The 128,281-nt window shown below is 40.8% G+C and overlaps 4 protein-coding genes and 3 non-coding genes across 14 annotated transcripts; 5 read left to right on the top strand and 2 right to left on the bottom strand.

The window, feature by feature from the left end:
- The first annotated feature begins 28,820 nt into the window (after window positions 1–28,820).
- Window positions 28,821–35,078, top strand: uba3 (ubiquitin-like modifier activating enzyme 3). 5 transcript variants are annotated; one of them, XM_044122749.1, is made up of 18 exons: window positions 28,829–28,891; window positions 29,003–29,041; window positions 30,181–30,301; window positions 30,394–30,474; window positions 30,558–30,640; window positions 30,743–30,823; window positions 31,047–31,090; window positions 32,174–32,238; window positions 32,386–32,520; window positions 32,599–32,701; window positions 32,786–32,899; window positions 33,164–33,217; window positions 33,823–33,859; window positions 33,943–34,024; window positions 34,110–34,210; window positions 34,324–34,387; window positions 34,488–34,542; window positions 34,643–35,078. In XM_044122749.1, the coding sequence occupies exons 1-18, from the start codon at window positions 28,872–28,874 to the stop codon at window positions 34,729–34,731; spliced, it is 1,368 nt and encodes a 455-aa protein (XP_043978684.1). In that variant the 5' UTR covers window positions 28,829–28,871; the 3' UTR covers window positions 34,732–35,078. The 5 variants fall into 5 exon arrangements, with proteins under 5 accessions (XP_043978685.1, XP_043978684.1, XP_043978683.1 ...); XM_044122748.1 differs by having other exon boundaries at window positions 28,830–28,891; window positions 32,365–32,520; XM_044122750.1 differs by lacking the exon at window positions 29,003–29,041 and having other exon boundaries at window positions 28,821–28,891; window positions 32,365–32,520.
- A 767-nt stretch (window positions 35,079–35,845) lies between these two features.
- tmf1 (TATA element modulatory factor 1) lies at window positions 35,846–47,056 on the top strand. The gene is made up of 17 exons (XM_044122741.1): window positions 35,846–36,499; window positions 36,583–37,937; window positions 39,194–39,297; window positions 39,425–39,551; window positions 39,650–39,755; window positions 39,979–40,121; window positions 41,112–41,278; window positions 41,950–42,106; window positions 43,260–43,352; window positions 43,465–43,621; window positions 43,724–43,916; window positions 45,177–45,246; window positions 45,324–45,416; window positions 45,502–45,624; window positions 45,733–45,885; window positions 46,131–46,256; window positions 46,372–47,056. The coding sequence occupies exons 1-17, from the start codon at window positions 36,364–36,366 to the stop codon at window positions 46,510–46,512; spliced, it is 3,444 nt and encodes a 1,147-aa protein (XP_043978676.1). The 5' UTR covers window positions 35,846–36,363; the 3' UTR covers window positions 46,513–47,056.
- Window positions 44,897–44,969, top strand: trnar-acg. The gene has a single exon. It is a non-coding gene; the product is annotated as a tRNA-Arg (tRNA).
- Window positions 47,057–47,297: 241 nt separating the features above from the next.
- eogt (EGF domain-specific O-linked N-acetylglucosamine (GlcNAc) transferase) lies at window positions 47,298–67,185 on the top strand. Of its 4 annotated transcripts, none has more exons than XM_044122743.1 (16): window positions 47,298–47,384; window positions 48,870–49,091; window positions 49,994–50,094; window positions 50,251–50,359; window positions 50,598–50,692; window positions 50,767–50,871; window positions 56,160–56,266; window positions 56,518–56,621; window positions 57,190–57,282; window positions 58,111–58,182; window positions 59,230–59,316; window positions 62,044–62,112; window positions 62,353–62,414; window positions 63,478–63,597; window positions 63,985–64,087; window positions 64,664–66,441. In XM_044122743.1, the coding sequence occupies exons 2-16, from the start codon at window positions 48,921–48,923 to the stop codon at window positions 64,808–64,810; spliced, it is 1,545 nt and encodes a 514-aa protein (XP_043978678.1). In that variant the 5' UTR covers window positions 47,298–47,384; window positions 48,870–48,920; the 3' UTR covers window positions 64,811–66,441. The 4 variants fall into 4 exon arrangements, with proteins under 4 accessions (XP_043978678.1, XP_043978680.1, XP_043978677.1 ...); XM_044122745.1 differs by lacking the exons at window positions 47,298–47,384; window positions 64,664–66,441 and adding exons at window positions 47,583–47,641; window positions 66,928–67,185; XM_044122742.1 differs by lacking the exon at window positions 47,298–47,384 and adding an exon at window positions 47,583–47,641.
- On the bottom strand, window positions 54,910–54,981 carry trnae-cuc. The gene has a single exon. It is a non-coding gene; the product is annotated as a tRNA-Glu (tRNA).
- trnar-acg lies at window positions 55,464–55,536 on the bottom strand. The gene has a single exon. It is a non-coding gene; the product is annotated as a tRNA-Arg (tRNA).
- Window positions 67,186–70,834: 3,649 nt separating the features above from the next.
- tafa4b (TAFA chemokine like family member 4b) lies at window positions 70,835–125,817 on the top strand. The gene is made up of 6 exons (XM_044122740.1): window positions 70,835–71,387; window positions 86,332–86,454; window positions 87,493–87,608; window positions 99,349–99,504; window positions 114,523–114,647; window positions 121,502–125,817. The coding sequence occupies exons 3-6, from the start codon at window positions 87,494–87,496 to the stop codon at window positions 121,511–121,513; spliced, it is 408 nt and encodes a 135-aa protein (XP_043978675.1). The 5' UTR covers window positions 70,835–71,387; window positions 86,332–86,454; window position 87,493; the 3' UTR covers window positions 121,514–125,817.
- The last annotated feature ends 2,464 nt before the right edge of the window (window positions 125,818–128,281 follow it).

Raw genomic sequence — 128,281 nt, 5'->3', positions numbered from 1 at the left:
TGTCTTGGTTTGGTGTTGTAACCACCGACTGACAGACGCTGCTTATTGTTTGAGAGTTTGACAAAACCTCTTGGTTTGGAAAAATCTTGAGCCCTCAAGGATGAAGCGACCTCACTCAATAAAAGCCACAGTTGTATAGTCCTATTGGGGTGCTTAATTTGACAGCCTTCAGCATTGCTTAAACGCCCACTTGTCGGGCAGAGACCGTCTCACCTCCTTTCTCCTTCTCCTCTGCACACTTGAAGGTCAAACAATGCAGGAGAGACGTAGTGGAGATGAGAGGCAGATAGTGATAGAGCACGGAAACATATTAAAGAGAATCCGAATCGCCACGGGGCTCCGGTCCTGACTGCTGCAGCGGCACATAGAGCCATTTATTACACGCAGCAAAATTCCCATTCCAGATGGTTTGGTGCAGGAAGGACTTGGCTTTCAGGCACCTATAAAGTGCAGACAGACTCCAAGAGGTGATTAGAGAGAGCTCATGTCCTCTCATTAAAGACTAAATGTTTTGGTGCTTGTAATTATAGTCCTTGTCAATTATTTAAAGAGGGCATTAAATGTGAAGTTGCTTCTGTTAAAGATGTGACTGCGACATTTAAATGGTTTCTATAGGGCGCTGACTAACGCGTGTGTCGTCAATGCACAAAAGCAGCTTTATTGCTACTTGGGTGATTGTTCTTTCTACTTCTTAAATGTAAAGACTTTAACAGCTATAAAGTGTTGAGACTGCAATATTTTTGTATGGCAGTAGCAGCACATTTATAGCTGCCATAAAAGTAACCCTTTGTTTTTGCATTGAATGACTAAAGATAGCTCAGTTTCGGTCGTTTGGCAGTTCCAAATCTACCGCTCTCAGGAGTATATCACCCACAATTGATACACATGGCCTTTTTTTTTTTCTTGCTTTCATTTAAACAAAATATGTTTTGCTTGTGCTGGGTGTGCAAACAGAACCTGTCAAGAGTATTGTGCGACGTAGCCGGAGAACAGAATAGCTGTAGGAGTAAATATCCCTCCAGATGTGGTACAGGGGATCAAAACATGTTTTTTTGGACAGAGGACAAGAGTTTCCTGGACAGCCTGTAGCTGTGAGCTGTGCTCTGTCACCCCACCTGGAACGCAGCTTGACTGGAAGGGAAAGGGGGCCTGGAGATATTAGGAAAAACATGCGCTAGTAGCAGGGAACAAACCAGCGTTATCTCCCCTCCCCTCTGCTCCGCACATGCACACACACACACACACACACACACACACACACACACACACGCACACACACACACACACACACACACACAACACCAAACAGGAAAGGGATTGGGAAAGCGGTCAGCAACTTGTTCAGAGCTGGTAAAATCCACAACACCTGTTTTAGCTGTGGAAGTCGAAGTGGATCTGCTGGGTGGATTTAATATGGTTTGAGATAAATTTTTGTGTGTGGTGAACTTAGGATTAATCTGATTACTAGGAAGCTCATGTTGACATGGGCAAGAACAGCTAAAACTTCTAGCTGTTCTTCTGAGGAATATGTGACAATGCGTGCGCCTCTGGTGGTGATTTTGGGGGAGTGTTGGGATTGTTGCCTTCCAGGTGTTCCTGGACTGGTGGGTGAGCTGGCAGCCAGTGGTGGTGGGGCCTTGCTGGATGTGGGAGGGATGGTGTACAGTCAGTCAGCGCATTAGGATGGACGAATGGGGATGGGCTGCTAGTTCCTGTGGCTCTTGCTGGTCGTGAGGTCCCTGTGTCCTGGGCGACTATCTGGATGCTGACTGTGCATAGATTGTATCCATTCTCCTGGATTGCATCAACCTTGCTGTGACTTTTGCGGAGGGCTTTCCAGCATTGTTGGGGAACTCTGGGGGGTCCCTGGCTGTGGTCTCTGCTGTACTTGTGTGAGTGGGGTTGGGATGGGCTAGGGAACAATTGGGGAGCTCATTCCTAGGAGGGACTTCAAGCTGCTGCCTCAGCACCCATACTTTTCCCCTGTATGTCTGTAGACTGTATGTCTTGCGCATGTTAAGGGCCTGGGCTATAACACCTTGGTTGCATGGGACGAGTACATGGCGAGGCTACCTGGCCCCTGGTATTCTTGGATGCTGAGTGTGTTGTTTAAGCCCTTCTTAACACTCCAACTTCCTCTCAGTTTCAGATGATAAATTAGCATACACATCCACAGCACACACACTTGCATAATCGAGAAGGCCAAAGGTCATACTGGCACTGATTCACATTTCATCATGCAATCTGTCAACCATGATGGAAGAGGCACCCATGATTTAATTAAGTCAAACACACACTAGGGCAGCATTTCTCAATTCCGGTTCTCAGGCCTGCGACAGACTGGCGACCTGTCCAGGGTGAACCCCGCCTCTCGCCCGGAACGTTAGCTGGGGATAGGCACCAGCAACCCTCCCGACCCCATTAGGGACAAAGGGTGTATAGAAAATGGATGGATGGATGGATGAACGGTCCTCAGGCCCCCCTGCCCTGCATGTTTTAGGTGTTTCCCTTCTGTCACACACCTGGATTGAATCTATGGGTGATTAACAGGTTTCTGCAGCACTTGATGGTCATGCAATCATTTGAATCAGCTGTTTTGGAATAGAGGTACATCTAAAATATGCAGAGCAGAGGGGGCCTGAGGTCTGGAATTGAGAAGCACTGCACTAGGGTAACATTAGGTGTCCTTTGTGTGCAAAACAACGCCCTGGCGCACATGTAGGTATCTAGCTTCTTCGTATGGTATGTCTTGAAGGTTCAGGAAGGACATCTGGAAATAAACACATAAAATTAACTTGTTTTGGTGATCTTACTTGGTTGGTTGGATGTTCTCTTTGAGCAGCCGTTACCCTGTCTACCTGTACCTAGACACAAGGTGCAAGAGTGTAGCAACATGTGGCATTTGTTTTCTAGTTTCTGAGATCATTGGAAAGCCAGGTAAGGAGAAACGTAGGAGGATCGTAGTTGACAAGGATTTATGATTGTCAGAGTAGAAGTCTTCCTTGGCCAAAAATCTCAACTTAGGCATAAAAATGAGGCACTTCAAACATGGAAGAATACTAGTGACAAATGAGCAACGTTACCAGATGTAATTCGAAAGCAGATCATCTTCTTGCTCCTCCCGTGGTGATGCACAGCTTGTAAGATTAGCTTGACGTGTCCTGAAACTCCTAGATATATCTCTTGTCCAACACACTTGAATCAAATGACTAAATTGCCACCTCAGCATAAAGCCCTGTCCTACACTGACCTCAAGGACTAAAGTTTAACACCCCTGATAGCAATCAGAGTCTATTCACGCACAACAATGACCCAATTAAACATAAGACCTAAATCCAATAAAATATCGGTTGTTTCCGATGCTATCCCTACGATCTGACTGAGCTGGAAGGCTGTTCTATAAAATATCCGTTGGGTTGAATAGAAATGCAGGCAGCATTTTTATTTTTTAAATGCATTTTGATGCAAAAATTAAAACCAAACCTCCCGTTGCTTTCGCTTTACAATTTCTCTCTACTGTGCGCCACATCGCAGTTGTAATGTGACGAAATGAGAACAAATTCAGTGAATATTTTTGTCAAACACAATCCACCATTTGATCACATCTATCTATGTCTGCACATTATTGTTAGACACAAATTACACACAATTTCATAATGTTCGGTTTTTGAAGCTTGACAATGCAACACAAACAAAAACACTGAGAAACACCAGGGTCTTCTACCTTTCATGGTGACCTTAAACCCCTTTGCGATTGGACGGCAAAGCATTTGACCGTTGCAATAGATCGAAGCATCATTGACATGTGGCATTGATCCCCAGCTGCAGGGGCACCCATGTTACTCCTCAAGAAATGTATGTCTTCACTCCAAGCTCTAGAATCTCATTAAGAACCTTTGCAGGCGACAAGGTAGTGTGACAGCGAGTCTGTATTAAAATGTCAGAGAAGTGAAAGGTGTGGAGATCGTTTTAGGACTAATAGTTTGATTGTTTCCAACATAAAATCCCGCTGTCAGCAGTGTATACCAGATCCCCCCATCTAGCACTTCTGCATGTTCCAGAGCTTCACGGTGAAAATGTCAAACACAGAAATCAGCACTTTAAAAACATTTACCCCCTACCAACCCTGAGGGGTTTGTGCAAATCAAACTATCATATGTCATTGTTGTCACATGAATAATAAATGTGTAATACATCAAATAATAATAATAAAAAAAATTGTACAGTATTGTTGCAGTGTCGCTCTCACCACGGTGTGAGTTTTATACGTGTGAACACGCTTTAAACGTTTCGAATAAAGACGAAAATGTGTGTGAGTCATACGTGTGGAACATCTCTCCTACTATAGATTGTTTTCAATAGAGTGTTATTGCTCTGTGGTAAAATTTACTGGCTTTGGCACAAAAGCTGTCAAGAATATGGTTAATTAGCCCCAGACTCTGAAAGTAGGCCAGACACTGTTAGCAGATGAATATGTTGTTCTTTTTGTTCTAATAAAGCAGAGACAACTAACCAATGCATAAGGTACAAATAGTAACCTGCTAAAAAAAAAATAACACAAGTAGTTATGTCAAGAAGAATCATAATTTGCCCTTGTGATCCTTTTAATTGCAGGAGAATAATGAGTTTTTGCAGCATTTTTACTTCATTTCTTTTTCTTTTTTTTTTAATTCCTAAAAAGTACACAGGCTAGCTTTTTTTGAAATATTTTTTAATAAACCTAAACACCCGTTCTGGGAATTCCCAGCCCGGAAACTCTCGTTTTGTGCATATGCAGATGCGAGCTGAACATATATCTGCGAATGAGTGGACCCAGAAAGTGTGTGTGCGTGTGTGTGTTTGAACATGTTTGGAAAGAAAACAATGGAGTCTTGGAAGAAAAAAAAAAATCCCTCAAGCTAAAATTTACTCTTCCTGTGAGTGTTTTCACATTTCCTAGCTGAAGGAGCCTGGAAGGTTGCAGATACTCTTGTAAGTGGAACGCATGTCGTCAGGGATCTTGTGCAAGTCTAATTAAAAATGTGCACATAATTTGATGCATGCAAGCAAGAGTCGTTTGGGAAAATATGGGCAATTTAAACCAAAAGAACTTAGATTTGTCTGAATGTGTGTCTTTTGTTGCGCAACATAGACAGCAAGGGCACTAAGGGGGAGAAATAGCCACCCTTATCAATATGTTGGATCCCCAATGACCGCCTGCGGCCAGAAAGAGAACATTATATGACATTCAATAGGACATCCTTTCATCTGCTGCACGATTTATTTATGTCACTCTCAACTTCCCCCCACCCGTTTTTTTTTTATATGACAAAATCATCCCATCTTAAACTCCTAAAATGTTTGGTTTTATTGTGCAACCACAAGTAGACCCCATCTGGAAATCTTTTTTTTTTTTTTAAAGAAAACTTTCTGGAAGCACCATGAACACATATGAAATGGCTATGTTGTTCTTCTCCAAATGTCAGGTTTGTAAAATAAAACATTGTCCCCTGAGGACTATCGCACAAACTGTTTAATGGGAACGCGATGCTCGACCCAATAATAACAACCGAACATAACTCAAACTTCTGATAATTTTTATAGCAAGCAGTGACAGGTACATGAATGGTATGTTTTATAAGAACAATGATGCTTGGCACACCTATTACAAATGAGATAACGTATCGGGGGGGGGTTTCCAATTTCTTCTACAATGCATTCTTCATGATATTACCAACATTTGCAGATATGCGTGACTGACGCGATATCGACCTGCATGCATGCGAGCATTTGCTCCGTGCCCTAGATAGCAGGGACGGCAAGCGTGGAAAACACAGATGGCCACTCCTCTTTGCTTCTTCCGCCAGACCTGTGTGACCTTTTTACACAGAGATAACAGGGCGGTCTCTTATCCCCGGCACCCCCTACCCACTCACGCCTCCCTCTTCCTAAGAACAGCCAGGCCTGGCAGCTCAGACGGAGGACTTCCTCTGTTCGAGCTGTCTGATGGAACAATATCAACAGCGAGTGCCACAGCCTTCCTCCTGTGTCTCCAGTGGGCTTTTGTTTTGGAATTATTAGCTTCTTTCTAATCATGACGGATCCCTGACAGACAGGAAATGAGAGATCTATATTAACACAAGGTCTCTGAGAGGGAGTAAGACGAATTTAAAAACCTATTTTCATCCAGCTATTTTCCACTTCGATGTTATCGCTGATTCTTTTTTTATTTTAACATATTAAAAATGAATAACAATTGCAAAAATTTGTCAGATGTTGATTAAAGTGATGGTTTAGGATTTCTGAAATGAGTTTCTATTAAAAAGTTATGAGTGCCCTTTGTGTTTGTTTGTTTTCTTCTGTTGTTTTTGTTTTGTGTCCCATATTCATGTAAGGTAACTGCTTGCACAGTGTACAATTTTTATTTTTATTTTTTTTCTGTTTGTGAAAACACAAAACTAATAAAAATGTTTGAAAAAAAAAAAAAAAAAGCAGGAGACACGCACAGACGTCAGCAGATGGATGTTTGCTGTGTCAAAATGATGCCTGGCACTGATCAAAGATATCTACTGTCTCCTTAAGAGGGCAGAAAAGTCTCATCTGGCACATTGCTGTTGAGAGATTTAAAGCAGGGTTTGGTTAGGAAACATGTCAACATTTCTTACCATCTTCTGCAGCGTGCTACGCCAAGAACTTCGGGCCCAAAGGGTTCGGCTACGGCCAAGGAGCCGGCGCTCTGGTCCACGCTCAGTGATGCCACTCCCCTCCATCTCCAACTTGAATATTTTCTGACTGCTTAGTTTCTTGATGTCCTGTTGTGCTCAACAAATGTTCTAAATAAACACATACACCAAAAAAAGAAAAAAAAAAAATTAAAATTTTTTTTTTTTAAAAAGTTATGAGCAGTTCATAGCTCATCGTCAGTAGATAACTCCCATTGTGTCTTGATTTAGTATAAATCCACATTAGTTTGTTCTATTGGCTCAAGCTAGAGCGAACTAGCTTGAGCCAATAGAACAAATAGACCGTTTACAGTCCAACAGAAAACGTGAATAAATGGCCTCCCACGTAGACCGCGTCCTTCGAAGGATGCAGCCCCTGATGTTCGAAGGCAGTGCGCCACCATAAGTCTTCCTGAGTGAAATAAATTCTGACAACAACAAAAAAATTCCAGTCATGTCAGCTGCATAATGTAGGACTAAAGTTGTGTAAAACAAAAACCTGTGAAATAATGTTCACTGAAACTTCAATCAATTTGCATTTTAAATAAAGTAGAAGATGGTGCACCAGCAGTGATCTTCCTTCCTGAAACGAGCTAAGAATATCTAATATAAAGTTCTTCCAGGCAGGTTAAACATACGATATCAAAGAAAGCCGTTGAAAAAACAAAATTATTTTGCGTCTAAGCAAACTATTATATCTTTTTTTTTTTACTTTAGCTCACTTTGCTCTCTTACTGGGAAGGCTTTAAATGTTCTTTTGTCAGGATGTTTCAAGCAGGAAGATCACTGGTGTTGGATGGCCTCCAGGCTCCATTGTCTCTCAATACAAACTTCAATACAAATGGTGTACAGTTCATATAATAGCGCTTCCATAATCCACTATGAAATTCTGAGACCGAATATGTTTTAAATATGCCATCAACTGTTTCTTGAAGTTGATGGTACTCTTCAGATGATCTGTTTTTGTTTTTTTTGTGGTTTTTTTTGGTTTTTTTTGTGAATTCAGTGTTTGTCATTGTGTCATCTCTTCCTCTGCGTTATCGTCTCCTGAAGTCATCGACTGCTCGTGTGATTTTTTTTCTGCAGCAGGACAATCATTTCCCCGGAGAGCATTGACGAACCGTTCTGTCAACCATCCTGTGTTTTTCTTTTTATCTCTTTCTCATGAGGCACACCCAGGGGACACAGGTGGCCAAGCTGGCCTGTCCCTCTGCTCACAGATTCTGCTGAGCTGTTTGCAGTCGAGGGCTCCAGTGGATTCTTGTGCGCTGTGTGCCTCGGGGCGGGGGAGTGAGACTGGGGGGTGGTAATGTGCTACACATACAAACTGGTGGGATTTTTTTACTACATCAGCGGGGGCAAAGTCCGGTCAATTATCATTTGTGGAGACTGTGGAAGCAGTACACTGTGGAAATATGCTTCAGCATGTAAACCTGATCATGTGGAAAATGAAAGACAAAATCTTCCCATACGTAGATTAATGGCTCTAATGTTAGAGGCTTTGACCCAGATATCCTAAAGACAAATTGGTTTTATGTTTCTTTGAATCAAGAGCTTGAAAATCTTCAATATTACCCATTAAATTATAGTTATTCATGATTCAATCTTAACAACAAATTATTTGGTGGGGAAAATTCTGTTGTACCTATATAATGAAGTAAAATCAAACTCTAGATTTTGGTTTACTACTAATTATATTTTCAGTCCTTGTGTGTTGGCCAACAGAAAATAATGAGACTAACATTGTTTTATGGATACATACAGACGTTTAAAAAAATAACGAGAACCCATTGAATATTCAATTCTTTAAAAATGAGGTAAAAGAGAAGATGATCTTGGTGTTCTTTGTGGATTTACTAAAGGAACTTCCTTTCTTTAGTTTTTCAGACCCTTTTGCTCTGGAATCAGCTTCTACCTTTGGTATGGATCAATTGGACACACTTCAAGATTTTAAAACATAACTTAAAACGTAATCTATGTGTTCTGCCCTGACATTTGTTGTAAAATAGGTTTTTAGTCTCAGTCTACTGAGTCTTTTATTTTGAAGGTCAATTTAGGCATGTGACAGGAAGTCAGTCATTTTCTTTAGTTTTCACTGGACCACAGGTAAGGAAGTTCATCTTTTGTAATCTGCTTTCCATTTATGTCATCCACCCCACTGTCTGTAAGTCTTAATATTCAGGGGTAGATTTTATTTAAGGACTTATTGCTGAAGCATGTTTAAAGTAAATATAAAATTTCATTTCTACCTGATGCCTACGGGTTCATGTTAATTTATTTCAAACATGTCATTCTAATTTTCTGTGTTTTAACTTTTTCTAATGATGCTAAAATAAAGTACCTATTTTATTTCCGTCCTAGAGTTTTACCCCATGTTAAAATGTGGTTCACCAAAATAAAGTAGAGCTAAGGAAGATGCGTCCTGACTCACGTATTTGTTCAACTAGGCTTACTGCTAAATTGTGTTTGAAACACACAACTAAAGCAGAATACTTTGACAGAGCTTTTATTATTTGTATTGCAAATTTTATATAACTGTTTGCATAGTACATTATTTTGTTTTGCGGATGTTATCCTTTGATATATAAAATTTTTTATATGATATTTTTATGTATTTGTTTTGCAAATCTTATATCTTATGAACTTTTTATCCTTTCTGAACATGCTTAATTGTCTTAATTCAAAAGCTGTGTTTTATATTGCGTGTTTGTTCGATCAGCACTTTGAGTGTCGCTTGTGTCTGAACGGCTCTTTCTGAAAAACGCTGAATTGACCTGGATTGAATTACATAGTGGCTTAAGACACAATAGGCGCGCATTTGTAATAATAAAAAGCCTTTAAATCCATCCAGAAATCATGTTTGTGACCTTGAATATGATTACTGAAGCCTTTTGTGGCTCATGAGAAAAAAGAAAAGCGATGGTTGAAATATAACCAGTGAGACATTATCTATAAAGAACATCAGCCCCAGGTGACGGATGTAATTCTTTACATTGCATCAGCTGATGTCAGTCAACGACTATCACTCAGGGACTTGATGTGTATCCATGGCAACATGGCAGTCAAAAGGGTCATCCTTGATAAAGCCCCACCTCAATCAATCGCATAGACGGCGTGGTGTTGGTGGAGGGATATTGTTCTGTCATTATTCGGAGCGGTGAGAATCCCTCTCTCTCCCTCTCCTGGGACGCTCTCCGCCGCTCACCCCTCATTGACCCAGTGACCAGGGTGTGTTATGCCCACAGTCGTTTTCCTTTCTCTTCTGTGTTGCAAGGCTTTTGAGTTCAGCTCTCCAGCAGCAGTGCAATAACCACGTTTTAACAGTCAGGTGATGGAGCCCATTTAGGTCTAAGTAGGCAATAAAGATATATTACTTTGCCAAAGCTGGCCTTTTGAGCATCAGGTGTACAGAGGTTGAAACATTTGGACGTATATTGGGTGTCTGTGTGTGTATTTGTTCAGACGAGGTTAAATAGCTCCTGGTGCTGATGAAGTCACAGCCACAAAAACAGGTCAAATATTATGGAGTATTTATGATTTTCCCTTTGAGACCCAGCCACACAATCGAAATACTATTAAGCTGCAAAACATGTCATATTGTAACCAAGAAAAATCTAATCATCTGGTTTATGACATTTTGGGGGGTTCCACTGAGAATTTTACATGCACCTTTCATGGGTGTGAATTTCACATGAATTTTGACATTTCCAAGTTACATCAATCAATTAGCCAACTTTATTTGTATAGCATGTTTCTGCAGCAAGGCGGTTGAAGTTGCTTTACATAATGAAAGCACAAAATTGCAAAGTTATAAAGAAAACAACATACAGAACATTACGTTTTGACGAGTGCCATCACCAAAATCATAAACATCAAATATGTTGGTCAGTGTTTCATTTATTGTGGTTCAAAACATTAAAAACACAAGGTTTCAAAAAAAGGTTTACATTCATGACTTTTTACAATCCTCACAAAGTCATAGCAACACATACAAATCCTAAAAATACACATACAACCATGAGAAATGCCCCTTAGAGAGTTTTGGCAAATGCTGGTATAACATCCTGAACCACTGGAGGTTTTACCATCCCAATTGAGATAATCTGTAAATTAACTTAAATTGGTTGACTACCTAACATGACTCCAGATTTTAAGCATAGCTCAGAAACTTCCAATACAGTTGAGGTTAGGCCTTTGGGAAGATTATTCCAGAGGCTTGAGTTGTCCATCCCAAAACAATTTTTGATGCACGATTGGAATCATCTTACAAAATCCCAACTGTATCCAACTGTTTCAATGTTCAACGTTACACTCACACAAACTGAATTTGGTAAGGGTGTTTAGAAACAAATCTGGAACCAACAAGGCCCAAATCTGCCAAGAACTGGTAGAACATTACTGTGAATGTCTACACCCGTGATCCTTTAAATAAGCACCTGATACTAAAAAAATTTATATCTTTAAGCTACACTGAAATTTGCAAGTGCCCACGTGAAGAAGCAAAACACCCTAGTGGCAAGAAGATGTTGGAAGAAGTCAACGTGATGCATTGAGTACGTAAAACGCGAGTATGTAAAACTGGGAACAACTGAAAACCTTTCCACTCACTTTCGGTTAAGACCATCAAAAACCAGGCGGTGGCCACACGAAGCAGCATTTTCATTCAAAAGGAGACAGAGTTTGACTCAAGTTCTCTTTGCCTGTGTCTCGACCTGCGGAGGACAAAGACTGCCTCAATCTCATCTCCGATGTGCAACTATTATTTTCCGCGAAGGAGCAACAAGAGTCGCTGCAAGGGCAGAGCCGAGCGCTAACATCATTATGGTAATGATTGCCAGCAGCAGCACCGTGCGCGTGGCTCTGAAAAGGTGATTCCCGACAATTAATCAAAATACACATGTAGGCTTTGTGCCATCGACTTTCACTCCTGGCAGGCAAATGGCTGGTGGATATAGTTGACACCTTTCAAACTATTTAATCACCGTGATTCATGGGTTGGTGTGTCATTGAAATCGGCGCGCCGCATCTCGCAAACATGCGGTTTACATTGTGTCAGCAGATGTAGTTAGTCACAATCACCATTTCTCATGTCTCTTACGCCTTAAATGGCTCACCACATTCGATTTATTAACGACTCGGAGGCAACCAAACTGTGATGACAAACTGTTGTGATTAAAAGTAAAAGTATTAGACATGAAAGACTGTATTTGCAGATTTTGATACTGACGACACATCGGTAGGAACGGAAACTTCCTGAGGAGGGTGGCTCCTTTTAGAACCTGAAGAAGTTAATTGAAATTGACACAAGTGTGTCACAATAAAAAAATTGCTTAAATTGAACTTTGAATTAAGGAAGCCATTATTTGCCGTTCCACTCATTTTGTTTGTAATATTTCATGAACAAGCGCTGTGTTTGAACTGTACGTCGTACATTGGCCTACATGGGATTTTATGATACTTCTTCTCACTTTGGCGGGTGTGATGGCCAAATCCATGGCCACCCTCTTTTGGTAACTCTTTTTATGCACAGTTTATTTTTTTTTTTCATACAAACACAACACTTTAGTTTCAATAAAAACATTTATTAGTTGATTTGGATACATTTGTTCTATTTGTTAGCGCGCACATTTAGTTAACATATGTATTTATGTCAACTTAAAATTAATTTGTTTACTTAAGATTAACTCTGTTTGTTTTCCCATTGGTACTTACCTGCCTTGGAGTGCCAGACAAAGGATGGGGGCCAGGGCTCAGCAGGCTGAAATATTGATTGGACTGAACCACTAGTTCCTGCTGGCAGAGGGAATTTGTAGTTTCTTTCGTTTAGATAAGTTTATATTTAAAGTTTATTAATTTTGAATTTCATCTAGGTTTTTAGTTTAGTCAAACTTAGCTGTACTGTTATTTGTTTTTTGTTGTTTGTAATTGTATTTTGTTTAGTTACCCCTATTGTGTCTTAATTGGTCTGATCAGCCAGTATTTAAACCCCTGTGTGTCATTTCTTTGTTAGGTCAGTTATGTTTGTTTGTGCAGCTGGTTTGTTTACATTTTTGCCTGAGTTCAGTTTAGTTTTTTTTTTTACCTCTTTTATGAGCTCAGTTTATCTTGGTGTTTGTAATTTTTTGGGTTAAAATAAAAGAAAACCCTATTTTCTAATATGTCCTGTGACTCCTCCTATTTTTAACTCGGTCCATCACAGCGGGTTTGTGAGCTCAGATGGGAAAATGTGGGCTAAGTTTTCACTAAAAACAAAGGCAAAGCAATAAATATGTTCTTGGGTGAAAGTTACGAAATAAAGAATGCAGTGAATGAAGTTAGAACGCAGAAAAGGAGTCCATGTTGATTTCTGACCCTGTTTCTGCCTGTGTTTTTTAATACACGTTTTAAAAATCTTAAATCTGCTCATCAGCATTTTGGACCCAGGAGACGACGAGCTGTCAACACCTTAAAGTCAGCAGGAAACTTCAACACCCGCAAATAAACTTAACAAAATTACTGCAAATGCCATCAGTACAGATATCAGTAAGTTGGATATTTCTCACATCTAGAAAATGTTCTAAAACGTTTTTGTTTTTTATTGTTACTGATTATTTATATTATCTTAAGTTTTTTAGATAGCTAAAATGGATATTAAATATGGATGCTTTCAAATATATTGACATATATATTTCCTAATTTCTGTACACAACCTCATACATTCATAATCACACAAGTGTTGAGAAACAAACGGCTTGTTTCGTCAAAATGCGTTTCATTTATAAATAAAACTGCGAGCCGGAAGCCTTCCGTATACGACTAGCTACATCTTAAGAGTTGGGGAATAAAATTTAAAGTTCAGCGTCTGAGCAGGCAGGGCTGCCTTCCCCTGGAAGAATATCTCTTGTTTGTCTCGATGTAAGCATGAAAACTTTTCAGAGATATCTGTGTCAATAGAGCTGATTTCTTCTGAATGAGTCTTAAACCCACAGTACCCTCGCACCCACCCTCAAGTTATGATTTTATTGCTTTCCCTGATAACACATGGTGGGATTTTTTATTTTTGTCAGTAACAGTGCTACCATGGGAGCAATATAACCAAAGCAAATATATGGCTTTTATGAAACAGTAGGTTGAAGATAACCCTGTAGCCACGGCTCAGATAAAGACCTGCCTTATCATGCAGAAATCAAGTCGACCACGAGACTCTTTATTCTTCGTTATGTCGTCATTTGTGTACAATGAAGCTATTTTCAGTGTTGATGCTGGCTTCAAAGTGATAAAACACAAAATAAATCAAATTTATGGAGATTTCTTTCGTAAGGACGGCTTTCGAGATGAGATGTGTGTGCGCGCTTGCCGAGAACGCAGCATCTGTTTTTTGTTTTTGTTTTTTTTTTATTAGCGCCATGAATTTTGGTCAAGTCATGACAAAAATAAAGTGAAAATTTGTTTGCTCTTATTAGGAAGTGAGAGGATTCTTTAGTCCTGATTGACTTGAATTGATTTCCTGTCGAACATCCTGCAAACTAAATCCTCATGTTGACAGCAGTGATCGAACACTTACATATACGGTGCATTTGGCTTATGTTGCAGCTCAAAGTGCACACTGACTGCTTGTCTTTCTGTTGGGGGGGAAAAAGATGGAGCTACTCTGTTTCTCCTTGTGGGCTTTATTTTTTTTATGATTAATGTTGTATGCTGTACATTTGGTAAAGCAGCTTGTTGAGTTCATGTTCAGTTCCAGTGTACACGCTGTCATCGTGGCCAGGAAGTGATTGAAGGCTTTTAATAAATCATGAGAAACTTTCTCCTCGTGTGGCTGAGCAATAATTTAACATACAACTTCGATGGTCGGAAGATGGATGGGCAAGTTGTTTTTCTAATCCACACAGGGTGTAAAATGTTAATTGAATCAGTTCACAATTCTTCTAATCAGAATGGGCATAGCTCATTTAAGATGTTTAGGTTTGGTCCTCAAAGATGCGCATTAAGGGAGCCCATGGAGATTATTTTTCCATGGCCTGTCACCATGGAAAAATGTATGCCCTGGGTAAACCAGTTGGAACTTCAACTGTGACTATAAAACAACAGAGCCGATTAGTTGAGAACACAGAAATGTTACCAAGTCATCGTCAAGGCAACTTTCAAGTTGTCCCCTTGCACTGTGAAGTTGGGAAACATTTATATACTCTACAACTGAAATATAAATGTGTCCCTTTCAAACACAATTCTTATAAATCACAAAGAAAAAAAATTCACAATCCTGTTCTTATATGTTTGTTCTGAAAGAACTACCCATTACCTGGGCGTGCCGTGGTGGTGTAGGGGATGGCGTGACCCACATTTGGAGGCCTTGAGTCCTCGGTGCGACTGTCGCGAGTTCGACTCCTGGACGATGTTTGCCGCATGTCTTCCCCCCTCTCATTCCCCCTTTCCTGTCAGCCTACTTCCATATAAGGGACACTAGAGCCCACAAAAGACCCCCTGGAAGGGAGAAAAAAAAAGAACTATCCATTACCTGCTTCCAAACACCACTGACTCCATCTTGTGCTCTTCCTGGTTGTTTGATTGCACATCCAATGTCAAATGACAGGCAGACTCAGGCCAGAAAAAAGCCCCGTCCGTGTGGATCAAAGAATTTGTGTGAACAATCAACCTGGAAGGATGCTGCTGTGGGTGAATAAACAACTCTGTGTGTCGGAGGAAATGTTGGTATCTGGTGTATAAACATAATATGTTGAATAATGGGACAGATCCAAAACTTCATCTGAGTTGGTGCTTGTTGGATAAGTGAGACCTTGGTAACTGTTGTGCCATTTGTGAATGGGGCCGTGGCTAAAATCCACTTGTTGCTGTTTTGATGACACTGAAAAACTAATTGTTATTATTACAGCTTAATAAATAAAGCTGCTGTAAAAACATGCAAACATTTTTAATTGGGTTACATTTTAAGCAAAAAATTAGCTAATGTAACTTCACTGAATGTTTGATAGTTTTTTATGTGACGCATGGTCAGACGGCGTCCCAACTCGTCAATATATGACAAGTTGGGTGTGAGAATGTGTTTTTCCTTGCATAAAGAAACCCTACAAAGTGATTAGCCGTTAACCATTCCTGATATAGTAATAATTTTATGAAAACATAGTCTAACAATATAATATACAGTTTTTCTCTGAAAACCGTGGCTAAAATGTTTGTCACTAATTGCCTCACTTTCGAATTCTACCTTCCATAGGGTTAGCACCGTAGCTAAGCTAGCCAACACTGGATACAAGCTTAAAATCAGTGGAGGATTCATGTGGGTCAGGGACCACAACTGCCTGCAAATTTTGTTTTAATAAATTAAACACCAAATATACCTTAATATGCATTAATACAACGGAACCCTTCTTGGCACTACACCAGAAACTTACAGACCTTCTCTTCGCTCTTAGTTGCACAGACAAGGAAAATGAATGCTGCTCCTGGATTGGCTGCTTTGCAAACGTCAGCCAATGGCGAGTCATGTAGCATCGCCCGAAGTATTTCAACTTCCCAAGCTGCATTTTCTTTTAAAGATTTCAGATATGCCCTACACAAGAAAATAAGTGAATATTCGACAAATAAATTGGAATTTTGTCACACAGAAAAAAACGCAAATAGGTGAATTATTGAATAATGAGCCGCGAATGGACGCAATTCCTTAAACAAGCACAAGTATGACGCTTTCTGAACTTTACTAATGTAATATATTCTGAAATAATATAAATAATGTAAACATGTCAGCCTTACTGTTACTCTACACACCATATAGCTAACATAATCATTCAGTTAAATTATAATCAAAAGGTTTAGGGGGTATTCGCTACCCAAATCTAGCTCCCAATGTCATTAGATAGAATCTAATCACGTTTGAACCTTGAACTTACAAACAAATTAATCCAATTTCTTTAAATTATAAAGCTGAACACCCCCCCCCCCCCCCCCCCCCCGAAGTGTCTTTGTCACAGTGTAAAAGGGACAGCTAATGGGAACCAGTTCTGCCATGCATGCATTTTTGTACAATTGTTAAATGGTTGTTAAAAGCAAAAAAACAACAACAACAACTTGTGAACAGAACTTCGGTCTTTAAAATACAGTGTGGCGCTAATGGCAGTCATTTCTCCCCCGCTGCGCCTAAAAATAGCCTAATTCTAGGAGCAGCCATGTTAAGGTCGCCCGTCGGAACGCTGTCATAAAATGCAAATAACATCACCGACTATCCAGCTGAGGCCCCGCCTCAGGCTGTTTGCTAAATGTCTGCAGTGACATTTAACTCAGTATGTATGGGTAAAACGGAATAATTTCATTCTATACACCTGTGTGCGCAAGAGCTACATCTTAAAAGTGGAGTGGGAAGTAGCAGAAGACATGGATGTTCCAACGGGCTTAAGGATGTAGGTAGTTTGTTGCCAGCATCTTTGGCAAGATTTAAACACATATTCACCACCTGAACTCTTTATATGTTTTTAAAATATTGCTTTACCGTCTTATGTTTACTTGTGATGCTTACTTTTCGTAAGCTCCAAACAAGATGGTAGCTGTTTGAACGAGTAAGCGGTCTCAAGTCCCCGCTGCAGGAACGGTTCCGAAACTTAATTTCAAATCGAGCCTTATGGTAATTTTTGTGCCAACATTTATGATCACTAGTAGAACAATTATCCCATTCCACAGAGAGATATGAAAATTATGGCTCAGTATAATCAAATTTTTTACTTCATTATTAATCAGCTCCTTGGCAGCTGTTACCGTGAAAGGAAATGGAGTCAAAATGAGCAGCCTTATTTGTTGTATTCTCACAAATCCTGAGATTTATGACACTTAAACACTTACGTTGCGGAAACAATAAAACACCGACGGGTGAAAATGGAGCTACAATATCTGTCAGCAGAATATATCAGGTGGCAGGGAAACTATTTCTCCTTCTTTGTTTGGGTGACTCCGGGTTAAGAGTCACGAGCAGACGTGAACAAAAACTCCCCTCCGTTGCTGTTATTTGGAGATGTGTCTTAATGAAGTGACCAATCCATCGACTGACTGCTAACAAGTCACTGCCTGCCTTCCGTTAAAGACTTTGTTTTCAAGCGAATGCGTTGTCACAGCTGACAGGTGAGAACTTTGGTCGAGAGCGTTTGCATTAAGTCTTGCTATAAAATGAGCACAAATGCTGCCTTCAGGTGCATATCGTAACAGGAGGAATTTATCTGGAGAAGATTTAATGGAGATTTAATGGAATCGAAATGTTTCAGCTTTCAGAAACGAGTGAATGTAAGAATTTTCCCCTTTAACTTAACCCCTTAATTTTCATGCTACGACTGCAAAATAAATGTATTTTATTTAGATTTTATGGGATGAAGCAATTCAAAGCACAACTGTGAAGAAGAATATTTCTACAAATAGAAGTACTAAAAGTGTGACGTTTGTATTTTGTCCCCTGGTTCAATGCTTTGTACACCCATCTTTCACTGCGACGAGTCTTTTGAAATAACTCTGCTTAACCCTCTTAAAAATGAACATTTTCCCCCCATTTTGCTTTATGACACAATTGGAAATTTGTCAGGTTGTGTAGAGGAATGTTAATCTAAATTCTCAAATATATTTAAGCCTCAACTTTGACCGGGCCATTCTAACACATTGATGCGTTTTTGATCTAGATTATTATGCTTTCAGCTCTGATTGTACAATCAGGGTCGTAAATCCTGCTGGAAGGTGAGACTCTGCCTCGGTCTCAAGTCTTCTGCTGCCTCTTACAAGTTCTTCCGTAATTTCCCAGCATTCAGCTGTGTCCATGTTCCCCTCGCCTCTGACCAGCTCCTGCTGAAGAAAAGCATCACCATGGCATGATGCTGCCACCACTATGTGTAATTACATTTACATTTTCATCCAATATACAGAGTGCCTTCTTCCACATAACTTTGCCCCCCACATAACTTACAGCAAACTGCAGACAGAACATGTTAGGGCTTTTTTTTTTTTTTTTGTGATTGACTAATAGCTGTCCTGTCGTCACATCATGAGCTGTCGACCTCTACAGCTCCTCCAAGGTCACCGCCAGCTCAGGTTGAAAGCCTTGGCGTTTGAGCCAAACTCCATGTTCAGATGACGGATCAAACACCTGCTCAAAGCTTGAGGAACATTATTCGGCTTTAAACCCGTCCACCAGCTTCCTGAGTGACTGGCAGCAGCTGGTGAAACCGGGGTCTGGATAATTCCTGAAGAAAATATTTAACAAAAATAAACAGATCAAAAAAACAGGTCTAGGAAGAGGACACCACACGGAAATACTCGCGACAAGATTTAAACTGGGAACCATTTTTCTTTGAGAAAACCTCATTCTCTTCTGAACATCCTGCAGACGATCTAGCTAATTCTTACCAATGAGACCTGAAAGCCTTTGGATTTTAAGTATACACTTTATGTTTCCCGCATCTCACAGGCACACAAAGACAAAGAGAGCTGCTGTTTTAAAAGGAAAAAAACAAAAAACAAAACTGTGAATCCTTACAAGAGGAGGTGTAATGTGAGAGAGCTTGGGTGCAATCTCATCTGCTGGAGCTCGTCGTGGCAACGCTTCCTCCTCCAGCAGCATGACAGCGTCCTCAGAGAGCACAACCAGGAGCTACTCTCTTTGTTTCAGAGTTTTATTTCCCGGTTTTAGTCTCAAGCAGGCAGATGTTTTAAAATCGGTTTCAATCCTGTTCTTGGTACGCTAAAGCATCCGCTAGCCTGAAGTATAGAAATGTAATGCAGCACACACTACCAGCCATTCTTCAGCATGTGTCTGTGCGTTACATTATGCAGTACTTTATAGTCTGCCACAAATAAGCTATACTTTCTTTTTAACAAGAAGCAGACTATAAGAACTGATCAACATGAAACAATACACTACACCCATAAACAAGTTAGTAGTCAGAAATTTTAATTAGGAATTTATTTTAGTTTTGTTGCTATTATGGTGAGCATAATAGCACCATATTATGAGTTCAACAGCAGCTGGCAAGTTCCTTGTATCTCTGAGAGGCTGTTTCATGCATTTATATGTATGTATGTATATATATATATATAATGTACTGCAATGCAATGCAAGAACCTTATAAGTAGTAGCCTGTACCGTTTATCAACTGCTTCATCTTCTCCTCACACTTGCACAGGGAAAAGATGTAAGACAAAAAGACAGCAAACCTGCAGGACCTTCTTCCTGGAAGGCAACAGTGCTTATAACTGCCCCACTATGCAGCCCCCCTCCCATTTTATGTGTAATGTAATAAAAAGAAAAAATAATGTTTTCTAGTACATCACGCATACGTTGGTTTGAAGGCCAGAGGAAAAAGGTCATTACCCTGTTTTCCTCTGTGTTCGCCTTACAAACACAAACTGTCGCATGGCTGTGCAGTGAAGAAAGAAAAACAAACAAACAACATACAGTTTTTCTCTGAAAACCGTGGCTAAAATGTTTGTCACTAATTGCCTCACTTTCGAATTCTACCTTCCATAGGGTTAGCACCGTAGCTAAGCTAGCCAACACTGGATACAAGCTTAAAATCAGTGGAGGATTCATGTGGGTCAGGGACCACAACTGCCTGCAAATTTTGTTTTAATAAATTAAACACCAAATATACCTTAATATGCATTAATACAACGGAACCCTTCTTGGCACTACACCAGAAACTTACAGACCTTCTCTTCGCTCTTAGTTGCACAGACAAGGAAAATGAATGCTGCTCCTGGATTGGCTGCTTTGCAAACGTCAGCCAATGGCGAGTCATGTAGCATCGCCCGAAGTATTTCAACTTCCCAAGCTGCATTTTCTTTTAAAGATTTCAGATATGCCCTACACAAGAAAATAAGTGAATATTCGACAAATAAATTGGAATTTTGTCACACAGAAAAAAACGCAAATAGGTGAATTATTGAATAATGAGCCGCGAATGGACGCAATTCCTTAAACAAGCACAAGTATGACGCTTTCTGAACTTTACTAATGTAATATATTCTGAAATAATATAAATAATGTAAACATGTCAGCCTTACTGTTACTCTACACACCATATAGCTAACATAATCATTCAGTTAAATTATAATCAAAAGGTTTAGGGGGTATTCGCTACCCAAATCTAGCTCCCAATGTCATTAGATAGAATCTAATCACGTTTGAACCTTGAACTTACAAACAAATTAATCCAATTTCTTTAAATTATAAAGCTGAACACTTCAAGTGTCTTTGTCACAGTGTAAAAGGGACAGCTAATGGGAACCAGTTCTGCCATGCATGCATTTTTGTACAATTGTTAAATGGTTGTTAAAAGCAAAAAAACAACAACAACAACTTGTGAACAGAACTTCGGTCTTTAAAATACAGTGTGGCGCTAATGGCAGTCATTTCTCCCCCGCTGCGCCTAAAAATAGCCTAATTCTAGGAGCAGCCATGTTAAGGTCGCCAACGTGTCATAAAATGCAAATAACATCACCGACTATCCAGCTGAGGCCCCGCCTCAGGCTGTTTGCTAAATGTCTGCAGTGACATTTAACTCAGTATGTATGGGTAAAACGGAATAATTTCATTCTATACACCTGTGTGCGCAAGAGCTACATCTTAAAAGTGGAGTGGGAAGTAGCAGAAGACATGGATGTTCCAACGGGCTTAAGGATGTAGGTAGTTTGTTGTTGCCAGCATCTTTGGCAAGATTTAAACACATATTCACCACCTGAACTCTTTATATGTTTTTAAAATATTGCTTTACCGTCTTATGTTTACTTGTGATGCTTACTTTTCGTAAGCTCCAAACAAGATGGTAGCTGTTTGAACGAGTAAGCGGTCTCAAGTCCCCGCTGCAGGAACGGTTCCGAAACTTAATTTCAAATCGAGCCTTATGGTAATTTTTGTGCCAACATTTATGATCACTAGTAGAACAATTATCCCATTCCACAGAGAGATATGAAAATTATGGCTCAGTATAATCAAATTTTTTACTTCATTATTAATCAGCTCCTTGGCAGCTGTTACCGTGAAAGGAAATGGAGTCAAAATGAGCAGCCTTATTTGTTGTATTCTCACAAATCCTGAGATTTATGACACTTAAACACTTACGTTGCGGAAACAATAAAACACCGACGGGTGAAAATGGAGCTACAATATCTGTCAGCAGAATATATCAGGTGGCAGGGAAACTATTTCTCCTTCTTTGTTTGGGTGACGGGTTAAGAGTCACGAGCAGACGTGAACAAAAACTCCCCTCCGTTGCTGTTATTTGGAGATGTGTCTTAATGAAGTGACCAATCCATCGACTGACTGCTAACAAGTCACTGCCTGCCTTCCGTTAAAGACTTTGTTTTCAAGCGAATGCGTTGTCACAGCTGACAGGTGAGAACTTTGGTCGAGAGCGTTTGCATTAAGTCTTGCTATAAAATGAGCACAAATGCTGCCTTCAGGTGCATATCGTAACAGGAGGAATTTATCTGGAGAAGATTTAATGGAGATTTAATGGAATCGAAATGTTTCAGCTTTCAGAAACGAGTGAATGTAAGAATTTTCCCCTTTAACTTAACCCCTTAATTTTCATGCTACGACTGCAAAATAAATGTATTTTATTTAGATTTTATGGGATGAAGCAATTCAAAGCACAACTGTGAAGAAGAATATTTCTACAAATAGAAGTACTAAAAGTGTGACGTTTGTATTTTGTCCCCTGGTTCAATGCTTTGTACACCCATCTTTCACTGCGACGAGTCTTTTGAAATAACTCTGCTTAACCCTCTTAAAAATGAACATTTTCCCCCCATTTTGCTTTATGACACAATTGGAAATTTGTCAGGTTGTGTAGAGGAATGTTAATCCCCACAAATTCTCAAATATATTTAAGCCTCAACTTTGACCGGGCCATTCTAACACATTGATGCGTTTTTGATCTAGATTATTGCGTTTCAGCTCTGATTGTACAATCAGGGTCGTCGTCCTGCTGGAAGGTGAGACTCTGCCTCGGTCTCAAGTCTTCTGCTGCCTCTTACAAGTTCTTCCGTAATTTCCCAGCATTCAGCTGTGTCCATGTTCCCCTCGCCTCTGACCAGCTCCTGCTGAAGAAAAGCATCACCATGGCATGATGCTGCCACCACTATGTGTAATTACATTTACATTTTCATCCAATATACAGAGTGCCTTCTTCCACATAACTTTGCCCCCCACATAACTTACAGCAAACTGCAGACAGAACATGTTAGGGCTTTTTTTTTTTTTTTTGTGATTGACTAATAGCTGTCCTGTCGTCACATTCTCATACCTGAGCTGTCGACCTCTACAGCTCCTCCAAGGTCACCGCCAGCCCAGGTTGAAAGCCTTGGCGTTTGAGCCAAACTCCATGTTCAGATGACGGATCAAACACCTGCTCAAAGCTTGAGGAACATTATTCGGCTTTAAACCCGTCCACCAGCTTCCTGAGTGACTGGCAGCAGCTGGTGAAACCGGGGTCTGGATAATTCCTGAAGAAAATATTTAACAAAAATAAACAGATCAAAAAAACAGGTCTAGGAAGAGGACACCACACGGAAATACTCGCGACAAGATTTAAACTGGGAACCATTTTTCTTTGAGAAAACCTCATTCTCTTCTGAACATCCTGCAGACGATCTAGCTAATTCTTACCAATGAGACCTGAAAGCCTTTGGATTTTAAGTATACACTTTATGTTTCCCGCATCTCACAGGCACACAAAGACAAAGAGAGCTGCTGTTTTAAAAGGAAAAAAACAAAAAACAAAACTGTGAATCCTTACAAGAGGAGGTGTAATGTGAGAGAGCTTGGGTGCAATCTCATCTGCTGGAGCTCGTCGTGGCAACGCTTCCTCCTCCAGCAGCATGACAGCGTCCTCAGAGAGCACAACCAGGAGCTACTCTCTTTGTTTCAGAGTTTTATTTCCCGGTTTTAGTCTCAAGCAGGCAGATGTTTTAAAATCGGTTTCAATCCTGTTCTTGGTACGCTAAAGCATCCGCTAGCCTGAAGTATAGAAATGTAATGCAGCACACACTACCAGCCATTCTTCAGCATGTGTCTGTGCGTTACATTATGCAGTACTTTATAGTCTGCCACAAATAAGCTATACTTTCTTTTTAACAAGAAGCAGACTATAAGAACTGATCAACATGAAACAATACACTACACCCATAAACAAGTTAGTAGTCAGAAATTTTAATTAGGAATTTATTTTAGTTTTGTTGCTATTATGGTGAGCATAATAGCACCATATTATGAGTTCAACAGCAGCTGGCAAGTTCCTTGTATCTCTGAGAGGCTGTTTCATGCATTTATATGTATGTATGTATATATATATATATAATGTACTGCAATGCAATGCAAGAACCTTATAAGTAGTAGCCTGTACCGTTTATCAACTGCTTCATCTTCTCCTCACACTTGCACAGGGAAAAGATGTAAGACAAAAAGACAGCAAACCTGCAGGACCTTCTTCCTGGAAGGCAACAGTGCTTATAACTGCCCCACTATGCAGCCCCCCTCCCATTTTATGTGTAATGTAATAAAAAGAAAAAATAATGTTTTCTAGTACATCACGCATACGTTGGTTTGAAGGCCAGAGGAAAAAGGTCATTACCCTGTTTTCCTCTGTGTTCGCCTTACAAACACAAACTGTCGCATGGCTGTGCAGTGAAGAAAGAAAAACAAACAAACAACATACATACTTTCCAACCACTTTTTTTTTTTCAAATTTGAAACCTCTGCCATGCATTTGTTTTCATCCGGTGCTTTTACGGAAGATTTCGCTGCGGTTACAGGTGCAGATCTTGTTGGGTAAATGCGTCTACAGGCGTTGCACATCTACATCATCAACTGAAATATTTGTCTTTGCAAAATGCTTCGGGCTTAGTCAGACTGGATAAAAAGTGTCTGTGAACATCAAATTGTGCTAATCGTTTCCTGGTTTTGCACCAAATTGTCGACAATTTCATGACATTTGTGACGTGCCTACTGAAAATCAAAACACCAGGTCCTGCAGAAAACAAATGCAACAAACGCAGGCGAGCAGCAGGAGTCACTAACACTTAACCTAAAGTTCTGAATCTTCATTAGTTGAATCTTTTTTGTCTTTTTGTCAGAATCTTCGTTCAATGGAAGAATTGATCATCGGTAAACCGACAGTCGACCCTGCATGCCTAATGTCGGCTATTTAAACCTCCAGATTTACTCCTCAGTAATGTTCTCGGTGGAGAGGAAGGATATCACCCACTTCCTAAATAAAGCTCCACCACGAACCAGGCTGCGAAGGGGAAACAAGGCGAACATGAAATAAAAAGCTAAGGAGCTGTTAGCTGTTGAACCACAGGATCGGATCTGAACATGGTAGTCTAGTAGTAAATCAATCGTTCGTAAAAAATGCATGATATTTGGTTAATAAAAATGTAATTTGTGGATGGATTTTGTACCTTTTACCAAGTATTTTGATGTAGCTCATTGGATAGTGGTTAAAAAAAATCTAGCTATATATTTTATTTTTATGTCAAAAATGATCAGAAATTCTCCTGAAGAACCCATTGACACCTGCTTGCCGTTCTTGTGTACGAATTCTAATTACTTTGTGAGCCGTGGCGATAAATCACAAGCATCTTAATCAAAGCACCACAACAGAGAGAGAGTCATCAATCACTTAGAACAGCGCAACACAACATTGGATCCGTAGTTTCTCCCCGTCTTCCTGTCGCCAAGCGCCAAACACAAGCTGCTTCGCCGTGACACATTATGATTATGATTATTATTATTATCAGTCCAATCAGCTCCACTTTAAAATCCAGACAAAAGGCATATGGATTGGCAAGACATATGAGGCCGTAAAGCTGGCGTAAACTCCTGATTCTGTATGTCAATGATGCAAAAGACTTTCCATTTCTCTGTTTTCTTGCAAAAAAAAGAAGCAAAAGCAGCTCTTCTTCTCCAGGGTCCCGCTTCCACTGACGAGGTGCCTTTCTTCTGATGGCACGCCATGATCCAGTAATGGTCACTTCAAGTCAGGACTCTTCAATCTCAGCATGCGGGTTAACAGGAGTTGGCGGTGATGGATGGCGGAGAGGTGGGTCACCTCAAAGGCACAGTGGTGACATTCACAATGTCTCAGTTTAAGAACCGGAGAATGACAGATGGTATTTAAACTGAATCTATATATATATATATATATATATATATATATATATATATATATATATATATATATATATATATATATATATATATATATATATATATATATATATATATATATATATATATATATATATATATATATATATATATATATATATATATATATATAAAAGAAAACATGTCAACACAGGAAAAGTATTGGGGGCTAAAACTAGACTAACATGCTTGAAATATGTTTTAAAAAAACAAAATCATGCTTTTTGTAAAATCTGAGCCTTCCATCCATCCACTATCATACAAACTCACTCAGTAGAGTGACCTATTAACTTTACACTTATATACTTGGGCTGGAGGAGGAAAGCGAAGTACCTGGAGAAAAGCCATGAATGCACCGGGAACAACGTGCAAATTCCATCCCAGGCAGGAATTGCTGCAGCTACTTCAGTATTGCTCCTTATTAAAATCTGATTGCTTTGATCAAATTCCATCACTTTGTCGCGTTTTAACATGAGAGCGCAGCTGAGGGTGAGACAGAAGAAGACCGAGGCCCAGTCGGAGAGCTGATACGACGGGCAGTCATCTATGAAGGACGTGGACACAGCAGTTATTTTTAGTGATCAAGTTTCAGACGCCGTCACTTGGAACATCTCATTAATAATCAGCAGGGTGGGGGGCGGGGAAAAAAAATCAAATAATAGAATCCATGACGAAAAAGAAGAAAAAAAAAACTCTTTTGGTTCTGCTGCTGTTTCCCAGGGTACATTACTCCATCAGCTATCAGCGCATACATTAGCACATTCTCAGTGACCTCTAGCTAAAGGCACCAACTCCACATTTCCGTTAATAATAGAGGAGGTGTGGTACGACGGATTAATTACGTTCGTGTGCCCACAAGCACCTCCTTTAAATGTGCAGAGCCGCGTCTGGGCTTTTTTTTATTAATCATTCCGTAATGAGAGATTAAACACACAGATTCATTAACAAACTGTGGACACATTCAATCAGGCAGCCACTTGAGGGAGACGTCCTCGCCGTTAAGTTCTGTAAACACTGGAACAGGTTCCCGACACGAGCAGTGAGTCAGAGAGAAGGTTGGAATGATAACAATAATAATAATAATTTAATTTAATAACAGGTGCATGATCGCTCTGAAAGAATCTAAGCCAATGAGAACTGGTTAAATAATTCTTGACACTAGTCTATGAAATCCTAGTAATAAAGTATAATCCACGTGTTAGCCCTTTTTTGCTCTGGATTTAAAATGTATTACAACGAGGTTGAATGATAACGTTTTTACAATTGGACATGCAGCGTGTGTAAGGAAAGCAATTCTGAACTAGATGTTTGTGTGAACCGATATCAAGACAAAAGGCAAGGAATGTTCTTTTTCTGTAAACAACAACAAAAAAAACCCATCATTTTTTTTATGAAATAGACCTGAGCTAACGTGTCTACTGTTAGCTCAGTTTGAAGCATATGAGTGGTGGCATTATGCTGTGGGAAAGTTTTTTTTGTGTTTTTTTTTTTTTTTTTAGCAGAGAAAGAGAAACTGATCAGACTTAATTGGAAAATTGATACAGTGCAATCCTGGTAAAAACAAAAACAAAAAAACAAACAAAACAAAAACAAACCTGTAAGTGACCCTAAACATGCTGCCAAAACGTGTGTGGGTCCATTAAAGTCCTAGTAAAATACATTGAATTTTCTTGTTACAAAGTGACAGAAGTGAAAAAGGGCACCAACATTAGGCTGCAACTTGTTTTTTTGGGGGGATTTTTATTTTTATTTTTATTTTTGGGGCGGGGGGAGGGGGGGGGGGTTGCTATTCTTCTAATGACCAATATTAATTGCAACCATCGTGTGTAAATGAGTGAAAGCTCCTAAGAGGCTTCAGTAATTAATTTAACTTTTTGGCGTTTGCTTTTCAGATGTCCTTGGCTAATTGTTTCCCAGCTAATTGCTTGTTCCACAATGCTTTGATGTTTTGGATTTCCTTCACATTCAGAATTGCATTTTGTCACCATGGAGCTGCCTGTGAAAGTTGTGATACTTATCAACAAGCGCTCAGAGTCTGTGTGGGAGGACACTCTGCCAGAAACAGATGCCATATTAAATCGAGAATGTATAATAAAAAGTGCTGCATGTGATTACAGAACTACACCAAATTGGTTAATAGTATTCTGTAAAATGTTGAGAGCACTAGATGTGTCTAGAGCCGATGCTTAACTTTTTTTCTGTAGAAGTTTAAGGTTATTATTAATTTTGTACAAAAATAATTAAATAGGCGAAGATAAAGGAGCAAGTTTACAATGCTTGATTACTATGTTTTAACTCTGTTTTGTTTATACTTGCGGATTTGCAAAGTAACCATGGGTCTCTAGAAGTTTTTTCAGAATCAAATATTTAGTTTGTCACCATTTCACAGTCCAAAATCTAAAACATTTGCATGAATGATAACCAGATTAATAAAGGGTGCAAAGAAATCAAGAAAAAAAAGTAAGAACTGTGTTCTCCCCTACTTTAAAACAATCCTTCACCTTTACAAAAAATAAATAAATAAAAATAAACCAAAAAATCCAAACATTTTTGGCTCTCTCTTACTGCTATTCTGTCATTTGTTTAGGAAATCTTGACCATGAGATAAGAGCTCTTAATTTCAGGTAAATATGAGATTAATTGAGTTCTGCCAAGAGTGCTGTTTTTTTTCTTTCAACGGTTCTTTATTATCTTAGCCACAACTGCTGCCTTACAGTGAACATTGCCACCTGTCGGACAATATTTGCAATTGCATTTTGTATTGGACTTGTGATGCTTTCAAGATATTGGGAATTTTTATATCAACTTATCAATGCAGATACAGCCACATTGTCTTTTCTATATTGACATGCTATAATTGCCTAACACTACATCTTAGCTTACAAATAATTTCAAAAGAACTTAAAATGTACGTTTATTGTAATATATATATTTATTATTCCGTATTTGGATGAGAGTTCACTACTACCGGCTTTTACACCTGAAGTTACCAAAATATGGCGGAGATGGACGAGCCGTAAGTAGCCGCCGAGGAAACAAGACAGAAACCCCGAGAAAGATGCTATCTGATCACATTAAGCTATGGAAGAACAGTGTGAATCAACCTTCTTTTATTCTCTCTTTTTAGGGAGAAGAAAAGAAGGAGAGTAGTGGAGCTGACTGAGAAGTTAGTGAAGGTTTGAGGTTTCCAAGGCTCCGGGTTTAGACAGGAAGAAGGCGAACGTTAGCTAGATGAGGAAGCTAACCTGGGCTGTAAACAAAATACACAAGTAGCCTCTTCAGGGCCATTTACCGTGGCTAGTCGGCCGTAAATAACTAGCTTGTCTGAACAGTGATTTTTTCCCCCACACACACTTTTTTGACTTATTTTGAGAAATAATATGTTCACTGTTGACATAATAGCTATTTATGCAAGACTAATCACCGATTTTATCTACCCAGGAGCTTTTGAGGGAGGAAACGTGAGTCGAAGTGTCAGAAACGCCTGTCTCAAAAAGTAATAAAATAATAAAAGCTAAGACAGGACGAACGCAGAAAAAAGGTTATATGCAGTGCCTTGCATAGTTGTCAACCTTTTCACATTTGTCGTGTTAGCAGCACTAATTTCAAAGTATTTTTGTTGGAATGTTACAGGCTAACATGAAGTCGTGCATTTATTGAGACGTGGAATGAATAGTGTCACCTTGATTATTATTTTGATTATTATTATTTTTTTGTCTTTGCTGTCCTTGTCAGTTCAGAGTCTCACTTTGCAGTAATCTTTTTATTTCTCCGCATTATGAGCTTATGAGATAGCGCATAGTTATTTTTCGCATTATGAAAAATAATGTCTAAATCTTTGTGTTTTTTAGTTTTATAACCTAATTCTTCTTTAAAGTTTCCACTGTGTCATCCCCTGAAGTCTGCGATGTGTCTTTTGTTCTTTATTTTGGCGTAGTAACGTATAAAGGGTTGAATTGAGATGCATACCTCACCCTTTAGATTTTATTCGTTCATAAATTAGAATACATGCCTTTCCTCTTCAGTCATATGCACTACTTCAGGTTGGTCTATCTTATCAAATACTTAGAAATATGTGGATGCTATCTGACAAAATGTTTAAAAAAAACCTAAGAGTATGAAAACTTTTTCAAGGTACTACATATACACAGCAGGCCTAATAAGTCTTCTTAGGTAGAGCGCCCACTTCACCTAATGTAGATAGTCTGAGTCCTTGTTTTTGTGTGATTTCTTTTAACACATTACATTGCAAGTCTTTTTGATGTATGGCGCAAGGTGATTTCTAAATGTGCCCATCCTCTCCAGGATGATTGTTGACGGAGTCTACGGAGGCAGCTGTGAATGGGAAGGTCGATGGAATCACGTCAAAAAGTTCCTTGAGCGGTCAGGGCCGTTCACGCATCCCGACTTTGAGCCCAGCGCAGAGGTAGCGGTCTCAATGCAGCACTTGTGTTTCTCCCGACCTAACACGTTCCATCCTCCTTCGGCGGTTTAACCTCGGTGTGTTCTTTACCGCAGTGCTTGCAGTTTTTGATAGACACCTGTAAAATCCTGGTCATCGGTGCTGGTGGGCTGGGATGCGAGCTGCTGAAAGACCTGGTAAACTCACTGCTTTTTGAAAATGTACTCAGCATTACTTTCTGTTTCAGTAAAGGCAATTCTTACCAACTCTCACCGTTCAGGCTTTATCAGGTTTCCGAAACATTGATGTAGTTGACATGGACACGATAGATGTTTCCAACCTGAATCGTCAGTTCCTTTTCAGGTCAGTGTAATTATTGCATCGTTGACGTTTTAGTGCTTTGAGAAAAAAATAAAAATAAAATCACGAAATGTTGCTTTAATCTGTGGACATTTTTTTCACCAGATCAAAAGACGTAGGCCGGCCCAAGGCGGATGTTGCAGCAGATTTTATCAACAGCCGAATACCAGGGTGCCGCGTAGTACCGTATCCTTTTCATTGAACGGGATGCAAGATTTTAGATTGCTAACCCACAAAATTTTCGGAAATTTTCTTTGTAAGAAAGGAGAAACGAGTCTAATTTCAGAAAGCACAATTTAAGCGGCCGACCACAACAGTAAGCCTAAGGAAGTGAAAGCAAATTAACGTTTTAAAAATTTTATATATTTAAAAGTATATTTAAAAATCTTCTCCTTAACGGTTTCTTCAGGCATTTTAAGAAAATTCAAGACTTAGATGAAACGTTCTACAGACGTAAGCATCTTTAATGTACTACCCCTGTCATCTCCTCAGATCCACTCGAGTAATAATTTTCCTGACGAGGAACGCGGTCGATGAGTAGCATAATTGCAAGGAAGTGAGCTGCCATAATAACAGTCTCACAATGGGTTGTATAATATCCGCTTTTGTAGAAAGCTGCTCATCAGTGAGAAACAGCATTCAAGGTTGAGTGCAGGAAAAAGGTTTACGAAATGTATCACAGCACAAAAAAAAACCAAACACAGGCTCGTGGAAAATCATGAAGTAATCATAATATTGGCATATTTCATTACCTCGTTAAGTAGAGAATTCAGGCTAAAAAAAAAAAAAAAAAAAAGGTAATTTGCTGAAACGATAAAGTACTAAGGGCAGTAATTAAACCAAAACTGTAAATATGTTCTACCCAAAACTCCTCAAGTGGTATAGTTTAGCTTCACCTGGTTCAAATTCTACAAAAAAAACAAAAAACAAATATCTTATCCAGCACCGTCTGCTATCCAAATATTAATTAGTTAATCCAAAAAATAGTAAATGAGCAGTGAAGATCAGAAAGGTCTGAACTTTAAACATGTAGATGATGGTTGTATGATTTTACCATGTTTTGCCACAATCACTAAAGAAAGTCTCTGTTTTTGGCAATGAAATGTTCATTTTGTTATTTAAAAAAAAAGGCAATTGAATACTTTGTATCTTTTTAAAAGGCTTAAGTATTTAAATGAAAAATCTGCAGAATGTACCTCCTTTTTTTTTTTATCCAAATAATCGCCCGGATAATCGATAGACTAATCAGTCACTAAAATAATCGTTAGTTGCAGCCTTCAGCAGGATAATGAGAACCAGCCGATGGGAATTTGCATTTGACTTCTGCAGGAATCAGTCAGCAGTCGAAGGTCAATGAGAAGTAGAAAGACATTTTTTCCATTTAGGTTGATCAAAACTAAATGGTAAATGAGCCATGGAAATGATTTATTTACTATTGTGTATGATCCTACTTTTGGATCTTTTATGTTTTCTTCTCATTTTCACCGTTTCCTATTTGAAGTTGTACCTAATTTATTGACATTTGTCTTCTTGTAGAATTCCACATTATTGTCTGTGGGCTTGATTCCATCGTTGCCAGGAGGTGGATGAATGGCATGCTGGTATGTATGTTTCTTTATGTGCATTTAAATATGAAAACTGTCATTTGTAGTTGACAAGAGAATATTTAAGCATTTTTGTTTGTCGTTTCTTTTTTTTTTGTTTTGTTTTGTTTTTTTAATGTGCAGCTATCTTTGCTCGTGTATAAGGATGGCGAAGTGGATCAAACCTCGGTTATCCCACTTGTTGATGGCGGGACCGAAGGCTTTAAAGGCAACGCCAGGGTCATTCTCCCAGGCTTGACAGCCTGCGTTGACTGTACACTTGAACTTTATCCTCCCCAGGTAGTTAAGCACACCTTTTTGGAAAAGTTATATTGACTGCACCGAATCAAATAAATGAATGTCCACTTGTTCTTGTAGATCAACTTCCCCATGTGCACAATAGCGACAATGCCTCGTTTGCCGGAACATTGCGTCGAATATGTACGGATACTGCAGTGGCCGAAGGAGATGCCTTTTGGAGGTAAACGGATTACTTGTAGCTTTTTTTTTTCTTAAATATTGTCTGTGTACCGTTTAGCTCAGTTCCTTGGCTGTTCTGTTTTAGCCGGAGTAGCCTTGGACGGAGATGACCCAGAGCACATCCAGTGGGTGTTCCAGAGATCTCTGGAGAGGTCTACAGAGTTCAACATAACAGGAGTCACTTACAGACTTACACAGGGTGAGCATAAAACCGCACGTCTGCTGCCGGCTGACCGCTGCCCCTCTGGGAAATACGTCTAGATGTATAAAACTGAAACGTTGCTAACCCGCTTTGTTAAACTTTTGTTGCAGTCTCTGCCTGGTATATTTAGAGTTAAAAAAAAAATGTAACGGAGACATGTTTTTATGATGTTTTATATTTTTGCAGGCTGGTATTTCATTGACCTGAACCTTTGTCTTTTGATTAAGTGATGAAAGAAGATTTTCCCTTTGAATTTTGCAGGTGTTGTCAAACGAATAATTCCAGCTGTAGCTTCTACAAATGCTGTCATTGCTGGTAAGTAGGTTAGATTGTAGACGCATTCATCGGCATTTTCTTGGTGGATTCAGACGTGTGTTTTGCAAAGACTTTGAGATTTCCAAAGGTCTTCCAACATCTGGAAGACGTTGTTCCACGTCATGTACCTTTCGCCCTCAAAAGAGTGAAGCAGAGTGACTTTGCTGTACTTCCTGTTATCTGATATTCTCTCTCTCTCAAAATCAGACATTTATTGTTGCTACTTAGGAAACAGTTTCCTTCAAAATAGTCTCTTACACCTCTGTTGTTTATCCGTCTTCAGTTTGGAAAATGGCTAACTGACTCAGCTTCACTTCAACATCCTCACTCAAAAGTGTTCTTGTCAGGGCACCCGTTTGTAGGGTGCACTCACTGATCAAAAAACGATCTCATTTTAAATCTGTTGGTCACTGGTGGTGTGGACAGTCAAGTTGAAAATTTACAGTTTTCTGTCCCAGCCTGATTAATCAAAGTCTCTAGTTAAGACTTGACAGTTATCCACCATAAGTTAAAGACTTACGGTGTTATTCTACAACGTGTTTTATAGAAAAGATAGTTAAACACATCTGCCTGTACTTATTTGTTGTCCTCTTTTTGTGATGCAGCTGCTTGTGCAACAGAGGTTTTCAAGCTAGCAACAAGGTAAGGCGCAAATCGTTTTTGCAGACATGTCTACAAACGTGTTCACCAACTCTCATTGTTCCTCATATGTTCCATTTTTGCAGCGCCTACGTACCTCTTAGCAATTACATGGTATTCAATGATGTGGACGGCTTATACACTTACACTTTTGAGGCAGAACGGAAGGTTTGTCCTCTCTTGTTTCGCATTTATCTCTAGATTTCCGATGTTTCGATTGGTCGAAGTGAATATGTGACTCTTCCTGACGTAGGAAAACTGCTCAGCCTGCAGCCAGATTCCTCAGGATCTGCGCTTTACTCCTTCTTCCACCCTTCAGGAGGTTCTGAACTACCTCACTGAGAGCGCCTCCCTGTAGGTTTCCTTCGTTCTCCATGTTTTCTTATTCATTGTTTTGCTTTTTTTGTTTTGTTTTTTTCATACCTAATATATATGTTGGATTCTTAATAATTCGACATTTGTTTAAGGCAAATGAAATCACCTGCTGTAACAGCAACTGTTGAAGGAAAGAGCAAAACTTTATATCTGCAGGTAATTCCTTTAACTTTTTAGTTCTTTTTTTTTGTTCTGTTTTGTTTTGTTCAGAAATTATATAAGTACAAGCTTAACGCAGGGTAATTTTCTTTCACAGTCGGTTGCTTCAATTGAAGAAAGGACACGGCCAAACCTTTCCAAAAGCTTGAGAGGTGAGGTGCTTTATCGTACGTGTCAGCATAACTCGTCAAAGGAAAATGTTTTGAATGTTTTACTTCACTTTTGTTAACCAGCATGATTCTTCTTTTTCAGAGCTAGGCCTGATGGATGGACAAGAACTGGCCGTGGCCGACGTCACCACACCCCAAACCATGTTGTTCCGACTCTGCTTTACCTCATAAAACGTCTTCAAGCACTACCAGAGCTGTTTACTGTATTTTCCATCAGGTTCTACTTAGTTGTGACCAGGTCCACTGGTAAAGTGTTGACAAACGTGAACGTTTTGCACTGAAAAGCCAAACTGTAATCCACATCTTGTCATGTTTTAGTGATGACTTCCAAATCTTAAGGTTTTTGCGTTAACATTTTACGCTCAGTACTTTGTAGTTTGTACAAACTGTGCTCTTTATAAGAATATTTTCTGCTCATTCTGATTTTACTTATTTATTGAAACAGTTTTTTAGTTGGCGCTGCCACTGAAACTGTGTGGAGAGTGTTTGAACTGGAATTAAAATGTTTTTCTTATTGACTGTGTTGTTTCATGTACATACACACGAACATTCATTTTCGCAGTGAACACTATATAAAGTAGAAAAAAAGATCCTGTTGGAGTACTTTAGAAGTCATTTGTTATATACAGATCTTGGAGAAGCTTTTATATGACTTTGACTTTTAAATTTTTTTAGGTCAAAAATTCTCAGAATTGTATGTGTTGGACCAACACAAAGCGGTACATAATAATGAAGTAAAAAGAAACTATTGCAATTTCTTTCTTTAAAAAAAAATAAAAAAATCTGAAAACTATAACAATTTTATTTAGGGGTATCTGAGGGTGCCGAATAGAAATGCACGCCATACTTTTCAAATTGCTTATTAAAGAAAACGACGTATCCTTCTTATAATTCACCATTATGTGCCACTTTGCGTTGTCTATTGCCTAAATTCCTTTAAAATACATTGCAGTTTGTGGGTATAATGTCAAAATGTCTCAACGCAGTGAAATTTTTAGATCGAATTGCCAACAATGCATTTGTTTTTGTTTTTTTGTTTTGTTTTTGGCCGAGTGACAAGGTAAGTGGCTTTCCTGTTGCCTTCGCGTACCTCGGATATTTCAAAATTGCTCTCCTGGAGCAATAATTTATCGTATTTGATTCATGCTGTAAAGTAAGTTGGGTTCGTATTTTCAACAATTCACACGCGACATTTGAAAGAGTGGAAAACACATTTAATTTTCCCTGCCTTTATTCTTTCTCACAATTACGATTTGGACACTTGTTCGCGAATGCAACATGAGAACCATACCGGATCGTGACGTCATTGGGCTACGTGGAAAGGAAGTAGCGAGCATGCTAGAGTTAGCCGAGCTACAAGTCAAGTGCGACCAAAACAAACGATGACGCCCGTGAAAAAGAGCCGAAAAAGGCGTAAATTAACCACCGGAGTTGATTCCGCCTGACAGCTGGCGTCGACTATTGGGTTATTTATCAGCTAAGGATCTTTGCTGGGGACTCACTCGTAGGGAACCCCGCATTTTAGGTGCGAATTTAGCAGTTTTTTTCTAGCTGAAACTACCTGACCATAGTGTACAGCGGCAATGTTATGTTTTTTCGATAACGTAAACCTCTAATTTCATCATCTTCCTCGATGTTATCGGCCTGCGAAGCTTTACAGAACAGAGGTAAACTTGACTTTTGTAAAGAGGTTAACGATAAATAAGGAAAATGCTGCAGGCTATTGTCAGTACTTGGTGACGTCGAAATCCCCTTTTGAAGTCATTAAAACGAGTTAACTAACAAGCTAGCTGGGTTATCAGAATGAGTTGGTTCAACGCGTCTCACCTGTCCAGCTTCGCTAAACAAGCTTTAACGACAGCGCAGAAGTCGATTGACCGAGTTCTGGACATCAAAGAAGAGGACCAATGGGGTGACACGGTTGTAATGCCTTACGACGGTAAGCAAGTGATATCAGAAACCGTATGTATTTATCTTGCAAGTCCCTAAAATCTCAAAGGATAATTATAATATCTGTTTTAGAAACAACATCCCCTGGGAAGGTGTCAGTGAGTGGAGGATGGGGTATGACTGAGTGGGAAGCCCCCGCTGAAGAAAAGGCCACCACTCCTCCCCTCAACTCCGAGGCCATTACTACGCCCGTCACTCGCACAGTTGTGGATGAATCCGAAAACTTTTTCAGTGCCTTTCTGTCGCCAGGAGATGTTCCAGTGACCAAAGCGAAAGTTGTGTCTGTACCCCCTGCAAAGTCTCAAAGACGAACTCAAGAGACGGAGAAGAAAAGCCAAGGAGCTTTGCTGCAGATCCAAAATGAGGACGGGATTGCAGAGCTAACAGAACCTACAGAGCAGAGCGTTGAGAGTCAGACAGTGGTCGACGGCCAGCCGGATGAGGCCGAGTCCTCACCAGCAGCGCCTTACGCTGATGCCATCTTTCTCCAGCCAGTTTCTCCAGTTGCCTCCCCTGGTGACCACACTTTCAGTCCTGACTGTGTGAAAACGGATGCTGAGTCGGTTCCATCAGAGTCCAAAACGGAGCCGGAACCAGAAGATCCACCCGAACAACAAGTAGAGACGGATTCCCCAAACTCCTCTGAGTCTCCTCCTTCTGAAGCTAAAAGCTTTACTCCGGCGGACCCCGCAAGCCCCACGTCCACCAAGGAAGTTCTCCCGGATCAAAAAGACACCAAACCAGAGGACCGTCAGAACGACACGCCCTCTCCTCCGGTCAGCGCTTTCTCCTCAGGAACTTCCACCACAAGTGACATTGAAGTGCTCGACCACGAGAGCGTGCAGAGCGAAAGCTCGGCCAGCTCTAGGCAAGAAACCGGCGAGAGCAAAACCGGGCTTCACCTGATGCAGGGCTCCTTTCAGCTCCTCACTGCCTCCACCTGCGGGGATTTCGCTCGACTGGAAGACTATCACAAACTCACGGAGAGCTGCGGCTCCTCCTCGGACGCGTTCGAGCGCATCGATTCGTTCAGCGTGCAGTCGCTGGACAGCCGGAGTGTCAGCGAGGTGAACTCGGACGACGAGATCCCCGGCAGCCGGACTCTGGCCTCCGTCACGGCGGGACCCGCTCCCCCGACGGAGACGTGTCCGAAGCAGGAGGACGGAGCGGAGGAGAACGCTGGCGAGGAGAACGACTGCAAGGAGGAGGGATACGTCGAGACGGGGAAGGAGCAGTCGCTGGACGAGATGGAGGAGAGCGGACGGAGCGCAACTCCTGTAAACAGCGAGCAGCCAGACGAGTTGTGCACTGGTGTTGATGATGATGCGATATTTGGTTCTACCTGCAACGAAGAAGAAAAGAGCACTACTCCAATCACAGAAGAAATGAAAAGTGTCTCACCTGCCCAGATACTGGAGCTGCAAAAGGTACCCAAGTTTTAAAGATATGTACAAAGCACGAACATTCAAATTAGAGTTCCCATCCCACAATCAATTATTATCAATCATTATCACAATAGTAATGTATGCAATAATTCATTACGCCAAATTCTGCATCTGTTGGCTGTGAATGTTCATAGCTAACATTGATTAGCTATGAACATTCAATCATAGCAAATCAATGTTAGATGTTGTGCTCTGCATGACAGTAAGTGGTGAATTTGATTAACTTGTTGCCGTGGGAACGGGCAGATTCCTCCAGCAACTATTTTTGCTGGCCGATAAATTGTCCCAGAAATGATTGCGATAAGTGATATTGTTGTTTAGAGATCGTTCTCAAGTGATATATTGGTAATGGCATAATAGTGCAAGCACACTCTCTCAAAGATCAATAAACTTTAATTTCTATAATCTACAGTTTCTAAATCAACAAACAAAACAACAGAAACAACAAATAAAATGGCTGCTGAAGACTCTGTAAATAACACTGCCCTTCTGAAAAGAGGCTAGTTGAGACCAATGTACCAAACTGAAACATCCACAGAATTAAAGAGATACGAGAGAAACAACATTGCAAATGGAAATGATCTCACTTGTTCTAATTTCTTATGTGATTTATTTACTTATTGCAACAGACTTAACTGTTAAACATCAAGACATGCAAAGTACTGTACAGACCAAAAGTTTGGCACACCTTCTAATTGAATTCAATTAGAAGGTGTGCCAAACTTTTGGTCTGTGTGTATGCAACAGTATGTATGCAACTTATAGAGGTCTCAAATATGTGCTTCTCTACGCCCAAGAAAATAACTCCCAGAGACAATATAGATGATGTAAATATATGAATAAAAGTCATCTTTGTACTTTACGATTTTTGCCAGTTGCACTTGGTAAAACGGCTGTACCCGTCCTACCAAATTCAGGTGTTTTCAGTTACTTTGTCTTTCAGATTGAGCTTTATTTTCTTTTTAATCCGTCATGTGGATCTGCTGTTCTTCAAAATCCACAGGCTGCATAATAATGGGAAAACATGCGATATGCAATAATGTTGGTGGACCAAACAATGGTAACATTCTCTTAGTTTGGATTTATACAGTACAGACCAAAAGTTTGGACACACACTTGTGTCCAAACTTTTGGTCTGTACTGTATATTCTAGATAATGACTAGAACTATCTAGAATATGTAAAAGTGTTGTTCACACGCTGCCGTTTCACAAAATATTTATTATGGATATATTCCAGGTTATCGATGATCTGTCAAGCCGCCTTGAGAAGAGAGAGTCTCAGCTGCTGGCTGTTAGCAAAGACAAGGCCAGGCTGGAGGAGGAGTGCGACAATTTAAAAGAGTGAGTTTGTCTCCCTTATGGACACACCAAGACGTACATATTCCTTTTTTTAAGTTCAATGTTATTGTAAAATGACACTTTATATTGATGTTAAAGTAAGCTTATACGCCATCCGTTCGTCTGTCAGTGAAGTGATAAGCCTGAAGGAAGAGAGCTCCACTGTGCAGTCCCTGAAAGACGAGTTCACTCAGCGCATAGCGGACGCAGAAAGAAAGGCTCAGCTGGCCTGCAAGGAGAGGGACATTGCCAAAAAGGTGTTTATAATACAAAGGCTTGTTGACACGGAAGTCAAAGTCACTCTGGCAAAAATGTAAATTTTTTATTTTTATTTTGCTGTTTGTGTGTTTTACAGGAGATCAAAGGCTTGCGAGAAGAGCTTAGTACAAGACTGAACTCTAGTGATACGATGGAGCTCATCAGAGAGAAGGAGGAGCAGATCAGAGGTCTGCTGGAAGAGGGTGAGAGTCGTTATTGTTCAAGCACGCCGGTCTCAGTTCACCTTCTTGAGCTAACCAAACACCTGCTTAGCAACCAGCAAAGGAAAGATGAGTGTTTTTGGTCATAACCAAAAAAATACAAAATGCTAAATTAAACTGTGAGGTCAAATATAATCACTACCAGAAATTAAAATCTTCTGGTTGTGATTTCTCTTTTTCAATGGTTTATTTCTCTCACTGTTAGGTGAAAAACTGTCGAAACAGCAGCTGCAACACAGTAACATCATCAAGAAACTGCGTGTGAAGGAAAAAGAGTGTGACGGCAGGATTACCAAGCAGCAAAAGAAAATCAAGGAGCAAGAGGAGGAGCTTAGGCATCTGCAGCAGGTGAGTATCAAGTACATATCAGAACAATTTGCTAATTTGCTCTTATGTGATTACGCTGAGCACTCTCCTACTTTTAAAGAGAAGCACCATTCTTGTGATGGTACTGATTAGAAACGTCTAATGTTTCAGGTTAAATAATAGATCATGTCTTCTGCGGCAAATTATGGCCTGGTGAGCTTCAGGTGTTTTCAAGATTCGGAAAGTGATTAATTTCTGGACAAAGTCCTTGAGAGTGCTTGATATTCAAACTGCACAGTTTATTAGTAAAGTGCAATTAATAAAGTGCGAAGCCTAAATTTGGAAACCATAATTTACAATTGAAACCAGATATTTTCATACACCTAATAAAAATACTTTTTTTTCCCCCTCACTGTCTGAAGTTAAATTGGTCTTAACTTTTCTTATTTTAGCTTTGTTAGAATTACCAAAATTATTTCTATTTGCTATATTTTTGCTGACTTTCCTTTTATATTGTGTTTTCAGCAGTTAATTTGAGGATGAAGATCATTTACCTTAACATCCAAACAAGCAATCACTTTGTCTGCGTTGTTTCAATGTAATGAATATTTACTATTTCTAACGACTCAATTACTTATTGATCATCTTATATTTTGTACATTAAACAACATTTTTGAAATTGGTATTTTGTTCTCAGACCAATCAAGTGAGAGACGTATCAAAACAGAACATTTTGCTATATTTTAGCTTACTTCATCCCCGCTAAATAAACTAGAATTCCAAAACCCCCAAAAATATTAACAGTTGTAAATCATGTAATAATGGTATTTGCTCCATTTGTAATGTTTCTGTCTCCTGTGAAAACGCTTGAAAATTGACCTCGAATGCTCAAAAAGTGCTTAAATTCTACACAGGTTTCGGGAAAAGTTTAATAATCCTGGGACCTGTTAGCAGAATCCCGGTTTTCCTTTTAATTTGTTATTCAGTGCTTTGTTCTGAGCGTACGCACGATTCCTGATTCTCTGGTTGCAGGTTCTGGATGGGAAGGAGGAGGTGGAGAAGCAGCACAGAGAGAATATCAGGAAGCTGAACGGTGTGGTGGAGCAGCAGGAGAAGGAGCTGAGCAGGCTGCAGACGGATGACGAGGAACTGCAGGAGAAAAACAGGAGCCTCCAAGCTGCCTTAGACAGCTCTTATAAGTAAATATTTAACTTTTCTTTATTGACACTGAATATTTGGACCGCTAGCTCATTAGACGGTTTCATCGTGTCCACATGCAAACTGGTGTGGAGTTTGACCATCATTCAGTTTGATCCTAGAAAATGTTTCTTTTTTAAAATTTTTTGTTCTCCATGTAGTTCAGTTATTAGTCCTAAATAGTAAAGATCAGTTCATTCCTCACATGATGGCAGCCATAAGCTCCAAGTTTAAAAATTAATTTTGGTTTTGTATTTAATTCTTGAAAAGTAATTACAGACGACGCTGCTAAGAGCTTAAAAACTGCAGGAGATCTCTGTGGGTCCTCCTTCTAGCAATTGCAGGTTTATTTGATTAATTGAATGCATTTGGAAAATCACAGAACCAGTACTCCAGAAATATTAGAATTAGGATGCAGTGAAAGTAAAAAGAATGCCTGACAAAAACAGAAACGCTTGAAAACTACTTCTAAAAAAACAATTGTGAAGTGAGTCTACAAGTTAGCCGAAGTTAGCCTCGCCTTTTATGTACTTTATATTTATTCTTTGTCCATAGTTTATCTGAACAGGGTTTTTTAGCCGGAACGTAGCTGCACCAGCAACCCTCCCGACCCCATTAGGGACAAAGGGTGAACATAAAAAATGAAATGCTTCCTGTTTCTCTGTGTTTCCAGAGAGCTGGCAGAGCTTCACAAGGCTCACGCTAGCAGAGCGAGCGAGGCCGAAGAGGCGGCTCTAAGCAGGGAAATCCAGGCCAAGGAGCAGCTGAGTTTAGCTCTTGAAACGGCTCAGGAGGAGGCCAGGATCCAGCAGGAGGCACTTGCCAACCAGGTACCTCAACCCAGCACAGCAAATCCTTCTCAGCTGAACATGCAGCTTTAGTTTGCAGTCAGTTTTTGGCTCATCGTGGTATTTAGCAAGTGTCATGATTAAGCATAAAAACATGTCTTCAAACAGCTTTTAAGAACATTTAACAGACATTTTCCTAGTGAACTTTGCTACTTACAGTGCTGTAAGCTACAGATTGCGTTAGCATTAATATGCAGTTGCTATTTAATTGTACACCTACAGTGTCATGCAGCAGAAACAGAAAAGCCGATCGGGAAAAATGGAAATATTTGTTGTAAATAAAATAAAATCCCAATAACTTTATAATTGTCATGTGACAGGGTGCGAAAAGTTAAGCAGTGTGAATACTTCTGCTAGAAACTATATGTAGTAATTTTTTTGGGTAATTTTTCCACTTTGATTGAAGGCGTGTCCAAAGTTGGGGCCCTTGGACTTTTTGTGTCCCCAGACTTTCAGTCCAAGAGTGATACAAATTTGATTATTAAACTTTTAATTTTAAATCGTGGCAAAATTATTACAACAGAAAATGTTAACACAAAATATTTGTCTTTTACAATAAGTAGAATCATGTCTGTCCAGAGACTTTTACTAAAAAGCCGACCCAAATCAGCTTTTATTTAATTTATCAATCTCGGCTAAAAAAATAAAAATAGCAATACGTTTTGACAGAAGGTGACCCAAGTCGTGGTTTTATAACTGGGAATAAAATTTGTTGAACCGAGTCTAAAAGAATTTGGACTCTAGATGCCTTTCATTTAATACAGCAAATGTGAAAAATCATTTGTAGGTTTTGGATCTAGCAGTGAATAAGGCTACTTTAGTTGATTAATTTTTATTTTTTGTTTTGTTTTTGTCTCAGCGCGCAAGTACTGTTAACACAACAAAAGGTTTGCTTCAGTCCAATAAGCTATGTTGAGTCAAACACGCAGTTGTTGTTGAAACACACTCAATGGCGTTTGATGTCACATTCATTTTCACGGATTAGCAGCTCAAAGACAATACCGTAATAGTTTCTCTGTTTTTTGCTGCCCTGCTTTTGTAAACAATCGAAAATTAACAGACACTCATGCAAATAGTGGCGGTCGCTATTCCAGAGCAGCGTGACTGAACTGTTTGTCATCTCCTGTTTTTTCAGGTGGCTGACTTGAGGATAGCTCTGCAGAGGACGGAGCAACAGCAGGCCAGGAAGGAAGATTATTTGAGGGAGGAGATCAGTGAGCTTCAGCAGGTAAGAAAATGTTGCTAATACTAATATATTTTTTTCCTATAGAGCAAGAAATTCCGTCGTGACTGGAACAGGTCTTATCTAATCCACTCCACGTGATCTTAATGTGTTTCAGAGACTGCAGGAGGCAGAGACCAGGAACCAGGAGCTCAGCCAGAGCGTCACCTCAGCAACGCGGCCTCTGCTGCGGCAAATCGAGAACCTACAAGCCTCGCTGGGCGGACAAACTGCGTCCTGGGAGAAACTGGAGAAGAACATTTCCGATAGGCTAGGTGAGACCCGAGAGCGCGTCAAGTCGTGGATTTGTAAAACGGTCGGCCAAACGCAGAGGTGTCCTTGAAGCTTGAGCCATCTCTTTCTGGCCGTCTGAACAGCGGACGCCCAGACTCAGCTGGCTGTCGCCGTGGAGAAGGAGCGATCGGCAGCAGAGGAACTGTTGTCCATCAAGTCCCAGCTGGCTTCATTGGAATCCCAGAATTCCTTGCTCCGGCAGGAAAAAGCCAGAGTCTTGGCTCAGCTGGAGGCGGAGAAAAGCAAAAGGGAGAAACTGGAGGATGAGAGCAGCAGGTAATGTCAATTATCAGTGAATAGCAAGGTTTGAACACAGATTTTCCAGCGTGTTGGTCATATAATGTAAAGTTCTTAGATTAGAGCTCTCAGGTTGTTTTTGATTTTCCTAGGTTTTCTCAAGGTGTGTGGAGCTGGCAAAAAAAATAGACCACAAAAACCACAGTTCTGTCTTCCATTTGTCAAAATCATATGAACAATAAAGAAATGATCATATTTTTGTAAAAGTAGAAAAACTAGCCTCTTTTCTGCTTTGAATTAAAGCACCTAGGTATTATGTGTTTTAGTTTTAATTTATTCTATAAATACCATTAAACCACGGTATTTTTACACAAAGGTTAGTACAACAGAATTCCACAACAGCTCATCCCTACTTTTAATTTAGCAGTAACTATACTTCTGCAATCTGCTTTTAGTGATGTCCCAAGTCTATTAAAACAAAATCATTCATGGAAATAACTTTTTGTTTTTAATTCAATTAAGTTTACATGTCCAGGATTATTATTTTGTTTTACACTGCAAACACGTTTCTGTTCTTCTGTGGCCATTGTCTGCCGTTCCACTGAGGTCTACTACTCACAGTTTAATGGCTGTTTAAGATACTTGGTTATAGTTAAATTATAAAAACACACCTAAATAAAACTACAAACTTGTTCCCTATCAACACATAACAGATAGATTTGCAAACAACTAATGTGTTTTCAAACGTTTTGTCCTTAACCACAGGGAAAGATGAAGACATGCGGTTATGAAAGAAGAATGAATCAAAAACCATGAACATGCAAACTGCTAGAAGTTTGTAAAATACACAGAGCCCCCTATATTTCCCATGATGCTTTTGAGGGTTTCAGGAAACCGCAGGTCTTTTGTTGTGCTTGCTGTGAGTTGGTCCTGCTGGAAGCTCCTCCCCCTCCGGCAGGAGGACCATGTGCTCAGCCTCGTGGCTTTTATCTTCCGTGTGGAGGTGGGGCTGTTCAACCGGGCCAGTGGCGCAATGGATAACGCGTCTGACTACGGATCAGAAGATTCTAGGTTCGACTCCTGGCTGGCTCGTCCCTTTTTGATTTTGTTCGACAGTTTCGACTTTGTTTGGGCCTCCATGAAATAAAATGAACAGAGTGTTATGAAAAGGGTAATAAAGATGTGCAAAACTGCGTGTCTTAGTGAAAGTTGTTGTGTGCCATTGTATTGTGCTGAAGTAGTTTGATCTCAAAAGAGCATTTGAAATGGTTTATATTAATTTTAAATGTCTTTCTCAAGGGAGCATGCGGAACTGACAAACCTGAAAGGAGAACACAGTCGGATGCTAGAAGAGGCCAAGAAAGAAAAGGTAAGGCAGGAAGTTCTCCTACTTGTTCTCCATTACGAAGCAGCTCCTCTCATGTGTCCTTTTGCTTCTTCAACCAGCTACTGCTGACCAACCAGCTAGAGATGGAAAAGATGAAGGTGGAGCAAGAGAAGAAGAAATGCTATCTCGCACAAGAAGCGCTAAAGGAAAAGGTCCGTAAGAATTATTCTTGTTTGATATAAAGCACTTAAATTTGATTTCAGTTCATCCAAATGGACTTATTTCTTCCTCAACCAGGAGCGTAAAGCTGTAACACATCCTGTTGGAGATCCACCAGCGGCTTCCACGCCGTCCTTGTCCCGCTCCAGCTCCGTTAGCGGGATGGAAAACGCTGGACTGCACACCTCGGTTCTGTCGCAGGTGTGTCCTGTTTTTGATCAAATTTATTTCCCCCAAAAATCGAGCCTTTTTAGCATTATTTGAGAATGGATTCTAAATGTTTTTATGCTTCGTTTTAATCATCCTCAGGAGGACTATTTGGACCACTCAATGGGAGCAATCACCATGTCGATGAGTGGAACCAACCTATATGAGGCAGCCAGGTTGTCTGGAGGCTCCAGCATCATGGAGAACCTCCACTCCCAGCTTAAACTGAGAGAAGGAGAGATAGCTCAGTTGCAGGTAATACAGAAAATAATTTAAAAAAACATAAGTCATTTTTGACCAGGTGTGCAAAAAAAAAATAGTCTTCAGTAGGACGTTTTTTGAAATTCGTTGGAATACAGACTTGCTACTGGAGATCTTTCCTGCCCACAGCCGTCACCGTCTATAATAACTCTTTAGTTAAATGAGTAGCAACAGCACTTAATTTCCCTTTGGCATCGATAACGTATTCTTGAATTGAAGTTGGCTTAATTTTGTCGCAGCTTGAGATCGCCGGTTTGGAGAGAAGTCGCTCAGTGATGGCAGAAGAGCTGGTTCGGCTCACCAATCAAAACGATGAGATGCAGGAGAAAGTGAAGGACATCCCAAAGTTGAAAATTCAACTCAAGGTGCGGACAACAAATGATTAATTCACTGTTGAGTATGCGTTCCCCGCCATGGCTTCAAACAGCAAACGATGCACTCTTAATGATTAGTTCATGCATCTGTGTCTGTGGATTTCAGGATCTGGAGCAGAGGCACAACACCATCCTGCAGATGTATGGAGAAAAGGCTGAGGAAGCAGAGGAACTGAGACTGGACCTCGAAGATGTCAAAAATATGTATAAAACTCAGATTGATGAATTACTAAAGAATCAGAAATAAAGTAGTTCCACCTGCTTTCCCCTCCTTATTTGAGCATAACTCAGTGGTTCATGTTTGCCACAGATGCATTCAAATAGCAGCAAAGAGTAGAACGTCTAACTTAATAACTGTGGTTATTATTATTTTTTCATCTTATCCGCCCTTTTCTTTCCGTTATGAGCTTTATCAAAGTGAGGACAGATGTGTGGAGTAATGTTGCCGAATAACTACGAAGGATGCTCACGGTAGTTGATTAACGCGTCGATTTGAAATCTTTGGAACATCGCTCACGATAAAACCTTTAGGCGTAGTCTTGTAGAGCTTTTTGCTGTATGACGGGGTAAAGGATTTGTTTGCACTGTACAAATTTTGTCATAATTTGTCCATGCACATTCTGGAAGGTTTAAGAAGTTTATATTATTGTATAGAGAAATGTTGGTATACTTAATGTTATATAAATCACAACGCACGGTGTAGATCCGAAGGTAATCTCAGAGGTGCTGATGGTTTAATTTTAAGTTGTATAATTATGTAAATAAATAAACATTTATTTGAGTGGTGGGAAGAATGTCCCTGTTCATTTTAATATTGACTTCTATGTGAAATCTCAAAGTTTCCCTTGAGATTGTAACTACCAAACATAATCATTGTTTAAGACATTTTAAATTATGCTTAAAATGTCTTAATAGAACAAAATCAATTCATTTTGCTGTGTCCATGCTGATGGTTCACTTGTTATTTTGCTTTTTCCTGACTTCCAAAATTAAAGGCGTGGCGCCATCTGATGGCCACTTGGTCACAGCACACCCTGTTAACGTGGGAAGGTTTCCGGTGTTATGGCGACCACCGGCATCATCGCTGCTTCAGTCAGAGACAGCAGGCTGTGTATTTAGGTAAATCAGTTCCTAACCAACGCATTATTAGATTTATTTAGATAACCAAATGTGGTTATTACTTGTGGTTGTAGTTGTGACTGTGTCTTAGAAGTATATTTTATCATTTCTGTCTTCTTGCGTTGCATTCACGGCAAGGCAAAACTTCACATTAAAAGGGTCTTCTCGCTTTGTTATGAACCAGTGCTAGATGTTAGCTATTTCGACATTTTTTATTTGAGCTTGTGAGACGTGTCTGCTGCGTCCCGACGAAAAAGGTCACTTACGTTATGCCTTATTATCACTACATCTCTGTGTATATTTATTGAATATTTATTTACATTTTACAATGTTTAACTGAATGCTCTATGCGGTTCGCAAAGTTTTAAGTTAATTTCATTCAGTATTACCAGTCGAAGTAAAGCTAGCTACAAGTAACATGAAAGGTAGGTGTTTGAAATAAAGTCGTGTTTCTCTCTGCCATTCGTTGCAGAAGAAAATAACAGTCAGACGATGCATTTTTTCCACTTCTGGAAGATAGGCACAGTGCCTGGCAATAAATAGACTAATTTCGTCGTGTTATGGACGGAAACGTCAATGTATTTCATTTTAGTTTCATAAAACATACGCAAGACCGCTAGAAAGAAGCGGGTGAGAACTGAACAGAACATTTGGCGTGGTTTTCAAATGAACCTCCAGCGCCCTGACTCAGAAGTTTGTAGAATAAACCTTTTGCTCCAATTGCAGCATGTCTTTACCAGTTTTCTACAATTACATAGTCAAAATTCACATTTGTTTTGTTTGCAAAGTCGGCACAGCCATATTAGTAAATAAGAAGCATGTAATCTTGGTGTGTAAAGGTGGCACTATAAAAAAAAGAGAAAAAAGTAATATTTTACAATACTGGAGTAAATATACTCTATTATCTTTCACTACCGGCTTCCCTAGTGTTACTGGACCATGTAAGCTTTTTCCACCCATTGTTTTAAAATATGCAGTATAAACAGTTTCTGACTTTCCCCTTCCTTCAGATATGAAACAGATTCATAGCTATTGTGGGGGAAATGCAATGAGCTTGCTGCTTTACCAAAGGTTGCACTATAATTTCTAAGTCAACAATCATTGACTTTGGAAGGGAAACACTTCATTGGCTCAAGGCTGTAAAAGCACCAGCAAAGTCTGGACTTTTAACAAACTAGTTAGGATTGTAAAAAATGACATTTGCGCCACTATGGCTTCTGCATATTGTTGCGCACTTCAGCACCAGGAGTCGTGGCTCCTTTCCACCCTTAAGTCTTTGTTATGGTTGCTCAGACAAGAGTCGGAAAAAGGTCAGCGTTATTTCCTGCCACAACAGGACTTGGCCTTGCGTGGGGATCAGATCCGCCTGCAGCCACATTCCCACATGCTTGCCTGTGCCCACATGCTCCCCGTTCTGTGATGTGTCACTCTCCCTAACCGAGATCACAAGGTGCAAGTCTGAGTGTGTCTTTCCTATTCTCACAGAGCGCCGTGAAGACGCGCAGCTGTTTCATATGTCTGCCTGTCCTTCTGACTATGCTGCTCTTGGTAGCGCTGGGCATAGTTTTCCCCCCCTCTGCGGTCATCCCTTCACCCCTGCTGGACTACAGCGGGATCTCCTTGCCGCCGGAGCACATACCCTACTTTCTCAGCAACAACAAGAAGGTCGCCAAGCTATGCCGCCAGGACCCACTCTGCCCTTTTAAAGTAAGATATGGACTTCTATTTTTCAGGCTCTGGCACATCAAAGACATTTTTTTTTTGTATTTGTGTTATTATGTAGTATTCTAAGTTTGGCCACTTTAACTTTGGCGCTCACGTTTTTCTCAGCAACAGTTTTAAATGATGTAATTTACTAATCTACTGCAATGTCCTTGCCAAGGAATGTTTCAATGAACTTTGTGATTTTTTATTTTATTTTTTTATCTTTTGACAAAAACGATGCAGTGCTGTAAAAAAATATGTTCTTCATTAACAAATTTCTTCTGTTTTTGGCCTGTGTGCCTCACCTAGATGTTTCAGGTTATCAGTCAGGCTTTAATTGATTTAATTTATATCAGGAGGAGAGCTCCTGATATAACTTGCACCACAATTTTTTTTTGTTATCTACTTATACAGATTTTATGTTCAGTTAAGTTTACCCACAATTTTATTTGCTGTCAAAATATATATTTTGGCGATTTATTTTTACAAGAAGTTATTTGTACGATGAATAAATTAAAATTTTCCACAGTGTTTCAAATATAAAATTTTTTCAAATTTTAAATTAAGTCACGCTGTGCATTTATCCCATTTTTTGTGTATTGACACAATTAATATGCACTTTGTATATATTATTTAACTCATTTTCTATTCTTTTCTATTCTGTTTGCACTCTGGGACTGTTTCCTTGGGCTATCATATAAATTCGCTGATTACCAACTTTCATGTTTTCACCTCATATTTTTCTTGTGACTACATGTTCTGCAGTTTAAAATGAATTCTCAGGATGATCTGCTGTATTTCACCAGCAAACGTCCTGCAACTTCTTTTCGTTTAATCTCTCTTTGGTGGAGTGATGGGTAGATATAGCCTCTGTAGCGTAAACACTTTGTTTCCTTTTGTAACAGGATGCTTTGCAGAATCCGTCGCTCTGTTGGGGCTACGAGAAAAACTGCGACGCAGAGAAACGCTTCAGCTATCCTGTCTGCACCAAGGTTAACTCCGGATGGTAACTGTTCCCAAGACCTCATTCACCGCACCATTCATACGTTTGACCAAATCGCATTTGATCCCTCAATGCAGTTGTTGTTTTAAGCGCGGCATGTTCCTCACGCACATCGCTGGCTGCGCTTCCCCTGATCTGCCTAAATCTTGAATGTGTCAGGGCCCGTTCGCTGGACGCAGCCCAGGAGCTTTTCTGGAAGCAGGCTGACTTTGGTTACGTCAAGGAGCGACTTTCTGAACTCAAAACACTCTGCAAGGCCGGCGAGCCGGTACGTCCGCTCATTTCCTTAGTTCTCACGAGCTTTCTGAGTCAACAGGAAAAGAAAACAGCGAGTCCAAAAAAAACAGACTCACTGTTCAACAAAAATATAAAGACAATCGGCCAGGAGTATTTTTTGCTGTCGCTTAAAGAAGTCCGATGGAAGGGGTTACCTTGAGAGACTCTGAAAGATGCTTCGTGAAAGTCAATTAAACGTGATTTATTTTCGTCGTGCTTTATTTCCCCAGGGAGACTCGTCATTAAAATGCAGCAGCTATGCCAGGTTCTGCAGGGCAACAAATCTTTACCTGGACTTGCGAAATCCACGCAGAAGTCACGAGAGGTCGGTGGCGGTCAGAAGCCGTTTCCCTTCCCCTAATAAAAGTGACCCGAATCTCGACTGTCCTCACTGTCCAGGTATGACGAGGACTTTATCCGTACGGGGGAGATTGGTGGACGCTGCAAACTGAACAAGCAAGCGCTGGCGGCGGAAGGAGACCACAAGAGTCCTCTGCAGTCCTGGTGAGCGCCAGTCCACTCACACACGCTAAGCAAACACTTTCTGTAGCGCTTTGGTCTGTAGAAATGAGCTTGCAGTGATTTATTTATTTATTTTTTAAGTGACAAATGTGCAGATCCCGAATAAGTCTTGAATTAAAACTTTTACACGTTATTCTTTAATTAAAGAAAAGTGTACACTTAACAAATGAATATAGAAGGAAACGTAATAGAAAAAAACGACAATTTCTTTAACAGCACAGAGACAACATACCCACTTTTTTCAGTCAGACATACGTCCATCACAAACAAATAGTCTTTACGAGAACGGAGTCGCTTTCACTACGTAGAATCATATTTTATTGGTGCAAAACTTCATAGTTTTATACAAATGAAGACCTGAAAAATACAATTTACCTCTTTATTAATCTCCTTTTTACTCTGGTGCCCTTAATAAAATCGGTGGCTTTCGTTAAACACCTAATTATTCAATGGAGGCCACCGGTGTGTAAAATCATCCCAGTTTAAATCCAGATGTCCCATAAACCCATGATGGAACAGTTTGACACAACTGCAGACACACCAAGACGGGCCGGCCAGTGAGGGCTTTAATCAGAGAAGCGGCTAAGAGGCTCACGCTGAGATCAACGGCTGAGGTAGCAATTGGACCAACAGGAGGTCAGTCAGGCACTACACAAATAGTGTCTTCATCCGGTCTGACCAGGCTTGGCCAGATCAAAAGGTTCTGTCTGTAGACATGCAGAGCTGCTAGAGACGTACAAAAACATCTGCAGCAAAAGGGGGCTGCATACTGATTCAACCCCCGCGTATTGAATTTTTCATTCACATTACAACAATGTATTTTTTTTTCTTTCCTTCCGGCTTCTAATTATGTTGCTAGGTCACATAAAAACCCAACGGACGTTTGTGGTTGTTATTTGGGGAAATGTGAAGAAAATCAAGTTTTTTTCAGCAGACAGGGTGTCAGGGGGGGGTGAGGGGGGGGAGCATGGATTTCGAGTCACAACTGCAAAGTGCACAAAACTTTTAGTGCAATCTTTGTGCAACCTATAAGATCGATTTTCGACAACCGCTTGCCTCTTTTGCTGCCAAATATGAAATGAGGTCCCGAGGACTCAACACAGTTCCTCTGTCAGCATGCTCAGACTGCAGGGACGTTATGCAAGTGCTCATCATTTCACTATTTTATAATCAATTGCGCTTCAATGCATTTCAATGCATCACAAAAATGTTCCTTTTTTATTGCTGTGTGTCAGGTGTCTTCTTTTAACCCAGTGCTTCCAAATCCAGTCCTCAGGCCCCCCCCTGCTCTGCGTGTTTTAGATGTGCCTCTATTCCAGAGCAGCCGATTCAAATGATTGCATGACTATCAAGTGCTGCAGAAGCCTGTTATTCACCCACATACCGTATTCAATCCAGGTGTGTGGCAGAAGGGAAACACCTAAAACATGCAGGGCAGGGGGGCGTGAGGACCGGAATGGAGAAACACTGTTTTAACCTCACATATGCATCATCCGCATCATAACATACTGACTTGATGCATTTTCTTCCGAGCTATGATTCTTTCTCTCCTCCTTCAGGCTACTGCCACACCTTAATCACCAGTGTACACAAAGCTTCCCTTACAGTTCATGTTGAATCCATGTTTGTGGCCTCCGTTCACGTCAACATTTATTACTTATTTTCCCACAAAGGACTGATGACTGAAAGCCATCCAGAATTTCAGACTCTGTGCTTTTAGAGCCCCCGAACTAGAATAGATAGATGTCAAAATTTACGACCTCCAGTCTTCAAGGTTGAACATTTGGTCCAACAGATGTGGAACTATGTCTAGTCTGTGTTCATGCAGGGAGTTCATGTACATTTTAACGCTCCTGTTATGTTTGTTTCTAGGGTACAGCAATAATGTTCGTGGGTCAATTTGACCTGGGGAGTGTTTAATCATGCATTAGTGTCAGAAACCAAAAAATTCCTCCAAAACATTTTTGTATCTGATTATTAACTCCAATACTAACCATTTCAATCAATATTTGTACAATGATGTTTGATTTATTTATCAGAAATTAAGGATCAATGACGACAACCTCCTCATTCACTCTTTTGGACATAAAAAATGGAATTTACATTTTTTATGTCCACTAAAAAAAACCTAGACACAAAAAACAATAATTTCCTTGAAATTGATCTTTTGTAAAAATTTGCTATGTTACACTTTTTTTTTTTTTCAATGGGTGATCTTTATAATTGAACTTTAGACACACATACTGTTATGGGTCAAATTGACCCTCTGATTAAAACCAAGATAAATGGGTCATGCATAGGCCTGTCGCGATAAACGAGAAATCGATTAATCGTACGATAAATTAAAACTATCTACGTCATTTTAATTATCGCCGTTATCGTCTCTTTCAGCCTTTTTCTCTTTCTGTTGATGAGAATATGAAAAGAGTGGGCTTGTGTGGGTGTGCATGTATGTGTGTGTTGTGTTGGTTTGTGTGTGTGTGTGTGTGGTGAAATATGGTTCATAGCTGCAAGAAAACATATAAAACTGGACATTTTTTAAATATTTTTTTGCACCTTAACTTGACTGTCCAGCTAACTAATTTTAAAACCAGGCAAATTAATCAATTCTTTACAATCTACCTGCATAGTGTCAGCGTAACGTCCTGACTGAATGAAAATCATTAGAACCTATTTATGTCACGTTAACGAAGAACAGCTGAAAAGTTACCGGGTTCATCAACGTAGCGATTTCGCTCCAACTCCTCCCCTCGTCATTTCTATATTCTTTGTACAAAATGTTTTATAACCATTAATGTTGTTTCCACATATCATCTCCAATGTCCGCTGGACTTCGGGTTGCGCCGTGTCAGCTGTTTGGGATTCCTCGGTATTTCTCAGAAAACACGGAGCAGAATCCGGCTTTCTGATTGGCTACCTGTCACATTCAACGGCTGCGGTAACCACTAACCCAGCGGGAAAACCTGATTTAGATTGGAGGGGCCACAGCGATCTAGCGTAACACACCACACACTACAGGATGATCAGAGACAATCTTAGTACGATAAAAGTTCTAAGATTGTCATGAAAATGTATCAGGTAGTCGATGTGCCCATCTTCTCTATTTAAATCTAATGATTACTGAAGGGCAATATGGTAAACAGACTTTATAATCTGAACTCTTTTGGCTGAATGCAGTATTTATTTACACTTTGGCTTTATGTTATTTATTTTTTATTCAAGTACATGTTTGCTAATGGAGACTGAGAATCAATTTTATTTTTATGTTTTGTTTATTTTGTTTATCAGTTCCAGTGTTGGGTGTTCTTTTTAAAATAAAGTGCATCTATCTTTGGCAGGAAATCGCATGCATTATTACGTCATTTCCATTAAATCAGTGTAAAAAGGTCTTCAAACAATACTATCGTCTATCGCAATAGTTTTTTGAGACAATTAATCGTTCAGCAAAATTTGCTATCGTGACAGGCCTAGTCATGCAGAGAGTATTCATGTTTTCCTCCACTTCTACCGAGTGTCACTCAGTGTGGGTGGAGTTTCTCCACGGGAACAGAAAACATTCCCGTTAAAAGTTTTATGAACACCTGCCTTCTCGCAGTTTCCTAGTGAAGTAAAGAGAATAGTGAGAAAAGTGGGCTTGTGTGGGTGTGCATGTATGTGTGTGTTGTGTTGGTTTGTGTGTGTGTGGTGAAATATGGTTCATAGCTGCAAGAAAACATATAAAACTGGACATTTTTTAAATATTTTTTTGCACTTTAACTTGACTTACGGGTCAAAGTGACCCAAACAGTATCTATGTAAAAAGTGCAAATGTGTAAAATTAATAAATTTTCAATCTATATGTAGAGTGTACCTATTAAAACAAATAGAAAAAGTTTAATGCAAAAAAAATAAAAATACTTCCAACTATTTTCAGCTGTTTCGCTATGTTGATCTATTGTAATGATCGCTGTGGCCTAAGGAAAGTCTCATAATGTAACTCCTTTTTTTTATGTTGTAACACACCCACACAAAAAATAACTGTTCCCTGACCGGGAATCGAACCCGGGCCGCGGCGGTGAGAGCGCCGAATCCTAACCACTAGACCACCAGGGACCTGAGAGGTCTTATGTGTTGACCCCTCAGCTGCTCAGTGCTACTCTAAGGCTTTCATTGTTCTTTTTATTGGTAAAGAGCCCTGAGGCATTTGTAGTTGACACTATGTATAAATAAACTGAATTAAAGTTAACATAGTGGGAATTCTCAGTGGCAGTTCTGGATTAAAATAGTTTAGACAGAATTTATGACTACAGTCACTACATCCATTATCATGAATTATGAAATACATTTTCAGAATTTCCACAGCATGTAGTTTTCAAATTCTACTTTTTTTTTCCACTTAAAGCTGAAAGGAAAATTCTGTAAAAATAAAAAGTGTAAGTAAAATAAAGGGGAGCAATCCTCTTTCCCAACATTGAAACACAGTTTCACATATCCTATTTATTAGTGTATTCGTAATAAAGATCTTTATTCATTCATGATGTAAAAAACAGGAAGCCAGTAGGAAATCTACACACAAATTGAAAGAAGAAAAGAATCGAGCCAGCCAGGAGTCGAACCTAGAATCTTCTGATCCGTAGTCAGACGCGTTATCCATTGCGCCACTGGCCCTCATGTGAAAGCACCGCCTCCACAGAGGATTTAAAGTCCGCGTGGCTGAGCACGTGATTCTCACAGGAGGGGGAGGGGATTTCAGGCACACTGACTCACAGCTCACATAACAAAGGACCTGTGGCTTCCTGAAACCCTGAACACGTTTTAGTTTCTATTAGACTCATGAAATGCCACGTAAAAGTCACTTTATTCTATCGTTTTTGCTTCCAGCCTTCAAGCCTGTCCTCATATTTTAGATGGTTTAAATATGATGACTTTGACATTATTTTTCAAGGCGTTAAATTTGTTAAAATTTCTTTTGTCATATTCAATATGTATATCATTTTTATAACAACTGGAGTGAACATATTGTTATGCTATAAAATGATACTATGTGCCTGGATAATACATATCCATGATTCTTCCCCTTTAAACTAAACCATTCCATTGTAGCTCAGTCTCAAGTTTTTTGCGGCAGGTTTTCTTTTCTGTTTAACTTCCATTTAGCTTTACATCATATGTGGCCAATATTCCCACAGTGTAATTCTGTGACATATTTGCCTTTTTTTCTTTCCACAAATACAATCTGATACCTTTTTGAAAGCGCAGACTGATGATCAAAGTTCATCATGTTTTTGTAGGTACGCTGAACTACAGACGTACTCTGAACTGAACTTCCGTCCCGTGGAAGAAGGCCACTGCGACATCATTATAGAAAAACCAACAGTTTTCATGAAACTTGACGCAGGTGAGTCACTAACCGATTCACGTTCAGCTCTGATTATGTAAACAAGCCAAGTAAAGATGTTTCAGACGTCCATTTACATTGTGTTGGCAATAATTTGAACTAAATTGACATGCTTGTTGCCTTCCTTTTTGGAGAGTTCAGAGCATTGTTTAATAGTTGTTTTCTTGCTCAAAAGAAAAAAAAAAATTTTTTTACATCTTGTTAGTCATTCTAAAAACCCTAATAGTGTTTTTTTGTTGTTGTTCTAACAGGGGTGAACATGTACCACCATTTCTGTGACTTTGTGAACCTCTACATCTCTCAGCACATTAACAACTCCTTTAGCTCAGATATCAACATTGTCATGTGGGACACGGTGAGTACCAATGGCCTCTCATTACCATTTCATGAGGATTGAAAGTTTGATGTTTTTTTTTTTTTTTTTTTTAAAAATGTACACCATTATTTTTAGGGTTAAAAAGCAATTGGTGACTTTAATTGGCTCAAATGAAGACAATTCAGTCCAGGAATATTTAGTTGGCAACTTGTTCTAAGAAAATCTGAATGGTTTCCATCGTCCATAGCATGTTAAAGTTAAGCAAACAGTTTTTTCTCTGGTGAGTGCGTGTCTTTTTTAAGGGAAGAGTAAAGAGAAGAACAAAATACAAGGTACTCAAGAGTAATCAAAAGTCTGAAAATATTTGGGAAAAGTAGGGAAGGCTGAACTTGGAGAGTGAGTTAATCCCAGCTCACTATAGGTATTTAAAAATGTGGATTATGGTAAAATCTTTGTAATTTAAGAACTGAAAACTCACTTTGGAAAATAATTAGATTTTGACCTGTGAAATATGTTTGAATCTTATAGTTTAGATTAATCTTTTCCGTTTGTTTTAATCATCTATGTTTCTCCTTTTGTATGTTTTTTTATTTATTTTTTATTCCAGAGTTATTATGGTTATGGTGATCTGTTCAGTGAAACATGGCAGGCCTTCACAGACTATGACATCATCCACCTGAAGACGTATGACTCTAACAGAGTGAGTCTAACCTCAAGTTTTAGTGCAAAATTTGTTCTTCTTTTTCAAAAGAAAATATTCAATATTTACTGATTGTGACTGAAAGCTCGTTGTAATAGAGCAGAATTAAAATTTGCATTTGAATACATGCAATATTCTTTGTATTCGAAAATGTAAACCATAAAGTAAATGTGTAATAACTACAGAATTTATGCAAAAACATACTCCACATGAATATAAACACAGCAGAACTTTCCAGAATTTTGTAATTATTTTTAGGATTTTATTTTATTTATTTTTCTGCAATCAAAATCACAGATTTTGTGGCGGTGCTTGATAAATGTTTTCACGGAAGTTTGCAGTGTTTTCCCTCATTAAACCTCTTCCGAAGTCTACTTATTGAAGAAAAAAACTGATTGGACACACAAACATTTTTATTCTTTAAATAATTTAAATAGCTCAGTTTTTGTTGCTCACCATATCAGTCATGGACCAGTTTTTTTTTTTTTTAGTTTTTTTTTTTACTATTTACACTGAAAATGTTTCAGTAATCTCAAAGTTACGCGTTGGCGTGAAAAATGCTGAGATCTGTTGATTTTGTTTGAATTTCCACGATTTCAGTATCACAACAAAACTGGAGGGACTGAAACTGTAAACTGTTTTTTTCTTAGCAAATCAGTAATCTCCAAAAGTACAACTAGGAATCAGTAATTAACGTTTACATAAATAAGTCACCCATAAAGAAAGCATGAAAATACTCAAGTAAATACTGTTTGCATTATATGTCTTCTAATAACAGTATTAATATTTCTCTGCCACGCTTATTGACGGATTTCCATATCTGTATAGGTGTGCTTTAAAGATTCCTTCTTCTCCCTTCTTCCAAGAATGAGATACGGTCTCTTCTACAACACTCCTCTAGTAAGTTACCCTTCATGTATAAGCAGCTGAAAACAGATATTGACATACACTACCAAAAAAGACATTATTTTTTCTCTCACTGTCTCTCCCACATTCATTTTTATTTTAGGATCACCAGAATTTTCTTTACTTTATTCACAGAGTTGCATCCCTGTCTGAGTTGAGGCCTACTTTTGTTTTATTTCTATTTTAGTTTGATATTCTGAAAATTCAGGGTTTTGTTGGGTTTTTGTTTACTTGCAAATGCATCAATAACAATAACGATTTTTGATATTTGCTGTGATTGCAGTAGAACTTCACATTTTAAATCTAAGTCTTCCAATAATTAACATTGCTGGCCAGTTGTGCGATGCTGTTTGAACAGCCTAGTGCCATTTTACCTCACATTTGCTTTACATGTGCTTTACAGAGTTTGATTTCATGCTGAATATTCTGAACATTGGCTAGGACCCCCCACCCCCCACCACCACCACTTTTATGATTATCATCATTACTAATATTATTATTCATTGGTCTGTCTCCAGCACAAGCACGACAATATTAGGTTCAGTCAGAAACCTGCGATTTGTGTCAAATATTTATGTAATATATTCAAACCATCAGCAGGTTCCATGTGCTCGGGTTATTTAAATGATAATTCCAAGGAGATCACTATAAAGATGATAGCATATAAATATGTGTTGTCCTGCAGTTCCAGCCTTGAGGTGTGAAATATTGCTAGGTCAGCCTCAAGCTGAAGCTGATTGCCCCTGCAGCATATGTCATGTTTTTATTCATGTGTTCACATTTAGAAATACTCTGCAGGAGAGTGTGCATGAAATTCTAAGACTTGTGTCAAGTGGATGGTCTCATGTGAAATCATTTCACAGACAGGAATATACGTTGCTAAAAGCATTTGTGTGGTTAGATGTAAAAGAGCCTTATTTCTAAAGTAGAAGAATTTTTTATTTTTTTTACAATCTGCTCGTGTGATTCACATGATTGATTTTGAGGATATCAAAAGCGAATTTTATGCACATGAACAGATTTGTCTTCTGCCGATTGCAGGTCACTAATTGCCACACTGAAGGGATGTTTAGGGCATTTTCTCAGCACGTCCTGCATCGGCTTAACATCCCGCAAAACGGACCAAAGGTAGGCGGGGGCTTTATGTGAAAAAATGCATTTCTTTTTTAGATATGCGTAGGCCCTTTTCATTAGGGCCTACAATTAAAGCAAGCAAAATTTAAAGCAAAGCACGTAATCTCACCAGTGAGCAGGAACTCCTGTAATGGTGCTTTGGGTTATGTTGCTCTATCATTCTTTCTATACCTTCTAATCACCTAATTCTTAATCATTTTGTGAGAGCCAGGTGTTGCAGGGAACCTAAATGGATGCTTTTTAAAATATCTGCATACCTTCATAGAGGATTAAAAAAAGGTAGACGACTTATTGAAAGAAGAGGGGAAACCCAGAAATTTCAGTATGTGGCAAGACAATCTCTGGCTTTATGAGGTATAAAGTCTGTCCATCGACTTTGGGATCCTTGCTACAAAAAGAGGCATCAAATCAGAGACCCGGACCACCTCAACTGACCTCTTTGGATGAGGAGGACAAGAAGCTCAACTAAGTGATTTAACTCCTTTAAATGAAAGCTTATTCTAGCTGCCTTATAGATGAAGCTCACTTGAATTCTCCAGAGTCGTAGACTTTGTCCTTTTGGTCCTGCGATCCCAGCCGCGTGCTCTGAAAGCACACACTTTGTGTCGAATCCTTTGATCAGCTTGTACGATGTGACTGACAGATCGTCATTCTGTACTTTATGGACCATAAAGTGGAATTTTTTTTTTTCTTGTTGCAGGACGATGATCTGAAAGGCACTAATGATGAGTTCACTGACTAATCAGCTGTACTGCCAGGAAGGATTAGTACATATGTATCTATGGCCCTGTTCCCTTCTAAAACCCAGCGTGCATATTGAACAGCTCTGAGTTCCCAAGTTTTAAGAAATTATTTCATGAGGATTTCTAATGGAAAATATCTCTATCGCTGGTAGTTGAAACCTGACACGTCTTTAGTAATCATGTGGGGTCCTGGATTCTGTTGACCTTGTCATTGCTGTGATTAACACATCAGTTCTGCAGAGTTAAAAGAGCAAAGGGTACACAGCTATAGTTACACAGTTGGGGCACAATCCTCTCTTCATCCTCTAATCTGTAACTCTGCAGAACTCAAAAGATCTTTATGGTGTCCAATTTAAAGCGATCATATCTTTGTGACCAGAAAATCGTGTTAACCTCCTCCGGTCTTTGTAGCAGCTCATGGGTTATTCATAGCCGCCACAGAAAATATGATAAAAGTCTGTTAAGGGAGACATCGGTCTGTTGCTGATACCAGACCTGGAACTGAAATAAATGACCTCTCTGGTCCAAACCCTTTCTGGACTTTTCTTCTTTCAACAGATTAATGGTGTCAAGAAGTTACTCAAACTGTCGGTCGTCTCTTTTACGCTGTCCTCGTTCTTCTCTACCATCCTCTCTTCTTATCTCCCCTTATCGTAATTGCTGTACTCTGTTTTCACTTTCCCCTCAGTCAAAGGTGAGATTAAGAATTTCTGAAAAAGTCCATCCATCCATAGGCTGGTGCCTGTCCCTATCAGTCATTGGGCGAGCGACCACCTCAGCTGACTTCTTTGGATGCGGAGGAAAAGAAGCTCAACTAAGTGATGTAACTCCCTGCTCTAACTAAGGCAGTCTATCCACCTTAGAGATGAAGCTCACTAGAGTTGTAGACTTTGTCCTTTTGCTCCTGTGATCCCAGCCGCATGCTCTGAAAGCACACACATTGTGTCGAGTGCTTTGATCAGCTTGTACGATGCGACTGACAGATCATCATTCTGTGCTTGAATAAAGTGGGATTTTTTTCTTGTTGCAGGACCCTGAAATAAGAGCACAGAAATTAAATAAGTGTTCTTTCACAAAGTGGTAGATCAAAGGTGTACGGAAGAGGATTAGGGCCACAAAAAAAAAAAAAAAAATTCTGACTTTAATCTCAGAATTCTGACTTTGTGAGATTAAAGTCAGAATTCTGAGATTAAAGTCAGAATTCTGACTTTTTCAGCCTTGAGATGTGAAATATTGCTAGGTCAGCCTCAAGCTGAAGCTGATTGCCCCTGCAGCATATGTCATGTTTTTATTCATGTGTTCACATTTAGAAATACTCTGCAGGAGAGTGTGCATGAAATTCTAAGACTTGTGTCAAGTGGATGGTCTCATGTGAAATCATTTCACAGACAGGAATATACGTTGCTAAAAGCATTTGTGTGGTTAGATGTAAAAGAGCCTTATTTCTAAATTAGAAGAACTTTTCTTTTCTTTTTTTTTTTTACAATCTGAGATTAAAGTCAGAATTTTTTTTTTTTTTTTTTCGGTGGCCCTAATCCTCTTCCATAAAGGTGTCCACATTTTGCAACCAGATATTTTTTTTTAAAATTTGTTTTCTTCCTTTTTTACCTTAAACAGATTTTTGTTTTTAGCTGTACATGAAATCATATTATATGTAGAAAAATTATTCTTGAGCTCAGAAAAACGTGGAATTTCACCACCTCTGAGATCCACATGGTGTTAGTGTAGAAGGTAGCTATTCATCATGAACAAAAGGTGGCAGTATAGACTAAAGAAACAAAAGGACTTTCCCTGTTTTTCCCGTTAAGGAGACTGCTGTCAGCATTTAGAAAAAACTCCTGGAGTGCTTCCAGAAAACAGATCCTGCTCACTCTGTTCAAAATCAGACATGAGAACTTTGAATTAGCAGCTGTTTTCCCATCAACCCATCTTTTCTGGTCTTAGCTGATGGGTTATTGGTTTTCGTCTCTGCTTTCAGGAGGGGCGAGTTCGTGTCACCCTGCTGGCGCGCAGCACAGAATACAGACGGATCCGAAACCAAGTGGAAGTGAGTTCACCACCACCTTCCGTCTTTCTTTCTTTTTTATCTTTGTTGCTCCTATTTTTCTTCATTGTCTTTCTGCTTCTTTCTCTGCCCTTTACTTAAACAACTCTTCCACTTTGTCATTGATTTGCTGCCCGCCTCCATTAAGTGGCTGTTCAAAATCTTATTTGTGATAAAACAGAACAAAAAGGCAAGTGATTTATATTGCGGCCATTTGCTCACATCCTTCTGTTGCTCTCACAGCTGGTCAGTGCCCTCAAGACTGTGCCTCTGCTGGAGGTCAGTGTGGTGGACTACAAATACAAGTGAGTTTCTGAGCGCTGCTTGGCATTGCTTTGTTTGACCACAGCTCAGGGGTCTCAAACTCCAGTCCTCGAGGGCCGCTGTCCTGCAGTTTTAAGATGTGCCACATCTACAAAAAACTGGAATGAAATGGCTTAATTTCCTCCTCCTTGTGTAGATCAGTTCCCCAGAGCCTCGCTAATGACCTACTTGTTCTGTTTAGGTGTGGTGCAGCAGAGGCACATCTAAAAGTTGCATGGTAGTGGCCCTCCAGGACTGGAGTTGGACGCCTTAGCTGAAAGTTCCCTGCTCTAGATCAGCGGCCCTCAAACGGCGGCTCGCGGTCAACATCCAGAATCCGAAATTCAGTTTTGGTGACGGACACAGCACGCCCTGTTTGTCATTTGAGAGTATTTACAAACATTATTATATGGAGGGGCTGAGTTTTTCTTAAAATAAGATATACATTTAGTTTTGTTTTAGTAAGCATTTTAATGATTAAATCCCTGAGATTTTTTAAATCCCGCCTTCATGAAGTCATTAAAACGGCACTCCTCTATTAACCTTAGAACGAGCTCAGCTGAGGTGCCGTTCCACCAAGTGTTTGCTAATTGCTGCTGGCTAGTCTGAAGGAGCTGAGTGGGCGAGTTATAGGGGAGTGGTGCTCTGTAATGCAGAAGCTTTGAAGCTTGGAAACTGCAGCTCTGACGTGGAGCTGCGTCTCGAAGGCGGAGCTAGGACCACCCAGACATTTTGCACAGCTGAATGGTCTCTGCGGGAGATGAAAAGATTCCTCAAATATGCATGAAAGTATGTTCCTGATGAGGAGATTACATTGTAACATAATGTCAAGTTAAAAAAAACTCAATTTCACATAATACCACCCTTTTAAAATGACATTTTGTTTCCATATGTTTATTCTTTTGAGTGAAAAGAAACTTCTGAATATGAGAGTGTGGGTTGACCGTTTACAATAAACGAACCTTGAGCTATTTGAAGAGTGTCTTTGTGGACCCTCAAGACGTGAGTAGACGTTGTTTCTGGAGTTGAGGTGGACAGATGTGGAGATCCTTGTGCGTCTTTCAGGGACGTTCCCTTCCTGGAGCAGCTGAGACTCACCCACAACTCAGACATCTTCATAGGGGTGCACGGCGCCGGACTCACACACCTCCTCTTCCTCCCTGACTGGGCCGTCATCTTCGAGCTGTGAGCGACGTTTCTGTTTCGTTTTTACCGTCTGTGTGAGTAAATTGTCAGTCAGGCTTCCGGTTCGGCAGCGTCCTCTTAATAAAGCCCCTCTCAGCCGCTCGGTGTTCGAATGTGAAATAGCGCCTAATTAATCAGCCGCTCATCACACCTGGCAGCCTTGGCAGACAAAACGCCCATAGGCTGTGTGTGTTGGGGTGTGTGTGGTACCTTTTTTTTTTTTTTGTTTATGTGTGTGTGTGTGTTTATATTTATGCATGGCACGAGGGAGTGAAGCATGGTGGGCACACGTGCGATGAAGAATAGAAGACTGAGGGAAAGAGAGAGAGGCGTGGCGGAGAGAACAAGAGCTGAGTGTCGGCGTCTGTCCTTTTTTTTTTTTTTTAGATATAACTGTCAGGATGAGAGCTGCTATCGCGATTTGGCTCGCCTGCGGGGGATTCGATATGTGACTTGGCAGAAAATGGACAAAGTTCTCCCCCAGGACAAGGTAGGGAAACTCCGGCACGAGCTGCTGCCCTTCGACTTCATTTCCCCCTACATCACACGTCGATGCGAGTTTACGGTCTCTCTAAAAAGTATGGCTCTTGGAACAACTGCAAACTTCAGTCTGTTTTATTGGGATTCTGCGAAGAAGACCAACACAAGGCAGTGCATAATTAGTGAAGTTGTGAATGACGCATTGTTTTTTCAAAATGCTTAGCAAGTCATCTGAAAAAAATCTAAAATTAAATCTTACGATGAATATGAATGGATGCCAGACTTTTCAGATTTTTCCTTGTCAAAAATCTTGAGAAAGGTTTGTCCTATTCCTCTCGACTCAGTTATTCACTACGGTTGTTTGTGTCGGTAAAATCCCAGGAAAGCACATTGAATTTTGTGGTTGCAGCATTAAAAAGTAATTTAGAAAAAAGAATTAAAATCTAAGAACACGTTTGCAAATGATTAAAGTTGTGCAGTTCCAGCACACTAAACTTTTTTGGCAGGTTGAGAACACAAACCTGCCTTCCTGCACTCTTCTACTAAACTTTTCTTTCGCTACACGTCTTCTCTCATGCTCTTCCAGGGCCATCATCCGACACTTGGGGACCATCCTAAGTTTACCAACTACTCCTTTGATGTGGGGGAGTTTATGCGCATCGTGCTGGAGGCAGCTGATTATGTCACTCGGCATCCCAAATGGCGGCGCGGCATCCGTCACGATGAACTCTGAAGCGTCTGACGCCTGCAGCGGAGGTCTTCACTTGAATTTTAAACAGAGCGCGTTTTAAGGGGCGTTGCTTAAAGTTACCTCACCGACCGGCGAAAATCTCAGTCGCGCAGTGTTACGTTCGCCACCTCCGGGTCTGCCGCTCCGACAGATCCGGATGAAAGACAGAAATACGCCGGCGGCTCCCGTTTGAGTAGCTTCCACTAGCCTCATCGGTGTCGGATCCGTTAAAGGCTGCGCGGAGCTGGAGCAGCTGGAGAGCGATCAGACGTCCCCTCCATGTTTCTTCATTACCTCCGCAGCAGCCACTTCCTTCCACGTCGTCAAAGTCGGTAAATGAGCAGCTGTTTCGGCACGCCTTCACCTGCGACATCCCGTCCGCTTCGATCAGCGTCACGTTGACGGGAGGCTCTCGAGGGCGGCTGACGATCACGGTGCAGTTTTTGCGAGCGCAATGTCAAGGATAGTCGCACACATGGAGTAAAACACTTCCCCTGTGCTTTTACTTTTAAGTTTTCACTGCGCTACTAAAGCGTAAAAATGCATCCATTGAACTCTCAGATCAATGTTGCATAACTACATAGGTGTGTTTTCACACACGGACCCTTGTGAAAGTGTTCAACACCCCGAAATATTTCCACCTCTTGTCACATTACTGCCACTTTTCACTGTATTTCATCTGTTTTTGTACTTGATAGAACTCAAAGTAGCATATAGATGTGAAGTGGAATGAACTGATTCTAAATATTGTCTAAATTTTGTTAGCGATGAAAGTCTGATGCCCCTAAATACAACCCAGTGCACCCAATTTCCCTGCAGAGGTCCACGGCTCATGTGGAAGAATTTGTTGAATGGTGCATCCCACACTTCTGGCCTGCAGCGAGGTGGTTCTACAAAGTATGAATTTGGGGGCCCATATACAAATGCAGGCCACACTTCTCAGATTTTATTTGTAAAACAAACAAACAAACAAAAAACAACCATAAAGACAGTTCTTCATTTTTGTTCCACTGTACAGTAATGAGCTACTTTATTTGTTTGTGACATAAACTCCCAGAAACGTGAATGTGTAAATATTTAAAAGGTTGTTTTCATTTGAAAAGTGCAACATGTATATGTCATCCCAGGGTGTTAATGAGCATCAGTGTTAATGTTTGAGTTTTGTAGTTAATATTGTTAAAGCATATTCAATTATGTGTCACTAAAGTATAACACTCCAGACAGATTGGTGAGATTTGTTTGTTTAGCTTTGTTTGCTACACGTTTGTTTACATTTTTGTTTTAACTTTTGTCACAATCATGGTTGAAACCTTAGCCGTACATTTGATGTTGGTTGTTTTATGTTTTTAAACGCCTTTGAGTCTCCAGATAGTGACATTATGAAGAGGCTGCTATGATGTGTAATTTTTTCAAAGCCCCTGTACGCTAATTGACATCATATATGATGATAATTAAGTTGAAGAAGAAGAAGAAAAAAAAAGAAGTACAACATGTGTGCAGTCTAATACAGAGTACTTTCATCTGTGGGCACAGTTTTGTTTTTTATTTATCAATGGTTTTCCTGAACTTGTATACATTTTTGAATTCAAAAGCAGTGTGCTATTTTTTAAATAAATAATTATTTTAAATATGTTGATGTGTGTGTGCGTGTGGTTTTTTTTTGTTTGTTTGTTTTTGTTTTTTATTTTTGCGCACATCAGAGATTTAATTCATCTCAATTTAATCAATCATCTTCTGAAGCCTGACCTTGCTGGGGAGGAACTGGAGCTTCCGTTTGTTCGGTTCCTCCTGATTCCATGCGGCTCTTCGCTGCTGATTCCTTTGGTTTAGAGAGCCGGGTTTGTAAAAACATTGAAAGCGCTTTCTTTGTTTTGATTGTCACCATAGTATATATATCCGAATAAAACTCAGAAATCTTCTTGATTTAGAAGTGACATATCAATGCCACATGGGGGCAGTGTAACACCACGCATGAGGCCAGATGTAAAGCCTGCGCTCTGGATTCACCGAGGCGCCAGGGAATATATAATTTACAGATACAACTGAGCAGGTAATGTTTGTTGAGTTGCATTTTCTTACTGTGTCACAACTTTTAACTTTTTTTTTTGTTTGTTTTGCAGTGGACATTGGAGCGCCTGTGGACCTTTTATTTTTTTCCCAGAATATTGACAAGACACCGAGCCCGTCTGGTTTGGACGCTATTTCTGGCTCTGCTCTACCAGCTAAATGTTGGTAAAAAAAAATATAAATAAACAACAACAGTAGTTTCTTTGTTAAAAATGTATTGTTGCGAGATCCGACGCACCGAAAACCACAAAACCATTTGTTTTGATGTACTGGTAAGTTTTCACATACTTAGTAATAATAAAAAAAAAGGCATTTCAAGTATGTTAAACTGAGCACGTTAGGTGTCGTGTTTTTGTTTTTGCCTTGAGTAACACAAAACTAATATCTGATAAACGTTTGCAGAACCCAAACAGGCATGATAAGTCATATGTTTACTTACAGGGAATGAGTGGCGACACCAGATCCTTAAAGTGGCGTGGGACGTTTTAACTTGAATTAAGAGCGAAGGGATAAAGGCTCTGCTTATGGGTAACCCTAGGAAATGGGATTCAGCCTAAATCTATTACAATCCACTCATCTTACTGTGCCCACTTTCCCATTCATCCACGGAGCAGATCAACAGGGAGGTTAATGCGGGAATATTGATCTTAGAGGGGAAGGTACTCTTGAAGTTAAAAGCCGATTTTTATTTATTTATTTGTTGTTGTTTTTTTTACCTCCCACGGGGCGAGAGAGGATTATTCAAGAAGAGGTCCCACAACTCCGTATTACTCGACGAGAAAAACGTCTGCATAACGCAAACTTTTATGACGACATCTAAGCACAGCTCCGTCCAGAGATTGAAACGCGTGAAAGGACTGATCTTCATTTCGGTGAAACCGGTAAAAAGAAAAAAGAAAAACTACATATCTAAACAAGGAAAGTGTAAAAAGAGTGGGCTAAATTTTGCATCGCTCATCTGCGTCCAGAAAAAAGTGTTTGATGCGGTTTTTCACTGATGCTATCTGGGCCATTTGATGAAGAGGAGATGAGATAAGTGCTGTGGGCTGTTGCCTCCATTAGCTGCCCCGCTTTAAGATAAAAGCAACCCCTGATCCCCACTGGGACGTACATGCTCTGTTCTGCAGACTCGGATTCAGCAGGAACTTTATTTCCTTCCTCCTTCTTTTCTTGTACAGTTGTTTGCTTGTTTGGGAATCCTTGCAAAAGGGAGAAAGAAAGGAAAAAGGAAAAACTGCGCAGAACAGCCCCGGGACAGTCTGGAGCTGCCCGTAGTGTTGAAACTGGGCCACCCTTTCGGTTAAAAGCTCGCTACCTGAATCGCGCAACTAGGTCTTACAAAGTACCTCACTTCTAGCAAACCTACATCAGTGCCTCATCTACTCTCAGTTCAAAGCCAGACAGATCGATTCGCTATAGATCCGAGCAAAGATTAATCTGCTGAAAACAACACTGCTGCACTTTTTCTTTCTGTTCGCAGGTGGCACACTTGGTCCAAAAGGCCTTCTTAGGAACTAAAACAGCGTCGTTACACCCTACGTCTCATCCGGGTGTATGTTGCATGCCTCTGATTGCGTTGATTAGCTGCGGACGCCCTCGTTTACTCCCCTCCCAAACAAAACAAAACAAAAAAAAAAAAAAATCCCCCAAAAGTACCTTTGACAGAAGCGGTACTGGCAGCAGGAGTTCAAGGGAGACATCCGAACGTATCGGATACCCCTCACCTCGGGTCGTTAGTGGACATCGATCTCTACTAAGCCTTAATGACTGCAAATACAGCGCAGGACAATCAATCGCCATCAACACGCTGGAATATTCTGGGATGGGATAATTGATAGGCTGTCTCCAGGCGCGCAATGGAGAGGCTGCGGTGATTAAATTCTGTTTAACGTCTCGGTGGTGGTCCGTGTGCGCACCTCTTTGTTTATGGGTGTGCGGTTCAGGCTCAGAGATGGGGGTCTGTGGTGGAAGGGAGTAGGCTTACATCATCGCGCATCTCCAAGTGTTGAAACGGAACATGACCGCGGCGAAGACGCCGGGCCGGCTATTGTTGGACGAGCGATGAGGCACCTGAGCGGCTCAGCTGTCCATCTGTCAGGAACGCGCTCCCCCCTTCCTCGGCTCATACACACGCGCACCTTCACACACATATAATGAGGTGCTGACGAGTGAAGGGTCACACACACACACACACACACACACACACACACACACACACACACACACACACACACACACATGGTCTCCTTGTGTTTGTGTAACAAAAAAAAAAAAAAAAAAAAATGCCTTAAGGTGGAACCATTTGGATGGTTAATGTATGCCATTTCCAGCTGCTATCTTGACACTTTTTCTTAGGTATAAATAGAGCAAAAAATTTTATAAATGTATACATGCTTGTCTTCATTAAGTTAAAAGTGAGTAGAAATGATTCGTAGCAATATAAGTAGGTCAATTATTTATCAATAAACACTTAATTCATTAAACTGGAAGTGACTAGATGTTAGTTGTTGTTTTTTTTTCATGGTTCTCGGTGCACCATGATGTAATCTGTGATTCAACAAGTACAGATTAGTTAGCCTTCTCTCTCACGCCAAACTCAGTTTGGGTCTACAGTCAGAACTCGGATCTAGGAATGATGTCACACTCAAATAAAGCGCGTTGTGCTTGGAGTTTGGATTTACCGAAGCGGTGGCTGCTAGGCAACCTTCCCAGTCTGCTCTCCCACAGTTCAGTGGGCTTCCTTGTTGAATTTCAGTCTGGAAACTCTTCCGACTGCTGCACAGTGGCGCAGTTGGTAGAGCTGTTGCCTTGCAGCAAGAAGGTCCTGGGATCGATTCCCGGCCCGGGGTCTTTCTGCATGGAGTTTGCATGTTCTCCCTGTGCATGCGTGGGTTCTCTCCGGGTTCTCCGGCTTCCTCCCACAGTCCAAAAACATGACTGTCAGGTTAATTGGGCTCTCTAAATTCTCCCTAGGTGTGAGTGTGTGTGTGCATGGTTGTATGTCTTTGTGTTGCCCTGCGACAGACTGGCGACCTGTCCAGGGTGAACCCGCCTCTCGCCCGGAACGCAGCTGGAGATGGACACCAGCAACCCTCCCGACCCCATTAGGGAAGAAGGGTGTTAGAAAATGGATGGATGGATGAAACTCTTCCGACTACAAATAGAATGTGTCAATAGCTTTTTCCCTCCTACCATCACAGCCGTAAGCATGTGAAATCACTGGGACTTACACTGAAACTTTGCGCTTTAGTCATGTAGGACTGATATTGAGTTTTTCAGCAACAAATGCTCCTGCTTGGTTTGGTGTGAAACATTGGATGGACGTGTGGAAAAGGCCCTCATGCCTCCATGCTAAGTACGGTTGAGGATCTGTCATGCTGTGGGCTTGTTGCTCTTCCATATACATTGGGACATGGCCTAATGGACTACAGGAAATATAAGGAAATTTGAAATTAAAAACTTTTTTCTCTATACCAGAAAACTAACAGCGGGTCATCAATAGATGCTTTTCATGCACATTTTCTATCCACAGAAATGAAAAACAAATTAATCTCAAGCCACTTATCTTGACTGCAGTAGTGCCAGCTGGCTTTGACTTTCATGGGTAAGGCTATTTATTTATTTTACAAGAGTTCACTTATTCACATACGTATTTTCCAATATTGTTGTGGCTTGTAATTTTTGAAGTTGTTTGAAAGTTTACTGAGACGTTTCATTAAATGAATTTCGGCACATCTGGATTTCCATAGATTTTTGGAACCCTGGGATAAAACTAACATTATTCGGCAAAGATTGGCTCTTCAACATCTAAAACGCTTTGATCTGCTCCGTCTCTACTCGGACCCGCTGGAGTCCAGGCTGCTGTGTGAACTACGTGACATCAGTGAGGGAGCAGAAGACGAAGCAGGGTGCGGAGCGGAGCCCGGTGAACTGGGCGGGCGCTGTTGCACGTGTTCTGAATCGGGGAGGTCGGGCTCGCATCGCGTTCCTCATGTCCAATCGATCCCCGCTCGGGAGGAGCGACGGGAGAGCATCAGGAGTATCACTCCTGCATCCCTGAATCCCTTCACTCTCATCAGCATCTCTCTCGGGCGACCGCGGCGCATCTCCGTGTCAGCGACTTGGAGGGAAGAAGAGGAGGGAGTGAGAGGAACTTGTTTGGAGCCGGAGCTCGCCTTCCGGAGGGACGGAATTAACGCACATCTTGGAGACTTTTACCTTCCCCGTTCCCCGGCTCCAGTTTGATCTTGAGATGGGACTCGGTGAGATCAAGGCAGCCCGGAGCCGGTCGCTATTGCTCACCTGTGCCGTTTCTCCGGCGCAGCAGTAAAGCGCTCTCTTCGCACTATTTTGTGTGGGACCTGGACAAAGAGGCTCAGAAGGGTTGACTGTTTGAAGTCTGGAAGTTGAAGCAGAAAAGTGACAAAAGTGCTCCACTTCTCTCGCTCTTTCTGTCGCTCACTTGGATCCTGTACAGTTGGCACTGATCATGTCTTCGTGATTGTAGATCCGGGTAAGATGGCATTAACCCCCCCTCCCCTCATCCCCCAACTACTCTCACCCCCTAACCACCCATCTCTTTTCACAGCGCCCTGTCAGTAGGACCATGACACAAGGATGGAGTCACTAAGCCTCCAAGCGATGATAAGAAATGACTTTACGATGTCACTTTAGAGTTATTCGCTCTTGAATCGTGATTTTACAAGCGTAGATCACACCATGAGTTGAGTGAAACGCCGACCCGGTTTCTTCCCGGTGTCTGTGGCGCAAACTACGGCAGAAATTGATGCAGCGTTTCATGACTGGGAGAGGGCTAAAGGAGCGGCCGGAGAGCGATCTCAGCTGACCAGGCAATTTTCTTAAAAGATAAAAAGAGAGAGAGAGAGGGGGGGTTGCGTGGATTGTGACGTACTGTTGGTTAGTGGGAGCGGTAAATCCAGGGAGCTCAGAAAAATTTTAAGATATGAAAATGACACCTATGAACAAAATAAAAATAAATCAGGAGTTGTCGGTTTCTCCGAGCAGATCGTGCGCACTGAGGCGGTGTGAGACGAGAGGTGTGGTGCAGGAGCTCTCTATTGGGCGCAAACAGAAGCAACACTCTCTCTCTCTCTCTCTCTCTCTCTCTCTCTCTCTCTCTCTCTCTCTCTCCCTCACTGTGTCTCTCATCCTCTATCGCTCCCCCTTCACTCACACACTCCTACAGGCTTAAGCGAGAAGCGAAAATTACTTGCTGCATGTTAATGGACGCAGTAATGAGACCCAACCCCTATCGTGTTGTAATTGTTAGTCGTCCTTGTTTCCCCTTCTTCCCTCCCCCTTCTCTCCCTCTCATATCTCTTCGGCTCTGCAATTTGTACTGTATTGGAGACGCCGTAATTATTTGCCCATTGTTTTGTTTTGAACGCGGCTCTGGCTCTCCACCGAAAGCGCTGTTATTAGGGCGGACAGGAGAGGAGAGGGCGGCTGAAGAGGATCCGTCCTGGGACTTAATTCTCATTGACAGTCACATTAACACGGGAGCAGCGCTCTTAATCCTGGGGAGATTACTCTCTCCAACCTGTCACCCAGTCTCACACACACACACACGCACGCACGCACACACACACGCAGAGTAACAAACACCTGCGTAAAGGTGCAGTGACGTCCTTTGTGTGACTGTCGACCCGGGCTGCCATCTCTTTCTGCCCCCCTCTAACAAAAACACCCTCCCACTCCGCTGAGGAACACATTAAGCAAAAACAAAACAGTAGGAAAACATAAAGCTTTTAAGTATGCAACATAACTGGGGCGTGCTGTGGTGGCGTAGGGGATAGCGCAACCGACACCTGGAGGCCCTGAGTCCTGACACAGCCGTTCCCGGACCCGACATTTGCCGCATGTCCTCCCTGCCTACTGTCATATAAGGGACACTAGAGCCCACAAAAGACCCCGTAATGGGGGAAAAAAAAAAAAAAAGTATGCAACATAACTGAAAAAATATTTGATCTAAAGGGATGGATACTGAGATTTATTTTAGCTTTTTATATATATATATATATATATATATATATATATATATATATATATATATATATATATATATATATATATATATATATATATATATATATATATATATATTGCTAAAACTCGTTTTACTTTATCTTTTGCTTTTTTGTTTGTTTCCTCTACCAAGATTTCACATTTGCATTATATTTATAAAGCTGAGACAACATAGAGTATGGTGTGTCTGGTTTCAAAACAATGTGAGGATAATTCTGCTCTACAAAAGAAAGAGGAATGTTATGTTACCTGGGTACCACCGTTGTGTTTCCACCCCGGCGTGAGAGCCGCATCACCCGTATAGATGTGGGTAATCTTCCCACAGAGGGTTCAGGGTGATTGGCTGCGAATGGATTGTGCGCGCGTTGGTGAGCAGTTGTGAATGGACACAGCCGTGGAGGGGGAAAAAAAAAAAACAAGAAAAAACGGAGTAAGGTTCAGGCGGGAGAAGATGAGCCGGAGAGCGAGGGAGAGATCGGACGTTGGGAGGGAAAAGAGGTAAAGATGACATGTGCACGATTGTGAAACGACAAGGCTTCGCCTGCATAATAACAGAGATAACGTGAGAAAATCAAGCATGTGTGATTGACAAAGTGACATCAGGGCGGAGCAGATTGGGGATCACCTACTCACCTACTGGCGCTAACAGATTGACTGTAATCAGTGCAAGGAGGAAGAGGAGGGGAGTAATAAAACCCCCCAAACCCTCTTCTGCCTGTGATAGAAACGGATGCGGAACATTCTTCTGCCATGACGCAGAAGAATGACTGTCAGGCCATCTTCTGTGTGCACTGATTCAGGGAGCGTGAAAGTGATGTCACCAAAATGCAAAAGAAACAGAAGACAAACAGGACTGGCTTGTCTTCTTAACACAGGAGATCCATTACTCTAATGGAGGCAGGAGGGGAGAGTAGATCAATGTGTGTGTGTGTGTGTGTGTTTGTTTCTAGTACCTGGTGGGGACCATTTTCCTGACATATACCACGTTGTGGGGGACCCACTGCTCCTTGTGGGGACCGAAGCCTGGTCCCCACAAGGGGAAACACTGTTTTTGTGTCAGGGGTCAGATTTAGGACTAAGATGTGAATTGAGTTTTGTTTAGGGTTAGGGTTAGGATAGGGGTAAGGGTAAAGTTTAGGCCGTAGAAATGAATGGAAGTCAATGGAAAGTCCCCACAAAGATAGCCACACAAACGTGTGTGTGTTTGGACAGAGGACCTCTGTGGACAGAGGTTGTGACCGGTGGTGGAGAAAGAGTGTGTGTGTGTGTGTGTGTGGTGGTTTGGAGTGGATCCACTGTTCTGTAATAGGCCTCTGTGATCAGAATGGATCCTTCTGAATGGATCAGCACGGCCCAGGACGCAAGAACAAGCAGTGCGATGATGTTCACACACATCACTACACAGATCATAATAAAAAAGAGAAAAGAAGCTAAAATCTCTATTGATCAAACTGTCAAACAAAGTAAAAGTTCCCGTCAGCAGATTTGTGTGCGATCTGGTAAAGTTTCCCCCCACTCCACGTCAGTCCGCCTGTCACTGCGGACTCCGGCGGGTCCAGACAGAGCAGTTTTTATCACTCCTCTTCACAGCGTTAACTTCTCCTCCATCCATTCTCAGTCTGAGTCAGCCACTGCAAGGCCTTGTCTCCCCCCCACCTCTTTCCCTCGCCTCCATGTAGCAGCGGACCGACTCACTCATACACACTTCCACATGGCCTCTGCTTGAGAAGACAGTGACAGGCATCTAGAGGTTTTTGTAGCGTGAAGAGAGATGAATCGTATGCTAGGGAAGGGATTTTTCTTTCACCTAACATCTGGAAATGTTCTGCCCAAAGCGGGTTTGGAGGATCTAATGCTCCTTCGGGAAAAGTGACGCCACCTTGCGTGCCTCAAGGTGATTTTCCCCCGCAGCTTTACCTCACTTTGACCATGACAAATCTCCCTAAGTGATGGTAATGATTGTAATTGAACAGGCACAGTTCCTTCCCACCGTGATCCATCCATCACCTTGGATGCAATCTGGCGCCTCCCAATTTGTGATTTTGCGCGCACGTGTGCTTGCGTGTCGGCCTCGCTCATCCCCCTCCCCCACCATTTCGGCAACTGTAGGTAGGTGTGTGCTGGGTTATGAGACGCTCCCATCACGTTGTGTAGCTGGCGTGGATCTGTTGTTAAGATGGGAGGAAAAATCGGAGCCCGGGGCATCCGAAAACAAACAAACAAACAAACAAAAAAGAAACAAGGATGAAAAGTAGCTGGAACACTGTTTGATGCGGGGATGTAAAAGTGGGGGAAACGAATAAGAAAGGCAGAAATTATGTAAACAGAAAAAAAAACGACAAAAAAGATAGCCAGGATATGTTCTGAATGGAGAGCAGGAGTGAATGAGTGTGGGAGAGTGATGCCTCGACAAGGAGGAGAGTGGTTAGTCAGGGCTGAACTGAAATCTGTCAGGTTGTGTAAATGTGTGTGTTTGTGGGGTGTGTGTGTTTGCGCTGGAGGTGATGGCTTTGTGATGAAAGCACCGGCTGAGGGTCCCTCTTCATGGCTGACTGATGTCAGTCACGTCTCACAGGATGGCCGCTCTGATGGATGCTTGTTGTCTGTGGAATCGAATACCGAAAACCACAAAAGGAAAAGTAGCCTAAATACAGTGTAACGTTTTAATTAAACAACTAATTTTGGTCGACTATATAAAGGGCAGGTTGCGTTGCATAAAATGTGAATTCTTCGTCATGGAGGAAAGCATTTTTGGGGTGTCTGAGGCACTTGCACTGCAAGGCTTCTCCATGTTCTTGTGCACATACTTTGGAAAAATTTTTTTTTTTTTAAATCACTGAATGTGAAGCATTCCCGTACGCCCACTGTTTGGTTTCTTCCCCGGGTTCGACATTTTGCCCTCATTGGTCGGATGCTCACTGCTGTCACTCAGGAAGATCAAGCCTGGTTGGCTATTGATGCAACTTGTTTTACATTTCCCTGTGACTAAATGAGATCTGATTTCAGCTCCAATCCCAAACATGTTTTTTTTTTTTTATTAGCCGACATTAAGAATCTTCTGCATCTTTTAAACTTTTTTGTAAATTTTTTTTAAAATGAAAGATATTTTATTTTCAACTAAATTAAAGATGCACCAATCAGGCTTTTGCTGGCTGATACCGATTTCTGTTTTTCTTTTAGGTCTGAGATGCTGATACTGACCTTGGAGTGACTGAGAAATGTTTTATTCTAAAAACTATAACACACAGAAAAGAATTTTAAAAAAAATTGCTGCAGATTCTTTGACAGATTTTTTTGATAGGTATCAGACGTCATATTGAACGGTAATCGTACTGTATCAGCATCACACACACACTTAATGTACAATAACTAAGCCTGTTACAATAAACAATAAATCAATTAATCGCCTGATAAATTAAAGAAAGCTCAATAATTTCAATTTGCAAGATTTATTGTTTTTCTCTTTCTTCTAAAAACTGGGGGATAAAAGTCTGGTGTTTTAGTCTCATCTTGACCTTTTTTGTAGGAGAATTTTATTTGTACAGAGACTTCACAATTCATTTTATTTGTTGCTCCTGTTTTGTTTATTTTGGATATTTTAAATGTCCAAATATCCAGTTTTAAATGTTTGTCAAAAATTTATTGTTTATTGACCTCTAACAATGTGTTCTTGCATTTTTGTGCCATTACCACTATATTAATTGAAAATGGTCTCGTGTCGTTTATCGCGATAACGTCTGGGACAATTTACCATCCAGCAAAATTTGTCATCCTTACATGCCTTTCAATAAACTCAAAGCAAAACACACCAAGCTAAACGTCATTAGCTTAATCATTTATTGACTGAAATCGGCTGAATTCTTAACTTTTCAGGATTTGGATGGGAGATGACAAAAGAAGAATCATCCGCTTCTGTTCTCCGGTCGGTAGATTGGTGCAATTTCGCAAAGGTTGCAACAAGATCTGAAGCAAAAAAAAATTCAACATAAATAATCTATTTCCACCTATACACTTTACATCCACTTTCATATTAACATTTGAACCCCCGTCTACCTCGCCAAATAAAGAAAATCATAACATTTTGGATCAGAACCTGCACAGCCGGTATAATTGTGTGAAACCTATTAAGTGTCAACAGATCTGTTTGGGATATTTGTGCATAATCCCTGTTTGGAATTGCTTTTGTGAGCGCGTGACAGAGGGTTAGAGGCCCTGCTTGTCTGAGGGGAGCAGAGTGATGGTGTCATGCTCTGCAGACTCACAGACAAATTAATTCACTTATTGACACTGCTGACACGTCTCAGTGACTTTGTAAAATGAACAATTGATCAAGCTTCCTCTCTCTCCTTGGCTCTCTCTCTCTCAGTATTCTCCTGACTTCTGTCTTTTTTTTTTTCCTAGTCTACCTCCTGGTTCTCGCTGCCCTGCTTGCTGTCGCCATCGCTTTTATTTATGAGTTTTTGGTTTTGTCTTTAATTCTCGCCTTTTGATTTACCCAAACTCGTTATTATTTGACTCACCATGTACAGTAATTGCCCCGTTGAAAAGATATGCGGAATAAATCTAGCTGGTTTATTAAGGAAGAAAATTTGGCAAAAAAAAAAAAAAAAGAAAAGCACATCTGATTGGACAGACACTGAAATGGGCCCATTTTCTCTTTTGTTTCACTCTAATCAGAGTTTGGCGACTCATTAAATGCTTAAAATTTTTTTTTAAAGCCGCCACCATTTCTATTAAAAAAAAACAACAAAACCAAAAAAAAAAATCGGATCAAGCACCAACATGTACTTTGGTGCAATTTAGCAAAAAAGCAAATAAAGGTTGGGGGATTCACATTTTGATGTCTAACTGGGGATAATTTTGTCAATTTGTTTCAGGTATATCTGCTTGGTCAAAGCACCTGAAACATTTTCATCTCTTCGTTATGATTTACTCCTTCAAAAAAAAATTCTTTATAAAAAAGGGAAAAAAAATAAAAAATGTCATATATATATATACCTAATCACTGTGTTAAATCACAAATCAGAAATTGGAATCGTCTAGGAAAAACCTGATTGGTGCACTGCAAAAACACAAAATCTTACAAAGGATTTGTGGACTAGTTTCTAGTTTCAAACATCTTAGTGCCCTTGAATTTTTCAGCAAGCAATAGGAGTTTGTGATAAGTCAATAATTCATTAGTATTGATGATAAAGTGCTAGTTTAACTGGCAGATTATTTAAATTAGAACAAGACATTTTTCCCATGTTGAAAGTGAAATAATCTGCCAGTGGAAATAGAACTTAAAGGAATTGGTGACTTAAAACAAGCTCCTATATCCTGCTGAAAAGATTATTTTGTGTGTGTGTGTGTGTGTGTGTTTCAAGTGTGTTTGCTTTAGAAACTAGACAGGAATACTTGGTAAGATTTGGTGTTTTTGTGGTGTGCATGTCAACAAATGAACATAAACTTGCATCGTAAGAGAGGAGAAGCAGCTGTTTCATTTGATCTGCACTTAGATATAACCGAATGCAAAGCTAGTGCTTCACCTGCTGGACCGACTCTCAGGGTCAGAGTTCAGGTCTGAACTTTTTCATCTGGGTCAAGGGAACCGCTCTGTACACAGCGTTTGCAGGTTTCACGTCAAGGTGCCTCACTTTTCATTAATCTTGATTTGAGAACACAATGAAATGAATGGCCGATGCTCTCCGCCGTCTCTCTTGTCTGTCAAGCACTCGGCCCGTTAAATTGACTTCACAGCAGAGGAGCTTTGCACAAAGTGCTGCTCACATGTCCTCGTTCACACTTTCACCAATAATCATTAAAAGAGAGCCACAAACGATGTGGACGTTCTTCGATGGAGGCTTTGAATCCTCCAGAAAGTGAGGAAATTGCAAGGGTTTGTGCGTCAAAACATTCAGTTATTTGATATTTAGTCATTTAAAGATGTGTGCCATGCTGCTGGTTGAGTCATTTATAAGCTGATATAAGTTTTTACCGCAATAAAGGAGATCATCAGATTTTCAGTGCTCGACCAGCTCATCCTGAATCTGGGGGGGAAAAAATTGGTCGATCGATCGGTGCATTTCTGTGGGGAAACATTTGGTGGCTCTGCTGAAGCCTCCTTCATTACAATGCCAGGTTATTCTATCTCCCCTTGTGCTGATTCATTCATCTCTACTTGCGCTTGTTTTCGTCCTCATCATGGTCCGGATGGAAATTTGAAAATGGCAGATATCGTAGCAAACGGTCACAGGAACAGGTTCGGAGAGGAAAAAGGCTGAGAAGGGGAAGATAATTACCTAAAATATTCCTCTTTTTTTTTTTTTTTTTTTTTTTTTACTTTTCATCCAAATTTACACGGTATTACGCTTTTCAGCTGGAGACGAGCAGAACCGGACCGTGAAAAGAACAATGCCGGGAGTAAAAGTGGGCAGAGAAAGAACCAAGTGAATCTGCGAGTTTTACTCACTCCGGGTCAAAATGTTTTGCCTTTTTTTTTTTCTATTTTCTTTTTAAGACGTAAAAAGTGAGTTCCAGCCTGCAAAGACTGGCAGCAAATGAAAGAAAGAAAGACAGACAGGAATAAATATGGCAGATTGTTTTTGAGGAGAAGGGACGGGGAACGCCAGTGAATTGTGAGCAGGTGTGCGCTGTCATCTAAAAGTGTCTCGTTTCCATTTCACCTTTCCATCCATCTTCCGGCGCTCGGGGACACTGACTTTTAATGGCCTTTTAATGCTTTATTAGAATGCAGCAGATTTACGGGCTTGGACTGCGCCGGTGTCTGTCAGCGGCGCCGAGGAGGGCTTCGCTGTTAAATGTCGACCGGATCTGGACGAGGGGTTTCAGATGACAGAGAGCAGAAACCGGGCCTTCTGGTGCATATTTCTAGATCATCTTTATTAGCCTAATAAATTTCCTCACTTGTTTATGGTTTTGCAAAAGAAGAAATTTCCTCCCCACCTTTTAACCCTAACAGTAGAAGAAACTAAAAATAATACGCTGTGCTTATTTGCAAAGTGATGATGTTTTAAATAGTCATAAAGCAAAATTGGGGGGGATTTGGCTCTATTCCCAGGGTGGCATGACCTGGCCGACAGAGGGGAGGGGTGACAAAGCAAAAAATGAAATAGCATTTGTTTTTATGGCTTAAAAACAATCCCCACCCAGTGGTGTGGTGCTCATCACAAATGGCTGATGAAGGTGGTGCTGGTGTCTGATTAGCACCAAATTTAAAGGCTGACAATCAGACGTTAGTCAAATAGTTCTGCACTGAGCAGAAAGTCTTCAAGATTCTTGACGGTTTTGTCATATTTCAAAGCTTTCTTGGCAAAGCTTAGAATGATACAAGCATGAAAAGCACATTAGACTGATTCTGTAGTGATTAGAGATGCTATAGTACAGTTTCTTTGCAGAATTAGTTTTTTCTGAGTGTGGGGTAACAAAACGAGGAACCTGCCCAGGGTGCTGTGTTGCCACTTGTTCAAATAGGACTCCCCGAAGTGCTGTTCACCTGCTTTAAATCATAAAACATGCATCAAACGTTGTGGTCTTTCACCTCGACAAACCGAAATAACCTGAAGGAAAATGAAGCGAAAAAGATGCAGCGCTGAGAAAAGAAGAAGGATGGGAGTTAGTTTATGGAGATAAGGTGAGAATTGGATAGAAACTTAGAAAAAACTCCAAAGAATGTATGATTTACCTTCCACCCATATTATTTAAAGTGTTTCTCTGTCTAAACACACACACAGCATGTCTTACTATCTTCACAAGGACTTTACATTGTCTACCATTAGTTTCCAATTCATTTTTACAGCCTAACACTAAACCAGTAAGTGGCTAGCCATAAAACCTAGCATGAAGTCAATGAGCACCTTGGCCCTAAACCTAACTCCTAACCCCAAATCTACACTGCTTCTAATGGAGCCCAGACTTTGGGCTCCACCATAACATAGATTTTGTTGAAGAAATAGGACTTACAAGGTGAGAAATGCTAAAACACACACCCACACATGCATGCACGTATGTCTTGGTCACTGGATCCTGAAACGATGGCTTGTGCAACAAGGTGGGATTTAGACTTAAGTGCAAGCAGATCAATTGAGCTGTAATGGTACCTCAGAGCCAAGGCCGTTCTCTGAACTCTGCAGTCGATACCACGGTCAGGTAATGGTCCCGAATTCAAACATTCACTCACAACTCTCTTCTTCCAAGCTTTTTTAAAAAAAATTTTCCCCTGCCAGGCCATTTCAGCAAACCCTTATTCGCTTATTAGCTGGTGATTCTATTGAAATATACACAGCAGCAGAGAGAGAGGCCCAGTGGCATTGTGGGATTTCACACCATTGCCTCTGTAATCAAAGGAATTAACTGATGTAAAACATCCTGCTTTCAATCTTCCAACTTGCTCTCTCAGAGAAAACTGCAACTTATCTTTGCATCCGTAAAGCGCAGAGGAAGATCTGGAGGAATGGAAAGCGTGAACACCAACGAGAAGTTGAGTTGAGAGTGGCTGGGTGAACGCGAAGAGCCGTGCCCCGTGAACACCGTGGCCTCCAAGTTTGTAAGATTGTGTCTCTGCAATTTAGCGCGTCTATATTTGCACGTAGCCGCTCCGCGAGCGCAGCGCCCCAAAAGAAACAGCAGAGGAGCAACATGCCTTAATGGCTTCCTCGCTCGGTAAGAAGGGATGGAGGGAGTGAGCGGGCATTACACACCCCGCCTAAATGTTAATACCGCGCATATCGGTGGAAATCTGCAGCGCTTCACATGAGATCCCACTGAGCTTTGTGCTTCTTGCCTGTTTCATTGTCAATGTCTCTCCGCCTTAGGGAGACGCACTTTGTTTTACACTGATAGGATTGCTTTTTCTTTTTTTTTCTTTTCTTTTTTTAACCCTCTTCTTTGTCTGCTTGGTTTGTGGTTTGAGTGAAGAAAAATCAGTACGGAGAAAGATACTGTTGTGAGGCGCGTGTGTGGCCTTCAGACTTGTACATTTTCACTTCTACTTTGCGCCGCAATTGAACCGGAGATTCTTATTTTCTATCTGGAGTTTGCCCTCCTGCTTTGTTTCGCCGAAACGGATTTAAATTCTATTTTAATACGCAGAACACATTTGTTGTACAATGGCTCTACCAAAAAGAGGACTACATGTTAAAAAACAAAAACAAGATAGTTCTGAGATAGCGATACGGGAGATTTACACTTGGTGACTTGCAGCAGGGTTTATGTTGCACACTTTTTCCTCCTCTCACCGCCTATTTTGTTATTTTCTTTGGCTTTCTTCACTTTTTTTTCTATTTTTCTTTATTAATCAAACTCAAAAGCAATTAAACATTTTTAGTTGTTTCACTCAAAGCATGTAAATACTCACACTCATACTTTAGGTATAGCTTAAAAATCTGTTGAATTTTCTCAGGACTCTTAAGTTATTCTCTGCAATTTCACTTTTTTTTAGGTGAAAATGATCGGCTAAAGTTGATCCATGATCTTAAAATGTTGTGTTTTTCCCAATTTTCTATCATTTTGAAGACTAAGAAAGAATATCAGAAATCAATCATCAACATGGTACAAGTCTATGAAAAACTTCTTCTGACTAACTAGAGGCTTACCTCACACACACTAGCAGGCTGGAGTGTGTGCACCAGTGTTACCAATGAATTGGAAATAAGTGACTGAGAAAGGTGAAATGTTTTGTCCGCCTGCAATTAAAGATTAGAAATTTCAGTGTTTCTCTCTCACACATAAATATTCTGCGTCTCAGTCTGTCAGGTCAGGAGGCCGATCAGCTTTACAGTGTTGTGTGGGCAAAAAAACCCTTTAGATCCGAAGCTAAATGAAAACATTAGCAACAGCCATGTGTCACAAAGGTCATCCAGTTACGATGAGCTTCCTGTCTCCAACAGCTCTGCTGATATGAAACTTCCTGTCCTGTCCTAACAGATGATATCATCTCTCCGACTGACAAACGGGGCAGGACACCGGCGACAGCCGCATCAGACAAAAAACTGTTTAGCACACCCGTTTCTTGATGCGCCAGATGAGGTCAGAGTCTGCATCCGCAGGAGTAATTTAGCAAATTTGTGAGCGGGTGCGGCGGGAGACGCGCGGCGAAGGAGGTGGATCTGCCTGGTTGCATGCCAATGAGCCGGCGTGTCTGTCCCGCGTGATTACCGGGAGAAATGACACGGCTCAGCCTCTCAGCCCTCTGAGACGCGCGGCGAGAAGAGATGGAGAGGGTGATGCAGCAGGAGGGATAATTTTAGATGGGGTGAGACTTGATGTGCTCAGATAATCTTGAGCATGTTTGTGCTCTGTTTGCTGGAGTGTGTGAGGGTTTGTGTGTGTCTTTGTCCTACTAGAATGAGTGAGAACCCCCACCCGACTCTTTAACATAAAGACATTCCAACTTGTGTTTTAGGTTCAAAGCTTTACAACTACCATTAGACACCACAGCGCAGTTAACCCTACATTTTCTGGTTGATTAGAGGATCTAATAAAACTCACCTTGATGTCCTTTTAACGGTATTCAGATTATTTCAGAGAAAGCGAACACATTTTCATGACGTTGACATACGGCGGTGCAGCAGCATCTATAAGCAGAGCTGATCGCTCATGCAGCAGCACAATAAAAATAAGAACGTCGGGACACTTTTCCAATCTGATGCGAACGCAGCATAAGCTACTGTCTGTCCATTGATTTCTGATTACAAGCCTGGAGAAAAGTGACATGATTGCTGCCAGAGTGTTTCTATAGACAGTGATGTATGGGATGCCATTAATGTCGAATTTTGCGGGCATGGCGTTGTGTTGAGGTCCAATTGCAAAAATGTCCTGATATGGAGAGCGGTCCATTAGTCGGGGTGGGGTCGGGGGTCGTCGGGGGGGGGGGGGGGGGGGATAGAAAGGGGCAGCGTTTAATAACTTTGGTTAAAGAATATGATACAAATGATACAAGGTGTGCTGGTTATGGTTCCGACAACAGGGTTTTCTTTGTCACATCAAATGATATCAGTTTATTTTCAGACTAATAGCATACAATAAAACAAATGATGCTGGGTTGAAAACTGATGGGTTTGCTTGTTGTAAAGGTTTTTTATGCTTCTAAGACACCCAAAGTACCTTTTAACAAACCATATGAATTTCCAGCTGTAGGTATTTGTTAGACTTGAAAGGTTAGCCTTTTAGAGGGTTCTTATAAGTTTTAAAGCGCTAGGCATCATTTATTTACTAGCAGTGGCAGGATAATGGCTCTTTGCACTGAAAAAAATTGCTAAGTGATAAGATTACTTTTTCCTTTAAAAAAGTTTATGTTTATGTTTATGTCTGACAGGTATTTGGCCCAGAGAAACTATAACTACTAGCAATTTCATTACAAGGAATCCATTTCTCCATAATGCTGAAAATTATTTCACTGGGGAGTCTCTACTGGTAAGAGATGAGAGTAAATTATATGTTCAAATGTGTTAAATTAATACGTTAGTTACACCCTTTAGCAGCTTATTTGTCCTTCTGCATATAGAGTGACTGTACTATGTATACTCGTTCAACTACTTCTAAAGCGTTGCGCTACACAGACATCACTAATTTACGTTTTATATTTTAACTATCAAGCATCGAAAAGTTTTTTTTATGTGTGTGTGTAATATGTCGCTGTTATATTTGCACATCTAACCAATCCCTGCAGGTTTGGAGATCCAAACCGACAGCTTTACTCCACTTATTTTAATTTTCATGTATTATCTCCGTGACTACAAGCCCTGATTGTTCTCTACGTTTACTTTTTTACAAAATACATTTAAAAATGTAGACGTCTAAAACTTTGCAATGGTTACAGTTTTGCTTCCGGTGACGGGACATTTTCTCTCTCCTGTTCCCATTGAGCAGCGCACACACACCCACATCTAGATATGCACACGCACACACACACATGCACGACTGTGCTCCTTTAATGAGTGTATCACAGAACAAAGCTGATAAAAATGCATGCCCTGACTCAGCCTTTCAAAAGGGAATAAGAAATAGGCCTCTGTGCAGCCATGCAGCATGCCTAATCACTTCTCAGAGCGCATGCACCTTGCATATTTTCACATACTGTACTGGATCCAAACTGTTACGCACAAATACACAAGTTTAAACTCTGATCGCAAACGTCAGACGCTGCGAATGTGTGGATGTTGTGTGCTCTATAAGAATATAGGAGTAATACTTTGTAATTCTACCTAAATAATGAACAATTTCTCCTTTTAGATCCAACTTAACTGAAGCTCTTTCAGATTATTATTTCACCGCCCTGTTAGTTTGCATCTTTATTTCTGGTTCCTTTGCAGACCGGTGCTTCTCGCTGTTGCACTCCCCCCTCACTAGGGGGCAGTGGCACTACACCAATGTTTGAAAACGAATCGTGGTCCTTTCGGAAAAGTTTCCCAGCATATTAGTGGGCTGAGTTGCATATCAATGAAATTTGATGAATAATGAAGGCTTGAGGAGTGGAGAAGACTTTGTTATTAATGTGACTGTTGTCTTTTCTTGAAGCCTGCAGAGTCTTTCCCCTTTGCAAGGAGAGGCGTGTTGACACACTACTATTGCAGGATGGCAATTTACCTTGTGTGTGCACGGGTGTGCATGTGTGTGGGCATGTGTGTGATAGCACACTTGCATCACAGGCTGTCACTCAGTTGTAATTAGGAAGAGTCTCTCCTGCTGTCCTCTGACAGGCTTTGAATTTACCTTGCAAATACTGTGCAAATTTAGTGTGTGTGGGTGTCCGTGTGTGTGTGTGTGTGTGTGTGTGTGTGTGTGTGTGTGCGTGTGTGTGCGTGGGCGTGTGTGTGTGTGTGTCATCACTGGTTTCTATGGCATATTTGATCAGCTGTTAAATGTTTCAGCTAATAGGCCCCTCTGCTGCTTTCCTTTTATGTACACATATTTTGGAAATCAGTTGGACTTTTAGTTTATTATGCATGTTGTTTTATGTGTCCATCTGCGTATGTATGCGTGCGTGTATCTTTGGGAGTGGGTGTGTGTATTTCTGCAAATGTGCACGCGCGTGCGTGCGTGTGCGTGCGTGACAGACACTGAGTGTTTGAAAGAGACAAGGGTGGTGGGGGGGAGCAGTGTGTGATGTTTAGAGTGGGGATCACATTTAGCCTGGGGGTAGGTGAACCCATTCTAAACAATGGATCTGACACAATGTAGGCCTTCACATCTTCAGCCCTGTGTGTGTGTGTGTGCGTGTGGGTGTGTGTGTGTGTGTGTGTGCGTGTGCGGGCGTGTGCGTGCGTGTGCGTCCGTGTGCGTGTGTGTGTGTGTGAATATATATTTGTGGGGCGCCTGTGTACGTGTGGGTAGACCTCCGTGCAAGGCCATGGACCAACCCCAGGGCAGACTGTGCTCTCTGACAGGGTGTCTTTGTGCTTTCTTTCCTCCAGAGGCGTCTTGTGTTTAAGGTGAGGAAGAGGAGGAGGAAGAGGAGGAGATCCGAGGTGCGAGTGAACGCCGCCATGAGCTTCACTCCGTGAGGACCTGGCCAGTGGAAGACAGACGACAGACAGGTGAGGCGACGTCATGCGAAGCTCTAGCGTGAGTTCATGTTGATCAGGTTTGTCTCTGCTCAGTGACTCGTCTGCAAAAAAAAGATATTAAAAATTAACTTGAGCTGAGTTAAAAATTTTTTTCTAAAAATTCATGTTTGACAGGTCGGATTAACCCAAACTTCAACACCTATGCTTTTGGAATAACATTTGATTTGTACATGCAGCGAACTTCTTATAATTTTAACATCCCTCACAATTTGTTGCATCATGTCTACAAACAAAACTTTTGCTTAAAAAGAAGAATTTTATATATTTTTTATACCTATTTGTTAAACTGTCATGATGTCATGACAATTTAATAAGAAATACAAAGTTTGGTCATAAATAACCAAACAGAGTCAGGAGGACGGTCTTACCGCTGTCAATCACTTTGTGAAAGCGCTACTCACCCCCTCCCGCATGTGTTTTATTAGGATTTTATCTGATCCTGTCAACCTACTTTCATATAAGGGACACAAGAGCCCACTAAAGACCCTTTGGAGGGGTAAAAAAAAAAAAAAAAAAAAATTATTTAGGACGTGACCTAACAAGAAAACTCACTGAAAACAGGGTGATATCATTTATTATCTTCAATTATTGATTAATATTCATTGACATAAAATGTCAGTCTGTCTGGGCTGAATGGCTTTCTGGTTTTGCCTCATAATGACTGATAATGACATCATTTTTTATTTTATTTCTTTATTTTTTACAATATCAATGTGGATTTAACAAAAATGTTAGCAAAACATAATTTAAGAAATAAAATCACAAAGAAATGCTGCCACTGATGCTTCAGGTGTACACAGAAACACGACTGTACTTATGTGAAAAACCAGTTTCCTCGGGTCACGTCTGCTTTGTGAGGGTTTTTTTTCTTCCTTTGACCTTTAGCAGCTCACCTCTTCCACTGTTTGTTCAGAAAGCTGCATTTGTTGGTTGTTTTCCAGCCTTTTCCTGAACGTCTCCTCTGCTTTCTCCCTCTTTGCCCCCCTGTCCCTCCTCTCTCTCTCTCAGGATGAAGCTGAGGGGAAGGTCAGCTTGGCCTTGGCAGGTGGCCTTCCTTGTTGCCTTGGTGATGCTCTGGGTTGACCCTGTGTCCGCCGGCAGCCGTAATCATCGGGGACCAACAGGTACACGGGGTCTTGCTCTGAATCCCACCTTGCCACCACCGTGAGAGGTTAATTACACTGTCATTTCAGAGGTGTAACACATGTTCGCTCTGCCTGATGCGGACCAGGCAGCCTGCGTCATGGCGGAGGCCGTGTGTGTGTGTGTGTGTGTGTGTGTGTGTGTGTGTGTGTGTGTGGGGGAAGTCTGAGATTTTTTTGCTCTTTATTTCGCTCTGACAACAACAACATAACCCAGACGAGGACTTGTGCTTGGCGTGGTTGCAAAGGAAATGCTTCTGTTTGAGTGATACAGCCTTCACAGATACTACATAGCACTTAAGCTGTCAGAAACTGTCAACACAAACACATCCGTTTGGGTGCGATCTCATCTATTTACAGTGCAGACGTGCAGCGTTTCAGAGGCGACGCTGTTCTCGGGGACTCTCGCTGCCGTAAACTTCAATGTCTCTCGCAAGTAGCTGAGGCCCTGCGGTGCTTATTACGCAATTATTGGAAGTTACAAACATTGAAGTTTACGTTAGCCTGCGCATGTGACGCCTCTAAAAGAGTATGAATGTTGAGCGTTTGTCACGTTGCGTCTCAGTGGAACGACAAAACTTCAATACGTTTTATTAGGATTTGTTGTGACTGAGCCACACAAGAGTAGAGAAAAAGGAAAGTGGGAAAAGCTTACAGGGAAAGAAGAAGATAAGCGGCTAAGCATGGAGAGGAAGTGAACAGCAATGAAGTCTGCTTCTACACCTGCAACATGCTTATATAACAGCAACACTGGCACACTGTATGTAATCTAAAAAGGATTACATACTTGTAATACCCTTTCTCTGATAGCCTTAATGGACCTTACCACAGGGGCCGCTTTTCATTGGCTGATGCCCATTCTACGTGGTCACGTGCATGGCCGTCTCACAGACACACGCTTCTCGTTAGTTAAGTACAGCATAATGCAGAGATTCAGGTGAGAGAATCTGACGGCAGAGCAACTCCTGGACTCCACATTGCTTCTCTTTAAAGAGTAGGAAGTGGCGTAGAAGTTCATAATGTTTGAGACTCTTCAGTCTAAAACAATCAAAACTTGATTGAATTAATAATACAGGTCATAAAGGCCAAACCTATTTCCCCCCCATTCTTTCTGCGAGGAGGACTACGGAGATGGTTTCTTGCTGAGTCACACCAACCAAGTTTGCTGAAACCTCCCAAGTCTCCTCTTCCTGGCTCTTAATTACGACAGTTTCCTTAATTATCCCTCGATTTCTCCACTCTCACTGTTTGTGTTGTGCAGGGTGACCTTTATGCGCCCAAGAAATGCTACCAGCTTCCAGTGTTTTCGGCGAGTGATTGTATTAGTTTCCTTTTAAGTGAAGAGAGAAGGCAGCCTGCTTATGGCAGGGACACGACTAATTACAGGCTCTGTGGATTGTGAAGGTTAGCATCATCGCCTGGCCCCCTTCTCATTTCACACGAGAAACAAGGTATCTTGCGCACAAACGAACTGCTGCTTTTTTATTATTATTATTATTATTATTATTATTATTATTATTATTATTATTATTATTATTATTATTATTATTATTATTATTATTATTTGACGGTTAACACTAATTGGTGGCGGCTTGAGACCTGTTGGCTGTGGATATCAATAATCCACACATAATGCAGTTTGAGGTTGAAAAATAATTGGGTGAAAGTTATTGCTGCCAGGATACATTTTCAAGGGATTTAACCACTTTTGTCAGTGTTTTGTCGGCTGATCAGTCGGACATGCGTGATCAGTGTGGGTGTCATACCTCTTACTGCCACTTGGTGGCTCTGTAGGTCAAAAAATGCCCCAAATGATGCATGTACATCACATTTCTTTCATCTTAACTTCATCTACTTATTGTAGTGCTAATCTATTTGATAAATAAATTCAACCTATAAAGACAAATCAACACTGAGCATGTCTTTATATAAATATTACATTTTTTCAAAGTGTTCCTGCTTCTCATTAACACTGAAGAACGTGGCAGGTGGTGAACAAACTGAGTGCAACCTGCCTTTTTTCTCTTTTGCTTCAAATTAAAGTGAAATGTTTTGCACACACACACACACACACACACACACACACACACACACACACCCACACACACGAAATAAATTACGTTCATTAGCGTTAGCGCGCCTTTAAAGGCACCGAAACAGAACAGAACTTTGCAGAAAATGAACTGAAGCACTTTGTGTTCCCTTCGCTGTGAATGAAAACTCCACCATAAATGAATAAAATATGAAGCAACATATTCAACCTATAAAACAAGTCAACCCTGAGAATATATATATATATATATATATATATATATATATATATATATATATATATATATATATATATATATATATATATATACATAAGATGGTTGCTTCTCTAACCATCAGAGAAGTAAGGGAGAAAAGGAGAAGTGGAGAAATCCAGAGCAAACAGCAACCTTGACACACCATACAACTTCCTATACATTAAATGTCTCTGAAGCATTTCTGTTTACTATTTATGCTCTAAATGTTTGATTTTGTGAGAGTTATGAAGATATTTTATTAGTAATAAATGTATTTCTGTGTCTCTGGGTGGACGGCGGATGAAACTGTTGCCTTGCAGTAAAAACCTCCTGGGTTTGCTCTCTAAACCACACGTGTTGCCACTTCACTGCACAGTCCAAAAACATGACAGTTAGATTAATCGATTTCTGTAAATTATCAGTATTCATGCGTGTGTGTGTGCGCACGCGTGGCTTTTAGATCGGCTCTACGTGAGAAATGAAAGGAGAAAAAACAAAAAAAACCTTCGCTGTCAACCCTTCGGTGAAGTTTTCTACACTCTACTGGTACTTTAACTGGAACTGTTTGGAAAGATTTGAGTTTTTCTTCATAATAAACGCTCCAGGTGGATCTGATGCGAGTCAAAGTAGGAACATTTAAAGAAGCACTGTTACGTACGGTAGGGGCTCTGTGAAGCTGTGGGCTTGTTTCTCATCCAAACTCCTTGAGAACCTCTCAGAGCTCATGACTTGATGGTTCTTCTCAATTTGATTTAAAAAAAAAACAACAAAAAAAGAAAAGTGAAAGTGGGTCGTCTGCAAGATTTCAGCACAGAAAATGACTCACTTGACGAATACTCAATCGTCTTTTATGGTCCTTAATCCAACTTGGTTTCCTGGAAATCATATTCTAGCTAGCTTTTAAAACGTTCACTTATTTGCCGCATTTCGCGCTCAAGTTCAGAAAGCCACAAGACTTTGTGTGAAGAACAAAAACACAAATAGCCCGGTCAAGTCATCCCATTTCACCGGCATGTGTCTCTTGTATACAGCAACCCTCGTCGCTACCCGCAGCCTGTAACGATAATGAACGGACACGCGATGGAGGCCTAATGCAGGCCTGTAAAACACCGATAGCATCAGGAGGATTGACGGGCCGTGCCGGCTCAGGTGAGGAGTAAACGGAGCAGGCAAGTGAAAGGTCTGAGGGCTCAAAGACGCTGAGTGAAAACAACAAGGCTGACAAGTCGAGGAAAGCTGATTTGTAGCAACAGCGGGTTGACTTAGCACCGAGTTTGACGGGTTTTCACGCCGTTCGGCATAAGCGGTTCCCGAAATCTCGCTCTTTTGAAACCGCTCCGAGTGTTCCGGCTGAGACGTAGACCGCATCCCCTCCCAGATCCTGATTTCATGACCTCAAACGGCGTTGCCTGATACCTGCCCTTTTTCAGCCTGTCAGGTACTGACAGAGGGAGAGACATAGCCTTTTTGATAAACTGTACAATTCTCCTGCTTGTCTGTGTCTGTCAGAATACATCAGTCGCCTGACTAACCCATCAGTTCGAGGCAGTCTGAACGCCCGGCTATTGTTAAACCCCCACTGCCTGCCGCAGGAATAGAAACATTTAGCCATGCTTGAGAAGTCTTTTCATCTCGCCGTGTAGGGCTCTATTACACCGATATGGCCATAACAGAATGCTTTAAAGTCAACACCGAGGCATTCGACACACTGTTAGTTTGTGTACAGAGCTGGGAGCTGAATGTTTAACACATAAAGCTGTGGAAGCTCATCATGAAGTTTGAGCATTTTGTTTCTTGGTTCTTCTTGGTTCCTAAACCACCAACATCGGTTTTACTTAGCTGGAAGAATTTCTCCCGTTCCCCGAGGGATTATCTTCAACACACACACACACACACACACGCCCGCACACACACACGCCCAAATGTAATGCAAAAACGATAACGGTAACCTGAATGATTCCAAAATGTACTTTTCAAATTGTTTTTCAGAAGAAAAACTCAAATGATACTTTGTAGAAAAATCATAACACCTGCTGCTTGTGCCATCCATGGTGGCAAAAGGAACACAAATATACATATATATATATGTATATATATATATGGTCATTTTTCTTTTGAGAAAAAAAAGTGAAAAAACAAGTTGTGTGAGTGCAGATATGCTCATTTTGTTTCACAATAGAGTAGCTAACTTTCATTGTGTTTAGCCTGGAGGGGAAGACGCTGTCTCTCTCTCTCTCTGCCAATTGTTTTTATTGCAAATTGCAGTCTGCATTGTTGACCTGGAGGTAAAAGTCTAAACAGTGTGTGTCCAGGACGTGTGGGACATCCTGAGATGCTAGCTGACCCTTTTCCTGACCCTAGACCTGCCTGCACAAGTCCTGAGTGGAGGGAAGGTCAGCGCTGATGACCCTTGCTCCAAACCCGATTGATTGTTTAAGTTTGGACCTGTCAGGGTTTTTTTTGTTTGTTTGTTTGTTTGCAGGTGGGCCAAACCTCACAGTGATGGATGAGCGCAGGACAGAGTCTGAGCTCTGTGTGTCTGCGACTTAGGTCCTGAGAAAGGATGATTTCTAGGAAATTGGAAATGATCCACAGTATATTGAAAATGGTGAGGCGGGAGAGCGTGGAGGGACTTGTTTGGTGGCGCACCGTCTTCTCCACTGTCTTGAGTGAGTTAAGCTCCAGATGGTGCCACTTTGCTTCCTGTTCGTATTCAGACTCCTTATGATCCTGGCTCAGACCAATGACAACGACTTCTTCAAATTTCAGTTGTTTCACAGATGGGTCTCCTGAGGTGCAGGCGTTTATTTTACAGAGAGGAGAGGTGTGGGGAGAGAACACAGCCCTGGGGGACGCCACTGCTGACAGTCCTTGTGTGGGAGAAGATGCTGCCCAGTTTGGGCAGAAGGGGGGAAAATACCACCAGGTCTTGCAGCTTTTCTGGCATTGTGGAGCTGAAGGAGCGTATTTAAATGTTCATCTTTAGTGGATTCAGAGGGTCAAAGGGCAGACTAGTTGGAGGCGGGGTGAGGAAGAGATGCAGGTAATCCTTTTTATTGCAACAAGATAGTTGCTTTTCTCTTTCTCCTGAGCACAGAAGCGAAAAGCTGTAGTTGTATTTGTTCAGTTTACTGTAAATCACCCCAAGCAATAAATTCGCAATGTTCTCAGAATATAGGAAAACACTACAAGGAAGAAAATTATTATTATTATTATTATTATTATTACTTTACTGTAGGTGTTATTAATATCCTCATCAAATAGATTTTAAATGCGGATTTCTTTCTGGCCCCTGACATTTGCTTATTGATTAAACATCCTGAATGTTTAGAGGTATAAATCACAGCAATAGGCAAATGCTACAGGCTACAAATACTTCTGCACATAACTCCTTGGATATGTTGGTCAATTCGCCTGATATTAAATATAAAATATGATATATATTAATATTTCCAAAACTGACTTTGTGTGTCAACCTTTTCCTGGCCTTTCCTTTTCTTTCTTTCTTTCTTTCTTTCTTTTTTTTTGCAATAAAGCCTTTAAATTTTATTCTGACAAAACACCAGCTGCCAAATATTGTAATGAGGCTCCTTCAGTAAGTATCCGGCATATTGAAGAGAAAGCAACATGCTTTCATCTACATGAGTTTATCTCAAGTTAAGATCGCTCTGGCTGTTGAGCTTCCTTATATTTGTACAGATCGTTTTCTGATCACGAATGTTGGTCAGTACTTTCATATAAAGCTACAAATAATTTTGACCACTGCTAACCTAAACACACTGTGTCTTTGCTACAGTTATGCCTTCTGCACGAGTGAGAGGCTAAATTCTTGCAACAGTTTTGTCACTGGAGGGAGCAAAAAAAAAACAAACAAAAAAAAAAACAAACAAAGAAAACAGCAGCGCTTTCTTTTATAAATACATATATTTTAGGCTTCATTTTATCACCAGTTATTTTACAAAGCAGTAAATTTGCTTCAATAGATAAATAAACAGGGGAAGCATTCTTCATGAGTGCTGCTGCTCCACGATGTTGGCAACATGTGAAACAAGGTGTTCTTGTTTTTTAAAAACTGGGCAGGAAACACAGCTTTGTTAAGTATTTGCCTGAAGAGCACCTTGGAGTGTTTGTTTTTTTAATTTTATTTTCATTAAACTGCCTCTGTACTTCTTAACACACACACACGCACTTTCTCTCCTCTCGCTGTTGTCCTCTAAGTAACGGAAATCCTTTTTTCTATAAAGCGGTTTGTGGATAGTTTTCATATCTTACACCTGTCTGCATTTACCTCATTAGCATTAATGCATACTTTGTTGTGATTTTAATTAGGGTGCAAACTGTGGGCAGACTTTATATATACAAAAAAGATGCAGGAATAGAAAAGAGGTCATGGTTTTATCCATCTGCTCTCGAGTTTGAAAGAAGCAGCTTGTTTTACCAGGAAACGGGGTTCTGCTTAAAGGTTATGAGTAGTAAATATCTTATCCAATCAACAACCCTCTTAAGTGACTTAATGTAGTATTAATCTTTATTATTTCGTCAGCAGGATGAGACTGATGTTTAGTCGAGGAATGGCCAAGGCCAAGGTGACTTTGGCTTTCTTTAAATTCCTCCAAAGAAAATGATTGCTTTTTGCAGAAAATTATTGACGGCACACCACCTCTCAACTCTACTTCAAGTGGAAATAATCATCAGCTTTTATCCTCTCGGAGTATTTGTTGACGCGTCCAATTGTCCCACAGCAGTTCTCGATGTTTTTCTTCATCAGTGGAGACATGCGCAGTCAGTGGACATAGAGACTAGCGGCTTTTAGCAAGTTGCTGATTTCTTTTATGGAAGAACTGTACTTGCTTATTTTCTGTGAGTTGTCACAATTAGGTTTTAGCTTCATAAGCGACAAAACCAGCAGGTCTTGGTCACATCGCCTGAGTTTGTTAAGGACATATAGATTTAAAAGTTCTCAAGTGTTTACTTGACTGTCCTAAGAGCGAGAACCAAGATGGTGAAGTATAATAATAAGTAGCCAGTACGAGGGCTGAGTGGCGATTTGATGTGAGAAACAAACTGTGAAGATTTGAGGATGTCTGGCAGCAGCGTTCTACACAACACCGTAGAATGATGAGTTACAGTACTCAATACATTTTGAAGAAATAAATGCATGAATGACAACTTCCTGTTCTGATTTTAAGATACCGTATTTTTCGGACTATGAGGAGCATCAGATTATAAGACGCAGTATCAGTGAACGGATCTATTTTCATATGTAAGACGCACCGGATTATAAGGCGCATAAAGCGAAACAGGTCAGACTGTATTCAAATCATTAACAATAACTATCAATATTACACAAAAAAGTACACTCACTTTTTCAATCATTCATCTTCTACGAATCCATCAAATTCCTCGTCTTCGGTGTTGGAATTTAACAGTTGGGCGATAGCGGCATCCAGCAAGCTCTCGTCATCATCCGAACCCGATCGATTCGGGTTGCTGTTGCTTGGCTGTTCATTGATGATTCCTGCCTTCCTGAAAGCTCAGACGACAGATGAGACCGATACTTTAGCCCAGGCATCGACTATCCATTGGCAGATAGTGGCCACGAGGCCTCTGAAGACCCTAACCCTAAGCTGACTCCACCAGGTTTCTGACCAGCAGCGATTATGCTTCGACAATCAAAGGGAGTGGCTTCGTCGCTTAACAAAGTCGTAATAAAACATACGGTATACGGTTCATACATGAGGCGCACCGGAATATAAGGCGCATTGCTGATTGTTTTTGCAAATATAGGGATTTTATGTGCGCCTTATAGTCCGAAAAATACGGTAATATTACTGAATGCTAAAGTTTGCTTACATATAGTTGCACTGACAAGGGGCAGGGTTAGTTTCCAAATACTGACTGTTTTCTATTATTTCTTTTTTTAGAAACAAAGACTTATTCCTTGTAACATACAATTTTTTTCACATATAACTTTGTTTAAGGACATTTTTGTCTCAGATTCCACATTAACAGCACCATTGTACATACAGCTCTGGAAACAATTGAGAGAGCATCTAAAACGGCCCATTTCTCTGATTTTACTCTTTATAGGTTTATGTTTGAGTAAAACGTCCGTCGTTCTTTAATTCTACATTTCTCCCAAATTCCAAGCAGAAATGTATTAATTATTTGGAGAAAGTGAGAAATGGGTCAGAAATAACGACAAAGATGCAGCGCTTCCAGACCTCAACTAATGCAAAGTAAGCAAGTTCACATTGATTTAGAAACAACAACACTAATGTTTTAACTCAGGAAGAGTTCAGAAATCAATATTTGGTGGAATAACCAGGAGGCTTTCAGTTCGCTGCAGTGGGCTCTTCATATTTTCCAGAGCTGTACATTGATGTATTTAACACTTATTTATCCTGCTGCATTAGCTCAATAAATCTTTAAAGATTCATTACTATCTCTTCCAAATACCAACAGCTCCATCCCAGGTCTGATGTAGGCAGTCATTAGAGGAGACCAGAGCGCCTTCTGACCTCATTATCGGAGCCAAAGATGAGCTTCTCTTTGTTCTCTCTGCTGGCCGTGGCACCTCCTTCCTCCACCTGCTTGACTCTGTCTCTGTTCTTCTTTGTTCCTCACTAACAGGCTGCGTTTCTCTCTCAGATGTGGGGGGACCGTCAGTCTGAAGTTCTGCGAAAGCAAGGAAATGAAATTTTAATTCTGGGAGTAATTACGACGACGGATTAAACAAGGGGAGCTGATTGTACTCGATTTAGGCTCGAACTTTTACGTTGTTACTCTGAGCTATTTTTTTGACAGCTGCAGTCATAGTTGTTCTCTCCATTGTTTTTGTTTTATTTTTCCAGTTCTTGATTTTTTATTTTTTTTTTTAATCAGTGGAGGGAGGCTTTATATTTGCACGAGTGTGTGTGGGGTAATCTGGCAGCTGCTTCAGCCTCAGGAGAGTCTGAGACAGAGAAGTGAGGGAAATGAAAGTGGAGGGATGATGGTGGAGCAGGGTGGGGGGCGGGGCGCCCTCAGTGAGCCAGGGATCATTGATGGGGCTCTCTGGAGAGAAGAACAAACAAACTTTAAATCAGAAAGGATGAGAGGGGCCACGGCCTGCAGAAATAGAACCCTCGACGGCGTGTGTGTGTGTGTGTGTGTGCGTGTGCGTGCGTGTGTGTGTGTGTGTGTGTGTGTGTGTGTGTGTGTGTGTGTGTTTGGACGCACTTTTTGTGCACAGCGCACTCAGCCGGGCGTGAAAAGTTTCAGAGTCTGTGTAAAGTCACGTACATAAATGGAATCTGGGTTTACGGTACAGTATAAGCAAGGATTTTCCAGCGGTGTAAAGAGGCTTATAGGTAGCTGGTAATGTCACCAGAAGGGTTTGCTGTTCTCGCGGAAAGGCGCCCGAAACTCTTAGGAGAGCGCAACAAGCTTTGCGAGGGAAGATAAGGCGGCCACGAACCATTCTGGAGCCTTAAGCAAAGATTAGATTCACTAAATATTTTACCCAACAGTAAACGCAAACACCAGGCATAAAAGTCTTTCCCCTCGGGGAAGTCGACTGTTTAATTTGCTGAATAAAACATAACTTTAACACCTACACTAGTTCCAAACATTGACATTGAACAGAAGTCTATTTGCATATCAGTTTTGAAGGATTTTCAGGTTCACGCTGCTGCAGCCTTTTCCCGTCCCGTTAGGCTTTTGCTTGCTTAACAAATTCTCAATAATAGATGGAAACAATATTTGTTGGCCAACCCTTTTCAGCGTTTTTGTCAGTTTCTCTATCAGGTTCAAGTCGGGATTTTTGATTGAATGCTTGTGTAAACTTTAGAGTAGGGTGAGTTTGGTAATATCTGTTGTCATTACGATTTTTCTTTTTTTACTTTTATCTCATATCAACGTAGAAAATACGTGGTCTCATACGTTACGTTAATGAAAGGAAGATAAAATCACGAAACTAACAAAGAAAAGAAAAGAGATGATATTGTGCTGCGAAGAATGAGTATTATTAACCGCGTGTGTGCGTGTGTGTGTGTGTGTGTATGAGAGTGTGTGAGCAAAAATGGTGATGTGAACGATATTATCAGTGTGTAGAGCAGTTAAAAAAAAACAAAAAATAAATAAATTAACACTGGCAATAATAACAATACATCAATAAATTATGAATGACAGATAGATAAAGACATGTGACGGATCAATTAATCGAATTGATAAATTAATTCTACTGAGTGGAATTTGTTATATTGCACACAGGAACTACATGAAATGAGAAGGGAAGAATGATGCTGAAAAAACGAAAAAGAGGAAGAGCAAAGCAGGACAGAATTATGTTATTCATAGTATCAATGGGAATCATATAAAATCTATGTTATTTACCATTGAAATGTGTTCAATGAGTAAATTTTTCCAATGTGTCACACTGATGGTGGTCCTTGTTTTCCGGTTCACAAGAATTGTTTTCTTAGCAATGGTTAAAGCTATAAGTAGTTGTTTAGTATTTGGAGCATCACTAACAATGTCCAGACTGAGCCAAAACACATTTTATGCATTCTTTGAGTTGCATAATGGATTCTGTGAAGTACTTTATATTGAAATGAGCTGAAGATTTGAGTTTTTTGTCACATATGAGATATTATTGCAAATGTTAATCCAGAAGTCACAATCTGGGTTTATATTCAGATCTCTTTGCCATTTTGAAATAGGTATGGATATTGTTGAATCAATCCTGCTTAACATTCTGAATATCGACTCAGTTTTCTTTCTAGATGCAATTGTTATTTGTGCATTAGGTTCTATAATGAGGGTCATATTTACTTTGCATGAGAGATTTTAATTGGACCCAACTGCAGCCGATCACAAAAGCTAAGACGATATTTGTATTGCGTCTTGTGAAAAACGCAATAATCGCAGCATAAAATATTCAGAAACCACACTCACACACTTTGAATTGGAACAAAACAAACAGAAATGCACAAAAAGAAGAGGTTGTGGTTTCCAGGGAGTGGTTGTTTTATCATGTGTGAGCCTTTTTGTTGCATTACTCCCTTTGCTTCCATTAGTTAGTTCACTTTGTGTAAAAAAGGACTCAAAAGAAAACAAGGTTTTTGTTTTTTTTCCAACATCTACTGTTGTTGTGTTTTCTTTCTGCACGCAATGACAAAACCAGTGGTGCCTTTGTGGCGAAGTTAACGAGGCCACGCTGCGGCGGATAAGAGCGTCGCTAAAGAGTGTTTATTTATGAATCAAAGGCAGCCTAGAATAAACCGAGGAGTTTAAACATCTGTAAATACTTCAGCAGATTTATTTCATCCTCAGAAGAACTGCTCAGCATCTCACGATTCGAATTTGAACCTGGCAATTTGCTGCAGCAGTCCACCAACGTGCCTCTGAAAGTTGATTTATTTGTGTCTCCTCCTCGTATCTGTCGTCCGCAGTGTCGTATCAGGTGAAGCAGGGCACCTGTGAGGTGGTGGCCATCCATCGCTGCTGCAACAAGAACAAGATTGAGGAGCGATCGCAAACCGTCAAGTGCTCCTGCTTCCCGGGCCAGGTTGCCGGGACGACCAGAGCCAGACCCTCCTGCGTGGAAGGTAAAAAGTGTGCGATGTTAGCTCATGAGAACGGTTCAGTCACTGGTTTTATCTTCCTTCAGCTCCCAAAGGCCTTCAACTTTGGCCCACTCAACCATTTGTTGTAATTGAAACCAAAGGCAACGTTCTTGATGGCTTTTCTGTTGCTTATTTGCTTGTTTGGTCAAGGGGAATGGAGTCATATGAGAAACATGGCTGTCCTCTGTCAGTTGGAGTCGACAACAACATTTGGTGTTAAACGTAAAAGCTAGTTCAATGTTTGTCAGGAAATCTGGATTATTTCTAAATATCCTGCACTCATCGACCAGTTAATTACATACTTGACGGTTTATTTTACTGTCATGAAGGTTTTTGAGGTACAATGGTAGACTAATAAGACTAAGTAATAACTCCAGAGCTGCAAACGTTACGTGGGTCTCATATTTTCTCATGTAGAGTCAAGAGACCTTAAAGGAATGGTTGCATCCTGGCGTTATGTCACCAAGTACAGTGCTGGACTCCAGATCAACACACACTTGTTCTCCAAATTGTAAAACCAATGCCTGATAATCCACTGGGCTAATCTGGGATTGGCAGATCCGGCCTGACAGCATTGAGTCTGGTAAAGTTCGGTGCATGGGCGATCATGGTGTGGAGCCATCTCTCAGGAACCCTGTTTAGTTACAGTTGAAGGATTTCTTTTAACACTACTGAGATATATTGGATCATTTCCTTTGTTGGACCTGTTTGGGACCCTGTTCCAACATTACTCTGCGCCAGAGCACAAACTTTAAGGTCCATGAAGGCTGAATGAGTTTGGTGAGGAGGAACTTGACTGCCCTGCACCTCAATCCAACACAACATGAGTTAACAGAGACGGTGAAACATTTTCCTTTACAACATTACAAAATGTTGCAAGGGAAAATCCTTCCAACATTTTCCCTGCAAACATTAGGCTGACATATATCCAGGCTGGGATGCTACTCAAGTTTATATGTGTTAATGGAGACGCGTGAATACAATACAGGAGGGAGGGAATCGTACTTGAATCTACCATGTCTATGCAACTGGTCCCCCTCATCACGTTTTATTTCCCCTTCGTTGCTTTATGTCACTTTGTGAACCTTAAAAACTTTGTCTGAATTCTAAATTGTAATTTGTTTGTTTGTTGAACTCTTGTTTTTGCAATAATTGAGGCACTGATTAATCTCACAGAGGTCCTAAATGTGTCTAATCAATTGCTTGACTGAAGTTGCGACCGCGGTAATGATGTTTGGGTTTCACGTTCTGTTGTTTGCTTCTGTATTTTTGCCTTAGTATCTACTTAGTTTCTTCTTAAACAGGTTTTGATGTTTTTTTTATCTTCCTCTACACCAGGTTGTAGTTTGTAATCACCACACAGTGACTCAGTCACACACTTGCTATTGCTTAAGTTAAAGTTGCATCTTGTCTTTTATTCTGTGCATCATATTTCACACTTTCTTTTCCACTTTCACTCTTTGTTCTCTCTCACCTTTTGGGGATAAGCTTTGGATGTGCTTTCATTTCATTTTTTATTTGTTACTTTGCTCTATGTTTCATTTATGCTGTCCTCCCGGACCGCTTCCCTGACATCTGAACAATAAATCTGTTGATGAAAACAACATTTAGCAATTATAATGACATAAATAAAGTTCTGCTTTAAGCAAGTCAAAAATGCTCAAGACTCACCTTTTAATCATGTTTAAAAACATTGGAAGCTGACTGAAGAGAGCTTTTGCTAACTCCAGGATTCCTTCGAAGGACGTTTGAGGTTTTATTTATCAGTTTGCGGTTAGGATTTTTAAAAGATGATGTTTTTTAACATGTGGTACAGATTAATTGTGCCCCTGGGAGATTTTGTTGGGGGACCAACATGAAATAGAAAGTAATTCTAAGGCAGGTAATGAGAGCGCTGTGTTTTAGGTTCTCTACCTTTTGATGAAACAGATGTTGAACGTTTAAGCCGCAGTTAAAAGAAGTTATATTAGCCAGGATATCAGAGTATATAAAAGATTTACTTTTAAAACATTTTTTTATGATATAAGAGAACAGTTTTATCCTAAATGAGGCAATATAATACAATCAAATTCTTGTCTGACTGGATTCGGACACCATAGTTGCTGACGTCCTATTACAATCTTAGAAACGTAAAGGTTGAGATGCAAAATCAACCTCGGGTTCGAGAATGGACTGGTGAGCTCTCTAGGACACTTCCTGCCTTTTTCTCATCGGTCGTTACAACTGGGCACCGGCAACCCCCCTAGCATTGAATGAACGTAGAAAATTAGAGAGAAATACGTTGTGGACAGATTCTAACGCCAAGAGTAGTTAGTCTGTATACTGATCGGCACAATTAGCGAACTGCGATGTTTGTGCAACACGCTCCGCTCAGCTGTGACTTCATTTCCAGACCAAAGCTCTGACGTCTGTGACAAACAGAATCCAGGATGCAGTACTATGGATGGCTGCAACGCTGTGGAGGGCTAAAACTAAGCAGCGCGCATGTTTGTGGAGTATGGTTTATGTTTTGCTTCTTATCTCTGCTTCTTTATTCTATTTATGGTCTTTTGAGCGTTTTTTTTATTTATTTATTCCTGAATATTGTGCACTGCTGGCTGCATGCTATCGAATAAGAGCGCCAATACCCATCTGCAGTGCGGCCAGAACGACCACTAATGCATTCAGAGAACTGTTGTGGACAGATGAGACCAAAGCTGCATAAATCATTAAAGTTTAAATGTAACTAACATATTCAGTTTGCAAAAGAGAAAATCAGGTGTTTGTATTTAGCTGGCTTTTCTATTGAACTTCAGTTGTTTTACTGAAATTCCCATGCTTTGGATTGCATTTAGGCTAACCTACTAATACACTATTAAGTTCATGCCAACACATACTTGTGTAAACCTGTTTTTGTCTCCTGGTGTGAGGTCTTAATGCTTGGCTGTGGGAATGACAGACAGACAGATGGAGGGTCTTGGTGGCGTCTATAGACTGCTGTTAAACCTGTTTGTCCGCTCCATGAGCTTTTTCCCGGCAGGAAACAAGCAGTGCTACTGACCTCTATCATCCGCAGACGCTCCACAGAGATCAAACACACACACACACACACACGCACACACACGTCCACACAGAGTCAGCCATCCTGATCGAATCACGCTGCGTTAGCCGCTCTGCCAGAGGAAGATACATGGCTGCCTCGGACTGGAGTGGAGCCGGTGACCCTCCAAAGCGCAGGGGGTTATTCAAACTGTTAAGGTCAGCTGGAGAGAATTGAAACTATTCAGAGCTCCCACTAGAGTGACTCTATCAGATTGTCAGCTGCCTGCTGTTGTGATTTCTTGTGAGAACGGAGAATCAGCACTTCTGGTGACCTATGTAAACAAAACCTGGTTAAAGTGAGCCACACAGTTTTAATGGAATAAACAAACAAACGGATATTTGAAAGTCTTTGTTCATTTTTATGATAAGGGACATGTTCATTATTTCATAAAATTTTTATTTCTATTTGATAAAATGTGTTGGCCTAATTATATCTAAGTTTGAGTAGCATTCTCTTGTCTTTTTACATGCAAATTAACAAACAGCATTACAATTTTCTTGTTAAAGAAGGTTTTTATAAATATAGTATCTATCTATCTATCTATCTATCTATCTATCTATCTATCTATCTATCTATCTATCTATCTATCTATCTATCTATCTATCTATCTATCTATCTATCTATCTATCTATCTATCTATCTATCTATCTATCTATCTATCTATCTATCTATCTATCTATCTTCATCTATCTATCTATCTATCTATCTATCTATCTATCTATCTATCTATCTATCTATCTATCTATCTATCTATCTATCTATCTATCTATCTATCTATCTATCTATCTATCTATCTATCTATCTATCTATCTATCATCCACTTGTTCAGTCACCATGTTGTTGTTGCGCCATGTGGCCAGTAGGGGGAGCTTTCTCCTCTGAAATGGCTTCTCCACAGTCATACCTGCTGCTTCCTTCCAGCACTGTTTTCAGGCTGTAAAAAAGTAGATTTGTTTTTTAACCTCTTTGATGAGTTCCTAGATGGGAACTGTTGCTTGATAATGATAAAATCAGGCAACCATGGCAAAGATGATTGGCTGGGTAATGAAAGTCAGGAGGAATAAGGAATTGCGTGAAACTCCGCTAACCTCTCGGAATAGTCATTGCCCCCGGCGCCTTGCTTTTGTTTGTTCACACCCAGGGCTTTTGCTAAAAGGAAGAAGTGCCACTGATGAAAGGCTAATAGGTTTACCATTTGACTGAGCCTCAGTCAGAGATAAATTTGTTTTGATGGTTTTAATGACTTTTTTTCCTCTGACTCACAAGTCTTTTGCACAGAATCAGCACACTTCCTCTTGTTCTTTCACTGGCATCTCATCTCTGGCACTCACCGCCTCTCACTTGCAGATCGAGGGCTCAGCGGGACTTATGCTGTGAGTCACGCTTGACCTCTGAGTCTGGGGTAACAAGATCTCGCCTCATCCTTTCATTCCAGAGCACACAAAGGCATGTTGATGCTCACTCTTCCATGCTTGTTAGACTCTTTTCCTTGTGTTTTATTTTAAAGGCTCAATCACTGATAGAACAAGGCAATCCCCTCTCAGTAGGAACCCTTTGTAGAAAAAGCTACAGTGTAAATGGAGCTACATTATTGATGATGTCTGAAAAATGAGTAAATCCTTCTAATGGACGCTGTCTTGTACGGTACGTCTTTCATCGTAAAACTCTTAAACACCAGCTTCCTGAAACTTTTTTCCCAGCTCAAATTAAAGGGGTGCTGAAGTCTGAGAACAATAACATTCTGCTGGAAGTACAACACCTAATTTACATGACGTTACCTACAGTAAGTGTTGATGTCAAGACATTGAGAAAAGTCCTCCCTCATCACACCTCCATTCAACTCCTTCAGACTAGCCAGCAGCAATTAGCGAGCACCAGGTGGAGCTGCACATCTGCTGTGCTCATTATACAAGATACTTCTCAGTATAAAAACATTGTTACAGGGTTAATAGAGGAGCCATGTTGTGATGACTTCCTGAAGAAGGGTTTTTAGAAAGAGTATGAGTTTTTAAAAGTCAAATTTCTTTTAAGTCATATTGCTTTTTTTTTTTTTTACTGAAGCTAACAGCATGTAATTGTGCTAAAAATGACACTATGTGCCTGGAAATGCCCCTTTAAGAAAAACAGAACATCCTAAAAAAAGTGGAAATATGAAATATTTCACCGTACGATTGTGTAATATTTGAGTTTCTCTTTCTGAAATGAGTGAGAGAAAAAAAAGACATTTTGGGATCACCAAAGCTCCATGGCAACCATTTGATGCCAAAGTCTTTTTAACCTCTTTGATGAGTTCCTACCTGGGAACTGTTGCTTGATAATGATAGAATCAGGCAACCATGGCCTGACCATGGTCAGAGTCTACAGGCCAACTGGTTGTTTACCAAAAAGCAAAAACTTCGTCCTGAGTGGAGTTTGCTAGAATTTACCGGGAACATAGTAGTTTGGTCAGATGAGGTTAGGAGGTTTGTACAACAGAATAGTGACCTGTTTCATCTGGTTGGGGAAAATGTCATTCTTTCATTTGGTTTGGTTTACTTTCACTTCACATTTGAAAGTTGACGAAGCTGCCTGTCAAACAGCCACAACAGCTGCTTGTTTGTGACGCCTTCACAAGAAACTGTCCAATATGAAAGGCAGTCAAGGCAGAAAACTTTCCAACATTTTTCTTTGGAAGAGTCGAACGGAGCGCTACATAAAAAGACAGCAGTGAGGGAAAGACTTTCGAAATGCTGCTGTGGCTACACAGACAGCAATGAGCTTTCACACCTGTCCGCATAGTAAACCTTTTAAAGTCGACCAAACAGCTCCGATGTGAAAGTGCCCAAAGGTTCAGCTTCTCTACAGCAAAGGCTGAACTTGTGGAGATACATATAAGGCGTAATATTATTGATTACAGTGGAAGATGTTTGGGCTGGACAGTTTCCACCGAGCAGAGCAGTATGGGTCGGTGATGTTTGGTACCCTACTTTAGCATGTCTTCACCAACAGTTGGACTCTCACTTAGCAGGCGGGGTCATGCTGGGTCCAACAACAAACGTTATGCACCAGTGTGTCTCGTGCTGGTCGCCAACAGTGATGATTTTGGTCTCCCAATCAATAAACTGCGTTGAGAAATGTCAGTAGCTTCACCCTAACCATACCGTAGCACCGTCCGATGGAAGTGTTACGGTAGGAAGGGGGCCAAGGACTGCCTTGCTAAGTGGAAACAAGACATTTCTGGCCCTACTGCAAAGACCTTTTTTAAAGTGGGTGTAATCACAATGTATTTAAAATGCCAGGGGATTTTAAATAAAAATCCAGGAGGCTCTACCAGTACACTGAAAACAGGTCAGCATAATTTTCCAAAATGACTGGATAATAAACACAAAAGGGGGTTTTCCAGACATGAAATCCCCAATCTCACTCCCCAGGCCTAAATCCTGTTGAAAACCTGTGGGGTGAACTGCAGTGGAAAGGGATGAGAGGGGCAGGTCTCCCCTCTCTGCCTGTACCAGCCTTGTGTAATATGACAGGATGAGACTCCTATCTCCCCTAAAAGCTGAGGTACAACTTAGTTACCGTGGAGATATTGGCCGGCACTGTATCAGAAGGATTTTATTTGGTAACTCTGAACTTTCACAACACAACCCAATAAACAACAATTGGTCGTGTTTTCATGAGACCAGTCGTTCAGACCACCATATACTCGCCGTGCTTAGATCCGCATTATTTTCCCGCAATAGCTATGAGCTGAAGTCATACAGGCGTAGCCGTATGTCGGTCTTCCGCAGACAACATCATTACGGAGGACGGAGACCTGATAAAATTGGAAACAAGTGGGCTTTGTTCCGTCCGTGACAGGCGTCGTATTTCATTGCTTGTTGCACAAAATTTTGTTGAACATTTCATCAGGTATCAACCAGCTGTTGTTTATCACCTTTCCCTTATTGTGGAGCTTTTGTCATTTTTTTTTTCTTTCTCCTGTCCGTTCCCGCGAAAGTGTGCCGCTGTCCAATCTATTTCTGACAGTTTTCACAATGCTCTTCCCACCTGGGTTTTCTCGTCATGCGTACCTGGGCTGGCATGAATATGTGAGCTCGGGCTACGGTGATGCAGTGCGTTATTAAATCACCGCCGGGAAAAAGATGGATGCCGCTCTCCACCTGCTTCTGTACTGCAGGATCACTGAGTGGAACAGTTGCAAAGCCGTGGGGTGTTCATACCTCTAGGGTCCGTCCTCAGCCCGGATTGTGTGTGTGTGTGTGTGTGGGTTTGAAATAAACTATTTGCCTTTAAATAATAATGACCTCAGAGTAAAGGCGCGGGGATATTTATTATGCCTACTACTCGATGCACAGCCATTGCGGTATTTACCTACGCACAAAAACCACAAAGCAGCCACACAAAGGTGCAGCGGTGAATCGCTTGTTGAAGTTTATGGTCCACGTTGGGGCGGCGAACGACTGCAGTGAGGGACTTTGTTAAGTATTAATGGGAAAACACTCCAGAAGATGCGTACCAGACTGTAGAGATTGTACGCTGCTTCAAGTCAAGGCAGGTGATCAAGCATTCACATTTCATTGGTTCATCTTTTGACTTTAGATGAAAGGGTTAGCGGTTGATGACAGATTTTCTTCATAGTTTTTTTTTTTAGGTTGGACAGTAACCTTCTGACGGCTTTGAAACAAGCTTCAGTGATATTAACTTTGCCACATTTTGCCGCACTGCTGTACAACTGCACAGTTTATGTTTCAACCAGATTTCCACTTTTAGAGGACGACATGTTTGCTTGTTTTGTAAAGTACTGTAGGGTGGGATGCATGTCTGGGAATCAGTTTTCATGTCTTGCCAAACTCTCAAATGGTTGTGGGCTTTGATTAGACACCGAATTTGCAGTGACGTAAACCGATCCATTGGCTCCATGTATCAGTGGCTGAGACGGATACTTTTGGCTTGCCAAGCATAAATTTAGCGACATTTGTAATGTATGAGTCAGAAAATATTGACTTCTAGAAAGTTGTTTATGAAATAACCTTTGCATTGACAAATCTATTTCTGACATAATTGTGCAGTTCCACTGCCAGATTCTTTCCATTTTTAGATGATTGACTATAGACTCAGCGGTCACATGCTCAAAGCTTGTCACGTTCTCTAACTCTGCTTTAATTTTGTCCAAAACTTGATCCCTGACATATTTACTGGGTCCCTTGACCTTCATGATGCTGTTTCTTCACTAATGACCTCTAATAAAACTCAGAGGCCTTCGCCACACTGTTGATTCTATACTGAGGAGGGATTATGTAAACATGCTCTCCATTTAGGGGTGGCAACTCGTCTTTTTCAGGCTTGTCAGAGTAAAAAGTGGCAGGATACAAAAACACATTACACATTTCAGAAATGTTGACGTAAAAAGTTTTGAAAACCGTTCATCCTTTTGCACTTTAAAGTTGTTAATCCCTCTTTGTTTTGTCTTCCACGTAAAACCATAATAGAGCGCAACAACATTTTGTGAGGTGTTAAGATGTGAATCGGTTCAGGTGTCATAAATGGCTTTGATACCTCATAACTAGCTGGAACATTTGCTCTGATGATACATTTTCATACGTTTTCTCTCCGTGTGTGTGTGTATGTGTGTGCGGGGGCGCACGCCTGCGTGTGTGCACTTTACATTTTCGTAATTGCCAGTAGCCAATTAACAAACACAATCAGCACCTGTGAGGCAGACTTGTGGCACTCCCAATGTGTTGATTGGCATTGTATTCAAAGCTGTAGATCTGTTGTTTCCTGAGCTGCGGCTGCAGTTTCTGCTTTGTCCACTTGATGTCACAAACATTACAACGACAGCGAACGCCGAGACGGCGAGGAGTGATCAGCATCTCTCAAGGCTGAACGCTCTCTCAGAACAGGAGCTCGTTCTCGAAGAAGCCGCATTCAAAGACGGGAGCAGTGAGTGACAGCGTTCCAGCTACGTTCCAGATTGACGTGCTGTCATCAGCCGGAGACGAGGCAGAGCTGCGGGCGGCCTCGTGGCGTTCCCTGCCGTTGACCTTATTTAGGGAAAACCCCAGAGACGAGGCAGGAACCTGGGGAATAGCATAGCCCCAGTCCCTTGTCTCGCCTAATCACCTGCACCCTGAGCAAAGCGCCGTCTAGACGTTTGCACCCCGAGCTGATCCCGCGCTGAAAAGTTTGTGGGAGGACTTAAAAAGAGTGCCAATTCGAGAGCGGCCTCGGTTGTAATGAGCCGAAAGTAGAGCTGTACATTTCTTTCAATTGCATTAGGCGACTTTGGTGAATATCAGTGCAGGCTCTTAATGAGAATGATGCAACTATTGTCAAAAGGAGTGAGAGGTGCTCTGCGTGCTGTCCTCATTTTTCTGCTATTTTAGGAATGTTGCTCATTTTCACTTCGACTTGTTTGCTGACGTGGTGCAAATCCACCAGGAGAGATTAATCAAAGTGTGACGTTGCATGTCGAATTAGATCAGTTATTATCGGTAGATGAGCTAATAAGACTTTTTATGAATGTTATTATTTATGTTCTTAGTTATCTTCAAAAGGTTATGTTAGCCAGTGATGAACTACACCGCCCCACTGAAATTTTATTTTTTATCTTATTTAGACTCCTTTTCTCCAACAGAAATAAATAAAATACAGTCAAGCCAATTGTTTATGTTTTCAGAAGTCACATTATTAGTAAGTATAATCCATCCGAGAGTCATTTGAATTTGAAGAATCATTAAGGCCAAATAAAGCACCAGACGTGTTAGAGAAAATGTTTGGGAGAAGTTTGTAGTTCAGTCAAAGCACGCAGCAATGTTCTACGTTTTGAACAACTCCCAAATAGAATCGGTTGACCCGACAACTAGTCACGCACTCCACAAATCTTACCATTGCGGTAGATTTGCATGAATACACCCACTGGTGGGAGAAAACCAGTGTGGTGCTCTGGCCAGATTCTGACCAACATGGAAGACATGCAGAGGGAAAAAGATGTCCATAAAAACACATCCCCTCTGTGCAGCATGGTGGCGGCAGCATCGAGCTGTGAGAACGCTGCTCTTGTTCAGGCGGAGAGAGGGCAGCTGGTCAGAGTAGATAGAAGATAATAGGAGCTGAAAACAGGACAATCCTGGAGGAAAACCTGTTTGAGCCCAAATGAAGAAAGCTTTCATTATTATTATTATTATTATTATTATTATTATTATTATTATTATTATTATTATTATTATTATTATTATTATTATTATTATTTTTGTTTTGTGTAACATTATGAAAATCATGCATCCTCTTCTTTCTACTCCACACTTATTTGTTGTGATTTATAACAAAACCTCAGTAAAATTACACTCGTTTTGGTTTCATTTTGACAAGATTAGACAAAGGCTCAAGAGGTGTGAACGTGTGAATCACCTGCCGTGTGACTCGAAGAACATGTTTTAAAACAGAAACTCCTCTCCTGCTCTTTAGTACTCAAAGGCAGAATGTGTGCACTTCTTATCTTACAGATGTAAGAGTGAAAACAACAGCAAACAACTTCCACTGCTACACATTGTAGCCACGTTGGCTTTTGCAAAAGTGCCTCGATTAAGGCTAAAACTTGATGCTTCTTTGACTTGTTTTTTAAAGGAAAAAGTAAAAAGCAAAAAAAAAAAAAAAAAAAAAAAACCTACTTTCTGGTTTTGAATGGGGCTATGTGCTGGCTCTGATCTCAAACAGCCTCAAGAGAGGATTGTGAAGCTGGCAGTCAAACAGACTCCGCTTTGCTTGGCAAAGAATAAGTCTGGTACTGTCTTTCAGAAGATCATTCTGTGTTGTTTGTGGGCATTGGCTTTCATACAGATGAAACAAAACTTTAAGTAAATACACCAAGAGCTGATTAGAGAGTTTTGTTTTGGATGGAGTCTGCTGGCGTTTTCTGCCTTTGCATCCACTGAGGCTTGTTGGGGACAATGAGTTGCATGTGAACAATCCTAACTCAACACTTGGGGAATATTTTAAAGACATCCAATGGTGTGTCTTTCTTCTTCTTCTTCTTCTTCTTTTTTTTAATTAGCTGATGTGTATGACAATAAAAACACAGCTGAAGCAGGAATTTTGTCTGCATGGTTTTACACAATACACAGTTTTGAAAGCGCCACCGATTGAAAAAGATCAGAAAATTCAGCATTTTTAAAAATATTTGGGGTGATGACATCACAAGAGACACAAAAAAAAAACAACCTGATCAGCTGGCATTAAGTAAGTATTATAGTGAACTGCCAAAATATTACATATTTCGATGTAGATTCTGAAGGATTCGTGTTGTAAGTGGACCAACCTGGTGTGTATAAACCAGGATTTGACTGTTACAGACAATGAAGCTAAAGCAAATGGTGGCACTGACAAACATCCACATGTACAGATCCGTTTAGACGTCTGTTGGAATATTCCCTTCTCATCGGTTTTCTTTTGGGTAGGGGCTGCAGGGTGGTAACATTGTTGCCTAGCAGCAGGAAGGTCCCGGGTGCGGGTTCAGGATGCTGATGCCGGGTTCCTGTGTGGATCCTCTCTCGGGGAGCCCCAGCTGCTCCGCCCGGCTCCCGGAGTCCAAAAGCACCACTGTTCATCTGATTAGTCAATAAACAAGAAATAGATGCAAGATGGATGTGATTTTGTGATGTCATCAGAGGCATTTCTGATTAAATAAGGATTTACAATAAAATAGCAAAATATGGAAAATTTTGTAGACAAACTATATATAACGTGAGTTAAACAGATTTTGCGAAAAACCCTAGCAAGTCGCTTTAAAAAAATTTTTTAATTTAGCTGCTCCTTTAATGTGGTGATGAAGAAAAAAAAATACACATAAATAGAGATAGTCTTGACAGCCTTTCAGTTCTGCTGTGACCCAAATCACCGTAGCTGATCATACCTGTAATGTTTTTGTATGACTGTCTCTGAGTGGCGTAGCAGCTGTTTTATCTGTCAGACGGCGCATCATGCAGCCATTCTCCATTCTCAGGCAATAGGTTGCAGGAAATTAACTTAACCAATCTCTTCGCCTGCTCTCATATCTGAGAGCAGACTACCACTGCTGCTGCTGAGCAGCGCTATCATCACCTGTGTAATTGCGTTACCATTGACCTGTTTGTACCTGCCTCCGAATGCTGTACGACATCTGAATTACGGGTGACATCACAGGTCCGTTACCCAGCCCGGTCTTTGTCAGCCTGCTTTGTGTGTGTGTGTGTGTGTGTGTGTGTGTGCCACGTTCCCATTCTCACTGTCTGTCCCATTCTCCTGGTTACACAATGAGAGAAGGTACAGTGAACACCAATCTGTAATAACTCTCAAAGGCCAAGCCTGTTAGCGCTGCACACCGTTCCAGCCGTCCGAGGCTGCTGCATTTGATACTGCCACATTAACAAGCATTACACAGTCATTGGGTTTTAGAAGCTCTTACCACCCCTGAGCCCACACATCATAACAGTGGGCTTGACATTATGCCCTAAGAAAGCTGTGGGAGCTTTCTTCTCTTTTTTTAGTTGTTTTTGTTCAAATTGACCAACTTCAGGCTAGCTTTCTTTTTCTTGTTTTTTTTCAATCTGCTTACGTTTGCTTCCCTCCTCTTCTCCTCCTTTTTAAAGAAGAAAATTGCCTCCTTCTGTTCCTAAACTCCCTGGTAGGCATCCTAAACTGGCCTTTTTCCTTCCTACCCTCCTCTCTGCCTCTCCGCAGCTGATTTCCACACTACAAAGATGCTTTACTGGTGAAAACCTATTATTTTGCCTTGTCTGCCTCCATCCCAACTTTTTATTTTAGTCACAGTGTTTCTTCTTCTTCTTCTTACATGGTGCTTGAGAGGATTTCAGTGTGTTCCTATGCATGAAAGCCGTTTTGTTCTTCATAACAATGTCAGCTTTTCTGCCTCCTTAGCCGCAAACAATAGACACGGGGGTATCAAGCATTTCTTTCTAAACAGCATCAACGCGGCAGCCCAGTGGTATTCCAGTGTAGGAACAGGTACGTCGTTTTAACCGACTCTAAAGTCGCCTTTGAGACGGGAGAATGGACGGAGGACGAGTTTGGTGAGAATAAGTGGAGTTTTTCCTCAGTGGTCAAGCTGAAGATTTTAATGTCGGTTTGTAAGACGGTGAAAATGTTTGGGTTTTACGTCCAGATTAAATATGGATCTAAGAAGGTTTTAGTTTTCTGTGGGTGCTCCATTCGACATGTTGACAGGAGCTGAAAGGTTTCATTTAGGAAACAAAGGCATCTGGCAACACATGACTCATTTATACAAAGACTTAAGGAATAGAGATAAGGGGTAGGATTAAATAATTGTTCACTATTTACTACTTTTTTTTTCAAACCTTAAAATAGTGGCAAAGTAATTATTTTGTTCCTAGTTAAATATGGATATGTTTTCTCTGTTCAACTGATTGCTTGCTTTCTTTTTTTTTTTGTTGTTGAAATAAATAGAAAAGATTTAATAAAAATCAGCGTACTCAATTTAGTAAATGTACCTTCGATGCAGGCAGACCTCAGAGGATGAAACGTAAACAAATTCAGGGGAAGGAAGAAAGTTATAGTTCTTATGAAAGGGTTCGTATGTTTGAACGTTTTCAAATTTTGCTTATGTTGCAACCACAAACTTCGTCGCATTTTATTATGATTTTTTTTTTTGTGGAATAACTAAAGGAATACTTGAAATGTAATGGTTTTCTACAGTTTTTCTTTAAAAAAAAAAAATCTAAAAATTGTGGCGCCCACTTATTTTTCAGCCTTTCTGAGTTTTACCGACACCCTTGTGTCACAAAAAAACTATTTCTTTTAACAAGACACCTTTGAGATAAACATGCCCCGCCCTCAGGTTTACACTTTAGATAAAGATGGAGGCAAGAAACAGCGAGCAGTGACCTTTTCCACTTTGAACTGACTGAATGACAGTGAACGCTCTGCCTGATCGATGTAGGGTAAGACGGCTCGTCGGGTTTGGCACAAACCAGCCGAGCTCAGCGACATTCGGGCAATCGACCAAAAATGAAGCATTCTTTTTTTAATTTTTTTTTTAATTTTCAAATAGTCAATACAAAAGGCAAAAATAAAACAGACACGTGTGACTCTTGTAAATTTGAATAAAGATTTGTTCTCATTAACGAACCCCCTGGCCCCCTTTTTTAATTTAGTCCATCACTACACTGCATGCAAAAGAATCGTTCCAGAGAGTTATTTATTGCCGTCGATGACAGATTAGATCCTAATCATCATTAGTGGTTATTATTTTCTTTTAATTTGGAGGAAGCGCTGCGCTCTGATAGCGTATCTTTACGATAATCTAGTTTCCTTGCTCTCTGTTTTACACAATGGGAATAACAATCACTGTTTTCTCTTTTTTGCTCCCTGCGACTTTTTTTCTTCTTCTTTTCCTCCCAACAGAATCGAAGGCCGTGCAGAGCGATAGACTTTCATTACCGTAGGGCGCAGAAACATATTCATGCAAAAAGTCATTCCCTCTGTTGAGGTTTAACAGTTAAATATTTTGTCAGATCTCTGCAAATCTTGGCGCTCGCGTTAACGCTGTTTTACACGCTGGGCTGAATAATTCCAGACAGGACATCCTGCTGATCTTCTGGACAGAAAAAGAGAAAAGAATATGACTCTCCCCAACCTGACAGAAATAATAAGGTTTTTGCACACAACTGCTGTTGACCACAAATGCTGTGTATGTTGCAGGAGGATCTTGACAGCAAACTCTGCATTGTACATTGCTGGTATCTGTGCTAAAAATATCCCCATGCCATTACTCCTGATACTACTAAATTAACAATTTTTAGCGTATTTTTTCCCCTCCTCTGTTAAACATGCTAAATATTCAGTTTTTTCCTCCTCTGTGTGTGATCTGCTCAGTTTCTTCCTCTCTTCACTTGTCTTGAAATGTCCTCTCTGTGCTCCAGCCTCTATTGTCGCCCAGAAGTGGTGGTGTCACATGCAGCCCTGCATGGACGGAGAGGAGTGCAAAGTCCTGCCCGACCTGACAGGCTGGTCATGCAGCACCGGCAACAAAGTCAAAACCACCAAGGTAGGAAGAAAACCTGAAAACCTGCAGGCAATATGATTACTGTCTGAGTTTATATGATCCCAGGCTGCTGTGAAGAGGGATGATTTTAAATGCATGCAATTGCAGAATGACAAATTGAAACCCCATCTGGTCAAATTAGAAGATTTTTATTTATTTCTTTTTTAAAAAGGGGGAATTTAAATCGTTCTTCAATCGCTGGTCATTTCAAACCATCATCATCGTCAAGCTGCAACACAGCTTCCCAGAAAAATGGCCGCTGCTTGCGTCACCTCACCCAAATCAGCCATTTATTAAATAATCTTCAACGAGAGAAGTTCAGCTGCTGTGTAGAAATCTTTGCATCCAGTTCAGCAAGTTCAACTGCCGAGAGGATGTACGGCAAATCAAGGCTTATTAGTACCTGGGTGTTAATATTATTGAGAACCTATCAATATTGTGAATTTATATGAATTTGAATCTAAAACAGCACTGAAATTTCTTATGTGTCTATTAAAACCTTTAAGTCAACAATTGATTTTCTCACTTGTCGACTGTCTGGCACCCTTGATGACCTTGTGTTTTTATGTTTTTATGTTATAAAGCACTTTGCTGAAATGTGCTGTACAAATAAACTTAATTGATTGATTATTGAACTCCAATATCGCATAGAAACGTCTGACAAAAACATCTGGGGACACAGAAACAGTAAAAGTTGCGAAAAACTTTCAGTCTTCCAACTTTATACTGTAAAGAGCGGCCATCTTACCCAGGGCTTCAACCCACGCTGACAAAGAAAGAACCAGAAAGACAGACAACGGAAAAGCTGGTGACTGCATCAGTCGATTTTCTCAACACGTCTTCACAGAATGAATGAATGAATGAATGAATGAATGAATATTCTGACTCCTTTCTGCAGGGCAGTGCAGAGACCTTTGGAGGGGCAGGGGCTCAACGTTAAAAAAGGGCACATTGAACAAGATCTTAAAACACCGAGCAACAGCATAGCAACAACCCATATTAATCAAGAATCTAATTGGATCATACTGTATCATTGCCATCATGCGGGGAAATGAAAAGCAAATCTAGTCTATATTTTCTCCAACAGGTATAAAGTTTCTGTTTCTGCTGCTGACAGTCCTGGAGGGCTGAGCTGATCTGAGACTGCAGCTGTTAAACAGACCAGAGGAGAGAAGGTCAAAGGTTACAAAGTTATGAAATAAGCTAATTTGCTGCCATTTTACTAATTTAGCGCTAATAATATCTATTTAAGCTCTAGAACAACCTGGCTGCAGACTGATTTATAGATCAAAAGAGCTCAAAGGGGTAAACTCTTTATAATAGTTTGATGTTAAACCTCTGAGATCTAGAATTATAAGACTGGAATATCAAGGCAAAGAAAACTTAGTAGTTGCTGGTAGGGGCCATTCAAGGGCCCTTCAGACATTCAGGGGCCCTGAGAAATGGTTTCATTGTAACACAGATCTAAACCTGTAGCATCATTTATAGAGAATGACAATGTTATTACATTTTATTTAATGCATTCAGCTGAGAAAAATAAAAGTACATTTAGGATTTAATTAGGAAGTTTACTTTGTAAAAGTTTAAAGAATCATCTTGATAGTTTGATTGTTGTTACCATGGCTACAATATAGTGTAATCTTTGTGTTTGAATTAGGTTTGTTCACAAATACATCACAGCAAATAACCAATAATCAGTGATTGCTTTTAAACTCGGTCAATAAACCTGGTCTCCCTCTCACAGATTCACCTGATCGATATTTAAACATGTTAGTGATGCTGAGGTTCTTAGTAGGAAATGTTTCAAGGGGGTTCTGTCTAAGGCCCCATATTACCTTGAGCCGCCTCTGCATGAAGAGCCGCTGCGATGCGCATCTCTGGAATCTACCTGGAATCTACCTGGAATCTACCTGGAATCTACCTGGAAACTACCTGGAATCTCCCGGTGGACCCTGTCAGTCCGCCGATGCTTTGGAGACATTTTGATTCATTTCATTGTGGCATGTTTGGCTTTTTGCCGCGGTTCTAATTATTGCTACAGCATTTTCTCTGATGTTTATTTTCTGAACTCTAATTGGGCCAAATCTTCCTTTAACACTTGAGGTTCTGCAATAACTTCTATTTACAGCCGTGAACCTCCAGTCCAGATCCCGTCAGCAGCGGCTTCAACCCGCCTGGTAGAACGTTAAGGAGAAACAGATCGAACATTCACCAGGTGGTACCAGGTGGTACCAGGTGGTACCCCAGGTGGTACCCAAGGTGGTACCCCAGGTGGTACCCCAGGTGGTACCCCAGGTGGTACCCCAGGTGGTACGAGGTGGTACTCCAGGTGGTACCAGGTGGTACCCCAGGTGGTACCGGGGCTTTGAGCTGCATCGCGGTGACAGTCAGTACCGTGTCTTATATCAAGATCTCAGATATAAAGAATATTTTTTATATCTGTCGGTGGACCGACTCAGACTGTAGCAAACCGGGTTTTTAGCAGAATAATAAAGTTAGAAGTTTTCTCTGCAGCTGAAGCATTTCTGTGTTTAGGGGTGAGGCGGGTTTTGTCCCGCTATTGCAAGGACAATTCTAAAAATATAAATATAAATAGTTTTTCTAACGTCAACATCAGACCTACGTTTTTATTCACAAAACAAGGTAAAAATGTATGTATATTCTTGCCCATGATTTGATAGTTAGAGGGCACAGATCCGCTCCCCTCCTCCTCGCCATGGACCCGGTATCTGAACAACACCGGGCCTTTCATTACCATTATTAGACTGACCAGTTTATTTTGCTAAATTATTATATTTAGCTACATATTATTGCTGAGGGACACAAGGAGGCCTTCTGACATGCAGATTTTTAAAACTTAAGAATTGCAGCAGCAGCAGCAGCAGACCCGTTGGATCAGACCAGCCTTCGCTCCCTAGGAGCCGATACGAGACTCTCACCCTTGAGTAAACATACCAGATTTGATTAAAAACAGAAAAGTAGCTGTTTATGTATTAACTGGCTGATTATTCATGCTATCTGCTCAAGGACCCAGCTTGTAGTCAGGTACTTCACAGACATGCAGCTCATAGTTTCTTTTCTCTAACTGGGGAAAACAGGCTGGAGCTTTAATTTCAGCCAGTTTTAAGCAGAACAGGAAGGCATGATGAAATATTTGAGTTGTTTGGAAATCCAAACTTTTAAAAGGAAAGGTATTAAGGATTTTCTATCAAGCAGGATCAAATCAAGTCACCTATGTTCCCTTCAGTTATAAAAATGCTGTATATATGTATCAAACATGACATAAAAAAAATTTGACTCAGCAATTTAACGCTTTGATATTGAGCCTCTGTTTCTTTAAGTAGCTCCTACTGTTTCCGATACTCCGCCTTCAGCACGACATCACGGCGATGCTAATCGCTGCTGCCGCTAGTCTGAAGGGGTTTTGCTTGGGAGGCAGAAGCTCGGCTGGAGGCTGCAGCTCCAAGGAGGAATGTTGGGTAGTTCGGCGTATCGTATGAGCAAGCGTTTAGGCACCCTGAATGGTTGCCATGGGAGATTCAAGGATCCTTCAAAACATGCATGAAAGAATCAAAACAACTCTCCAGGTGTGTTTTTGATGAAACGATAGCATAACAACATGATGTACATCTAAACAAAAAGTCACTTTTACATAATGCCCCTCCTTTATACCCTGGTGTGATTTGATTCTGCTGATGATACAAAAATTGGCCATTTAGCATTCAGGCTAAACGTAAAAAAAAAAACATTTTTGCTTTTCCTTCTCTTTTCTGTTTGATTGTCTTGGCAACAGCAACTATAGCAGTGCAACAGAGTGTCTTTTTATATGTGGCAGCAACTAAGGATGCAACTTCATCAGTGTCCAGTGGGGAATGGATGGCGTGTCCGCTCCTGGCTTGACCAAGATTTAAAGCAGATCAACCCGACCTTGAGCTTTAATTCGCCGCATTTCTTTTCTTTAAGTTTTCTGTTCTTATCAGCTGCAGGTGAATAAGTTTCCAGCTTTATGTCTCCTTCACTTTTCTCCCTTAAGAAGGCCGCTAACGAAACGGGTCGAGCAACGGCATTGGGGATAATGTAAACAAATGTTTGGCTTGTCACAAGCATAAATAAATAAGCCTCGAAAAAGTTGGCAAAAATCGCAGAGAACATACGCGCTACGTCAACAACAAGCGGGCCCCTTAGTGGGCATCATGTTTTATTACAACTCTAAGTGTAATTCATACAACCACTATATGATGCAGAGTAAATGAATGTTATTCAGATGGGATAAATTGATTTAAACGAGGATCCTTCATGGCCCTTTGTAAGTAGCTGAAGTGTGAAAGTTAATTTGAAGCTGTAGACGTGTGTGTGTGTATGTGTAGGCGTGTGTGTGTATCGTGGGACTGACTGAGCAGGTGCTTTTTATTTACAGGTGAAGTATAAAAAGAGAAACAGTTGGAGGGGGAGGCGGGAGCGTGGGTGAAGCGGCGCAGGCGCCGTGAGAGTAATTGCTCGAGAGATGGCACAGCAGCCCAACATCTGTCGTATTCATTAGAATGCATTATGGCGGGAGACTTCCACAGAGGCTGTACAATTAAGAGTCATAATTAAATTGGTGAGCGGGGTAGACTGAGGAGCCGAGGCTCTTCTGAGCTCCATCACAGGCAGCACAATTAATGACCCTGAGTCTAACACCAACTCTGGGAGTGATAGGTTGCAATTATCCTCGTCCTGTTGCCTTTTCATTTCATCCCCTCTTTTTTTTGTTTATTCTTTTTCTTCTGATTTGTCCCACGTAGCCTTACTAGCTGGTCGGATGACTGCTTTAATTGTGCATTTGCAAGCAAGGAAGCAGTTACTCTGAGACGTGGTGGCAGATGTCACGGCAAGCAGCTGCAACGACACACTGATCCCCCCGGCAACCGCTCACGCGGCCGTGCTCTGCGGCTTTCGTCTTCATCCGGCTTCTCATTTTCCATCCGTGACCTCCTTCCGTAACCTCGGCATCTTATTTGCCACGATGGTCTGTATCTGTCCGTCTCCTTTATTTCCCCCGCTCCCACGCAGCGTTGGCGTGCTGCAGAAACACGCAGGGCAATACCGCAACGGTTCGACAAGAAAGAGCAGAGACGGGCTTCACATATAATGTTTCCCACGTCTAATATTACGGTCCACCTGTCACAGCGTTCTCGGGATTGGACCACGAGGACCGGAGTTTTACAATTTATCAGCATTCATTTAAAATGCACACAGGATTAGGTTTGAAGACCAAAGGGTATTTACATTTACAATTCTATTCGCACAGTCCACTGCCAGACTGTAAACAAGCTACTGCAGCTGCAAATTTAGCTTTAGCTCCAGAGCTGCTGCTGTTTCTCTCGGCCGTCATTCAACAAAACAAGCTGTTTTCTTACCAAACAGAAGGACGGAGAGGCAGAAACAGAGAGGAAGGAGATTGATTTAAAAATTCCTTCTGCGATCTCTGATCCCGGCTTTCAAAAGGTAACATTTATCCAGTGTTTGTGAAGTGAGTGGAGACATGTCTCCACACATTGAATGACAAAAGCGTTCATACCTCTTGAACCTTTTTTATTATGTTTTTGTCAAATTACAAAGGCTTTCAATTGGATTTTATGTAAGGTAGTAGAGCAAGACATAATAGTGCATAATTGGGAAGTGGAAGGAAAGAAAAAAGATACATGGTTTATATATAAAGGTTTTTTTTTGTTTTTTTTGTTTGTTTTTTACAATTAAATAAAGCATGACAGCCAGGCATTTATGTATTCAGCCTCATTTGAATTCAATCCAGTTCAATTGAAAAATACTTCATTTATCCCAAAGGGAAATTAAACATCATAACTCATAACGTCCAAGTATCTTCAAAAGAGTTGCTGAGTTGGAGGAAAGAATCTCCGGTAGCAGTCAGTTTTGCAGCTAATCTGAAGAGGCCTCTGACTGAAGTTGGTCTTATGTAAGTCAGGACAAGCTAAAAAGTCAATTTTCAGGCAGCAGAGACGATATTCCAGAGTAATATGTCCTGGATGACACCAACAGTTGAACACAAACACTGCTAATCTGCTAGAAATGCAGGCAGAGAAACATTGGAGTGAGATCCTCAAATTAACTTTTATCGATTATCTTTATAAGTTGCAGAATTGATCAAAACAGCCTGATTTTGTGTGATTTAAAATCAATATAAGGTAACCGCAGTTGTTTTGTGAAGGAAATTAGTGAACAAACAGGGTCATGAAGGTCAAGGAGCACAGCAGATGGGTGAGAAATAAAATGGTGGGAAAATTTCACAGCAGGCTTGGATTATTAAGACAACATTGTAGCTTCGGATATTTCAGAAAGCAAGTATCGAGCTTCTGAAAATGTACTCAACAAATTTAGCCTTCATGAAAAGAGGCAGACATGAAGGAAGGTCTAAAGAAAACCATGAAAAGTCCAGTTTGCAACGAGCCAGAGAGAATATAAGAGACACATCTGGTTCAGTCAAAGTCGTGAACTAAACAAACCATAAAGAAAATAGATTTTCATAGAAGATCCCTGTGCAACAGAACTGGGCTTGATTGTTCAGCAAAAAGAAATGGGGAGCTCTTAAGTCTCTATGTGCAAACTTGCCACACGACTTAAATGTTGACCAGAACGAGTGACTAGAAATGGATGTCCCACTTTTGAGACGTCTATTGAGAAATCACAGAGCCGTCGGCCATCCGCTTAAGAAAAAAAAAGCAACATCCCATCAAATTATCTGACATATTTTGAACGGCCTGTGAAAAAGGGGTTCAAGGAGCGTTCATATTTTTTCGTCGTTTGTTCGTGACACACTAATTCTAACACTCTTTCTCTCTCTCTGCTTCTCTTTGCAGGTCACACGATAGCGAGAGAGCCGCCGAAGCAAAAAGGAAACCCAAAGCGCTCCATGTGGAGACAGCGGATGACTCACGCATTCACAGCCCAACGGGGGGAAATATGGAGGTGAAGGGACTGCTGTCTGTCACAAAAACACAAAATGGATCAAATGTTCTCATCAAAACCACATGGAGACCCACATGCAGCAAAAACTGAAGCTACGAGACTGCAGTCGGGGTCACACACGGACAACGACGTCATTCCTACTCTCTACGGTGGATCTCAAAACACAAAAATGCAGTATTTTGAAACTGTGCTTTGAGCCGAGCGTTTCTGGTGCGAGAGCGCAGCGTGAACTCGAGGATGCGCTAACGGCGTCGTCAAACTCTGGAAGCCTTTGCCGGAGACAGGAGTGACGAAGGTCTGGGAGCCACGAAAGAGATAAAAGCTCATAACTGGTGAAATAGCAAATTAGCATCAGAATGCTCTTGTGGGTCATGTCACCGACGCTCACGCTGTTTTTGCAGGAGTCATTTTGCAGCTCTAATTAGGGGGGGGATCGCAGTAGAATCATAACAGCATTATTAAAAATTCATGTAGGGTATTTGCACCCGTCGGAACCGTTTGGGTGACGTTTTATTGTTTGGTACGCGACACATCCTTTGTGGCGTATCTGAAATGAAACTGGAGGTGAAGCGTTTTGTAAACTGTCTGACGTTCAAAGTACTGTAGATAAATATGCATATCGTAAACCATTAATTCTGAGTAGTTATTTGGTGAAAAAAAAAAAAAAGTATTTATGGACCTTTACTTTCTTGCAGCTTGGAACAATATGAACTAGCAAACTATGTCTCATTTATTTCTCTTTTTATTTTCGCCCGGAGACATTTATGAGCTCATCCTTCAGAGTTATGTCTCCTTGATCTGCTGGGTTCAGTCTGTGGCTACGGTTTTTAAGGAAGCCCATAAACGCTCAACCAAACGGAATCATTTGTCTTTCTGCTTTTTCATACAGCTGACTGAAACAGATTTTTCTAGCTACAGTGACTTGCAAAAGTATCAATACCTCTTGGCCATTTTAGCATTTTTGTTTCTTAAAGAACAGAAACCGATGTATTTCACTTTGATTACATAAAATAGTCCAACACAAAATAGTGAGGGGCTGCACAGTGGTGCAGTTGGTAGAGCTGTTGCCTTGCAGCAAGAAAGTCCTGGGTTCGATTCCCGGCCCGGGGTCTTTCTGCATGGAGTTTGCATGTTCTCCCTGTGCATGGTGGGTTCTCTCCGGGTTCTCCGGCTTCCTCCCACAGTCCAAAAACATGACTGTCAGGTTAATTGGTTTCTCTAAATTATCCCTAGGTGTGAGTGTGTGTGTGAATGGTTGTGTGTCCTGTATGTTTTCTGTGTTGCCCTGCGACAGACTGATGACCTGTCCAGGGTGAATCCCGCCTCTCGCCCGGAACGTAGCTGGAGATTGGAACCAGCAACCCTCCTGACCCCATTAGGGACAAGGGTGAACAGAAAATGGATGGATGGACAAAATAGTGAAGTGTTTGGTGGAAGATATTTATTCAAAAATGTTTGCCAATTAATATCGGAACATTTGTACAGCTTTGTACCTGACGTCTCCGTTGTGTCTGGTCTTCATGACGTTATTTATTTTGCTATTTTTCTCTAACAAACCTCCAAGGCCTTCACAGAACCGTTAGATTTACATCTATGCTAAACCTCACACAGGTACACTGGCTTCCATTAGAAATGTATGCAAAAAAAAAAAGAATCGTTTCCGTTCAGCAAATTTGTTTTTTAGTTTCAATTTGCACAATCAAACGGTCAATGTTTGATTGTTTGTCAGATGATCATCCACTAACAAATGCAAATCCTATATACCGTTTTCCAGCAACTTAACAATCTTACACTACTTTGTGTTTTTCTAAACATAAATAAAAGTCAAAATGCTCCAGGGGTATGAATACTTTTGCAAGGCGCTGTATTTTTTTTTTTACTTTTAATCCACTGTGGATACTGTGTGGCATTTTATACAAGCGTAAATAGCGAGACTGATTTGTCTTTACATTTTGTATGTCAAGAATGCAAACCGGTTCAATTAGTGGAGGTTTTTATCTCTACCTTTATCGGTGGATGGATCTTTTTGTGTTCTACATTTTCCATTGATTGTGTCTGATCAATGCTTCTGTGTGGTTTACAGAAATAATTGCTGCAGATAATGTCAGCGTTAGGAACCTTCTTTCTTTCCGCCCCTCATCCTCTACAGGGCCTGATCATTACTGCAGTACAGCAGTGTTGCACAGCAAGCAGCCGTCACACTTTTCTGTCTTCTCTGTCAGACTCTTTTCCCCTCTCTCATGCCCCTCTCCTCTAACACACTGACAAAGTGATGATGGCGCTGTTAAAAGAAAGTTTTGCTCCACACACTGCATCACAGTTTTCTCGCTTGAACTAGAATGGAGCTTTTCTTTCTTTCTTTCGTTTTTTTTTTTTTTTTTGCTGTCACGCTTTTCAAAATGAAGTTTTCTCTCTCCTGGACATTGCATCCAAATCTTTCTCACACGGCATCAAGTCTGCCTCTCTGATACGTGAATGTGTTGGGTCAGCATGCCTAGGGGTTAGCCTTCTGGGGCCAGCTCCTCCTCCTCCTCCTCTGCGGCCGAGAGCCTCTGCTTCTCAGACACTTGCTGCCTTGTGAGCTATGATAAATCTTTGGGAGCTGAGCCGCTGACTCTCCGGCTGCAGCGCTGCGCTCTGAGCCAGAGGGAGCTCGGGGGACGGCAGGTCTACCAGTGGCAGGCGCCTCCACTCTCTCATTACTGAGAGGCCTGGATAGAGCCGGGCTCCTCCTGGGAACACTGACATGGAATATTTTTAGGCTTACGGTGCAGCGTTGCTGTTAGGCCAGTCACACCACACTGCCCTCTTTCTTTGAGCACCGTCTCAGCAACAATAGTCTATTTTGAGAAGAAGAAGAAGAAGAAGAAAAAAAAACCCATGACGTTCTGCAGCAGCATTCATGCACATTTTATATATACATATATACAAAAAAAACAACAACAAAAAAAAAAGAACATGCACACGGACATTAGGGTAAACTTACAGGTGCTTCTCGGTAGAACATCATCGTACGTGTTCACTTATTCACTTCAGAAGGTGAAACCCGTTTCATTACGCACAAAGTCATGTATCTCAAGCATTTATTTCTGTTCATTTTGATAGTCGATGAAAATGTACAATTCAGATTAACAGAAAATGTGAATATTATAGAAGACAGATTTAAAATAAAGTGTATTTACAACAGAAGTGTACTAAGTTGGGCCACCTTTTGTACGGGTCACTCCATCAATATAGCATGACAAGGAGGCCGACCGCCTGCGGCTCTGCTGGGTGTTGAAGAAGCTCGGGTTGCTCCGTCAGCAGCCCTGACCTCGTCTGCATCGTTGGATTTAGGGTCAAAACCCTCTAAAGGCAGCAGTGATTCCTGTGGAACTTCCTCACCCCACTTCTTCCTTCCACTAAGCTTCCCATAAACGTGCTCGGATAAAGCCCTCTGTGAGCATCCTGCTTCTTTAGCGATCTTTGTGTGGCTTACACTCCTTATCCAGGGTCAGGGTTGAATGACTGTCTACTGCTTTTATTGGTCCAATAAAATATTAAAATTTTCTGCACAACTGAGTTTTGAGTTTTCATTGTTTACATTGTCATAAGCATTGTCATTAAAAACATTTACAGAAATAAACCACGGGAATATATCCCTGTGTGCAATCTCTAAAGCTGAATTATTAAAATATGTCGTCTTTTGGATCTTTTTTTTTTTTTTTTTTGCTTCGGTGAGATGAGGAAGGAAGTAACGAACTGACTGTTTCCTGTTTCCAAATGAGAACTGCAATATTTAACCACCCTCCTTCCTGACAAACATTTTCACTGTTCCATGTCGGTTTCTGCAGCAGTCAATATTTGAGGGCTGTTTTTGCACAGCGCTGCTCCCTGGTGGCCGGAGCCTGAGCTGCAGCTCGATCCCCAGTTTCAGCTGCATTTAGGAAGACGTAACGCCAGCCAGCTGGGGATTCACATCTTTTCAAAAGGTGTCAAAGTTGAAGCAGAAAATCTGCAGAGCACACAGTGCATTTGTCTTCTCTGCCGGCGCTGGCCTCTGCTGATGCCAGAGGAGACCAGCTGAGCTCCCACGGCCTCAAGGTGTTCGCGTTATTATGTCCACCTCTAATGAGGATGGTACGAAGCATGCAAATTTAGTTGACACCCGTGAATATCCAGTCATTTGTACATCACCTTCGCCTTTTACAAAAAAAATTCGTCAAGCACAAACTCATTTACAGATTTATCATTTTATATTTAGGTTGCTGCTAAAGAGCATTAGAAAGAAACACAGGCTTTCACATATTTTGCATTGCCGCTCCTTGTCGCCCTTCAAAAACGATTTGAATGACAAGAAATACCCTTTTTTGCCGCTAAATTATTGACTAAATCGACACATTTCCTAAATAATAAAGATATTTATTATTTTTAAAGCTGTTATTTAGGTTTTTCAACCATCAGATTGGTGCAAAATATTATTATATCCATTCCGCTTTCAAGTGTTTCCCCTGATCATTGATGGGACTTTTTTGAAACTATTCTTAAGAAACGTAGACGTCAGCGTTGGGGATGTTTGGGCTGCTGCAACATGTTTAGCATTGAGATGCTACTTTAGGCTTGAATAGCTTCACTTGCAGGCTAACTCCTTTAACACAACAGTGATCTTTTTCAGCATCCTATTATATGTTTTATTTATTTTTTTTTTTAAGCCAAAATGAACCTCAAGTGGGCCAAAGGAAGCAGCTTTGTCAACCATCACTGTTATTTGCGGATATTGCCTGTGCATCGGACTTAAGGGCGTGCCAGAAACTCATGAATACAGTACAGTGGTTCTGGCTGGAACCTTTGTCTGCTACAAAAAAAATGAAAAAAAGTCATCAATTTGGTTTAAAAAATTGATAAAAATTAAAATCGTGCTAATGTCAATGCAATTAATTAATGAAAGTTAACATTTAAAGTACCGTCTGTACATTACGCGTAAGAATTAAGACGTGAAACCACTTTAACAAAACACTTTGAACTTTGTGCCTGTAACACGACAAGTTAGGAAGAAGTTTAAAGGAGCAGGAATAGTTTTCTGAAGCTCTCGCAGAGAAGATCTTGTGTTTACTTGTGTCTGCAGTGTCTCTGTAGGGGATCGACTTCAAACACAGCATGGAGACTGCATACTTTTACCTCCACTTGTTAGCAGCTGGTGGTATTTAGAGGATAGGAGTCATAGAGGCAAACAAACAGCATGGACAAACCTAATGAGAGAGCAGCCAGTCAGAGAGAGAGTGTGCATGGGAAACAATGAGCTACCGAGGTGAGCTAAGGGGTTACAGTGTAACGCAGTGCATTATAAAGCAATGATGTTTGAGAGGGCAGGAATGGTGCAGAGTGTTTCTAGGCATGTCACTGTCTATGCCTGTTTGGTTCCCAAGAGGAAACCTCCCTCCCAAAGTCCCGTTTAACACAACTGTGTGAAATTTGCCCAATCAGCAAAGATCAGCTGGAGGAAGGGGTAAAAATAAAGGGATGAAATTCACTCAGCTTATGCATAATCCTTTGTCTCATCCAATTTGTTTAAGCCCCGCAGTCAAATCCAGCAAATGCAAGTCCAGGATTTGTGTTCTGTGAGAAAAGCAATCTTGAGATGAAGTGAGTGTATCAGAGGTAGAGAGGTGTGTGACAACTGGAGTCAGCTTCAGGGAGGGGAAGGAAAGAAAAAGAGGTCTGTCATGGTAGAAGAAACACTTTCCAGCTCAGGCTGTCAGAAACTGACACTGATTTAATAATAGTCAGGAGGAGATTAGCTGATGAAGGAAATCTGATTGGAGATATCAGAGCTAGGCGGCAGCTACTCCACATATTGCTGTCGCTCATTTCAGTAGGAAGGGATCAACTTCAGCCGAGTCTTTTATTTTTTCCTTCTTTCAGTTCAGTTACTGTGCGTGGTGTGTCCTGTGTTAAAGAAAGAAATAATAAGTTAGCTTAATTTGGAAAAAGCTTGGCTCTCTCTATTTCCTTCCTATTTCCCGGATTCTTCCAGTGAGCCGCGTGTTCCAATCAGGAGCAACATGCGTGATGACGTCACAGAGTTACAGCGTTTAATCTCACAACAAGCAACGTATGAGTTAACAAGAAAACTGCAGAGTTACAGAGACACTGTTTAAAGCATTAGAAATAATCATTTTTCTTAACACCTGCTAACGTATTCATGCACCCTAAATGCTACAACCACAAACTTCCATACATCTTATTGGGATGACTCAACAAAACAAAGTAAGGCATAACTGGGGGCGTGGAAGGAAAAGGATGCATAAACTCCAGATTTCAGAACTGTGGGGGTCAAAACCTAAGTTGGACTTGGGACTTCAAGATGCTTCTTCATCATTGATGTTGGCTAACAAACCTCTAAAGTGCTAAACATATCGGATGACGCTCCTATGCGCGACGAGGCGACGTGTTCTTTCCCTTTTCTCTTCGCCTTTTGACGTCGTTCTAAATGTCTCGGGGGCCATCAGACATTCAGAGAGCACCTGGATTTATCCTGAGGTGAATTTGCGCTCAAGCAAATTGTGTTCATAAATTAGCTGAGGTTTAAATGCAGTTGGCTGACGCGGGTTTTACGTAAAAGCAAAAGAGAAATACGAATGGATGCCACACTTATCTGCAAAACCAACTTTAAAACCATGTGTCATTTTGCT

This window comes from Gambusia affinis, linkage group LG07, assembly GCF_019740435.1.
Source record: "Gambusia affinis linkage group LG07, SWU_Gaff_1.0, whole genome shotgun sequence".
NCBI classification, from domain to species: Eukaryota; Metazoa; Chordata; class Actinopteri; order Cyprinodontiformes; family Poeciliidae; genus Gambusia; species Gambusia affinis.
The sequence above is the reverse complement of the archived record's forward strand: the minus strand, read 5'-3'. Positions and strand labels throughout refer to the sequence as shown.

Bases quoted from the DNA above. Each gene is read 5' to 3' on its own strand.
- uba3 (XM_044122747.1), top strand. From the start codon at position 29,256: ATGTTCACTGTTGACATAATAGCTATTTATGCAAGACTAATCACCGAT. The intron at 34,388-34,487 runs GTAATTCCTTTA...TTTCTTTCACAG, and splicing joins GCAAAACTTTATATCTGCAG to TCGGTTGCTTCAATTGAAGA. The intron at 34,543-34,642 runs GTGAGGTGCTTT...CTTCTTTTTCAG, and splicing joins CCTTTCCAAAAGCTTGAGAG to AGCTAGGCCTGATGGATGGA.
- tmf1 (XM_044122741.1), top strand. From the start codon at position 36,364: ATGAGTTGGTTCAACGCGTCTCACCTGTCCAGCTTCGCTAAACAAGCT. The intron at 43,353-43,464 runs GTAAGAAAATGT...AATGTGTTTCAG, and splicing joins AGATCAGTGAGCTTCAGCAG to AGACTGCAGGAGGCAGAGAC. The intron at 43,917-45,176 runs GTAATGTCAATT...GTCTTTCTCAAG, and splicing joins CTGGAGGATGAGAGCAGCAG to GGAGCATGCGGAACTGACAA.
- eogt (XM_044122743.1), top strand. From the start codon at position 48,921: ATGCTGCTCTTGGTAGCGCTGGGCATAGTTTTCCCCCCCTCTGCGGTC. The intron at 50,095-50,250 runs GTAACTGTTCCC...TGAATGTGTCAG, and splicing joins ACCAAGGTTAACTCCGGATG to GGCCCGTTCGCTGGACGCAG. The intron at 59,317-62,043 runs GTAGGCGGGGGC...CTCTGCTTTCAG, and splicing joins TCCCGCAAAACGGACCAAAG to GAGGGGCGAGTTCGTGTCAC.
- tafa4b (XM_044122740.1), top strand. From the start codon at position 87,494: ATGAAGCTGAGGGGAAGGTCAGCTTGGCCTTGGCAGGTGGCCTTCCTT. The intron at 87,609-99,348 runs GTACACGGGGTC...TGTCGTCCGCAG, and splicing joins TAATCATCGGGGACCAACAG to TGTCGTATCAGGTGAAGCAG. The intron at 99,505-114,522 runs GTAAAAAGTGTG...TCTGTGCTCCAG, and splicing joins CAGACCCTCCTGCGTGGAAG to CCTCTATTGTCGCCCAGAAG.